Source organism: Convolutriloba macropyga, chromosome 1 (genome assembly GCF_964194025.1).
Source record: "Convolutriloba macropyga chromosome 1, txConMacr16.3, whole genome shotgun sequence".
Lineage (NCBI taxonomy): Eukaryota > Metazoa > Xenacoelomorpha > Acoela > Convolutidae > Convolutriloba > Convolutriloba macropyga.
Window position 1 is genome coordinate 4,351,877 of NC_134468.1, and position 144,179 is coordinate 4,496,055.

Sequence of the window (144,179 nt, forward strand, 5' to 3'; positions counted from 1 at the left end):
CTGTACGTCAGTGGAACTAACCTACAGATTATGAACTCAATGCAAAAAAATTGAACAATTTTCCGAAGCAAAATTGAACTCTATCGCACGATTTGATGTATGATTTGTTATCAGTGAAAACTTGAAGCGGAAATATCACATACAGGGCAAGTTATTGAAAGCTAATCCAAATTTCAGTCCAACGGCATAAAGTTCTTTTCAACGCATATAGTATCTTCAGCTCTAGTATTTGTGCGACTTCACTTTACAGATCAGATGTGGTTTCCCGATAGGAAGTATCTGTGAAAAATAACGCAACCTAATTTCATTTTTCTGTAGGCATCCGAGTCACTAAATTGCGTTATTTTCTCACTATTCTTAAAAAGAAAAACGTTGAACAACATTCCGGCTATCACGTAACTCAAAAGAGAAGATGGAGATCAAATTTTGAAAAATGAGCTTCGAAAAATGAGACATCAAAAAACGTTCTTCATTCGAATTCCCCTTGTCCTAAATGATTTAAATGAGGCATCATCTTGAGGTATCATTGACCCTCACACTTTTATGTTCCTCAAATATAAGTTTTTATTCAACTTATGTAATGCAAAATAATTCTTTACATATTATTTGCTCTGCGCTATTTGGATTCCGCAAAATTTAACTGCCATTTTTCTCTTTTTTAATGCATACTGAGTTTTCAATCTTTTCATATTCCTGTATCGTATGTTGATTGATTGATTTTCTTATGCGCTGTCAAATACCATATTACGGTGAACTGATGCTTTGTTCTCTTTTTTATCTTTGAGAAAAATCATATTTTTCATTTTAAAGCTCCAATCCAACTGCGTTTTTGCTTGAGACATATAACCCAAGATATATCCTCGCAAGATTTTGAAGAGTGACTTTTACAACAATTTTCAATACAATCTGTCAGATCCCAAATACTTAGAGAAGAATTGTTTGAACGCCGATTAGTCTTGAAATATTGTTCCGTAAATTTGTTTCTCAAGAAACCACAGAAATTATTAAGACTGTTATTAATTGTGCATCAATCGATTCAAAATTGACAGCGATTAAAAAGCGAGGCTCCCGAGCCCCAAATAATTTTGAAGGGTTGGAGCAATAGTTTTTACGTCTCGCCTGTTGACAACTCATTATAGGATGTCTTGAAAATGATTTCCTTATGAAGACAATTTTGCACTTGAAATTTATCTGATTTGTTCGACAGTAATATCAAATGTACAGATATTTGGTAAAATCGTTATTTAATTCACCTGTAAAAATAATGGTTAATCTGATAAAAAGATACACGCAACTATATTAAAAAATAATTGTAAATGATTTATTCTGAAATAATCACACTTCCAACTTACCTGTTTGATGAACAAATGAGCATGTCCACTTCAAATTTGCTGAAAACTTACCCAGCTTTGTTGCAGTATGGAATTTCTCCCACATAACAAAAGCAAACAAAATATCAGCAGGTAAACAACAGTGCTTACTGCTACTCACGTAAATGTCGGATTGATAAATGACCTTATAACACAAAGCAAAGCCATCTTAAATGACGCAAAAGTACCCTCCTCCCCTCTCCTTGCTATTTTCTAATTTTTCATTGCACAAAATGACTGGGGGAAAAGTTTTTCCCAATCACTCACAAAGAGAGAGATGAAAAGAACCTACTATTTGTTAATTACTTTTCCAAATTGGACACGAAAAGGTGAAAAGGAGATAATTTGGAGAGAGAGAGAGAGAGAGGAAAGTGTGTTATAATCGACAGGGAGGTTCAAGCGACAGAAGGGCTCCCGAGATGGTAACAAATGCCAAGTTGGTGGAAATTATTTTGAATGGATTGCATTGTACTATTTTATGCTTACTGCTGCTGTTGCATTTACTGGTTTATTGTAAGCAGAGACATTTGAAAAAACGAGGAAAGTACAAATAAGGAAAAATGTAAACTAGTAGGATGGGATTGTATTTTAATACAAGCCAGGGCACACCATTCGAGCACAGTCTCCCTTTAATGACGTCACAGGCTGAGGGGAACGCCAAACAAGGCATTAAAAAGAGACATGAAATTAATGCCACGACTTTAGAAGCTTCTAAGTCCTCTCAAAATTAAAAATAGACACACAAAAGGCCTGAGATTGAGAATTAGTTCAGGCTTTGATGCAATCTTACAAAGCCAAGTTAGCTTCAAAAACGATTTTGATGAACTTTCAATTTGGTGGTCATACATTGTGAGAATGTTCACACCAACGCACAATTGTCACACACCACTAAAAACACATCAGACCAAATCACGTTCTTTTCTTTCATCTGTGAGGTCGGGAGGAAAAAGTAATAGCGATATGTAATCTACTCAATAAATAATGGTGCTTCCTTGAAGGTCTTGTTTTTGAGTTCCATGTCATTTGCCTTGAGACGCAATTCTGCCCCGCATCACTTGCGATGCGTGGATGTAAATCTAGACTTCAAACAAATCGACTATAATTGAGTGAGGACTCTATAATATTAATGGTCCGTTATTATGCAAATAACCCGTTACATGACATTTAGAATTTTGTCAAAATACGTTGAATCATTTTAAACAGCGAATAACAGTATATATCTGAATAAATACACAACATAAAATGTTCCCTGCTCTTAAATCAAAATTCGGATCCAATTTTAGAACTTTGTTGTCCGAATCCAACTTAATAAACTAGTAGCATTTTTGAGGTGGGGGCATTCTAAATTAATCTTTGCTTGGTTATTAAAATCGTAGACAAAAATCATAGTGAAATTCAAATCCGTTTATTTAATCATCCGACTTCATACAATGTAGCTGCCCCTTTCATTGAACATAGAAAACATCCATTAAAATCTTCAAGCAGGCCCAGTCAACGGGAAATTCAAGTTTTTGTCGATAGACACGCACAATCGGGTCGTCATGTTCTGTTGCTTGGGTTGTTTTAAAATAGCAAAACAGCGACAACTAAAATGTGTATCAAAACCCAACATACTCGCATATGAAATTCGACCATTTCCTGATACAATTCTTTAATTGCTGGAAACCATGGATAAAAAGCGCCAACAGCCCATTGTTCACAGATAAATTCCAACGGAGCGTGAGAGGCGTCGACATGGATATTATCTCGGAATTTCTCGCGTTTTGCTTTTTTTCCTTGTTAGTTGTGGTCAATAACACAGTAAAATCGCTGTATACAGATCAACAATGAGAACCCTGGGAAAATTATTAATGAGAGTAGAGTTAATTGTCGTTCGGTGGATGCAAAATAATCTGTCGTCCGTTTCATATGCCTGAATCTCATTAGACATTTTATGTCTTATTTACACATTAGAGCAGGCAAATTAAGAGGACAGTGAAAACTGAAATTACCAATCAGGAAAACAATAAACAGATTTTGCAAAACAATCATTTGTATTAAAAAATTAGGCTTACTAACATTTTTCGCAAAAAAATCGGCATGGTTGCATGAAAAAACCACAATAAGAACAAACAGTTCTTCAGAAATAGCTTTTGAATTGGTATCATTTTCTGCCGTACCATCAAGCAAAACCAAATAAAAATGTTTGATTAATTATATATGAAAAATTTACTTTTATTTATCTTTTATATTTAATTTTATTATATTTTATATTTAAAAATTTTATTATTTTTATAAACTAAATATTTATGATTTACTTTATATTTTATGCGCTATAATTAGTATAGCATGACTAGCTCGTAGATCCACAAAGATCATTTGGAATCCTACGTCACTGTCTGGAATCCTAGGAGCAAAAAAATGGTAATTTTGCTTCGTTGTTGCACTCCAAGGTTGTTTTAAAAAAAAACATTTAAAAAATTTGACGGCAAGCAACAGAAAGTTCCCGGAAAAATTCTAGGTACCTTTCGTAGTGAAGACGTATGGCTCGAGGCAAGCCTGCAAATAAGTTTATCAGGTTTAGGCCTTCGGCAGTGTCTGGACCAGTTTAAACCTTCTTTAATTAGCTCCATAATGTAGTTTGATGAGCTGGTTTCATGTATCACTGGTTAGGGTCCACAGGGTGACAACATTTTCCAGGAAAGCTATAATACCCTCACTTCATTAGACATGCCAGCCTTCTCTCAAAAGGAAACTTTCCGGCCTCTCAAAAGAAAATTCAAGACCATAAAAAGATTGAAACACCAATTGAAAAGCGGACCTCTACAAGAGCAAAAAGTGCAACTTCAATTATTGTCTCTATGTCACTAGGGAAAATGGTTATTGCAAAGGAATTTTGAGTACGCTTGACGTACAGATCAGGTGTAACCCTTTACAATGCAATGAGCACATGTCAGCAGTTCAAAACTGGGATACTGAACGTTGATGGTGACCCCACTGTTTGTCACGGGCGTGGCGATGCAAAAATCAGTCATGATAGAGTTCTCGATAGAGTTGTATCAGCTTGCTTCACAGCAAAGTTGACCCCCGTAGAAAAAAAAACCCGATACCAGACAGCAAGTCGCGGCTAGGCTGTCTGGATTTTCTCCGTAATCCTACGCAGCCGACCATAATTACTTATTTTTCTACCGCAAATGACTGCTTTGAATTATCTTTTCATCTTTTTCTCGTATCGACAGTTTCAATTTTTACAATCCTTTTAATTTGCTAGCTCTTATCTTTGTTGAATCTGACAATTTTGAACTTAATGAGATGAAGTCAATCAAATGGACGACGCATTTTATTATTACCACCAGAAAAATGAATAAACAGGCAGTTTCTAGGTAAAATTGCTAACGATTACATTAAAACATAGCTGGCAGATTGCCAGAAAATAGCCGCAATAGTTTCATAGATCTGCAGTCTCAAAAAACAGTGTAAAAGACAGACCAATAAATATTCGTCTTTTCATTGAAGGCTGATATTCTATATTTTGATTAAAAATTTGTATAAGTTTTTGCTGCCTCTATTAGCTGCTCTCTAATAAACTTCACTTAGAGTGACACACACCCATTTGACCTTATCTCTTTGAATTAAAGTAAATAAAAGTCAATTTTAAAGTGAGGAAGTCATTTTTGAGAGTGAGGTAAGTCAAGTGTGATCAAAATTTTAATCACGCGAATGAACAAAAAAACTCGCTCCACTAACACCGAAAAATGACGTCACTCACGCACTTCAGTAGAAATTGCATGAATTAACAAAAAGCAGATTTGAAGTGGTTGTGACTTCATATGGTCGTAAAAATCGCGACGACGAAATAAATAAAAAAAAAACCAAGAGAAGGCCAGTAAAAGCCCCAGTTATCGCTGTGCGGCTATTCAACATTATAACAAGGGTATCAAAAAATATACATCTAAATTGACATTTAATGCGCAATTAAATTCCTCTTGGCTGCTTAAAGAACTCGGAGAAAAGCCGGATAAACTAAAGTACCTGAAGAGTTCTCTTCTCCGACTAAGGCCTCAAAAGCACTTCCTCAACGTGTTTTGTTTGATAAGTGTAAATTCACCTGAACTCCAAGAAAGTAAAAACTCATAGCACGCGGCCAAAAGATAGAAATCTTAGATGTCGAACACAAAACAGCTCTGGTGTATTTTTGGAACACCATATTCGCTACTTCAAAATCCCTACTTTTCGTCAATGGATGGAGTTATACAAGATCAAAAAGCGTAACCCACTAGCGTCGGACGATTTGCTCTCAAACGACGTGTAAGAGAACAAATCTATTAGCGCCAAAATTAAAGCGAAATAATTTACACCAATTACGGCGCACTTTTCATTTGACTTTGTACTGAACTGCCGCTAATTGAGTTCAGCTGCTTGAAATTGTGAAAGAGAAAATTTAAATCACAGAAAACGAAAAAGTAAAGCGCGCAAAAGTCCCTCGAAAAGTCAAAACAGTCAAGAAAAAATTTTGCATACAAAATAGACCAATGCGTTTACAATAATTGCTTCAAACTTCGTTCTAGAGCAAATAAAAATGATTATTATTACAGCAGATCACTCACCTCTGATCTGCCAGTGTCACTTCTCTTTTTATAGATCTTTCTGACACTTGTCCACATAAACTACAAACTGTGAAAGAACAGGAAATCATCCTAATTTCTGAAAGGTTTTTATGGCAAAGAAAAACGACGAGTTGATATTGCAAACACGCTCTAAAATATTGAAAAATGTGATAGCCTGTTCTGTTGCAGGCTATGGTTGTATGACACCATGAACAAGTTTGATATGCCTTGAATCGTCCATCCAATTACATACATAGCCGGCACATTGCCGGAAAATAGCCGCAATAGACGATTGTGGCCTACCATGAATCGAAACAACTAAAGAAATAAGATTGAAAGATCAACCATCAGCTTTTTAATAGACCTCTAGACTTTTTGGGTTAGATTCGTACTGTAATTTTTATTAGACACATTTGCTATACAAGGAAAAAGCCCTAATTGAGCTTTTTCAATATTAATATTTGATATTAAAAATCAGGAAAAAGGGCATATAAGTTTGGCACTACTTAGATGCACACTATTGATCATTAACTAGTAAATGTTCATGAAATTTAAACTTCAGTAAGTGAGCTCAGAAGTACTTTTTTGAGTGAGGTAAGTCCCGCAATTGATCTAAAAGCAGAAATGACGTCACGAACACAAATTTTAAGCAAAGCACTAGAAGTTACTGAAGTCATTAAAAAAGTCAATTCCAAGAAGTCAGGGTAAGACGAAACAAAAATCTGTTAAACGACATAAAAAACATAGCAGGACAACTCCTGACGTACAATTCAAAGAATTTTCATTGACTGAACAAAAAACTAGACCTAGAACGGACTATGAGTGAATTGGGAAAACCATTTCTAAAAAATCAGAAAAAAAAACAAAAAGATCAATGTCAAAATGCCGCATGTAAAAAACACCGTTTTTGTTCAAACACCGTTTTTTGTTCAAACACCGTTTTTGTTCAGACACCGTTTTTTGTTCAAACACCGTTTTCTCACTCTGTTCAAACACCGTTTTCGTTCAAACACCGTTTTCTCACTACTTTAAAATTAGAGCGAAAAAATTCACTCCGCAAAACCACTCGCTTTTTCGCTCCACTTCCTGTTTCGGCGTGACCAAAATCACTACTCTAATTTGACTTCAAAAATCATAAAAATGTGTGCACAGATCTTAAGACAGCGCCCCAATAAAATTCAAATTCTTTGAATGGAAAAAAGACAGCGACCCAATACAATTCAAATTCTTTGAAGTGTTAAAAAAAATTAGGAGGGCAATAATAGCCGCCTGGAATTGCTGACGCGGCTATTAATAATAGAACCTCTTGGCCTATATCCTATTGACGATTCTCAACAAGTTATGTCGGAGGAATATTTGATAACTAGCGTTTCATGTTTACATTTAAATTGTTTTCCTATCAATGTTTTGTGTGCCTCAAAAATTTTTGCATTCTATAAACTAAAACTCTGTCTTTCGCGATCTGTAAAGCACGACAAACGCCAGCTAACAATGAAAATCTGAAATATTATAACTCTTCAAATACAACCTCATTTTGGCTCCTCTGAATTTCCAATCTTTCGTCTGGACGATTTTTAACAGCACAAATCCTTCAGCAACAGCAGTCGTTACGTTAATGTTCCTTTGAAGTGCTTAGAATGAACGGAGTAACTCACCTGAAGCGTAGATGAACTCACCATACCTCAAAGTGTCTTACCTGTTTGAACTAACGAATCAATACGCATTTCTCCCTTCATTCAAAAGATACTGCAAATCCATGAGCTAGATAAAGTTTTAATTTCTCGGTGCGACTGTGCAATAGTACTCTAAATCTGCTTTGTTCGTGTGAAGGAGTAATGTTGATTATGTGAAGGAGTAAGGAGAAATTGTGCCTTTTTTCAAACGCGGTGATCGAAACGAACCCACAATCTACAGACCAATCTCACTACTTCCAGCCGTTGGCAAACTGATTGAAAAATTATTAAATAAAAGAATTTTGAATAAAAACAAAATAATTTCAAAAAATCAGTTTGGTTTTTGAAGCAAAATTAAGTACGCTTGACGCCACAGCTTCTTTAACTGAAAAAATCACAGCAAACTGGTTTAAATCAAAAAATTTAACTGAATGTTCTTTTATTGATATAAAAAAGCTTTTGATACAATGAACCATGAGCTATTGCTGAAAAAGTGTGAACACTACGGACTTCGAGGAATGATACTGAAAATGCTTGGTTCCCATATGAAAGACCGACTCCAATATTTTAAACAAGGAAAAGTTGAAAAGAAAAGCGTTAAAAATTGAGTCCCACAAGGATCCATTCTTGGTCCACTACTTTTCATTATCTACCTATATGACGTTCCAACTCAAATCAAAAGAAAGCAAGACTATACTTTATGCTGACGATACAGTTGTTTCTAATAAAGGTAGTACTGAGACTGTAGGAAAAATACACGATGCCACTCTAGCCTCAGTTGCAAACTGGTTTCATAAAAATAAATTAACAATTAAAAATTATTGTTCCGACCCCACTTGTGGGGGAAGGAACTATATACTCAAATGGATTTTTTTTTTTTGTTCAGTGAATTTTGGCCGATCGATATATTCGTCGTAGAGAAATGTGAGTGGTATCATTAAAAAGCTGGTCCAGCGTAGAATTCAAAAGTAAAAAGATTTTTTTGAATTTCGTTTTTTTCGAGGAGTTATCGAGGATTGAAGTTTTGTGTGAACAATGGGATCTTTAGCATGATTGTTCACTTTTAGTACAATTTTCTTCAAACTAAGATCTTTTTTACGAAAACATTAATTCAAATTTCTATAAAAAGAATAAATTTTGAGTTCGTAAAAGTTGAATGCAAGGCGATAGAAAGACTAGTTCTGGTCTCATAGGGAAGTTCACTATCAAAAAAAAATCGAACTCTAATTGAGAGCCCTTTTTTTAATAAAACTTTTCTCTTTTTTGCTTTTTTAAGTCACCTAGAGACAAGTCACATTTTATATCGACGTTCTATTAATGACAAAACTCCTTTATAGTCGAATGAAGCGCAATGAACAAAAAACGTCGTTTTCAAGGAATTGCTCATGTTTTTTTTTGGCTTCGATTCTGAGTTTTCGTAATTTTGAATGAAATTTTGAATTTCTTTTTGAAGTTTTACTATTTTTTTTGGAGTCCTATGGTAGGGATTCATTGACTAACAGTGCAATATGTTCCATAATGAGCATTAAGTGAACATGTCTATTTCATTGAGGGGGCGGCTAATGGCTGTTAAGACTTAAAAAATAATTTTTCGAATTTTTTTTTGAATATTAAAGAATCATAATCTTATTATAGTGAATTGTCAGTCAGTCCAGGGGTGAGAGCACCCTCTTCCTTCCTACTGCAACCAAAATTAAACTGGTTAGCGGTTTTATCTTCTATCTATTGGTTATATGACTTCAATGACAAAAAATTTCAATTTTTTAAAATTTTTTTTGGATTTTTACGTATTATTGGTTACTTTTGAAATCTTATCACATTATCCAAATATTGACAGTTCCCATTAGCTTAAAAACGATGTTCTGTGGATGACCAATAAAAATTTTAAACAAAAATTTATGGTTTAAATGGCTTCGACACGTTCTTCTTGCACTTTTCTACTGATTTTTTGGTTTTCTCCTGTTTTTTTTTGTTGTTTTAATAGTCATTATACTTACTGTGATCTCATAATGAATACCTATGCATGACAAACATAAATGTACTGCCACCGGGGCATCTTTGAGCGTTTTTATTGACTTCCGTTGAAAGCTATTGAATTTAATGTCTGTTAAAATAAAAATCATTTTTCGAAAATTTTATTTGAACAATAACAATTCCTAAATTTTTCTTGAACTGTTAGTGAGTTTCAGTATTGACTGGACCCACTTGCTTTTTACTGCGACTAAAAATATTCTGTTTAGCTGTTTTATCTTCTAGCTATTGGTTATATGACTTCAATGACAAAGATTTCAATTTTTTTAAATTTTTTTTTGGATTTTTTGAATTATTGGTCACTTTTGAACTCTATCACATTATCCAAAGATTATTGTAATCCAATTGGCTTAGAGAGGACGTTCAGTGGATCACAGAGAAAGTTTTCAGAGAATAGCTAATGGTTTAATTGTCTTCGACACTTTCTTCTCGCATTTTTCTACTGAATTTTAGTTTTTGCTGTTTTTGTTATTGTTTTCTGTCATAAGACTTATTGTGATGTCTTTTTAACTATCTATGCATGACAGACATCATTTTCCTCCCTATGGGTTATATCTGAGCATCGTCATTGAGCTCCAATGAAAGATTGAGTTTACTGGCTGTTAAGGGTTTAAAAATAATTTTTCGAAACTTTTTTGAAATTCAACCATTCCTAATTTTTTTTCGTGAATACTCTTGGTCATTGTTGGTTCTAACAGAATCCATTTCCGTTCTACTATAGCCAAAATTAATCTGGTTAGCGGTTTTATCTTCTACCTATTAGTTTTAAAACATCAATGCCACGAGAATTCATATTTTTTTTGGGTACTTTATTTTGTTTTTCGATCCTTTTGAAATCTTATCACATCATCTTACTGCTGAGAGTCCCTATTGGTTTAGGGAAGAAGTTCAACGGATCATAAATAAAGTTTTCAGGGAAGAGCTTATGATTTGAGTTGCTTCGACATTTTCTTCAGGCACTTTTCTACTGAATTTGTGGTTTTTGCCTCTCTCTGTTGTTGTTTTCATAGTCATTAACTTGTTGTAAGGTCTTATTGATGAAATACGATTGGCAAAAAAACTTATTGTCCCCTCGAGGCATCATTTATTGTATATACTGGCTTCCGTTGAAGGCTAATGAATTTAATGGCGTTGATAATACGTGTTTTCCCGCAATTTTCGTGCGTCTAATGTATTTGTTTATATTTGTTGATTTTTTGAAATTATATTGATAAAAAAGGTTTTCCCATTGCTCCTGAAAAATTAATTTAAAATTGAAGAGTGTTTAGTGAAAAGTTCATTTTTTTAATGCCTTCGACCCTTTTGTCGCTCAATTTTTTTTCCTGAATTCGCTGTTTTTGTTCTTTAGGTAGCCGTAAATTGCTCACAGATCTCATAGGCTTGTAATTGAGGACTGAATGAATGATGTTGCTCGAAACATTCAGTATATAGCGAATAGGTTCCTTTCGTCAAATTTAACTTCTATTCATCAATCAGATGTCCCATCGAATTTCGTGTATTTCAAGAAATAACATATATATTGATATTATGTGCCACTGTTGTTTCGTTTTTCTGAACGTTTATTGAATGGCCATTTTTTGCGTTTCTTTTTCTCTTCCTTCAGAACAATCGCGTAATAACAGATCCCAATGGTTTTTAAATGTGGCCCAAGTAAACTTATTTAATCTTTCAGTATAAATCCTTCAACTGAAATAGCAGAAATAACAACTGAATTAAAAATACATATTCAGATGATAGGTATTGATTTTAATGGTAGCAAAGGTTTGTGTTTTCGCAAATCGTTTGTAATTTTTTGAGTTTCTCTTTAGTTTGTTTCTATGGCATAGTCTGACCACAGACGGGTGCTTTTGGTTTTGAAATGACTTTTTAGTAATTTATCAAGGATTTTTTAATTAAAAACCAATGTTTTTTAAGATTTTTGAATTTTCTTGGTGCAAAAAATGTTGATTAATTTTTAAGTTTCGCCTCACTGTTCGTTCTTTTTGTCGGCTTGTTACCTAGTCTCGTTAAGAAAACTTTTCATCTGCTGTATAGTTAGTAAAAGGTAAACTTGTGTAGTTAAGGTTTTATCTGACTGCATTTTGACGTTGTTACCAGGTGCTTTTAAATTTAGATATTCATTTTTTGCCGCCAAAATTTTGTTGGTGCTATTTTTTTTCTAGTCTCGTCAATGTCAGGTCACGTTGGTGCTGTAATGAAGCATGGCATTAGTAATTCAATTAGTAGATAGAATGTGTAACGATTGTTTTAAACTCAAACATCTATTTTTGTTATCTCTTGATTTGGTTGACATTTTAGTCAAAAATGTAGATGAGCTCGGGTCGGAACATCATGTGCGAACGCACATTAACGAGCCGCCTTGTTGTTAATTAAAAATAAAAAACAATTAAATCAACAAAAACAAAACACATGGTGTTTGGAAAAGAACGCAATCTAAACCAGCACAAAACAACAATTGATCGAGCAGAAATTGAACAAACCGGCTCTTTTAATCTAAGATTAATATTAGACAACCAGTTGAAATTAAAAGATCATATTAACTACGTCAAAGAGCTTTGAAAATTCTGCTCCCTTTTGTTACCGATTACGCCTTATTTTTAAGAGAACTTAGCTTCTAAGAATTTTTGAAACTTATGACAAACTAATAGTACAATACGGAATTTTGATTTACGGATCTACCAATGAAAGTTTTTTTAAGACCAATCAACATGTTAATTCAACGGAATTTAAAATTTTTCTGGAAACGTAAATGCTAGTCAATCGAACTAATACGAGTCCACACTTCGATAAGCAACGCCTCAGAGTTACATGCTTTTGAAATATTCGAGCTACTAGTAAATTTAATAAAAAATCAACCGCTTACTGGAGTTTTTTCAACCATAGCGGACTCGGACCTTAACGAGATCATGAAAAAGACAAATCGTGGAGAGTATGTACAAATTGGCAGACAAAGATTCGATAGTAATTCATTAAAAGTGTAGAGTTCTTGTGATGCTAAAAATGGCATTGAATTATAACAATTCTTTTATTGAAGATGTTAGAACAATAAAAGAGGCAAACATAAAATGATTTTGCCATACCTTTTTTGGATCTTTATATAATTGGTAACCAGGACGTGCTAGACAGACTCTTCCATTTCAATAGTGCAAATTTTGATAGCTATAAACACCGTTTCTTCCATAGTTAACCTCTACTAGAAAGGATAACTTTCATTTTTTAACTTTTTTTCATTATTTCAACTTACATTGCACAACTCTTCCGTGAGGCGCCTGCAAAAAACCAGATAGGTTTAATGGCGATTTTGCAGTGTCGCAAATTGAAAACGATTGTAATTTTTCAATTTGATTACTATTAATTGTTCCAACCCTCGAAACATAAATTAACTCCTTAGTTAGACATCTCTTTATGGAATCTTAGTTAATCGTAAAATTTCAATCAGTTCAAATCATAAGATCAAATTGTCATTTTGACACATCTTTAAATTGCAACCCACACAATCGGGTTTTCAAACCCTCGAAAATATTTGGGTTTAGCGTATTTATACCGTATTCATTTTCGTCAAATCAATTTGGGTCGATATGTATCAACTGAATCGATCCTTGAAAAGTAATCTTTCGAGAAAAAACATTGAAGATTAATTTTTTTAAAAAAATTCACACACTGCAGTATGACATTAAGCTATAACGGCTTTGATACTTAATCGCTAAAAATTTAATTCAAGCTTTATTTCGCTTATTCAAGCTTTATTTCGCTCAAAATTTAATTCGCTTATTTAAGCTTTATTTCGGAATGATCGAAGAATGTTCTAGAAAGAAGTGCAAAAACGGTCCAGCAAAAATTTTGCATATAAAACAGCCGGTAGAGAAACGAAACCGACTCAAAGTGTCCTGCAATATATCTAGATATAAAATTACCTAAGTCAGAAATGTCAAAAAAGAGAGTTGGGGCTCGTTTCTTTGACGGATCACTTAGGTAGGCGGAGCGGGCGTGTAGGCAGGTTGGGGTAGGAGTGTCTATAATTTGAATATGGAGGAGGGACTATTGTGGAAGAAAAACTTCTCAAAATGAACTTTCGAACAGCTTAACAGCAGTTCATATTCACTATATATTAAAAACGAAGCTACCATCAGAGTCCAAAGTTTGAAAACTGAATCTCTTCGTTCTAAAAGAGAAGTTTATGTTCGAAAACAAAGAAGCCAAAATTCAAGTCAGTAATAAACTTGCGTCAGCATGTAGAATATGAGTACTCGTCGTCAAAAGACACCCAGTTAATAATTACTGATTCAAAATTCGTTCGACGGTAATTAAAATCGATAAAATCGTTTGAGCCTTCTTCAGATCACTTTTTCTGGGCTCCCTAGCTTCGAAAATCAAAAATAATTAAAATAACCTATAATATCTGTGGTTTTATGAAGGTATCTCATATTTCAAATGCGAAATTAATTCAAGAAATTCCATCTTAATGTTTTTTTAAGCAATTTTTATACCAAAAAACTCAAAGTAATCATTCAATACGTTTCAGGAAACAAACAAAAAAAATATTTACATTCAAACAATTGCATAAGTATGAAATATTTAAAGTTGGAAAATTCAAATTCAAGTAAAAAAATTTTGAAAAATTTTACCTAATAATAACATATGGCCTTAAGCAGTGTGATGACAAAATTACCAGTTTGAGATGAACCAGAACTTAGAACTGGCGGTAGCGAAATCAGCAGACAAATTGTTATTCGTCAAGTTTAATGAGAATATTTTCCAAGTGAAACTTGAATGGTTATAATTCTCGCCAATTAATGCTAATTTTGACATTACTTAGCGCAAACACACACATACATACATACATACATACATACATACATACATACATACATACATACATACATACATACATACACACACACGCACACACACACGCACAAGTTAGTTGCATTCTTTATAACAAGTTCTCGACTATGTTCAAACACAAAACTCAGCATACGTACTACGATGAGCAAAGTTTTCAGGTTACCAAATATATGCAATTTGGCATTTGCCAGGTCAGAAAAATGTGGGAACGCACATTACCTATTCTACTTAATGATAATTTCAGCATTAGCAGGCAATTGTCAGCCATTTTTGGTTTTTCATATTTTTGTCAGCTGTACTGCAGTTTGCTGCAAACCAGAATTTTTGGAGTGCTCAAGATATACAGAGCAAAATAGAAGTTATGCACACAAACTCTATTTAAATTATGATTCCAAAATTTTATCTTAAATATGACAGCTTAAAAAACTTGAGTACTTGCTATGAAAAGACCATTCTGTCCGAGATACTACACTGATTGAGGATAAATGGAGTAAAACTTAAAAACTGAAAAATCAGAAAATAACGAAAAATTAATAGAGCATTCTAATTCACCTTATTTTAAAAATCTGGGGTACTTAGTTTTAGAATATTCACAAAGATTTCAAATGCTTTACTAAATTGGACAGCGCAGACAGACTTCGAATAAAAATAGCCGCTAAAACTCTACAACCCAGTTTAAATTTATTGTAAATTTATTGTTTTTTATTGTAAATTTATTTCTGTTTTAAAAAAATATATCACACTTACTTGACAAAATGTGAGTCAAAAACTTTTTACTGCGACGGTAGGTAGAAAGACGGAAGACAAAAAACAACTGATTCTCGGGCAATCAAATAGAAGAATTAAGAGGAACACAACTCGAGTGTTATAATACCCAACAAACAGTTGAGTTGGCCTACGGTTTATCAATGGTTATACAAACATTGTTATATGCAAACATGGAAACCTGCACGAAATCTTAACTTGAAAAACTTGATAAACATTCAGGAAACAGTTCGAAACACCCGATCACAGTTAGTTATAATGTGCTTATAGATCCAAACCTCATCGTAGCCCATCAACTCATTTCTGCATCAGGTGACTAGCAACTCCTTTCTGCCTCAATACAATTTGTAGATGATCATTATCAAGAGTTTATCATCATTGATAAATTACGAAAAAATATTGCAAAGAACTTTTTTTTTCATCAAGACAACACTCCTTTACAAAAAAAAACCAAAGATTGTCAGCACAGTCTTCCAAGAAGAGGAGAGCGAAGTTCTGGAATAGCTATTTCTGAATGATCGAAGAATGTTCTAGAAAGAAGTGGAAAAACGCTCAAACAAAAATTTTGCATATAAAACAGCCGGTAGAGAAACGAAACCGACTCAAAGAGTCCTGCAATATATCTAGATATAAAAATTACCTAAGTCAGAAATGTCAAAAAAGAGACAAAAACAAATTCTTAATTAAACAGGAAAGCGTTTCAAAAATTGCGTTTCATTCTTACTTTTTGAGAGTTGGGGCTCGTTTCTTTGACGGATCACATAGGTAGGCGGAGCGGGCGTGTAGGAAGGTTGGGGTAGGGGTGTCTATAATTTGAATATGGAGGAGGGACTATTGTGAAAGGAAAACGTCTCAAAATTAACTTTCGAACAGCTTAACAGCAGTTCCTATTCACTATATATTAAAAACGAAGCTACCATCAGAGTCCAAATTTTGAAAACTGAATCTCTTAGTTCTAAAATAAAAGTTTATGTTCGAAAACAAAGAAGCCAAAATTCAAGTCAGTAATAAACTTGCGTCAGCATGTAGAATATGAGTACTCGTCGTCAAAAGACACTCAGTTTATAATTACCGATTCAAAATTCGTTCGACGGTAATTAAAATCGCTTGAGCATTCTTCAGATCACTTTTTCTGGGCTCCCTAGCTTCGGAAAACAAAAATAATTAAAATAACCTATAATATCTGTGGTTTTATGAAGGTATCTCAGATTTCAAATGCGAAATTAATTCAAGAAATTCCATCTTAATGTTTCTTTTAGCAATTTTTATACCAAAAAACTCAAAGTAATCATTTAATACGTTTCAGGAAACAAACAAAAAAAATATTTACGTTCAAGCAATTGCATAAGTATGAAATATTTAAAGTTGGAAAATTCAAATTCAAGTAAAAAAATTTTGAAAAATTTTACCTAATAATAACATATGGCCTTAAGCAGTGTGATGACAAAATTACCAGATTGAGATGAACCAGAATTTAGAACTGGCGGTAGCAAAATCAGCAGAAAAAATTGTTATTCGTCAAACTTAATGAGAATATTTTCCAAGTGAAACTTGAATGGTTATAATTCTCGCCAATTAATGGTATTTTTGACATTACGTAGTGCAAACACACACATAAATACATACATACATACACACACACGCACAAGTTAGTTGCATTCTTTATAGGAAGGTCTCAACTATGTTCAAACACAAAACTCAGCATACGTACTACGATGAGCAAAGTTTTCAGGTTACCAAATATATGCAATTTGGCATTTGCCAGGTCAGAAAAATGTGGGAACGCACATTACCTATTCTACTTAATGATAATTTCAGCATTAGCAGGCAATTGTCAGTCCTTTTTGGTTTTCCATATTTTTGTCAGCTGTAGTACCCAGTTTGGTGCAAACCAGAATTTTTTGGAGTGCGCAAGTTATACAGAGCAAATAGAAGCTATGCACTAAAATTATCTATTTAAATCATGATTCCAAAATTTTATCTTAAATATGACAGCTTAAAAAACTTGAGTACTTGCTATGAAAAGACCATTCTGTCCGAGATACTACACTGATTGAGGATAAATGGAGTAAAACTTAAAAACTGAAAAATCAGAAAAAAACGAAAAATTAATAGAGCATTCTAATTCACCTTATTTTAAAAATTTGGGGTACTTAGTTTTAGAATATTCACAAAGATTTCAAATGCATTACTAAGTAAACTGGACAGCGCAGACAGACTTCAAATAAAAATAGCCGCTACAAAACTTGTATTTAAAATAAACGTCACGTCACCTCTACTGAACGTTTAAATAGACGTTATGCCTGATACTGTACTGAACGTCAAAATAAGCTAGCAGTCTAAAACAATATTTACATTATTGATTCCTTACGTTAGCGATCTTGGCCACCTATGAAAGTCAGAACATAGCCGGTAGATTGCCGGAATAGCTGCGAAAGAACAGACTTGCGCGCCGTATAATAGAGATAGAAACATAAAAATAATTTCGAAAAATATCGCCGCCGCTCAAAAAACTATGTAAAAAATATTCAGCGATAAATTAATAAAGCTTGCTAAAATTCACTGCGCAGAAGCCTTTCCATTAGGGACCTTTAATACATATATGAAATCCTGTGACCTTAAACTAATTCAAGTTAAACTCAAGTTCTAAAAAGCAAAAGTGATTTTATTGAGTCAGGTAAGTCACGTATGATCAAAATCTAATCACGCAAATCAGCCAAAAAAAAATTGGACAAAGAGAGTGAGAAATGACGTCATGCGCGTAAATGCCGTCAGTGAGATGAACACGTCAATCAGAACATTTGACTTTTTCAGCGTTGCTGCGTGAACAAATGTATAACTAAAAAGAGCGTTAGACGACGAAACAAAAAAATATAGCCGGAAGAATTCCGGAAACGACTCGAAATCGTATCCTCCTAAAGAACTGGTATCTCAAGTAGGCAATATCCACTTGCAGAACGCATCGATGCAGAGAAGAAAAACGGTCTTGAGTCATAGAAAAAAAAGAAAATTTGCAAAAAAATATTATGAAAAGAACATAAGTTAGGAAAATTCAATTTATTTTCCATGTAGTACAAGTACAAATAAAAACGGAAAATGTTGCTTCATATAGTGAAAAATAATTATCCAACCATTCAACATCAGCCGAGCCTTAAGGAGCTCAGACCTATTTTTGAAGACTACGAGAAAAAATCGAGAACAAAATTCAATTTTTTGTCAAATTGCATAGAAAACAAGAAATGCCTATCAAAAAAACTTGCATACTTTGTAGTAAATAAAACCTATAGGCATGCGGCTTTAATTCAATTACCAATAAATTCAATTAAACGATACAATGGGCCAAAATCGAAAATATTGAAAATCAGCAAATTAGTTGAAAATCCTTTAAATTAATCAACAAAAAGAAAGAATATAATTCATAGGCCAAAATTCGTTTGATTTCAAAATTAAGATCCCACAAAAATTCGTAGAAAGTAATTATAAGTCAAAACGATTCAAAACGGCATTTAAAGCAAAGTCTCAGTGCCGCATTGTCAAATGAAATCAATTGCAAAAAAAATCTAAAAAGGCTAAAATCATCATAAGGCTAAAAAGGCTAAAACCGATAAAAGCAGAGCCGACTATAACTATAGGTCTCAGGAAAATGATAGACTGATATATGCTAGAACGCCGACAGAAACAAAAACATACAGCCGCCGTTGACCCACTCGACGCACATTGGGATTGAAACAGAGAAGATTAAGAGACATAAATAGACAGAATGTTTCTAAGCGTCAAAGTGTTGTTATTTTGTGTGCAAATTTTGCTTAGATATTGAAATAACGCTTGACTCAGCTTCTAAACTGAAGGTTTTTGACCATGTTATTCCCTTTCTTTTGATTTTGCACTTTTGACCGTATTCTCTGAATTACGTAACTAAATACGGAAAAAATTTAAAATCCATTCAGTTGAAACAATTGGTGAGGCAAGTCAAACGTAAAGACGAAGTCAAACGTAAAAGAATCATGTCTTTTGTAAAAACGAAAAACGATTTTCAAAAAAGGAGAGCGCCTAAATATTATTCGGTGAGAGACTGACGGCGGCTATTAAACACATGAAAAATAGAAACTAGTTCTTGAACTTTGAAAGATAAAAATGAAATTGAAAGAAAAGTACAAAGAAAAATACAAAAACAGTTAAATTTCTTGATTTAGCACAAAAATATAGAGCTATCATTCTGTATAGATTAAAATGAAACATAGTTCAATGATTGGTAACGAAAAATTTGTTTAAAACTTGTCAAAATTTTTGTTCAATATTGCACATATGAAACAAATTTATAAATTTCAAATACTGAACGCCACAAGATCATTCAATTATGATTGAACGACAATAAGGATCCCTGACAGTGAACAAAGAGACAGTGAAATGAGAGGGGGAAAAGTTTTTGAGGACGAAAAGTCAAATAGGTCAGACGAAAAAGACAAGCAAGCAAAAAGTCGCATTAAAAAAGACAAACAGGACTAATATGATTGCTACAAACTTTGAGAGCAATTAAAAAGCTTAGGAAAACCAAAACTCCTCTTCGAGTCGCAAAAAAAACCAAGAGCACCGCAATATAGCTCCGCTCAGCTTAAAGCTTTGCGGCTATAATAAAAAAGTAGCGGCAAATTGCGAGAAACTCAAATGTAAAAAAAGTTGATGAACACCATCCAAGTTTTATGGAAGATAGTAGTCTCAAAATGTGATGTTTTTCTCATTTGTTCAACTCTGACAGAGTCTGCATTTGCGTTAAACATTAACAACAGAAAGGATGTGACTGAAGACTGATTGTTTGACTACTTTCTTTTTCACTATGCAATTTGGAAGAAATTCTCCAATTTTACTTCGGGATTTCTGTTAAGTTACCAATACGAGTTAGCCCTATTTAAAAGGAAGTCAAGACCACTAACGTAGGGAATCAATAGCGTATCAAAGGAATCAAATTTTTGTTTCGAAAATTGATTACAAGTCGGAGTATTAGTGCGTTTAAAATTGAAATTTGTCCTTCCTAAAACAAGAGGGTGCTAACTTGCTTTTTACGTTCAGTATAAATACCTGAAAAAAATCTATTGTTATGAGTTGTTTCTGACTTTTTGAGTGTATAGTTTTTCGGTACCATAGTTTAACGTGAGCTATTTGTTGAAAAAAGTTCTACCAGCCTTAATTCACTACTAATATTAGTGCCTTCGCTGAGTTCATGAAATACGAGCAATATTTCTCAATCTATTTCTCTGCAAAAGCAAAAATTTTGAAAAAGGTGTGGCATAACAAAACTTTATTTACAGGTAAACCGACAAACTGATCATCAAACTACTACACTACACTCACACTAACTGAACTGATTGAAAAAATCTAGTAAAAATTAAAGCTGAGCATCAAATTCAGTATGAGCGTCGTTTGTTGTTTTTTCAAAACAAGTCATGTTAATAAGCTATTAGAAGAATATCAGCAGGTAGTAAATAATATTACAATGAAAATAGATGTTACATGAACTGAGAGGTGTCATCAAAATAGAGTATTTGGATTAGATTAAACTAGCTTAACTGATTTCAAATGTAGCATAACATGAATGAGAACAAAGTAAAGTCTAATTAATCAATGAAGGTCACGGAGGCTTCTATCTCAATTATTAAGAGGATCTAAACGCCACCGATACTTTGCTGTTAACTAAAATGTCAGCTACCGATACATTCGAGTTATTATTATTATTGTTGTTACTGTTCTCGTTACTATTCGACTTATCCAGCATGAACAAATCCATGAAATGTACGTTCACCGGTTTATTCGCGAGCCTTCCAACGTGAACTATTTTTGCTTCCAATTCCACGTTTTCCACCATGGACGCGAACAACCTAGTAGCTCTCGCATCCCACGAAAGACCCCCGACAGGTTTAATATTATTAAGACATCCTTTGTAAAACAGGCCCGGGATATTTCTAAGATCTCTAGGACAAGGATAGACACAATCTGTCGTAATAATACATTTCTCACCCGTTTCCAAAAGAATAACTTCTAACATTGTACTCTTATCAGCTGAAACGTTGTTTGCTGACGTCATATTTCTGTTACCGCGGTTGGTCCCGTTACTACCAGCATTATTCGCGCCGTTGTTCACACCCCCGGCTGCGGCTCCAACATTTGGTATAACTTTCAATACGTGTGCTCTGCTCAAAATTTTATCAGTGTGCACAATTACAGTATGACCAGCTTTTAGGGTCTGGTTAATGAACGTTTCTCTATTATTGGCAGCTATTTGATGCTGCCCTTTGTTCACAACTTGTCTCAATTGGTGCACTGAAGTTCTGATTACTCTTTGAAAATAATCATCCGTGGTTTGAAATATGAAACTAGACGGTGTAATAACAGACACTATTTTGATCATCACACTGGCTCCTTTTTCAATGTCCGGCAGTTGGAAATCCGAGCTCACACTAAGTTGGTCCAAATCCTGGGTAACTCCAGCCACTCCTGGTCCATCACCAGACGCCACATCCGACTCATTTATCATCCCAATTCCAGGGTTCTCGAACATTGTTAAACTAGAGGGCTCTGTCGCATTAAATAGATCAGTATAAGGCTTCTCGTTGTAAAACGCGTTCACTAATATCGTGCGCCTCGGTCCATTAATACACCTCACTTCGGCTTTAAGAGTAATGGGCTGATTGAGCACTGGTGGGGGTGTATTACACGGACACCCACGCAGTTCAAACGGCATACATAACGGACAGATCTTCATAGCCTCGTCTTTAATTTTGTAACACTTACCCAGGTCAACGTGGTCAATGTTACCCCAGTCCAGGAAAAACAACCTGGCCTTTTTAGCGTCACGTGATATGATGTAAGCTCTGCAGGGACTGTTGTCCAATAAAGCAAAACAGAAGGTGTCGCTCAATGATATCGGGTTTCTAGGTGCACTGCTCAACCGTTGTACAATAGCCATCATCTTTGATTTATTATCTTCAGTTTTAATTAACCCAAATAGAAAATTCGCGTCTGGTTGATGCATAACTACAATTTCGTATGTGCCACCTCTGGGGTAGAATTTTGTGTCAATTTTGTAGGTAACGTGCATTGTAATCAACATACGATTAAACATTTCCATTAACTGTTTCGTTTCTTCTGAAAGCATTTTATCCTGGTAGTCGTTGTAATTTCGAGCATGGGTATTGTTGTTGGTTGTGTTTGCGTTTGGGTTACTATTGAAATTTCCTCCTGCGCTGTTTGTCTGTTGCTGCAGACTATTCGAGGTATTCCCATTAAAATGCTTCAAATTGGAATCGTTACTTGACTTCATTTTTTGTTTGTAATTGTCTCTATAAGAAAGACATCTAACGACTGAAAAAAAATATTAATTTTTGATTAAAAAAGCGCGCAAATTATATTTGGAAAATTTGGATACAATAGTAAATAGTAAGAGATCGTATGTGAGTTAAAACTAGCCAAGGACAATATTCCACAGAGAAATATATAATATATCACGTGTCCATTTATTTAACTAGCAACTTTGACCAAAGTACATTGAAAAGTTCAATTGTGTGAATTTGAAGAGGCAATATAAGGGCACAAACAGCAGCTGGTAGGAAAAGTCTGCTAAGACTGAATCTAAACCGATGGAAGAAAAGTTTCCAGCGTTCAATAATTTATAAGGAGCGTTTTATTTTCCACAAAAGAGTTGCTTGATGCAATCTTTATTCCAAACTGTAGTGTATACCAAAAAGCTATAGTGAATTTTAACATCGAGACTAATATGTCAGTTTATACGTAATAAGAGCACCACATATCTTTTTAAGCCCCTCTATGAGGAAACATACATAAATCTCAGCACACAAAAAGGAATTCACTTGAGAAAGAATACAGCAAACTAAATCACAAGGAGACTAATCCTTAAAACACAGCACGTATTTACTTCCTCATAGTACAGTTACAAGTCCGTCACAGACTTAGGGAAAAACGAAACAGATCAAAACTAATTACTTCACCTTTTGTATTCTGTATAAGACCAAATGAAAATATTGAAAGACTTTTTATTGCTAAGCTATCCTATCAACTTGCACGTGAACGCAAATACTCGGCTTGAACAGAATCGAAGCACGTTTTTAAGTCTTGCAAACAGGCAACTGAATAGGCTTTAATTCTCAACATGTCTTCGTATTTAGAAGATTCGTGGCTGCTGTCATGATACGCAGATTGGTTCTGACTTTTGTCTTGACCAGCACTACCTTTGTTGTTCAGGGTTTTGATAGGGTAACTCGCTATGATTTCGCTCATCTCAGTGAGAGCCGTCTCGGCTGCCGCTATTGCCTCGCGAGTGTTTATCATCTCTTGCGTAGGAGGGAGAAATGTTGAATTTGCTGCTTGGGCTTTCCTCTTTCTGAAACAGACAGTAGTCATTAGCTAATTGCTTTTAGTTCACATACACGAAGTGAAAAACCGAAAGGCAATTACTTGCAACAAACGAAACCATTACTTTTAAAAGAATTAATCAACTAGTGTACAAAGAAATGTTTCAGTCTCTTGAAAGAGCTATTAGTAAAAATGAAACAAAATTGCGAGTTAATTGTTTTCATTCATTGAAGCAAGAGTTTATTTTCCTATGAATTGAATCCATAAACAAAAATGCTAAGCCCAAAACTATCCCTAAGATATTTCCCAACGTAAATAACTAACAAACATTTTTCCTTTCTCTTTATTTTGATGACACAAGGCAAATTACAGTACATTTACAAAATTCGCAAAATTACAGCCTAGTTTCTCGGTTAAATAACTTTCGAAATTGGTGGACAATATAGGGCTGAAAAACAAAATTCTAACAAAAAATCGAATTTCTAGCGTCAGTTCCTTCTAATAAATGCGCCGCATAACGCATCGGCAGTAAAATTATCAAACCTAAGGCGCTTTTATGTTGATAGCTCAGAACTAAACACGAGTAAGCGCTGAGTCGCTTGCCTGCTTTACCGACAGTCTAATTGATTCAATACATACTTCTTGTTATTGAGGCCTTTGGAGTTTGGTTGGATGTCGGCCATTTTGACAGCTAGTGGGTCAATGGTGGCCTCGTTCAATCTCTGCACTGCAGTTCTGATTGCATCCACCCACCTCTGCCTGTCCTTGGCTGTGTCCGCTTTCAACTGGAAAACTTCCCCATTTGCACCAAACACGTTGAAGGACACGCTGTCCTCTTCTTTCGGAGCCACCTAACAACAAAAACAATCTTTATTACTGTTAATGCTGAACCCACCTTGCTCTAAGAAAACATTTCTTGCTTTCAATGCACTGCCTTAATTCTCAAGTCAAGCTACGATGTTTAGCCAAACAAACATTAACAGAAATATCAAAACACCGACTTAAATTAATCAGTTACTCATAAAAGTTAGACGCACAGCATCAAAAAAGCAGGCTCGGTAATGTGCGTTTGCAATATTCCGAACCCCGCTCATCTGCATTCCTGGCTCATCTATTCGAAATGAAACACGGATAGGTAAATTTTGAAAAAATATCAATCAGTTTCCCTTCGGGTGGCCTCCCATTAGAACGAAACTGGATGCCCGCCAATAAAAGGAAAAATAGTAAAAAGAATATCAAATTGAATAAGACGAAAAGTAGACACATTCAAAACCTGATGTTCAAATTTTTTGCCAAAAACTTTGCAACTAAATCCAAGACGCTATCGTCAATTTCTCGGGCGGACTAGCAACCATTTATAAATTTAGCTGGTAGACTGCAAAACAGCCTCCTTGCGTACCACTGACGGACGCTGGTATTGATGCACCGAGGGAAAAATGGAGAGAAACATTGCCGACAGCCTAATTGTTTTTAAAAGTGTCAAACAGTACTCTAAATTAAGCTGCAGTTTCATTAGATTCGATAAAACTCGCGAAATCAGCCTCTAAATTGGAGAAAAATAAGCTTAGTACTGATACCAATTAGCAGTAAAGCCATAATTTCAAGCACCAAGTCTTTATACATTATGTCTTAGTGCCCGGGTTTCATTGGTTTATCCCGTCTCTTTTGAGTTTGCTTTGTGACCTTGAACGTATTAGCTTAAATTTGCTGAAAGACTTCTAAAATCAAAATCATCAGAAACAATACCCAAACATTAGAGAAGTATCTATAAAGACAACAATGGCAAAAAGTGAAATAAAAACAACAAATTATTAAAATCTTTACTGCAGGATACCATACAACATTAGAAATTATAAACATCGCATCGATTCCATTAGGCGAAGAGTGCATAATAATAACAAGTGAATGCAAGATTCAAAAGTTCTCTTACAAACTATCAAGTTTCAATGGCGTCTACGTTGAAAAAAAAACATTAGCTATAAATTGACGACGACTAAAATTGCGCCTCATTATAAGACCGATGAGACCTTATAATATTTGGATTAACATACAAGACCACAAAATCAACAAGAGGCAAAAATAAAAATAACTAATCTATCATGAAAACAAATATTGTCAAACTCAAAAAACCATTGGCTATCAAATGAAATCCTAACGTGGATTCAATTAAAAGCCTCTTTAGCAAAAACAAAACTGATGAGAATAAGCGATAAGACAATAAGAAATAGCGATAAATAAGAATAAGCGATAGGATAATTACGAAACACGAGCAAAACGACAAAATTAATTATTTCGGTACCACATGTGGCCTGCAAGTCACAAAAACCAAGAAACTAAATGGGGACAAATTATAGGCTAACTTATGCCTCATTGGAAAGCCAATACGACCTGTCACTGAAAAAACTAACTAAAAGGACAACAAATATAAAAAAACACCAAACTCAAACAATTCATTCAATTAACATATGACCAATTAGCAGCAGACCCATCATTGACGAAATTAAGCATTAAAAATCAAAACAAACAACAAATACGTGTAAAACTCAAAACGTGACCGATACTTTTTGTCTACAAAAACAGTAAGAAATCAGTAACTGCCCTGTCCCCCTATTGAGGGATCACGAAAACTCTAACTAGGTAGTAGTCAAAAGAAAATCCGGTTCAAAATGAGTACGAAAACAAAAAAAAATTCGATCACACTATACTCTTTACTTTAACAGCAGTAAAAAAATTACCTTTCACATCTCGTCTTTAGCTCTTTTCATTACTCCAACGTGACAAAAACCACCCCTCCAATTTGACCTCCCATTGACAAGAATTCAGACATAGTGAAAAAAACTCCAAAAATAGCCGGAAGACTCAGGAAACGACTCGAAGCCAAAGTAGCTAAAAACCTCGGCCAATCAATTTCTCATCAAAACAGTGTACGTCATTATAGCATTCAATTCGAAGAAAGAAAAATGAACAAAATGAAGATAAAAATGGTATAAAAAATTTTCATAAATCGTCAATTATTGCAACCCAAAAGCAATAAATGCAAGAGGTTGTGATAAATCTTCTCCAACGATAACTTGCTGCAAAATAATCCAATAAGTGAAAACTACTAGGAGGAAAGAAAAAAAAATCCGCTTACTACGACTTTCAAATTTCCACGCAAGTTACATCCAAAACAAGATTTTGTAAGGGACTTTGAAATCATTGACTGCAATGTCGATGTATGACAATAAACAACTAGAAAACATGGTCATCATTGAAACATTAAAAAAATCATTATAGAAAAACATAAACATAGTAAAACCTACAATATTGTCCCAATATGAGCACCATTAAAGTCCTGGCAAATAATGGAAAAAAACCCTCATTCAAAACCATTAACAAAAGGACCTACCGAACCATAACCATCGATACAAAAAACATCAGCGCAAACAGATCAAAAGCACTTCAGAAAATAATATAAATCATAAGACATTACTCGTCTTAAAGATCATCACATCTATACAAGGAATTAAACTGCAATTATAACTGAAATCAACAGTTAGAGATATCAGAAAAAGAAAGCAGCAGAAATCAAAACCGCAAAGTCTCAAATGAAAAATAAAACAAAATACAATAAATTGGATTCAAGCTAACAATTTTGAAACAGTTACGACAAACAGTTAAAGTCAAGCCTAAATATCGAACAAACGAGCAGCCGTAGACAGCACCTAAAGCTGATTTTCGTGCCAATTCAGATAAGAATATAATACATTAGTCATACCTGTCTTGAAAGTCATTACGTAGTTCTTACAATGAACTAAAATGCAAGGTTAATATGAAATCAGCTGTTAGTTATCATGAAAAAAAAGCAACAGAACTCAAAACAACAAGGTTTCAATTTAAAAAAACGTACGATAGAAATTGGATTTAATAACGAATTTGAAGCCGGTAGAACAAAGAAGAGTAAAAATCAAGCCTGAATACCGAGCAAACGAGTATCCATGGACACCAGCCAACGCTGATACCATGGCCAATTAAAATAATCATGACCGGCTGGAACCATCACATGATATAGGTGGACACTCAAGAGGCAGCGAATTGAACAACCACCATTATTGTTGCAATAAAAGCGTCATAACGTCCAGAGAAATAAGGATTTAAAAAAATCCACATTCCACATCAATAACAAACAGAACTACCAAAGAAACCATAACCATCGATACAAAAAATCAGAGCCAAATTGATCAAGACCACTTTAGAATATAATATAAATCATAAGTCATAACCGTCCTGAAAGTCATCACAACTATACAATGAATTTAACTGCAATTATAACTGAAATCAACTGTTAGAGATATCAGAGAAAGAAAGCAGCAGAAATCAAAATCGCACAGCCTCAAATGAAAACTGAAACAAAATACAATAAATTGGATTCAAGCTAACAATTTTGAAACAGTTACGACAAACAGTTAAAGTCAAGCCTAAATATCGAACAAACGAGCAGCCGTAGACAGCACCTAAAGCTGATTTTCGTGCCAATTCAGATAAGAATATAATACATTAGTCATACCTGTCTTGAAAGTCATTACGTAGTTCTTACAATGAACTAAAATGCAAGGTTAATATGAAATCAGCTGTTAGTTATCATGAAAAAAAAGCAGCAGAACTCAAAACATCAAGGTTTCAATTAAAAAAAAACGTACGATAGAAATTGGATTTAATAACGAACTTGAAGCCGGTAGAACAAAGAAGAGTAAAAGTCAAGCCTGATTAACGAGCAAACGAGTATCCATGGACACCAACCAACGCTGATACCATGGCCAATCAAAAAATCATGACCGGCTGGAACCATCACATGATATAGGTGGACACTCAAGAGGCAGCGAAATGAACAACCACCATTATTGTTGCAATAAAAGCGTCATAACGTCCAGAGAAATAACGATTTCAAGAAATCCATATTCCACATCAATAACAAACAGAACTACCAAAGAAACCATAACCATCGATACAAAAAATCAGAGCCAAATTGATCGAGACCACTTTAGAATATAATATAAATCATAACCTTCCTGAAAGTCATCACATCTATACAATGAATTAAACTGCAATTATAACTGAAATCAACTGTTAGAGATATCAGAAAAAGAAAGCAGCCGAAATCAAAATCGCAAAGCCTCAAATGAAAACTGAAACAAAATACAATAAATTGGATTCAAGATAACAATTTTGAAACAGTTACGACAAAGAGTTAAAGTCAAGCCTAAATATCGAACAAACGAGCAGCCATAGACAGCACCTAAAGCTGATTTTCGTGCCAATTCAGATAAGAATATAAATCATTAGTCATACCTGTCTTGAAAGTCATTACGTAGTTTATACAAAGAAATAAAATGCAAGGTTAATATGAAATTAGCTGTTAGTTATCATGAAAAAAGCAGCAGAACTCAAAACAACAAGGTTTCAATTAAAAAAAACGTACAATAGAAAATGGATTCAATAACAAATTTGAAGCCGGTAGAACAAAGAAGAGTAAAAGTCAAGCCTGATTAACGAGCAAACGAGTATCCATGGACACCAACCAACGCTGATACCATGGCCAATCAAAAAATCATGACCGGCTGGAACCATCACATGATATAGGTGGACACTCAAGAGGCAGCGAAATGAACAACCACCATTATTGTTGCAATAAAAGCGTCATAACGTCCAGAGAAATAACGATTTCAAGAAATCCATATTCCACATCAATAACAAACAGAACTACCAAAGAAACCATAACCATCGATACAAAAAATCAGAGCCAAATTGATCGAGACCACTTTAGAATATAATATAAATCATAAGTCATAACCGTCCTGAAAGTCATCACAACTATACAATGAATTTAACTGCAATTATAACTGAAATCAACTGTTAGAGATATCAGAGAAAGAAAGCAGCAGAAATCAAAATCGCACAGCCTCAAATGAAAACTGAAACAAAATACAATAAATTGGATTCAAGATAACAATTTTGAAACAGTTACGACAAAGAGTTAAAGTCAAGCCTAAATATCGAACAAACGAGCAGCCGTAGACAGCACCTAAAGCTGATTTTCGTGCCAATTCAGATAAGAATATAAAACATTAGTCATACCTGTCTTGAAAGTCATTACGTAGTTTATACAATGAACTAAAATGCAAGGTTAATATGAAATCAGCTGTTAGTTATCATGAAAAAAAAGCAGCAGAACTCAAAACATCAAGGTTTCAATTAAAAAAAAACGTACGATAGAAATTGGATTTAATAACGAACTTGAAGCCGGTAGAACAAAGAAGAGTAAAAGTCAAGCCTGATTAACGAGCAAACGAGTATCCATGGACACCAACCAACGCTGATACCATGGCCAATCAAAAAATCATGACCGGCTGGAACCATCACATGATATAGGTGGACACTCAAGAGGCAGCGAAATGAACAACCACCATTATTGTTGCAATAAAAGCGTCATAACGTCCAGAGAAATAACGATTTCAAGAAATCCATATTCCACATCAATAACAAACAGAACTACCAAAGAAACCATAACCATCGATACAAAAAATCAGAGCCAAATTGATCGAGACCACTTCAGAATATAATATAAATCATAACCTTCCTGAAAGTCATCACATCTATACAATGAATTAAACTGCAATTATAACTGAAATCAACTGTTAGAGATATCAGAAAAAGAAAGCAGCAGAAATCAAAATCGCAAAGCCTCAAATGAAAACTGAAACAAAATACAATAAATTGGATTCAAGATAACAATTTTGAAACAGTTACGACAAAGAGTTAAAGTCAAGCCTAAATATCGAACAAACGAGCAGCCGTAGACAGCACCTAAAGCTGATTTTCGTGCCAATTCAGATAAGAATATAAAACATTAGTCATACCTGTCTTGAAAGTCATTACGTAGTTTATACAATGAACTAAAATGCAAGTTTAATATGAAATTAGCTGTTAGTTATCATGAAAAAAGCAGCAGAACTCAAAACAACAAGGTTTCAATTAAAAAAAACGTACAATAGAAAATGGATTCAATAACAAATTTGAAGCCAGTAGAACAAAGAAGAGTAAAAGTCAAGCCTGATTAACGAGCAAACGAGTATCCATGGACACCAACCAACGCTGATACCATGGCCAATCAAAAAATCATGACCGGCTGGAACCATCACATGATATAGGTGGACACTCAAGAGGCAGCGAAATGAACAACCACCATTATTGTTGCAATAAAAGCGTCATAACGTCCAGAGAAATAACGATTTCAAGAAATCCATATTCCACATCAATAACAAACAGAACTACCAAAGAAACCATAACCATCGATACAAAAAATCAGAGCCAAATTGATCGAGACCACTTTAGAATATAATATAAATCATAACCTTCCTGAAAGTCATCACATCTATACAATGAATTAAACTGCAATTATAACTGAAATCAACTGTTAGAGATATCAGAAAAAGAAAGCAGCCGAAATCAAAATCGCAAAGCCTCAAATGAAAACTGAAACAAAATACAATAAATTGGATTCAAGATAACAATTTTGAAACAGTTACGACAAAGAGTTAAAGTCAAGCCTAAATATCGAACAAACGAGCAGCCATAGACAGCACCTAAAGCTGATTTTCGTGCCAATTCAGATAAGAATATAAATCATTAGTCATACCTGTCTTGAAAGTCATTACGTAGTTTATACAAAGAAATAAAATGCAAGGTTAATATGAAACTAGCTGTTAGTTATCATGAAAAAAGCAGCAGAACTCAAAACAACAAGGTTTCAATTAAAAAAAACGAGCCTGAATACCGAGCAAACGAGTATCCGTGGACATCAACCAACGCTGATACCACGGCCAGTTAAAATAATCATGACCGACTGGAACCATCACATGATATAGGTGGACACTCGAGAGGCAGCGAAAAGAACAACCACCATTATTGTTGCATTAAAAGCGCCATAAAGTCCAGAGAATTAACGGTTTAAAAAAATCCACATTCCACATCAATAACAAACAGAACTACCAAAGACACATAACCATCGATACAAAAAATCAGAGCCAAATTGATCAAAACCACTTTAGAATATAATATTAACCATAAGTCATAACCGTCCTGAAAGTCATCACATATATACAATGAATTAAACTGCAACTATAACTGAAATGAACTGTTAGAGATATCAGCAATAAAAGAAACAAAAATCCAAGAGTCAAAAATAAAACAAGCAAAAGAAATTGGATTCAACCTAACAATTTTGAAACCGTTACAAAAATGCCCTAGAGTCAAGCCTATACACCGAACAAACTAGTAACGTAGTGCGCACCCAAAGCTGCCATTTGGGCAAATTCAGAGCAAAACCACAAAATTATAAGTCACCCGTCTTGAATGTCTTCAGACCATCTAAACAATGAATTAAAATGTAAGTATAGCCCGAAATTGACTGCTAGAGATATCACAAAAAGAAAGCAACTCAAAACCGCAAAGAATAAAAAAAAAACTATTATACAATAGAAATTGGATTCAACAACAATTTTTGAACCAATATAAAAAATGCCTTAGAGTCAAGCCTGAACACCGAACAAACGAGTAGCCGTAGACAGCACTCAAAACTGCCATTCGGGCAAATTCAGAGCAGAATAAAAAAGATAAGTCATACCCGACTTGAAAGTCATCGCATAGTTCATACAATCAACCAAAATGCAAGAACAACCTTCAATCAGCTGTCATTTAACATGCCATAAAAAGACATATGAACGATTAACGGGACAAACGATTAACCGTAGACATCAACCAACGCTGATACCAGGGTCAGTTGAATAGTAATGCCCGACAGGAACCATCACATGACATACGTGGACACTTGAAAGGCAGCACAGAGAACAACCTCCACTATTGTCAGAATAAAGGCGACATCAAGTCCATATAATTAACCGTTATAAAAGTCTAAATCAACAACAAAAAGACCTACCAAAGAAACAATAACCATCGATACCAAACATCAGAGTCAAACTGATCAAAGCCACTTTACAATATAATAGAAATGAATTGTTAGAGCTTTCAGAAAAAGAAAGCAACAGAACTCAAAATCGCAAAGTCTCAAATGAAAAAACAAAATACAATAGAAAATGCATTCATAATAACAATTTTGAAACAGTTACGACAAAGAGTTAAAGTCAAGCCTAAATACCGAAAAAACGAGCAACCGCAAACAGCACCCAAAGCTGCTTTTCGGGACAATTCAGATCAGAATATAAATCCTAAGTCATACCCGTCTTGAAAGTAATCACGTAGTTTATACAATGAAATAAAGTGCAAGATTAAAATGAAATCAACTGTTAGTTATCATAAAAAGAAATCAACAGAACTTAAAACCAAACGGCCTCAATTAAAAAAAACTTACGAAAGAAATTTGATTCCTATAACAAATTTGAAGCCAGTACAACAAAGAAGAGTATAAGTCAAGCGTAAACACCGAACAAGCGAAAAACCGCATACATTAACCAACGTTGATACCAGGGGAAAAGTTGCAAAAATCATGACCGACTGGAACCCGCACTTGATATAAGTGGTCACCAAAAGGCAGCGGAGAGAACAACCTATATTGTCTCAATAAGAGCACCATAAAAGTCCAGATAAATAACGGTACCAAAAACCAAGTTCAAATTCATTGAAAAATGACCTACCGAAGAAACCATAAATATCGACACAAAACAGAACCAAACAGATCAAAACCTCTGCAGAATAAAACGTAAATCATCAGTCATACCCGTCTTGAACCTCATCCATACAATGAATTAAAGTTATCAGAAACGAAAAAAAATCCAAAACCGCACAGTCGTAAAATTAAAAAAAACCTGCAAAGAAACTGGATTGATCCTAACAATTTTGAACACCGTTAAAAAATGCTCTAGAGTCAAACCTAAGCACCGAACAAACGAGTATCCGTAGACAGCACGCAAAGCTGCCATTCGGGCAAATTCAGAGCAGAATGAAAATCACAAGTCATACCCGTCTTGAAAGTCATCACATCTAGGCAATGAATTAAAATGCAAGTATAACCTGAAAATGAATGTTAGAGATGTCACAAAAAAGCAACTCAAAACCGCAAAGTCTCAAACAAAAAACATACAAAACAATTTTGAAAACAATACAAAAAATGCCATAGAGTCAAGCATAGAAACCGAAGAAAAGAGTCAAAAGAATAACCAGAATTGAAATTTAACCAAAATGGAAGAATAACCTACAATCAACTGTTAGTTAAAATAAACAGGAAGCAACAAAACTCAAAACCACAAAATCTCAAACGAAAACACATAAACGATAAACCGAAAAAAATGTTAACCGTAGACATCAACCAACGCTGATACCAGGGCCAGTTGAACAATCACATGACATACGTGGACACTTGAAAGGCAGCACAGAGAACAACCTCCACTATCGTCAACATAAAGGCGCCATAAAGTCCAGATAATTACAATGAACTAAAATGCAAGATTAACTTGAAATCAACTGTTAGTTATCAAAAAAAGAAAGCAACAACACTCAAAATTGTAAGGTCTAAAAAAATTATTATACAATAAATTGGATTCAAAAACTATTTTGAAACCAATGAAAATGTGCCTTAGAGTCAAGCCTAAACACCGAACAAACGAGTCAAAATATTAAACAAAATGCAAGATCAACCAAAATACAAGAATAACCTACAATCAACTGTTAATTAACATAAACAGGAAGCAACAAAACTCAAAAACTACAAAATCTACATACATCAACGAAAAAAACAGACAAATGATTAATCGAAAAAACGATTAACCGTAGAAATCAACCAACGCTGATACCAGGGCCAGTGGAAATAGTAATGCCTGATAGGAACCATCACATGACATACGTAGACACTTGAAAGAAAGCACAGAGAACAAACTCCACTATCGTCAACATAAAGGCGCCATAAAGTCCAGCTAATTACAATGAACTAAAATGCAAGATTAACTTGAAATCAACTGTTAGTTATCATAAAAAGAAAGCAACAACACTCAAAATTGTAAGAACTAAAAAAATTATTCTAGAACAAATTGGATTAAAAAACAATTTTGAAAGCAATGAAAATGTGCCTTAGAGTCCAGTCTAAACATCAAACAAACGAGTCAAAAGATTAAACAAAATGCAAGATCCACCAAAATACAAGAATAACCTACAATCAACTGTTAATTAACATAAACAGGAAGCAACAAAACTAAAAACCACAAAATCTCAAATGCAAAAAAAAAAAACAAAATTGATATTGGAATCAAAATAAAAATTTTTGAAACGGTTACCACAAAGAGTTAAAGTCAAGCTTAAATACCGAACAAACGAGCAACCGCAATTACAATTAGCACCCAAAGCAGGTATTCGAATCAAACAATTCAGATCAGAATATAAATCATAAGTCATACCCGTCTTGAAAGTCATCACGTAGTTTATACGACGAACTAAACTGCAAGATTAAAATGAAACCAAATGTAAGTTATCATAAAAAGAAATCAACAGAACTCAAAACCAAACGGTCTCAATTAAAAAAAACTTACAAAAGAAATTTGATTCCTATAACAAATTTGAAGCCAACACAACAAAGAAGAATATAAGTTAAGCCTAAACACCGACCAAGCGAAAAACCGCATACAGTAAAGAACGTTGATACCAGGGAAAAAGTTGCAAAAATCATGATCGACACTATAAGTGGTCACCAAAAAGGCAGCGGAGAGAATAACCTCCTAAATTGTCTCAATAAGAGAACCATAAAAGTCCAGACAAATAACGGTACAAAAAACCAAATTCAAAGTCATTGAAAAATGACCTACCGAAGAAACCATAACAAACATCGACACAAAACAGAACAAAACAGATCAAAACCTCTGCAGAATAAAACGGAAACCATCAGTCATACCCGTCTTGAACCTCATCACATCTATACACCGAACGAACGAGTATCCGTAGACAGCACCCAAAGCTGCCATTCGGGCAAATTCAGAGCAGAATGAAAATCACAAGTCATACCCGTCTTGAAAGTCATCACACAATCTAGGCAATGAATTAAAATGCAAGTATAACCTGAAATTGAATGTTAGAGATGTCACAAAAAGCAACTCAAAACCGCAAAGTCTCAAACAAAAAAACATACGTAACAATTTTGAAAACAATACAAAAAATGCCATAGAGTCAAGCATAAAAACCGAACAAACGAGTATCCGTAGACAGCAACCAAAGCTGCCATTCGGGCAAATTCAGAGCAGAACGAAAATTACAAGTCATACCCGTCTTGAAAGTCATCACATCATGTAAACAAGGAATTAAATTGCAAGTATAACCTGAAATCGACTGTTAGAAGTCACAAAACGAAAGCAACTCAAAACTGCAAAGTCTCAAAAAATTATACAACAGAAATTGGATTCAATATAACAATTTTGAAACCAATACAACAAAATGCCTGAAAGTCTAGCCCGAAAACCAATAAAACGAGTCAAAAGATTAACCAAAAAAGAAAATTACCCCATATGCAAGAATAACCTACAATCAACTGTTAGTTAATAAACAGGAAGCAACAAACATCAAAACTACAAAATCTACATACATCAACGAAAAAAACAAACAAATGATTAATCGAAAAAACGATTAACCATAGAAATCAACCAACGCTGATACCAGAACCAGTTGACATAGTCATGCTCAACAGGAACCATCACATGACATACGTGGACACTCGAAAGGCAGCGCAGAGAACAACCTCCACTATTGTCACAAAAAAGCAACAGAGTCCAGGTAATTAACGGTTTAAAAAACCCACATTCTAAAACAATAACAAAGACACCAAAAAAAGAAATTATTGCCATCGATAAAAAAACATCAGAGCCAAACTGATTAAAACCACTTTAGAACATAATATAAATCACAAAACATAACCGTCCTGAAAGTCATCACATCTATACAATGAATTAAACTGCAATTATACCTGAAATTAACTGTTAGTTATCAGAAACGAAAAACACAAAAATCTAAAACCGCACAGTCGCAAATAAAGAAATTGGATTAATCCTAACAATTTTAAAACTGTTAAAAAAGTGCCCTAGAGTCAAGCCTAAGCACCGAACAAACGAGTATCCGTAGACAGCACCCAAAGCTGCCATTCGGGCAAATTCAGAGCAGAATGAAAATCACAAGTCATACCCGTATTGAAAGTCATCACATCATCTAAGCAATGAATTAAAATGCAAGTATAAACTGAAATTTAATGTTAGAAATGTCACAAAAAAGCAACTCAAAACCGCAAAGTCTCAAACAAAAAACATACATAACAATTTTGAAAACAATACAAAAAATGCCATAGAGTCAAGCATAGAAACCGAAGAAAAGAGTCAAAAGAATAACCAGAATTGAAATTTAACCAAAATGGAAGAATAACCTACAATCAACTGTTAGGTAAAATAAACAGAAAGCAACAAACGCAAAACCACAAAATTTCAAACGAAAAAACATACAAACGATAAACCGAAAAAAATGTTTACCGTAGACATCAACCAACGCTGATACCAGGGCCAGTTGAAATAGTAATGCCCGACAGGAACCATCACGTGACATACGTGGACACTTGAGAAGAAAGAACAGAGAACAAACTCCATTATTGTCACAATAAAGGCTCCAATAGTCCAGATAATTATTGGTTTGAAAAAATCCACATTCTAAACCAATAACAAAAAGACCAACCAAAGAAACCATAACCATCGATACAAAACATCAGAGCCAAGCTGATCAAAACCACTTTAGATTATAATATTTATCATAAGTCATAACCGTCCTGAAAGTCATCACATCTATACAATGAACTAAACTGCGATTATACCTGAAATCAACTGTTAGAGATATCAAAAAAAGAAAGGAACACAACTCAAACCGCAAAGTCTCAAATGAAGAAAAAAACAAAATACAATAGAAATTGGATTCAAGATAACAAACTTGAAACGGTTACGACAAAGAGTTAAAGTACAGCCTAAATACCGAACAAACGAGCAACAGCAAACAGCATTCAAAGCTGATTTTCGGGCCAATTCAGGTAAAAATATAAATCATGAAAGTCATGCAAACCCATCTTGAAAGTCATCACATAGTTTATACAATGAACTAAAATGCAAGATTAACTTGAAATCAACTGTTAGTTATCATAAAAAGAAAGCAACAACACTAAAAATTGGCAGGTCTCAAATAAAAACTATTATACAATAAATTGGATTCAAAAACAACTTTGAAACCAATGAAAATATGCCTTAGATTCAAGCCCAAACACCCAACAAACGAGTAACCGTAGACAGCACCCAGAGCTGCCATTCGGAAAAATTAGAGCGCAATGAAAAATCATAAGTCATACCCTTCTTGAAAGTCATCACATTATCTAAACAATAAATTAAATGGCAAGTATAACCTGAAATCGACTGTTAGAGATGTCACAGAAATAAAGCAACTCAAAACCGCAAAGTCTAAAATAAAAAAACATATAGAAATTGGATTCAAAAACAATTGGAAACCAATGAAAATATGCCTTAGAGTTAAGCCTAAACACCGAACAAACGAGTCAAAAGATTAAACAAAATGCAAGATCAACTAAAATACAAGAATAACCTACAACCAACTGTAAGTTAACATAAAAAGGAATCAACAAAACTCAAAACCACCAAATCTCAAATGAAGAAAAAAAACAAATTAGATATTGGATTCAAAATAACAATTTTTGAAACGGTTACGACAAAGAGTTAAAGTCAAGCTGAAATACCAAACAAACGAGCAACCGCAAATAGCACCCAGAGCAGATTTTCGGATCAAACAATTCAGATCAGTATATAAATCATAAGTCATACCCGTCTTGAAAGTCATCACGTAGTTTATACGATGAACTAAAGTGCAAAATTAAAATGAAACCAACTGTTAGTTATGATAAAAAGAAATCAAAAGAACTCAAAACCAAACGGTCTCAATTAAAAACTTATACGAAAGAAATTTGATTCCTATAACAAATTTGAAGCCAGTGCAACAAAGAAGAGTATAAGCCAAGCCTAAACACCGAACAAGCCAAAAACCGCACAAATTAACCAACGTTGATACCAGGGAAAAAGTTGCAAAAATCATGACCGACCCGAACCAGCACTTGATAAAAGTGGTCACCAAAAAGGCAGCGGAAAGAACAACCTCTTATATTGTCTCAATAAGAGCACCATAAAAGTCCAGATAAATAACGGTACAAAAAACCAAATTCGAAGTCATTGAAAAATGACCTACCGAAGATACCATAAACAAACATCGGCACAAAACAGAACCAAACGGATCAAAACCTCTGCAGAAGAAAACGTAAATCATCAGTCATACCCGTCTTGAACCTCATCACATCTATACAATGAATTAAAGTTATCAGAAACAAAAGAAAAATCCAAAACCGCACAGTCGTAAAAATAAAAAAACCCGCAAAAGAACTGGATTGATCCTATCAATTTTGAACACCGTTAAAAAATGCCATAGAGACAAGCCTAAGCACCGAAGGAACGAATATCCGTAGACAGCACCCAAAGCTGCCATTCGGCCAATTCATCAGATCATGTAAACAAGGAATTAAAATGCAAGTATAACCTGAAATCGACTGTTAGAAGTCACAAAACGAAAGCAACTCAAAACTGCAAAGTCTCAAATGAAAAACATACAATAGAAATTGGATTCAATATAACAATTTTGAAAATAATACAAAAAAATGCCTGAGAGTCAAGCCTGAAAACCGATAAAACGAGTCAAAAGATTAACTAAAAAACAAGATTAACCTATATACAGGAATAACCTACAATCAACTGTTAGTTAACAAACAGGAAGCAAAAAAAACCACAAAATCTACATACATCATTGAAAAAAAACAGAAACGATTAATCGAAAAAACGATTAACCGTAGAAATCAACCAACGCTGATACCAGGGACAGTTGACATAGTAATGCTCGACAGGACTCATCACATGACATAGGTGGACACTCGAAAGGCAGCGCAGAGATCAACCTCCTTTATTGTCACAAAAAAGCAAAATAAAGTCCAGAAAATTAACGATTAAAGCTAAAAATCCCTTTGAACGAAGTCCAGATTAACGATCAAAATCCCTTCTAAATCAATAGCAAAAAGACCAACCAAAGAAACAATAACCATCGATACAAAACATCAGAGCCAAGCTGATCAAAACCACTTTAGATTATAATATTTATCATAAGTCATAACCGTCCTGAAAGTCATCACATCTATACAATGAACTAAACTGCGATTATACCTGAAATCAACTGTTAGAGATATCAAAAAAGAAAACAACACAACTCAAAACCGCAAAGTCTCAAATGAAAAAATAAAATACAATAGAAATTGGATTCAAGATAACAATTTTGAAACGGTTACGACAAAGAGTTAAAGTCAAGCCCAAATACCGAACAAACGAGCAACCGCAAACAGCACTCAAAGCTGATTTTTGGGCCAATTCAGATAAGAATATAAATCATGAGTCATACCCGTCTTGAAAGTCATTACGTAGTTTATACAAACTAAAATGCAAGGTTAATATGAAATAAGCTGTTAGTTGTCATGAAAAAAAGCAACAGAACTCAAAACCACAACGTTTCAATAAAAAAAACGTACAAGAGAAATTGGATTCAATAACAAATTTCAAGCCGGTATAACAAAGAATAGTAAAAATCAAGCTTGAATAACGAGCAAAAGAGTATCCATGGGCATCAACCAACGCTGATACCATGGCCAGTTAAAATAATCATAACCGGCTGGAACCATCACATGATATAGGTGGACACTCGAGAGGCAGCGAAAAGAACAACCACCATTATTGTTGCATTAAAAGCGCCATAAAGTCCAGAGAATTAACGGTTTAAAAAAATCCACAATCCACATCAATAAAAAAAAGAACTACCAAAGAAACCATAACCATCGATACAAAAAATCAGAGCCAAATTGATCAAAACCACTTTAGAATATAATATAAATCATAAGTCATAACCGTCCTGAAAGTCATCACATCTATACAATGAACTAAACTGCGATTATATCTGAAATCAACTGTTAGAGATATCAAAAAAAGAAAGCAACACAACTCAAAACCGCAAAGTCTGAAATGAAAAAAAAAACAAAAAAACAATAGAAATTGGATTCAAGATAACATTTTTGAAACTGTTACGACAAAGAGTTAAAGTCTTTAAATATATATAAAGCCCAAATACTGAACAAGCGAGCAACCGCAAGCAGCACTCAAAGCTGACTTTTGGGCCAATTCAGATAAGAATATAAATCAAGAGTCATACCTGTCTTGAAAGTCATCACATAGTTTATACAATGAACTAAAATGCAAGATTAACTTGAAATCAACTGTTAGTTATCATAAAAAGAAAGCAGCAACACTCAAGCCCAAACACCGAACAAACGAGTAACCGTAGACAGCACCCAGAGCTGCCATTCGGAAAAATTAGAGCGCAATGAAAAATCCTAAGTCATACCCTTCTTGAAAGTCATCACATTATCTAAACAATGAATTAAATGGCAAGTATAACCTGAAATCGACTATAAGAGATATCACAGAAAGAAATCAACTCAAAACCGCAAAGTCTAAAATAAAAAACATATAGAAATTGGATTCAAAAACAATTTTTAAACTAATGAAAATATGCCTTAGAGTCCAAACTAAACACCGAACAAACGAGTCAAGAGATTAAACAAATTGCAAGATCAACCAAAATACAAGAATAACCTACAATCAACTGTTAGTTAACATAAACAGGAAGCAACAAAATTCAAAACAACAAAATCTCAAATGCAAACAAAAACAAACGATCAACCGAAAAAACGATTAACCGTAGACATCAACCAACGCTGATACCAGGGCCAGTTGAAAAAGTAATGCACGACAGGAACCATCACACGACATACGTGGACACTCGAAAGGCAGCGCAGAGATCAACCTCCTTTATTGTCACAAAAAAGCAAATTAAAGTCCAGATAATTAACGGTTTAAAAAACCCACATTCTAAAACAATAACAAAAAGACCAACCAAAGAAACCATAGCCGTCGATTAAAAAAACAACAGAGCCAAACTGATTAAAACCACTTTAGAATATAATATAAATCGAAAATCATAACCGTCCTGAAAGTCATCACATCTATACAATGAAATAAACTGCAATTATACCTGAAATCAACTGTAACAGATATCAGAAAAAGAAAGAAACAGAAATCAAAATCGCACAGTCTCAAATGAAAAAAAAAACAAAATACAACAGAAATTGGATCCAAGATAACAATTTTGAAACTGTTACGACAAAGAGTTAAAGTCAAGCCCAAATACCGAACAAGCAAGCAACCGCAAACAGCAATCAAAGCTGACTTTTGGGCCAATTCAGATAAAAATATAAATCAAGAGTCATACCCGTCTTGAAAGTCATCACATAGTTTATACAATGAACTAAAATGCAAGATTAACTTGAAATCAACTGTTAGTTATCAAAAAAAGAAAGCAGCAACACTCAAAATTGTAAGGTCTAAAAAAATTATTATACAATAAATTGGATTCAAAAACAATTTTGCAACCAATGACAATATGCCTTAGAGTCAAGCCCAAACACCGAACAACCGAGTAACCGTAGACAGCACCCAGAGGTGCCATTCGGAAAAATTAGAGCGCAAAGAAAAATCATAAGTCATACCCGTCTTGAAAGTCATCACATTACCTAAACAATGAATTAGAAGGCAAGTATAACCTGATATCGACTATTAGAGATATCACAGAAAGAAATCAACTCAAAACCGCAAAGTCTAAAATAAAAAACATGTAGAAATTGGATTCAAAAACAGTTTTTAAACCAATGAAAATATGCCTTAAGAGTCCAAACTAAACACCGAACAAACGAGTCAAAAGATTAAACAAAATGCAAGATCAACCAAAATACAAGAATAACCTACAATCAACTGTTAGTTAACATAAACAGGAAGCAACAAAATTCAAAACCACAAAATCTCAAATGCAAACAAAAACAAACGATCAACCGAAAAAACAATTAACCGTAGACATCAACCCACGCTGATACCAGGGCCAGCTGAAAAAGTAATGCACGACAGGAACCATCACATGACATACGTGGACACTCGAAAGGCAGCGCAGAGATCAACCTCCTTTATTGTCACAAAAAGCAAAATAAAGTCCAGAAAATTAACGATTAACGATAAAATCCCTTTAAACGAAGTCCAGATTAACGATCAAAATCCCTTCTAAATCAATAACAAAAAGACCAACCAAAGAAACAATAACCATCGATACAAAACATCAGAGCCAAGCTGATCAAAACCACTTTAGATTATAATATTTATCATAAGTCATAACCGTCCTGAAAGTCATCACATCTATACAATGAACTAAACTGCGATTATACCTGAAATCAACTGTTAGAGATATCAAAAAAGAAAACAACACAACTCAAAACCGCAAAGTCTGAAATGAAAAAAAAACAAAAAAACAATAGAAATTGGATTCAAGATAACAATTTTGAAACTGTTACGACAAAGAGTTAAAGTCTTTAAATATATATAAAGCCCAAATACTGAACAAGCGAGCAACCGCAAGCAGCACTCAAAGCTGACTTTTGGGCCAATTCAGATAAGAATATAAATCAAGAGTCATACCTGTCTTGAAAGTCATCACATAGTTTATACAATGAACTAAAATGCAAGATTAACTTGAAATCAACTGTTAGTTATCATAAAAAGAAAGCAGCAACACTCAAGCCCAAACACCGAACAAACGAGTAACCGTAGACAGCACCCAGAGCTGCCATTCGGAAAAATTAGAGCGCAATGAAAAATCCTAAGTCATACCCTTCTTGAAAGTCATCACATTATCTAAACAATGAATTAAATGGCAAGTATAACCTGAAATCGACTATAAGAGATATCACAGAAGAAATCAACTCAAAACCGCAAAGTCTAAAATAAAAAACATATAGAAATTGGATTCAAAAACAAATTTTAAACTAATGAAAATATGCCTTAGAGTCCAAACTAAACACCGAACAAACGAGTCAAGAGATTAAACAAATTGCAAGATCAACCAAAATACAAGAATAACCTACAATCAACTGTTAGTTAACATAAACAGGAAGCAACAAAATTCAAAACAACAAAATCTCAAATGCAAACAAAAACAAACGATCAACCGAAAAAACGATTAACCGTAGACATCAACCAACGCTGATACCAGGGCCAGTTGAAAAAGTAATGCACGACAGGAACCATCACACGACATACGTGGACACTCGAAAGGCAGCGCAGAGATCAACCTCCTTTATTGTCACAAAAAAGCAAATTAAAGTCCAGATAATTAACGGTTTAAAAAACCCACATTCTAAAACAATAACAAAAAGACCAACCAAAGAAACCATAGCCGTCGATTAAAAAAACAACAGAGCCAAACTGATTAAAACCACTTTAGAATATAATATAAATCGAAAATCATAACCGTCCTGAAAGTCATCACATCTATACAATGAAATAAACTGCAATTATACCTGAAATCAACTGTAACAGATATCAGAAAAAGAAAGAAACAGAAATCAAAATCGCACAGTCTCAAATGAAAAAAAAAACAAAATACAACAGAAATTGGATCCAAGATAACAATTTTGAAACTGTTACGACAAAGAGTTAAAGTCAAGCCCAAATACCGAACAAGCAAGCAACCGCAAACAGCAATCAAAGCTGACTTTTTGGGCCAATTCAGATAAAAATATAAATCAAGAGTCATACCCTTCTTGAAAGTCATCACATAGTTTATACAATGAACTAAAACGCAAGATTAACTTGAAATCAACTGCTAGTTATCATAATAAGAAAGCAGCAACACTCAAAATTGTAAGGTCTAAAAAAATTATTATACAAAAAATTGGATTCAAAAACAATTTTGCAACCTATGACAATATGGCTTAGAGTCAAGCCCAAACACCGAACAACCGAGTAACCGTAGACAGCACCCAGAGCTGCCATTCGGAAAAATTAGAGCGCAAATAAAAATCATAAGTCATACCCGTCTTGAAAGTCATCACATTATCTAAACAATGAATTAAAAGGCAAGTATAACCTGAAATCAACTATTAGAGATATCACAGAAAGAAATCAACTCAAAACCGCAAAGTCTAAAATAAAAAACATGTAGAAATTGGATTCAAAAACAATTTTTAAACCAATGAAAATATGCCTTAAGAGTCCAAACTAAACACCGAACAAACGAGTCAAAAGATTAAACAAAATGCAAGATCAACCAAAATACAAGAATAACCTACAATCAACTGTTAGTTAACATAAACAGGAAGCAACAAAATTCAAAACCACAAAATCTCAAATGCAAACAAAAACAAACGATCAACCGAAAAAACGATTAACCGTAGACATCAACCCACGCTGATACCAGGGCCCGTTGAAAAAGTAATGCACGACATCACATGACATACGTGGACACTCGAAAGGCAGCGCAGAGATCAACCTCCTTTATTGTCACAAAAAAGCAAATTAAAGTCCAGATAATTAACGGTTTAAAAAACCCACATTCTAAAACAAAAACAAAAAGACCAACCAAAGAAACCATAGCCGTCGATAAAAAAATACAACAGAGCTAAACTGATTAAAACCACTTTAGAATATAATATAAATCGAAAGTCATAACCGATCTGAAAGTCATCACATCTTCACAATGAATTAAACTGCAATTATACCTAAAATCAACTGTAACAGATATCAATAAAGAAAGAAACAGAACTCAAAACCGCAAAGTCTCAGATAAAAAAAAACAAAAAACAATAGAAAATGGATTTAAGATAACAATTTTGAAACGGTTACGACAGAGTTAAAGTCAAACCTAAATACCGAACAAACGAGCAACCGCAAACAGCACTCAATGCTGATTTTCGGGCCAATTCAGATAAGAATATAAATCATAAGTCATACCCGTCTTCACAGTCATCATGTAGTTTATACAATGAACTAAATGCAAGATTAAAATGAGGACAAATTTTATCATAAAAAGAAAGCAACTAAACTCAAAATCGCCAAGTCTCAAAAAAACTTATTGTACAATAAATTGTATTCAAAAACAATTTTGAAAATATGCCTTAGAGTCAAGCCTAAACACCGAACAAACGAGTAACCGTAGACAGCACTCAAAGCTGCCATTCGGGCCAATTCAGAGCAGAATAAAAATCATAAGTCATACCTGTCTTGAAAGTCATCACGTAGTTTATACGATGAACTAAAATGCAAGAATTACTTGAAATCAACTGTTAGTTATCATAAAAAGAAAGCAACAACAGTCAAAAGTTCCATGTCTCAAACAAAAATTATTATACAATAAATTGGATTCAAAAACAATTTTGAAACCAATGAAAATATGCCTTAGAGTCAAGCCCAAACACCGAACAAACGAGTAACCGTAGACAGCACCCAGAGCTGCCATTCGGAAAAAATAGAGCAGAATGAAAAATCATAAGTCATAACCCTCTTGAAAGTCATCACATTATCTAAACAATGAATTAAAATGCAAGTATAACCTGAAATCGACTGTTAGATGTCACAAAAAGAAAGCAACTCAAAACCGCAAAGTCTCACATGGAAAAAAAACAAAAAACAATAGAAAATGGATTCAAGATAACAATTTTGAAACGGTTACGACAGCGTTAAAGTCAAACCTAAATAACGAACAAAAGAGCAACAGCAAAAAGCACCCAAAAGCTGATTTTCGGGACAATTCAGATAGGAATATAAATCATACCCGTCTTGAAAGTCATCACGTAGTTTATACGATGAACTAAAATGCAAGATTAACTGGAAATCAACTGTTAGTTATCATAAAAAGAAAACAATAGATCTCAAAACCACAAGGTTTCAATTTAAAAAAAAACTTACAAAAGAAATTAAAGACATACCGAGGAATTCATACACATCCCTACAAAACATTCCGACCAACCTGATCAAAACCAAATCAAAATATAACATAAATCATCAGTCATACCCGTCTTGAACCTCATCACATCTATAAAATGAATTAAAATCCAATTATACTTATAATCAACTGTTAGAGTTATCAGAAACGAAAGACACAAAATCCAAAACCACCAGGTCGCAAAGAACATGCAAAAGAAATTGGATTAATCCTAACAATTTTGAAACCGCTACAAAAAAGCCCTAGAGTGAAGCCTAAACACCTAACGATGAGTAACCGTAGACATCACCAAAGCTGCCATTCGGGCAATCTCAGAGCACAATGAAAACCATAAGTTATACCCGTCTTGAAAGTCATCACATCATCTAAACAATGAATGAAAATGCAAGTATAACCTGAAATCGACTGTTAGATGTCACAAAAAGAAAGCAACTCAAAACCGCAAAGTCTCACATAAAAAAAAACAAAAAACAATAGAAATTGGATTCAAGATAACAATTTTGAAACGGTTACGACAGAGTTAAACTCAAACCTAAATAACGAACAAAAGAGCAACAGCAAAAAGCACCCAAAAGCTGATTTTCGGGACAATTCAGATAGGAATATAAATCATAAGTCATACCCGTCTTGAAAGTCATCACGTAGTTTATACGATGAACTAAAATGCAACATTAACTTGAAATCAACTGTTAGTTATCATAAAAAGAAAGCAACAACAGTCAAAAGTGCCATGTCTCAAATAAAAATTATTATACAATAAATTGGATTCAAAAACAATTTTGAAACCAATGAAAATATGCCTTAGAGTCACGCCTAAACACCGAAAAAGAGTAACCGTAGACAGCACCCAGAGCTGCCATTCGGGAAAAATTAGAGCAGAATGAAAAATCATAAGTCACCCCCGTCTTTAAAGTAGTCACATTATCTGAACAATGAATTAAAATGCAAGTATAACCTGAAATTGAATGTTAGAGATGTCACAAAAAAGCAACTCAAAACCGCAAAGTCTCAAACAAAAAACAAACAACATAACAATTTTGAAACCAATACAAAAAAATGCCTGAGTGAAGCCTAAGCACCGAACAAATGAGTCAAAAGATTAAGCAAAATGGAAAATTAACAAAAATACAAGGATAACCTGCAATCAAAAGTTAGTTAACAAACAGGCAGCAACAAAACTCAAAACAAAAAAAAACTCAAAAAATAACATACAAACGATTAACCAAAAAAAAAAAACGATTAACCATAGACATCAACCAACGCTGATACCAGGGCCAGTTGAATAGTAATGCCCGACAGGAACCAACACATGACATACGTGGACACTCGAACGGCAGAGCAGAGAACAATTTCCACTACTGTCACGAAAAAAGCAACAGTCAAGATAATCAACGGTTTAAAAAAATCTACATTCTAAATCATTAACAAACGAGTCAAAAAATAACCAGAAAGCAAGATTGACCAAAATGCAAGAATAACCTACAATCAGTTGTTAGTTAACATAAACAGGAAGCAACAAAACTCAAAACAAAATCTCAAACGAAAATACATACAAAAAGCTAAACCGAAAAACGATTAACCGTAGACATCAACCAACGCTGATACCAGGGCCAGTTGAAATAGTAATGCCCGACAGGAACCATCACATGACATACGTGGATACCAGAAAGGCAGCGCAGAGAACAACTTTCACTATTGTCACAAAAAGCAATAGTCAAGATAATCAACGGTTTAAAAAATCCACATTCTAAATCAATAACAAACGAGTCAAAGAATAACCAGAAAGCAGGATTGACCAAAATGCAAGAATAACCTACAATCAGTTGTTAGTTAACATAAAAAAGAAGCAACAAAACTCAAAACCAAAAAATCTTGAACGAAAAAACATACAAAAAGATAAACCGAAGAACGATTAACCGTAGACATCAACCAACGCTGATACCAGGGCCAGTTGAAGTAGTAATGCCCGACAGGAACCATCACATGACATACGTGGACACTCGAAAGGCAGCGCAGAGAACAACTTCCACTATTGTCACAAAAAAAGCAACAGTCAAGATAATCAACGGTTTAAAAAAATCTACATTCTAAATCATTAACAAACGAGTCAAAGAATAACCAGAAAGCAAGATTGACCAAAATGCAAGAATAACCTACAATCAGTTGTTAGTTAACATAAACAGGAAGCAACAAAACTCAAAACCAAAAAATCTCAAACGAAAATACATACAAAAAGCTAAACCGAAAAACGATTAACCGTAGACATCAACCAACGCCGATACCAGGGCCAGTTGAAGTAGTAATGCCCGACAGGAACCATCACATGACATACGTGGACACTCGAAAGGCAGCGCAGAGAACAACTTCTACTATTGTCACAAAAAAAGCAATAGTCAAGATAATCAACGGTTTAAAAAATCCACATTCTAAATCAATAAAAAACGAGTAAAAGAATAACCAGAAAGCAGGATTGACCAAAATGCAAGAAAAACTTACAATCAGTTGTTAGTTAACATAAACAGGAAGCAACAAAACTCAAAACCAAAAAATCTCAAACGAAAATACATACAAAAAGCTAAACCGAAAAACGATTAACCGTAGACATCAACCAACGCTGATACCAGGGCCAGTTGAAGTAGTAATGCCCGACAGGAACCATCACATGACATACGTGGACACTCGAAAGGCAGCGCAGAGAACAACTTCCACTATTGTCACAAAAAAAGCAACAGTCAAGATAATCAACGGTTTAAAAAAATCTACATTCTAAATCATTAACAAACGAGTCAAAGAATAACCAGAAAGCAAGATTGACCAAAATGCAAGAATAACCTACAATCAGTTGTTAGTTAACATAAACAGGAAGCAACAAAACTCAAAACCAAAAAATCTCAAACGAAAATACTTACAAAAAGCTAAACCGAAAAACGATTAACCGTAGACATCAACCAACGCTGATACCAGGGCCAGTTGAAGTAGTAATGCCCGACAGGAACCATCACATGACATACGTGGACACTCGAAAGGCAGCGCAGAGAACAACTTCCACTATTGTCACAAAAAAAGCAATAGTCAAGATAATCAACGGTTTGAAAAATCCACATTCTAAATCAATAAAAAACGAGTAAAAGAATAACCAGAAAGCAGGATTGACCAAAATGCAAGAAAAACTTACAATCAGTTGTTAGTTAACATAAACAGGAAGCAACAAAACTCAAAACCACAAAATCTCAAACGAAAAAAACATACAAAAAGATAAAACCGAAAAACGATTAACCGTAGACATTAACCAACGCTGATACCAGGGCCAGTTGAAATAGTAATGCCCGACAGGAACCATCACATGACATCCGTGGATACCCGAAAGGCAGCGCAGAGAACAACTTTCACTATTGTCACAAAAAAAGCAATAGTCAAGATAATCAACGGTTTAAAAAATCCACATTCTAAATCAATAACAAACGAGTAAAAGAATAACCAGAAAGCAGGATTGACCAAAATGCAAAAATAACCTACAATCAATTGTTAGTTAACATAAAAAAGAAGCAACAAAACTCAAAACCAGAAAATCTTAAACGAAAAAACATACAAAAAGATAAACCGAAGAACGATTAACCGTAGACATCAACCAACGCCGATACCAGGGCCAGTTGAAATAGTAATTCCCGACAGGAACCATCACATGACATACGTGGACACTCGAAAGGCAGCGCAGAGAACAACTTCCACTATTGTCACAATAAAGGCGCCACAAAGTCCAGATATTTAACGGTGTAAAAAATCCACATTCTAAATCAATAACAAACTAGTCAGAGAATAACCAGAAAGCAGGATTGACCAAAATGCAAGAATAACCTACAATCAGTTGTTAGTTGACATAAAAAAGAAGCAACAAAACTCAAAACCAAAAAATCTTAAACGAAAAAACATACAAAAAGATAAACCGAAGAACGATTAAACGTAGACATCAACCAACGCTGATACCAAGGCCAGTTGAAATAGTAATGCCCGACAGGAACCATCACATGACATACGTGGATACCCGAAAGGCAGCGCAGAGAACAACTTCCACTATTGTCACAAAAAAAAGCAATCGTCAAGATAATCAACGGTTTAAAAAATCCACATTCTAAATCAATAACAAACTAGTCAAAGAATAACCAGAAAGCAGGATTGACCATAATGCAAGAATAACCTACAATCAGTTGTTAGTTAACATAAAAAAGAAGCAACAAAACTCAAAACCAAAAAATCTCAAACGAAAATACATACAAAAAGCTAAACCGAAAAACGATTAACCGTAGACATCAACCAACGCTGATACCAGGGCCAGTTGAAGTAGTAATGCCCGACAGGAACCATCACATGACATACGTGGACACTCGAAAGGCAGCGCAGAGAACAACTTCCACTATTGTCACAAAAAAAGCAATAGTCAAGATAATCAACGGTTTAAAAAATCCACATTCTAAATCAATAACAAATGTGTAAAAGAATAACCAGAAAGCAGGATTGACCAAAATGCAAGAAAAACTTACAATCAGCTGTTAGTTAACATAAACAGGAAGCAACAAAACTCAAAACCACAAAATCTCAAACGAAAAAAACATACAAAAAGATAAAACCGAAAAACGATTAACCGTAGACATTAAACAATGCTGATACCAGGGCCAGTTGAAATCGTAATGCCCGACAGGAACCATCACATGACATCCGTGGATACCCGAAAGGCAGCGCAGAGAACAACTTTCACTATTGTCACAAAAAAAGCAATAGTCAAGATAATCAACGGTTTAAAAAATCCACATTCTAAATCAATAACAAACGAGTAAAAGAATAACCAGAAAGCAGGATTGACCAAAATGCAAAAATAACCTACAATCAGTTGTTAGTTAACATAAAAAAGAAGCAACAAAACTCAAAACCAGAAAATCTTAAACGAAAAAACATACAAAAAGATAAACCGAAGAACGATTAACCGTAGACATCAACCAACGCCGATACCAGGGCCAGTTGAAATAGTAATTCCCGACAGGAACCATCACATGACATACGTGGACACTCGAAAGGCAGCGCAGAGAACAACTTCCACTATTGTCACAAAAAAAAACAATCAAGATAATCAACGGTTTAAAAAATCCACATTCTAAATCAATAACAAACTAGTCAGAGAATAACCAGAAAGCAGGATTGACCAAATTGCAAGAATAACCTACAATCAGTTGTTAGTTAACATAAACAGGAAGCAACAAATCTCAAAACCAAAAAATCTCAAACGAGAAAACATACAAAAAGATAAACCGAAAAACGATTAAACGTAGACATCAACCAACGCTGATACCAGGGCCAGTTGAAATAGTAATGCCCGACAGGAACCATCACATGACATACGTGGATACCCGAAAGGCAGCGCAGAGAACAACTTCCACTATTGTCACAAAAAAAAACAATCAAGATAATCAACGGTTTAAAAAATCCACATTCTAAATCAATAACAAACGAGTCAAAGAATAACCAGAAAGCAGGATTGACCATAATGCAAGAATAACCTACAATCAGTTGTTAGTTAACATAAAAAAGAAGCAACAAAACTCCAAACCAAAAAATCTCAAACGAAAAAACATACAAAAAGCTAAACCGAAAAACGATTAACCGTAGACATCAACCAACGCTGATACCAGGGCCAGTTGAAATAGTAATGCCCGACAGGAACCATCACATGACATACGTGGATACCAGAAAGGCAGCGCAGAGAACAACTTTCACTATTGTCACAAAAAGCAATAGTCAAGATAATCAACGGTTTAAAAAATCCACATTCTAAATCAATAACAAACGAGTCAAAGAATAACCAGAAAGCAGGATTGACCAAAATGCAAGAATAACCTACAATCAGTTGTTAGTTAACATAAAAAAGAAGCAACAAAACTCAAAACCAAAAAATCTTGAACGAAAAAACATACAAAAAGATAAACCGAAGAACGATTAACCGTAGACATCAACCAACGCTGATACCAGGGCCAGTTGAAATAGTAATTCCCGACAAGAACCATCACATGACATACGTGGACACTCGAAAGGCAGCGCAGAGAACAACTTTCACTATTGTCACAAAAAAAGCAATAGTCAAGATAATCAACGGTTTAAAAAATCCACATTCTAAATCAATAACAAACGAGTAAAAGAATAACCAGAAAGCAGGATTGACCAAAATGCAAAAATAACCTACAATCAGTTGTTAGTTAACATAAAAAAGAAGCAACAAAACTCAAAACCAGAAAATCTTAAACGAAAAAACATACAAAAAGATAAACCGAAGAACGATTAACCGTAGACATCAACCAACGCCGATACCAGGGCCAGTTGAAATAGTAATTCCCGACAGGAACCATCACATGACATACGTGGACACTCGAAAGGCAGCGCAGAGAACAACTTCCACTATTGTCACAAAAAAAAACAATCAAGATAATCAACGGTTTAAAAAATCCACATTCTAAATCAATAACAAACTAGTCAGAGAATAACCAGAAAGCAGGATTGACCAAATTGCAAGAATAACCTACAATCAGTTGTTAGTTAACATAAACAGGAAGCAACAAATCTCAAAACCAAAAAATCTCAAACGAGAAAACATACAAAAAGATAAACCGAAAAACGATTAAACGTAGACATCAACCAACGCTGATACCAGGGCCAGTTGAAATAGTAATGCCCGACAGGAACCATCACATGACATACGTGGATACCCGAAAGGCAGCGCAGAGAACAACTTCCACTATTGTCACAAAAAAAAACAATCAAGATAATCAACGGTTTAAAAAATCCACATTCTAAATCAATAACAAACGAGTCAAAGAATAACCAGAAAGCAGGATTGACCATAATGCAAGAATAACCTACAATCAGTTGTTAGTTAACATAAAAAAGAAGCAACAAAACTCCAAACCAAAAAATCTCAAACGAAAAAACATACAAAAAGCTAAACCGAAAAACGATTAACCGTAGACATCAACCAACGCTGATACCAGGGCCAGTTGAAATAGTAATGCCCGACAGGAACCATCACATGACATACGTGGATACCAGAAAGGCAGCGCAGAGAACAACTTTCACTATTGTCACAAAAAGCAATAGTCAAGATAATCAACGGTTTAAAAAATCCACATTCTAAATCAATAACAAACGAGTCAAAGAATAACCAGAAAGCAGGATTGACCAAAATGCAAGAATAACCTACAATCAGTTGTTAGTTAACATAAAAAAGAAGCAACAAAACTCAAAACCAAAAAATCTTGAACGAAAAAACATACAAAAAGATAAACCGAAGAACGATTAACCGTAGACATCAACCAACGCTGATACCAGGGCCAGTTGAAATAGTAATTCCCGACAAGAACCATCACATGACATACGTGGACACTCGAAAGGCAGCGCAGAGAACAACTTCCACTATTGTCACAATGAAGGCGCCACAAAGTCCAGATAATTAACGGTGTAAAAAAACCACATTCTAAATCAATAACAAACTAGTCAAAGAATAACCAGAAAGCAGGATTGACCAAATTGCAAGAATAACCTACAATCAGTTGTTAGTTAACATAAACAGGAAGCAACAAATCTCAAAACCAAAAATCTCAAACGAGAAAACATACAAAAAGATAAACCGAAAAACGATTAAACGTAGACATCAACCAACACTGATACCAGGGCCAGTTGAAATAGTAATGCCCGACAGGAACCATCACATGACATACGTGGATACCCGAAAGGCAGCGCAGAGAACAACTTCCACTATTGTCACAAAAAAGCAATCGTCAAGATAATCAACGGTTTAAAAAATCCACATTCTAAATCAATAACAAACGAGTCAAAGAATAACCAGAAAGCAGGATTGACCATAATGCAAGAATAACCTACAATCAGTTGTTAGTTAACATAAAAAAGAAGCAACAAAACTCAAAACCAAAAAATCTCAAACGAAAAAACATACAAAAAGCTAAACAGTAAAACGATTAACCGTAGACATCAACCAACGCTGATACCAGGGCCAGTTGAAATGGTAATGCCCGACAGGAACCATCACATGACATACGTGGACACTCGAAAGGCAGCGCAGAGAACAACTTCCACTATTGTCACAATAAAGGCGCCACAAAGTCCAGATAATTAACGGTGTAAAAAATCCACATAAATCAATAACAAAAAGACTGACCAAAAGACCATAACCGTCGATACAAAACGTCAGAGCCAAACTGATCAAAACCACTTTAGATTATAAAATAAATCATAAATCAAAACCGTCCTGAAAGTCATCACATCTATACAATGAACTAAACTGCAATTATACCTGAAATCAACTGTTAGAGATGTCAAAAAAAGACAGCAACGCAACTCAAAACTGCAAGGTCTCAAAAAAAAACAAAACACAATAGAAATTGGATTCAAGAAAACAATTTTGAAACGGTAACGACAACGAGTTAAGGTCAAGCCTAAATACCGAACAAAGGAGCAACCGCATACAGCATTCAAAGCTGATTTTCGCGCCAATTCAGATGAGAATATAAATCATAAGTCATACCCGTCTTCAAAGTCATCGCATAAATTATACAATAAAATAAAATGCAAGATTAACTTGAAATCGACTGTTAGTCATCATAATAAGAAAACAATAGATCTCAAAACCACAAGGTTTCAATTTAAAAAAAACTTACAAAAGAAATTAAAGACATACCGAGGAATTCATCCACATCCCTACAAAACATCCCGACCAACCTGATCAAAACCAAATCAGAATATAACATAAATCATCAGTCATACCCGTCTTGAACCTCATCACATCTATAAAATGAATTAAAATACAATTATACTTATAATCAACTGTTAGAGTTATCAGAAACGAAAGACACAAAAATCCAAAACCGCCAGGTCGCAAATAACATGCAAAAGAAATTGGATTAATCCTAACAATTTTGAAACCGTTACAAAAAAGCCCTAGAGTCAAGCCTAAACACCGAGCAAATGAGTAACCGTAGAGAGCACCCAAAGCTGCCATTCGGGCAAATTCAGAGCAGAATGAAAATCATAAGTCATACGCGTCTTGAAAGTCATCGCATAATTTATACAATGAAATAAAAGGCAAGATTAACTTGAAGTCGACTGTTAGTTATCATAATAGGAAAACAAATAGATCTCAAAACCACAAGGTTTCAATTTAAAAAAAACTTGCAATCGAAATTAAAGACATACCGAGGAATTCATCCACATCCCTACAAAACATCCCGAACAAACTGATCAAAACCAAATCAGAATATAACATAAATCATCAATCAAACCCGTCTTGAACCTCATCACATCTATACAATGAATTAAAATCCAATTATACCTAAAATCAACTGTTAGAGTTATCAGAAACGAAAGACACAAAAAACCAAAACCGCCAGGTCGCAAATAACATGCAAAAGAAATTGGATTAATCCTAACAATTTTGAAACCGTTACAAAAAAGCCCTAGAGTCAAGCCTAAACACCGAGTAAATGAGTAATCGTAGACAACACCCAAAGCCGCCATTCGGGCAAATTCAGAACAGAATGAAAAACATAAGTCATACCAGTCTTGAAAGTTATCCCAACATCTAAACAATGAACTAAAATGGAAGTATAACCTGAAATCGACTGTTAGATGTCACAAAAAGAAAGCAACTCAAAACCGCAAAGTCTCAAAAAAAAACATACAATGTAAAATGGATTCAACAAAACAATTTTGAAACAATACAAAAAATGCCTCAATGCCAAAAAATGTCAAGCTTAAAAACCGAACAAAGGAGTCAAAAGATTAAACAAAATGCAAGATCAACCAAACTACAAGAAAAAACCTACAATCAACTGTTAGTTAACATGAACAGGAAGCAACAAAACTCAAAATCACAAAATCTCAAACGAAAAAAAATACAAACGATCAACCGAAAACACGATTAACCGTAGACATCAACCAACGCTGATACCAGGGCCAGTTGAAAAAGTAATGCACGACAGGAACCATCACATGACATACGTGGACACTCGAAAGGCACCGCAGAGAACAACTTCCACTACTGTCACAATAAAGGCGCCACAAAGTCAAGATAATTAACGGTGTAAAAAATCCAAATTCTCATAACCATCGATTCAAAATATCAGAGCCAAACTGATCAAAACCATTTTATATTCCAATATAAATCATAAGTCATAACCGTCCTGAAAGTCATCACATCTATACAATGAACTAAACTGCAAATATACCTGAAATCAACTGTTAAAGATGTCAAAAAAAGAAAGCAACACAGCTCAAAACTGCACACAAAATACAACCGAAATTAGATACAAGAGAACAATTTTGAAACGGTAAGGACAACGAGTTAATGTCAAGCCTAAAAACCGAACAAACGAGCAGCCGCATACCGCACTCAAAGCTGATTTTCGGGCCAATTCAAATGAGAATATAAATGATAAGTCATACCCGTCTTGAAAGTCATCAAATAGTTTATACAATGAAATAAAATGCAAGACTAATTGAAATCAACTGTTAGTTATCATAATAAGAAAACAACAGATCTCAAAACCACAAGGTTTCAATTTAAAAAAAAACTTACAGAAGAAATTAAAGACATACCGAGAAATTCATCCACATCCCTACAAAACATCCCGACCAAACTGATCAAAACCAAATCAGAATATAACATAAATCATCAGTCATACCCGTCTTGAACCTCATCACATCTATACAATGAATTAAAATCCAATTATACCTAAAATCAACTGTTAGAGTTATCAGAAACGAAAGACACAAAAATCCAAAACCGCCAGGTCGCAAATAACATGCAAAAGAAATTGGATTAATCCTAACAATTTTGAAACCGCTACAAAAAAGCCCTAGAGTGAAGCCTAAACACCTAATAATGAGTAACCGTAGACATCACCAAAGCTGCCATTCGGGCAATCTCAGAGCACAATGAAAATCATAAGTCATACCCGTCTTGAAAGTCATCACATCATCTAAACAATCAATTAAAATGCAAGTATAACCTGAAATCGACTGTTAGATGTCACAAAAAGAAAGCAATTCAAAACCGCAAAGTCTCAAATAAAAAATATACAATATAAAATGGATTCAACATAACAATTTTGAAACAATACAAAAAATGCCTTAATGCCAAAAAATGTCAAGCTTAAAAACCGAACAAACGAGTCAAAAGATTAAAATACAAGAAAAACCTACAATCAACTGTTAGTTAACATAAACAGGAAGCAACAAAACTCAAAATCACAAAATCCAAACGAAAAAAATACAAACGATCAACCGAAAACGATAAACCGAAAAACGATTAACCGTAGATATCAACCAACGCTGATACCAGGGCCAGTTGAAAAAGTAATGCACGACAGGAACCATCACATGACATACGTGGACACTCGAAGGGCAGCGCAGAGAACAACTTCCACTATTGTCACAATAAAGGCGCCACAAAGTCCAGATAATTAACGGAGTTAAAAAATCCAAATTCTCATAACCATCGATACAAAATATCAGAGCCAAACTGATCAAAACCATTTTATATTCCAATATAAATCATAAGTCATAACCGTCCTGAAAGTCATCACATCTATACAATGAACTAAACTGCAATTACACCTGAAATCAACTGTTAAAGATGTCAAAAAAAGAAAGCAACACAGCTCAAAACTGCAAAGTCTCAAATAAAAAACACAAAATACAACCGAAATTGGATTCAAGAGAACAATTTTGAAACGGTAAGGACAACGAGTTAAAGTCAAGCCTAAATACCGAACAAACGAGCAACGGCATACCGCACTCAAAGCTGATTTTCGGGCCAATTCAGATGAGAATATAAATCATAAGTCATACCCGTCTTGAAAGTCATCAAATAGTTTATACAATGAAATAAAATGCAAGAATAACTTGAAATCAACTGTAGGTTATCACAATAAGAAAACAATAGATCTCAAAACCTCAAGGTTTCAATTTTAAAAAAAAACTTAAAAGAAATTAAAGACATACCGAGGAATTCATCCACATCCCTACGAAACATCCCGACCAAACTGATCAAAACCAAATCAGAATATAACATAAATCATCAGTTATACCCGTCTTGATCTCATCACATCTATACAAAAAATTAAAATCCAATTATACCTAAAATCAACTGTTAGAGTTATCAGAAACGAAAGACACAAAAATCCAAAACCGCCAGGTCGCAAATAAAAAAACATGCAAAAAAATTGGATTAATCCTAACATTTTTGAAATCTTCACAAAAAAGCCCTAGAGTGAAGCCTAAACACCTAACAATGAGTAACCGTAGACATCTCCAAAGCTGCCATTCGGCAATCTCAGAACACAATGAAAATCATAAGTCATACCCGTCTTGAAAGTCATCACATCATCTAAACAATGAATTAAAATGCAAGTATAACCTGAAATCGACTGTTAGATGTCACAAAAAGAAATCAACTCAAGACCGCAAAGTCTCAAATAAAAAAACACACAATATAAAATGGATTCAACATAACAATTTTGAAACCAATACAAAAAATGCCTTAATGCCAAAAAATGTCAAGCTTAAAAACCGAACAAACGAGTCAAAAGACTAACCAAAATGCAAGATTAACCAAAACACAAGAATAACCTACAATCACCTGTTAGTTAACATAAACAGGAAGCAACGATACTAAAAACCACAAAATCGCAAACAACAAAAATGTCATGACCGAAACAGCAACATTAGAATTCGATCATGAATATTATAGAAAGTATGGTTTGATAGTTGATCCTGATTGGATAAAATGATTGTAATAATTGTATTCATATGCTTATATGTTATTGGATATAATTTGTAAAATAGGAATGAGTTCTTACCAAAAAGTTGGAGCTGTTGAAGAGATGATTGAAATGAAAGTTGGTTGAAAAATGAGATTGTAGAGTTAGATTTGAATTGAAGTTGAACACAAATATGTTATAAACGGTACAGCCACAACGAATTCACTATTCATCCGAAGACCTGAAACATAGATTAATCAGAAACATAATAGAAATTACTAAAGTAATCGTTATAAGATGGTGACAGTTAAAAGTGGCTAAATAAAAATGCCTGATTTTATAAGCACGAATGTTAGCAAACAAAATATTTTACTCAAAATAAATTCGAATATAGCTAAACTCACTTCCTTCCACATTAACATTGCTACATTCGATATTTACTTAATTTATGAAAATCTTTTGAACTTTCACGTGGGAATTTATATCTTACTAAAATCTCATTTGAATTATGAATCTATTTTCAGCTTGCTTTACAAAACCAACACAGTTATTGAACTTGACGATAATTAAAAACTTTGCGAAACAATGTTACCTAAGTTGATAGATTTATTTTACGAATCACTGACTGAAAATAACAATTTCACTACTTTCCATCCACAACAGACGCTTTTTAAATTGCCTGAATGCAATGCCACAGTACTGGCAATATTTTCAGATCCCCATTATCATGTTATTGCAATGATTATTTCAAAGGATTTACAAAATGAACAAATTCTTTTAATCTTGTCTCTCACGTCACAAAATTTTTCTTACATCAAAAACTATGTTACAAATACTTCTCTAAATGATCTTGACTTATTGGAAATTGATTATTTAATCTTATAATTCAACAATGGGTGATGTAGCTGCAGCAGCTACTGCAATTGCAATAACAACCAGTTTAGCTACAAGCCAAGCGGCTCCGACTGTTCACATCAATCCATTTTCCGGGGGGCCAACAGAAGACTTCAGAGTATTTAAAGAGCAAATTCGGAGCTCTATCACACTAGCACAGGTCCCGGATGCAGGTAAAGTTGATTTTCTGAAACTTCACTTGGCTGGTGGAGCACTCAGCTACTTTCTTGAACTGCCAGCGGCAGATAAAGCAGATCTTGCGACAGCCCTCACAGCTTTAGAGAGACGGTATTTTAGCGCTAATCAGCTTTAATTCTATAAACTCAAATTTCAAGAACGAAAATTTGATATGTCAAAAGAAACGCCAGAAGATTTCTTAACGGATCTAACGAAGCTTGCAAATATTGCCTTTGCTAATTCAGGAGGAGTAGATAGATCAGGCGAGCGAACTCGAAGAATCCGGGATGCATTCATTGCTGGAATGCCCACACAGCTGCGATTGAAATTACTTATGCGACCAGACACAGATTGACACGAGTTGACACGCTTTGCACTCAAGTTTCTAAACGACTTGTCCTGAAAAGTATATTACCTGACGAAGATTCAATTTCAACTGCATTTAATGCTGTTTCAAATGACCAGGCATCTAATAGTCTGACACAAGTACTAAACTCAGTTGTTGAAGCTCAAAAAGATTTGGCACAAACACAGAAAAATATAGGACAACAGATATTGCAAATCGACAAACAAGTTCGACAGGTGAGCCGCGGAGGAACAAATAGAGCACGCAGAAACGGCAACAACCGTAACAATTTTGGACAACGGTACAATCATAATTTGTCACCTGGATCATAAACAAATTACAGACAACCGTTCCCGCGGTCGCAGTATAACCAACCGCGAGGTCAAACCTATCGAGCTATTGTCTACTTAGACAACCTGCTCAACGCGGGGGAAATATACCATTCAATTACTACAGAGGAAACTCAAAAAACTAGTACAGCCACAGTCAGAAATTTTACTTTCATCAATATTCAAAACTAATCGTACATTACCTATTCAATTGCATGGAGACAAACTTTATTATATACAGATGAGCTTCCCCAAATTTCATATTGATGCCCTTGTTGACACCGGAGCCTTTTCAAGCGCTCTGCCTCTCAAATCGTTTAAGCTAATCCAAAAAGAAGCTCCAGAATACATTTCAACATCATGCGAATCATTTCCCAAATTTGTTAAATTGGCTATCGGAGAAAATGTTTCCGTTCTTTATAATATTGAAATCAAATTCTACATTGCTGGCACGTGTTTCACTGAACAGTTCCTTGTTTTGAAAGAAATGAACTCACCATTACTAGGCATGCCTTTCTTCAAAAAGAATGATATTATCTTACATCCTCACAAAGGTTTACTTTACCTACCTGATATCACTCTTAGCTTGAACAACGTTAGTTCATCAAAACCGATACAAAGAAATATAGTATTGTCAACCATTTCTAAAATAACTGTTTTACGAAATCAACAAGAGGTAATTGAATGTAAGCTTGAAAAATTGCACCCATCATTACAAAATGTAATCGGAATTATTGAACCGTCATTGCTTTTTGAGCGAAAAACTGGATTGTGTGTCATGTCTTCTATTAGCAGAATTGATTCCACCATTCGAACCAAAATTGGGATAATTAAATTACAGCCTTACAAAATAACAGTCTCTCCACAAACTCGAATTGGAAAATTTCAATTAGTTACACAAAAACAAGCATCCTACCTGTTCCCTATACATCCCTCAATAATTGACTGTTATAAAGAATTAAACACGGTTATTGAAACTAAACAAACTTCAGAAATGGACAACTACACTTCAAAAAATTTTTGGTTTGCTACACCAGAAAATTGTGGTGATCCATCAACATTGAACGGTATTCAAAAAACCATTTATGATACGATAAAACGATTTAAACAACTAGATCTTTTGGACCCTACAATCAACCAGGAAAACAAAAAACAATTCTTGGAAAAGTTCAAATGGAGCGGCTCTATATTTACGAAACTGGAACGACAAAAAATGGAAGACTTGCTTGTAAAACATCATCAGATATTTGCGCGACACAGACCGGATCTTGGAAAAAACACTGACTGCCTAGTTAAACTGACGCCTGAACATGATAAACCGATATACACTTCGAACCCCACAACACCAATACATTTACGTGATGAAATTCTTATAGAACTTGCATTAAGTCACTTTATGCAACCTGACATATATGAATACTAACGAAAGCTCGTTGAATTTTGATTACTTGTCTGGCTTTGTTGATAAACAATTACAACTTGCTCGTCAAGATCTACAAGACTTAAGAACAGATATTTCGGAAACACTGATGAGAAATGATTCACATGAGAGAAACCGACGTGGAGTCCCTTTGATTGCGTTTGGAGCTCTCACTGCTTTTACAGCAGGAGCAGGAATTGAGTGCTCGATTGGAAGTATATTTGGAGCTTGTTGTGGATCAACGAAAAATCGGGATGACATTGACTTTGCTCTACAAAAACTTGAAGAAAACGAAAACTTATGGATCGAAGTTCAGAGTAAACTTAATGACAAATTCTATATTGTAGCATCTCAATTGAAAGATGTTAAACAAACTCAAAAACAGATTATTCAAACGCAGAAACAACAGGCAAGTACTCTGAATAAGGCGATAGATGTCATAAACTCAAATTCGAGAAAACTGATGGCCTGCACACAATATTTCTACGCCCGGGACAAGAAATTGAAATTGCAAACAAATCTGGCAAGTTCTCTATTGGCACTTAATAAAGAAATAAAAAGTTATCGCATCGCTACTTATTCTTACAAATTAACAATTCTCAATTCAATTATGACTATGGTTAACAAATTCATACCCATGGCTTTGGTTCCAAAGCAAATATCGGACAAAATCCTTCAATCTTTAGCTACCCAGCAGACAAAAGAGGATGATCGATTAACGCTAGCAATACCTCCTTCACAAATCCTTACTTATTATGAAACAAAACTGTTGACAAATGTTGTAGTGGAAGATTATGGTATGATTTTTTGTCTCGCAGTTCCGTTTGCCTCTGGGCCAACTGCTCTTAATCTGTATCGTGCCATCACAATACCTATGCCAACGAATGATACTGACGGATATGCCTCCCAATATGAGACTGAAGCAGATTACATAGCAATTGCTGAGTCAACCAGACGAATTGCTCTTCTATCTCAACCAGAAATTGATTCATGTATTGGATCAAGCAGTTTCTCAGTGTGCACAAACGGTTTTCCCCTTGAGACAGCAGGAGATACATGCCTTGGAGCTTTGCTTATCGGAAATCAATTTGCAGCTTTACAAAATTGTAACATAAACACTGTGAAACTTCCTGTTAAAGAGAAAGCTAAAAATTTGGGTAATGGCAAATGGTTAATTACTTCAGCTTCAGAAAAATTTGACATAATTTTAAGTGAGATGAAGAATATCGACCCCTTAAAGCGAAAAAGGCTGCCAGGATGTAAAACTTGCGTAATAGAATTACAATGTGGAACAAAAACAGAAACACAATTCATGGAACTCAGAGCTGACATGTTTTCATGTAGAAATGATTCTGCCGTTAGAATCGATGTCAACCTTACGGATCCTTTACAACACTTACTCTCGAAAATACCATCTTTGAACGAGATGCCACATATTTCAACTTTGACACAAGGAAGAGAACAGGTTATTGAAAAAGTACAACTTGAATTGGCGAATGTACCGGACTACCATCGAAAATCTTTTGATCGTCTTGACGAATTAACTGAACCTATAATTGGAAATATGAAAACCATTAGACCAAGCTGGAGAAACCGCTTCACAGATAGCTCAACATGGAAAATAACAATCGCCATTGGTGTCACATCATTTTTTTATTTCTCTTGTGCTACAATTACTATTTGGCTATTTGACAAACAAATACGGACGTCAGTACAATATGCTAAAAATTCTCGCCGGAGGAACTATCATTCAACCGAGACCCGTAGTGGTTATCAGCGATTTACAGTTTAACTTTCTAAATCTTCAGAGGACTGACTTCTTTGAAACAAATTATGTGCTAAATGAGAAAGATCTCAGAGGCAACCGTAATGGCTAATACTACAGCACGAGCACCCCAATATGCGGAACAAAATCCTATGCAATCTTTGTGTGAGCAGATTGCTCTCCAAATTAGACCTTAAACTCAGCTCAGATAACCACCAAGCTGAATATTTTATGACTGTGGGCAAAAGTCTGCATGTGTAAAACCTAGAAATTAGATTCTACACAATTATTAAAAAAAAATACTTCGTCATTGCAACTAAATTTTTAATAGCTGCTAAACCTGAATATTGCTTATTATAAAACAAGGCGCAGTGTCACATTAACTTTGAAATTACTAAACTTAGTAGTTAAGTTTTAATAAAACAAGGCGCAGTGTCATGACCGAAACAGCAACATTAGAATTCGATCATGAATATTTTAGAAAGTTTGGTTTGATAGTTGATCCTGATTGGATAAAATGATTGTAATAATTTTATTCATATGCTTATATGTTATTGGATATAATTTGTAAAATAGGAATGAGTTCTTACCAAAAAGTTGGACTTGTTGAAGAGATGATTGAAATGAAAGTTGGTTGATAAAAGAGATTGTAGAATTAGATTTGAATTGAAGTTGAACACAAATATGTTATAAAGGGTATAGCCACAACGAATTCACTATTCATCCGAAGACCTGAAACATAGATTAATCAAAAACATAATAGAAATTACTAAAGTAATCGTTATAAGAATCAATTGTTCGATTTAGCAGAATGGGCTAGAGATAAGAGATCTGATATTGCAAAACCTCTGTTTTGCAGTTTACAATACTTTGATGAATAAAAATATCTAAGCATGACGGTGTAGTCTTGGATACTAGCGTTGGTTCGCAAACAACCAACAAAAACACTAAGCACTTCCTAAGATCGACCAAGTACATTCTTTTTTTTTACTAAGGCTGTGTTTTCGACGCAAGAAGTGTCCACTATATAGTTGCTGCTATCTTGACTCCGTAATAATTGTCCAAATTAACCTAATGAGGCAGTCATCAGAGAAGCTTTGATGTTGCAATAACTGTTCTGCAGTTGAAAATTTTGAAAAAAATGATCTAAACATGACGCTGTAGTCTGGGTCACTCGCGTTGGTTCCCAAACACCCAAAACAAAAAACTTGACGGGTATTACTTTGATAGTTACATACTAATTCATTTTGGCGATTAAGATGAATATTGAAATCACCGCAAAATATGAATGGTAATATTTTTCACTCCATGACCCGAAGAAATCATCAAGAACACTTGAAAAATCTTTTAGAAATGATCATGGCTTGTTTTATATGACGGTAATGAAAAACTTCGCGCCTGGGGCAAGCATTTCGGCAAAAATTGCTTCATTAAAAGAATCATGTATTTTGAGCACATCGCAATCTGATCCGAATTGAATCAAACACCGCCTCCTTCAGTTTTCCGAAGCATATGGTCTTCTTTATCACTATTGCTTAACCAAAGTTTCGCTGAGATATAAAACATGGGGAAGTTCTTCAAGCGCAAGTACTAAAGCTTCAAAACCGACAGAATGATTTTCAGGATCTAACATTCAGATGAACATTAATACAAATTTCTGGCTATTGAAACATGTATTTTTTCAGTCAACTCAGAACCCACTGAGGTCACTGCAAAATGTTTCATTGTTACCGCTATAACAACGGCTATAACTATGGACGTAACCCAGAACTATTTAATCAAAAAAAATTCAGAGCAGAATTTTAAGACCGAGGTATTTACAAATTGACTGTTTTTTGATTGTCATGTAAAGCATAACAAAAAATTCATTTTCGCACAACGAGTTTTGTTTTGATGTGCAACTTCACATTTTTACTTAAATTAAAAACTAATCTATTAGAGCTTAGCCACTAATCAAGTCTTAACAGATCTTTTTCGACATCAGTCTTTCTCACTCCTGCAGCTCTCAAATTATTGTCAGCAAAGAGAATAAAGTCAAATTTTTTGCAGGCTAAAGGTAAATCATTTATAAAGATAGTAAAAAGAAGAGGACCAAGAATTGATCCCTGTGTAATACCAACCACACTTTACTTTCTCCCAATTTGTGAATGTAGGATTGAAACAAACACGTTTTACTCTGTTTTAACGATAAGAATCGAACCACTTAATAAAGCATTTCCTTTTATTCCACAACACTCTGAAGCATCAATTATGATAGTGTTATAAGCTTTCGTTAAATCTAAAAAAAGTAAAGTACTACTAATGCTTTGGTATTTCAATTTCTAGTGAACTCAACAAGTGCATCAACTGTACTGTGTTTGTTTTGAAAACTTTAGGGGTAACATTTTAGGTTAATTATCGGTACCAGCAACTCGATTATCTAACTTTTTAGATCATTTATTAATTGGAAGATGTAGCATTTCATGAGTAATTAGAAAGAGCGGCTGTCTGTTATGGAAAGAGTAAATTTTTCGAAGTAGGCAAACGCCCTTTAAAAAATTTTCCTCCATACGGTAAGAAGTGAAATGAGCCTGTAGTTATTATCATCCAATTTGGATCCAGATTTGTTAAGTGGAAAAACTTTCGCTATTGCTAATCACTCAGGAAAAGTACCATCTTCGAACAAATAATTGATTAGAAAAGTAAGATAATCGAGTTGCTGTACCTAAAATGTTCCTAATTTTTTATCAGTTGAAGATTTATTATCCAGGTCAATTTTTTTCAATCCGCTTGTTTGTTGTTCGTTTTTTAAAAAATAAGTGTTCAACCCTATTAAAAACATGCATATTTTTAACTGCCAGGTGCTTGCTTATGTTGCAAGCAACATTGGCAAAAAATTTATTGATTGCCATTGCGTGATCTAGGGCTGTTGGTTGATTAAGGTCATTTGCATATCTTTCCAGTATTGGCACTTGTGAATTACTGACGACCTTGCAACGACCTTGAGTTATTAAGGATGTCAAAAGCTAAAAATGTGTTGAGCGAACGCACTATTTTCTCTATATTTACACTCAATTCTTCATAAGGCTCGACTAAGTACTGTCTTTTAAAAAGACTGCAATTTTGTCCCTGAAAAGAGGTTGCTGCTTTTTTGACTCAGTGTCAATTGTTCAATTTAGCGTCAGTGTCAATTGTGTCAATTGTCAACTCAGTGTCAATTGTTCAAATTTAGATAAGAGGAGATTTGATGTTGCATAATCTGTTTTGCAGTTTACAATAATTTGATGAACAAAAAGATCTAAGCATGACGGTGTAGTCTTGGTAACTCGCGTTGGTTCGCTAACACCCAGCAAAAACACTAGGTACTTTCTCAGATCGACCAAGTACATTCTTTTTAACTAAGACTGAATTTTTGACGAAAGAAGTGTCCCCTGAATAGTTGCTGCAATTTTGACTCCGTATTAATTGGCCAATTTAACCTAAAGAGGCAGTCATCAGAGAAGCTCTGATGTTGCAATAACTGTTTTGCAGTTGAAGATTTTGAAAAAAAAATGATCTAAGAATGACGCTTTAGTCTGGGTCACTCGCGTTGGTTCCCAAACACCCAAAACAACATTATTGACGGTCATTACAATTTGATAGTTACATACTAATAATTTTTGCGATTAAGATGAATATCGAAATCACCGCAAACTATGAATGGTAATATTTTTGACTCAATGACCTGAAGCAATCATCAAGAACACTTATAAAATCTTTTAGAGATGATCATGGCTTGTTTTAACGGTAATAAAAAACTTGCGCCTTGGGCAATCACTTCGGCAACAATTGCTTCATTAAAAGTATCATGTATTTTGAACACTTTGCACTCTGATCGGAATTGAATCATAACACCGCCTCTTTCAGTTTTTTGGTTTAGCATTGCAACGTAACCCAGAACCATTTAATCAAAAACAATTCAGAGCACAATGTAATCAAACGTCATACCCGTCTTGAAAGTGATTCCATAATATATACAATGAATTAAAATGCAAGTATAACATGAAACCAACAGTTAATTATCAAAAAAGGGAGCAACAAAACAAATCAAAAAAAGTTGTAATAAAAGTCATATATAATAGAAATTAAATTCAAGACAAAATGAAGCCATTACAACAGAAAAGTCAAGCGTAAAAACCGAACAAACTGTAGCAAACTGCAGACAGCAACCATTGCTGGAATCTAGGCTACTAGCAAATAAATGACCCGCGGGAACCATCATATGAAATACGTAGTCACCCGAAAGACAGAGGAGAGAACAACTTTTAATATTGTCCCAAAGAGTGCACCATAAAACTCCTGCTGAAAAACGGTAGAAAAGCCCACATTCAAAATTACTAACAAAACGCCCTACCAAAGAAGTTGCCATCGATAAAAAAACATCAGAGCCAAACATATCAAAACCACTTCAGAATATAACACCAAACCCGTCTTGAAAGTTGTCACGTAAAATACAAGGTGAATAAAAAAGCAGTCATTACTTGGAAGAGCATAACTATGGACGCAACCCAGAATCAACTAATTTAAAAACAACTTAGAACCAAATCACAAGTCATACCCAATCAGAAAGTCCTCACATAATATATATAATGAATCGAAATGCAAGTATAACCTAAAATCAAGTGTTTTCATAAAAAAAGAAGCAACAAAACTCAAAACTACAAAGTCTCGAAGGAAAAAACCTTATACAATAGCAATTGGACTTTATATAACAAACTCGAAGCCGTTACCACAGCGAACAGATTAAGTCAAGCGTAAATACCAAACAAACAAGTAACCCCAGACAGCAACCATCGCTCGTATCCGGGCCAGTTGCAATAAATAATCATGACCAACTGGAGCCATCACATCACATACGTAGTTACCTCAAAGCCAGGCGAGCGAACGGCCTCCAAAATTGACTCAATAAACGCACCAAACAATGCCTGATAAACAACAGTAAAAAACACCTTCAAAATCATTACAAGGACCTATCGAAGAATAGCCATCCATACAAAATACGAGAATCAAATTTGTCAGAACTTCAGAACATAATACACATCATACATCATACCCGTCTTGAAACACATCACGTCTAAAATACAAGGTGCATAGAAATGCAGTCATTTTCAGAAGCAATACCATGGCTGCAACCAAACCAATTTAATCAAGAAAAACTCAGAGCAGACAAAATCATAGGTTACACCCGTCTTCACAGTAATCACACAATAAATACGCAGTTGTAAATTAGCAACAAAACTCGAAACAGCAAAGTCTCGAATAAAAAAACAGAAAATAGCAATTAGTATTAAGATAACAAATTTGAAGCCGGTACAACAAGGACGAGTAAAAGTCAAGCCTAAACACCGAACAAGCGAAAAACCGCATACATTAACCAACGTTGATACCAGGGAAGAAGTTGCAAAAATCATGACCGACTGGAACCAGCACTTGATATAAGTAGTCATCAAAAAGGCAGCGCAGAGAACAACCTCCTATATTGTCTCAATAAGAGCACCATAAAAGTCCAGATAAATAACGGTACAAAAAACCAAATTCAAAGTCATTGAAAAATGACCTACCGAAGAAACCATAAACAAACATCGACACAAAACAGAACCAAACAGATCAAAACCTCTGCAGAATAAAACGTAAATCATCGGTCATACCCGTCTTGAACATCATCACATCTATACAAAGAATTAAAGTTATCAGAAACGGAAGAAAAATCCATAACCGCACAGTCGTAAAAATAAAAAACCTGCAAAAGAAACTGGATTGATCCTAACAATTTTGACACCGTTAAAAAACGCCCTAGAGTCAAGCCTAAGCACCGAACAAACGAGTATCCGTAGACAGCACCAAAACTGCCATTCGAGCAAATTCAGAGCAGAAAGAAAATCACAAGTCATACCCGTCTTGAAAGTCATCACATCAAGTAAACAAGAAATTAAAATGCAAGTATAAACTGAAATCGACTGTTAGAAGTCACAAAACGAAAGCAACTCAAAACTGCAAAGTCTCAAAAAAATATACAATAGAAATTGGATTCAATATAACAATTTTGAAACCAATACAAAAAAATGCCTGAAAGTCAAGCCCGAAAACCAAAAAAACGAGTCAAAAGATTAAACAAAATGCAAGATCAACCAAAACACAAGAAAAACCTACAATCAACTGTTAGTTAACCTAAACAGGAAGCAACAACACTCAAAACCCACAAAACCTCAAACGAAAAAAAATACAAACGATCAAGTGGACATAGTAATGCCCGACAAAAATCATCACATGATATACGTGGACACTGGAAAGGCAGCACAGAGATCAACCTCCTTTATTGTCACAAAAAGTCATCACATATATACATTGAACAAAATGATAGGATAATCTGAAATCGACTGTTAGTTATCATAAAAAAGAAAGCAACAAAATTCAAAACCACAAAAACTCAAATGTAAAGAACTCAAATGAATTCCATTTATACAAAAGAAAATGGTATCAAGATAACAAAGTTAAAGCCGTTACAACAAAGACGTTAAAGTCAAGCCCACTATTGTGCAATAACGTTAGCATAGAATTCCTGATAAAAAGCGGTACAAAAATAAAAACATTTAAAATTGATTATAAAAAGACCGAACAGCGCAACCACAGCCATTGAAACCAAACAATTGAACCAAACTGATCAAATTCACATCAAAACCTGACATAAATCATAAGTCATAACCGTCTTGAAAAGCATCACCTCAAAAATATGAGGTGAATATGAATGCAGTCATCTGGAAAAGCATAAACATGGATAAAAAACCACCAAATAAATCGAAAACCAATCAGAGCAAAATCATTAGTCATACCCATACCCGTCTTGAAAGTCATAAAGAAAAAGCAAAAAACTAAGAAGCACAGTTTCAACTGACCAAAGGTCATTAAAAAATCGATTTATATCGCTGTATTGAAACCGTTACAACAAAGAAGAGTAAAAGTCAAGCCTAAATACCAAACGAACAAGTAAACGTAGACAACCAACGCTGATTTCCGACCATTTGGAATAAATAATTGACCGACAGGAACGATCGCATGATATACGTAGTCACCGGAAAGACAAAGAAGAGGAGCACCAGGACAATCCTGATTAATCACTGTAGATCCTTCAGGTTCAAAAATCCTTCAAGTTAAAAATAACATTAAAAATTGAAAAACAAATATTCAGCTCAAACGGATAGCCAAATCTGGTTGTTTTAATTACATTTCAATTTCCCAATCAGTTTGACAGCAAAATCTACCTGTCAAAAATAAATTATGGTTTGAGCGACAAACGGCCATCTAAATCTTTCAATTGATTGATGATGTTAAGGGGGAGTAAAGGGCAAAGGTTCAACAAAAGGCTCACATCATACTGTATGTGGCACACAAATGTTCCCACAAGCACTCAAGATTTTATTGCAAGGGGAGGGCTAAAAAAGAAAGTTTCTATTCGATAAAAAAACTTGTTAGAGCATTTCTTCAATTAATTTACCAGAAAAAAGTAAATGATAAAAATCAGTTTTAAAGTCAGTTAGCAGGTTTTAATTAATAATCAATAATATTCAAGTTTTCGGCGTAAAAAGAGCTGACCAGCATCAGAATACCGTACCCTGTTCTCAGCTGCCGTTTACTTCTAAAAGCACCATTGTACTTATCGCAGAACTGTTAGAATAGATTAAAAAAACAATAGAAAAAGAGGGAATATTAAAACACTTTCAGCATCGACAGTATTGTCCGCCTTTGAAACAAAACCATATTGACAAACGGAGCTCAAAAAAAGAAATCAATACCGAAGTATGAAACAGTATTACTCATTGAAATGAATACAAAAAAATGCAGTTATGAATAAGTAAATTCAAAAGAGTAAAAACCTCAGAGCTCAGGCAAAACTCAAAAAGTAAACAGCTTCATTAAACCGTTACCTGCAAATAAAAACTGAGGATTAAAAATCACAAGAGTACAGTTCAAAACTACAAACATGAACACAGAAGTAGCAAAAACGAAGAAAAAGCCAACACAGTAGCGTCAAATACAATCTTCCTAATTATTCAAAAGATGATAAGAAACTCTTAACGACTCATTACTACTGGCAACGTCATATTTTCAGCTTTTCAACTGTCATCGAAGCGTTCATTTACAGAGAACAAAAATAATGGGAAGCTGAAAAATTAAGTGAAGAGCGCGCTCTGCGGATACAATTCAAGAAGCGACAGCAAAGAAACGACTTTTTATAAGCAGAACAAAAAAACAGTCAAATTTTAAAATGTTTTAATAAAATCCTTTAATAATCAATTTCATGCCTATCGATCTGCGTCAGCACTACTTATATAAAGTGTTTATCTGAAACTTTTTTCATTGTCAATTAATTGTACACAAATGATGGAACAAAGCAATTTGAAGTGAGCGTAACTTAATGTGGTCGTAACAAAAATCCTGATGGCGAAATAAAAAAAGATGACAGATGCCAGAAAAAATCCGAAATAGCTTTGTAGATTTGCAGCCCCAAAACGATAGTAAAAGAAAAAGAACAAAAAAGATACTTATTTTTACAAAATTATGAGATGTTATATTTTGAATAAGACATTGTAAACACAAAAAACTTAAAATCACGCAATTAAAAAACTTAAATCACGCGAATCAAGAAAAAACTCACTGCACAAAGAAAGAAAAATAAGGCCAAGAGAGCGATTCAGTAAAAACATTGCATAACGAGTGAATAAAAAGGCACATTTGAAGTGATTGTGACGTTATATGGTCGTAAAATATTGACGACGAAAAAAAACAAGAGAAGGACAATAATAGCTATCTCTATAAGATAAAAGCAGAAAGATGCTATTTAAGAAATCACAAACAATGCATTAGTTGAAAGTGCATTGAGAAGAGATTCAGCATACAACAGAAAGCTAGCACAAAAGCTGATTGAATTCAGCTCAAATATAAAAATCCAAATTCAAGAAAAGTTTATCAGAAAGCTAAATTTATTCTAGCAACCAGGTAAGACCCTAAGTTCACCTTGAAGTGAAAATAATCTCTTAAGTGTAATCAGCAAAATAAAATTAGCAAGAATCTTTGTAAACTTGTCGAAGAAGCCATGTTCGCGCTTCACGGTTATATATCGACATGAAAAACTACAAAAATTTTGTCTCTAAAAATTGAACAAAAAGGTAGAGGAGGGTGCGTCATTTGAAACATTTTCTCTCTTTGGCTAATTACCTCAATTTTCATTCTAAGGAGATCAAAAGGTAGCAATTTCAACAAAAACAGCAGTACAACAATTCAGAGAAGTCAAACTAAACGATATTTGAGTGAAAGGGCGATACGTTTATGCATCATTATATTGTTGCTTCAAAAAGCTTTTAATTTTTAATGAATTCTGTTTCCGGATTCAGAGACTAATGATTTCGCATTTTTAAAAGAACTACACAATTTCGTATTGAAAATGGCCTGAATACTGTTCAAAATAGAAAAAATTAGTCCCAAATCGGTCACATTTTGACAAAACGCAGCAATACGCAAACAGCTCCACTTTCAATCAGAAATACCTTCTTTTCGATCTTCAAAAATGTAAATTTAAAGTTATAACCACAACAAAAATATTTGGTTAAATATTTACATTTTCAAAATCACCCCCGTAAATATATGAATAGTTCGGACTTTATACTTCAGTAGAAAAAATTCCTAAAGCCTCTTACTTGTCTATCTATTGGAATACGTTCATGCAGTTTAACCATTTCGCTAATTAGTTTTTCCTTAAATTTATTTTTTAAATGGTTCCGTTTCTCTCAGATGTAGTTCAAAAGGCTGCAGGTTGACCAGAACCAATCAAAAGTCCAAAATTATCAAAAACAGGACCACAGTTCTAATTTTTATGTCATTAACTTTTTCAAACTTAAAAAGTGCTCTTAATTTCTCATCATAGTGAAGTTAGAGGTAAAAAGATTTCACATGATACCACATGATTCAACTTGTCTTAAATACTTTTGAAATGCAATAAAAAAGTGGGTCTAGCATGACATTTTACTATCCTTTTTGAAAAACATCGCAACTACAGCAAAAAAGATATAACAGTTTGAAATAATAATATCGCATTTTATTAAAACCCACTACCGAGGAGGTTACTGTGATTCCTTAGCACATTTTGAAAACATCAGTGCTATCAATTATTTTCAATGCCCGACAACTGTAATGATTCAATAAAAACTCAGATTCAAGCTAACAAAAGCGTTGTATTAAAACATTATCGATAAATTGGATAATTACCAATAAAAACAATTTAAGACACCGAACATATATAACATTAAATTGAAGCAACATGAAAAACAGTTTTTGTGTTCATAACTGAGAGCTTAGAGTCAAATCTTATGAACTCCATGTCTTCGACACTGAAAACAAACTCTTCATTTAGTTTAATTACGAGTAACCTAAACGTGCAAGTACAGCTAATATTGAATTTCGCAATTTTTAAATTAAAATTAGCAACCCAGTTTTCAATCAGATATCAGATATTTCGTCGTCTACTCCTACTTCATCCTCCAAACTGAGTTGGTTGAACTTTCTTTGCACCCATGTAAACGTCTCTTCGATTAGTTTCAGCAACGAAATGACACTGAGGCCAAGCCACATTCCAATCAGTCCGCCAATATTACTTAAGAAAGTGGGAAACGTCAACAAAGGACTGATCTTAATCTTTTTCACCAAATTTTCCTCTTTAAGATACACGTTGATCTGTGCCACATTCTGCGCCACTTCTGCTGCAGAAATTTCTCCCGATTCGATCATGGAGAGGATTTTGGAAGCAAGTGAGTTTTCAGCTCCACTTCTGATGTTTTTTAACTCCTTCACAAAATAATCAGGGTTGGGAAAATGCGTGGCCCTGGACACGTGCAGGTCGTAATCATGGCTATAACATTTTCGAATGCACCTGTCTAGGCATCGTCTTAATGACGTCATTTCGCTTTCTGATTCCACGTCACTTTTGTAAACCTCTAATATACAATTGCGTTTTTCTTCTTCCTCTAAGCATTCGGAATTTGTGACATTCATGCCCCATATTGGACAGCAGTTACACTTGCTGTAGTACAACATAGACGTACACATGTATCTGCAAGAGCTGGGCGAGTATTCAACTTTGAAAGGGGTTCCAGTGAAGTTAAACGTTTCCAAACCGCGACTAGAAGTGCATTTGGAATTCTCCAGTGACTCTTCTTGTTCTCGCACAACGCTATGCGCAGATATTGAAAGAACTTCGTGAGGTGCTAAACTGATTCCATCTCCACGCGAGAACTTGTCATTGTCCTGGCTAACCACAATTTTTGCTCCAATCGCGGAAGTATACTTGCCCAGATCAACGTCAGGGTCAAAATACAGGAGAACAGAAAAAGAATGAAAAGCTCCAACTTGATCCATTCGTTTCATTTTCGTCTGGTAACACCCATTGAAGCCTTCAAGAACCCAATCGAATTCGTCCGCGCAGTTCGTATACGTTGGACCATTCCCACACGCAAGCATGAAGTCTTTCATTTCGAGTCGAAATTTGTTCACAAGCCGCGAACTCAAGAGAAGTAGATTTTCAATTGGCGTGTCGAATACAAAGCCCGAATCGTTAACATCTTTCCGATTAATGGCATGTTTCAAGAACTGCACTGATGATTCCAGTTTCGCATTTCCCGAGAAGTCGAGAATCTTCTTAGGATCCAAGAAGACGTTGTTGCAAACTTTAATGATTGGCCGAAGCAAGTCCACTTCATCGACGTACGTTGTCACCGTAACCGGATCCCCGCTTCGGTACTGTAACCCAATTTCTCGTCCAAATTTCAGCATCCAACCAGTGCAAAGACACCACGCAAAAAACCAGCTCATCTTCCGCATGCATAGGATAAGGTAACTATGCGTACTCGCATTCGATTGCACATCAAGTGACAGCAACGTAGCCCCTCGACTAAGCCGGCTCTGTTTTCTTCTGGCCGAAACTGATCCTGATCTTGGGTTCGCATTTTCATTTCCGTCTTGTTTGGCTTCATTAGTGTCTTCTTTCGCTTTCTCTTGCATATTTTGGTCATTTTCGTTCTGCACTTGAAGCTCCACTTCTTCCATTTAGATACAAGTTGGCGCAGTTATTTGGGTTGCAGGTTAATCCAGTACAGGTAAACAAAATGAGCGCCCAGTGGTCAATTCTTCCGCAAGGTGGTTAAAATGGTATTAATGTAAATCTGCACTTGACACTGTGATTTATTTCAAATTATTCTGCCTCACTGGAATTTAGTATGCAAAGTACAAGTTGCACAGTTAGTTGCTCCTTCTACTACTACTGCCATGAAAGTATGATGTCATGAAAGCTTGCTTATCACGCAAAGCAGAACTGAGGGGGAAATTTAATCAAAATGCAAAGGAGGCAATTACAATATTCGGGATTCAAAATCAGATAAAGAGGCTTCACAAGGAGATTAAATTAGAAGAGACAGAATCTTAGCACATATTGTGGCAATAACCGCCACTGAGATACACAGCAAAAGACAACAAAACAAACTGCTCAGACGCCAATTTCAGAACAGCATCTTAAAAAGCATTTTGCACAAACTGATATATAACGTTTAATAAATTCTGAACTGAACCCGTTCTGAAAATTAAGCGATCAGCAACAAGATAACCGTACGGTTCAGATTAAAATAAAACAGGAGCCCAATTTCGCTGTAATTACGGGCAAACCAACTAACGATCTGTCAATTTGGTGCCTTAATCGCGACAAAGCTCAGACTGAAATCCCAGATTATTTTGAACCACAAAAATAGTACTCGCAAACATCATTATACGGCACTATTGTAACTGATGCAATATAACATACATCTAACAGCCTAGCACTGTTAAGCAAAAATTTGAAGACTTCAAACGTGGACTAATTTCCTTTGAAAAATAAACATTTTTTGACAAAAATTTTTGACATTTCTTTGAAAACATTAAAAAAATGAACATTTTTTTGATGAACATTTTTTTTTGAAAAAAACATTCTCAAAAACAGCCTCAAATCATGCATAACTACCTCTACTGGGGGTTGTACGACAATATCAGCGCCAGTTTTGAATATTCAAATTCAACAAATCAAAATAAAAATGTCTATTGGTTTGATGATCTGTGCTATAAGAGCAACTCACCTCAGCTCCAGTCAACTGGATGCATCCTCTGTAGTCCTGTGGACTGGATACAAAGGCGTCCTTCGTCAAGAAGTACTCCAGCCGACCATGCTCTGAGTTTACCACAAAAAATCTCGACTGGTATCCTTTCAGAGCGTTCACATGTTTATTCAAGTAACCCTGTCTGACCGCTTTCTCGGGTTTCACAGGATTTGCCATATCTTTTCAATTCAGAGAAATAAGTCAAAGATTTAATTCATGAAAGCATTGCTGCTTCCAGCACGTTGACAAAATGTGTACTTCCAGCTAAAAACAATTTTCGGTCTTGGTTCAGGTTCAACCTTTGTAGCTTCGTAATTTCATTTTAAAGCATTCAAATCTGAAATACAAACAATTCTAAAATAACCAACAGACGAAAATCAGCAATAACAAATGGTCAAAAAGTGTTTCAAAAAATAACACTGACGCAAAAAATTCTTATTGAAATAACGATTAATTTTTTCGAGTTTACGATCAAATTTTTAAATACAGAATTAGCATTTCAGCAGAGCCTGATTTCACGGTCAACTTTTAAAATTCTGATGTAGTTGTGCAGCACATTCTGAAGGTTAACAAGATTTCTAAACAGTTCGAAATCGTAACTTCATATAGCCAAAGCTGCGTTTTCCTGAAAAAAATCTAGATCCACAAAGCATCAGTATCCCGTTTCCAATCACGTCAACTTAATTTCGGAAGCCAGATACGTCTTGTTTCATGCTCATTACGGAATGCACAGGCTTGACGTTAAAACTTCTAATTCATTAGTACTGTATCAATTAGAACAAAACTTTTTATTGGAACATACAAACAACTAGAAGAGCTTTTGATGTTCCCCTTTTTCTCCTCCATCAAAAAAGGAACAAAAATACCATGATTTTCAGCTTTTTGATTAATTTATAAATAATCAAGGTTAAACGCAGTTTTTCCTCAATTTAAAACTTTGCAAACATTTTACTCCCGAGAATTTAAAAAATTAAGCTGAAAATAGTGGTATTTTGTTGAACCGTTGAAACTCGTTTACCGTTCACTCATACGTTTTTTCTATATTTTTAAATTTTGGCAACTTTATATTCAAATGATGAAGTTTTTTGTCATTTGTTTCAATCAATGAAGAAACAACGAATACAAGTTGTTAGGAGCAGCTCCAACTACTCGGTCAGATATCATTGACTTCCAATAACATATTGAGAACCTACATAAAATTTTCTCGATTATGGGTGCAGTCTTTTAAAGAATTCTCATAATTTTTGATGATTTTGAGGTCAACTGGAACTCCAAAATCGAGGGGACAAATTAGGAAGCAGACAGCGTAATTACACTGAGGCAGCACAGATAACAACTTGCAGTGCTTTCACTGCCCCTCTTCAGTTATCAGATTTCTTCATCACTGTTTATTAAAAATTAACAAGTTATTTCCATTAGCGCTTAGCGTCAACTGTATGAATCACTCTACATGACTTTTAGAAGTACTGTATCAATTAGAACAAAACTTTTAATTGGAGCATACAAACAACTAGAAGAGCTTTTGATGTTCCCCTTTTTCTCCTCCATCAAAAAAGGAACAAAAATACCATGATTTTCAGCTTTTTGATTAATTTATAAATAATCAAGGTTAAACGCAGTTTTTCCTCAATTTAAAACTTTGCAAACATTTTACCCCCGAGAATTTAAAAAATTAAGCTGAAAATATTGGTATTTTGTTGAACCGTTCAAACTCGTTTACCGTTCACTCATACGTTTTTTCTATATTTTTAAATTTTGGCAACTTTATATTCAAATGATGAAGTTTTTTCTCAATGTTTCAATCATTGAAGAAACAACGAATACAAGTTGTTAGGAGCAGCTCCAACTACTCGGTCAGATATCATTGACTTCCAATAACATATTGAGAACCTACATAAAATTTTCTCGATTATGGGTGCAGTCTTTTATAAAGAATTCTCATAATTTTTGATGATTTTGAGGTCAACTGGAACTCCAACATCGAGGGGACAAATTAGGAAGCAGACAGTGTAATTACACTGGGGCAGCACAGATAACAACTTGCAGTGCTTTCAATGCCCCTCTTCAGTTATCAGATTTCTTCATCACTGTTTATTAAAAATTAACAAGTTATTTCCATTAGCGCTTAGCGTCAACTGTATGAATCACTCTACATGACTCTTAGAAGTACTGTATCAATTAGAACAAAACTTTTAATTGGAACATACAAACAACTAGAAGAGCTTTTGATGTTCCCCTTTTTCTCCTCCATCAAAAAAGGAACAAAAATACCATGATTTTCAGCTTTTTGATTAATTTATAAATAATCAAGGTTAAACGCAGTTTTTCCTCAATTTAAAACTTTGCAAACATTTTACCCCCGAGAATTTAAAAAATTAAGCTGAAAATATTGGTATTTTGTTGAACCGTTCAAACTCGTTTACCGTTCACTCATACGTTTTTTCTATATTTTTAAATTTTGGCAACTTTATATTCAAATGATGAAGTTTTTTCTCAATGTTTCAATCATTGAAGAAACAACGAATACGAGTTGTTAGGAGCAGCTCCAACTACTCGGTCAGATATCATTGACTTCCAATAACATATTGAGAACCTACATAAAATTTTCTCGATTATGGGTGCAGTCTTTTATAAAGAATTCTCATAATTTTTGATGATTTTGAGGTCAACTGGAACTCCAAAATCGAGGCGACAAATTAGGAAGCAGAAAGCGTAATTACACTGAGGCAGCACAGATAACAACTTGCAGTGCTTCCACTGCCCCTCTTCAGTTATCAGATTTCTTCATCACTGTTTATTAAAAATTAACAAGTTATTTCCATTAGCGCTTAGCGTCAACTGTATGAATCACTCTACATGACTCTTAAAAGTACTGTATCAATTAGAACAAAACTTTTAATTGGAACATACAAACAACTAGAAGAGCTTTTGATGTTCCCCTTTTTCTCCTCCATCAAAAAAGGAACAAAAATACCATGATTTTCAGCTTTTTGATTAATTTATAAATAATCAAGGTTAAACGCAGTTTTTCCTCAATTTAAAACTTTGCAAACATTTTACTCCCGAGAATTTAAAAAATTAAGCTGAAAATAGTGGTATTTTGTTGAACCGTTCAAACTCGTTTACCGTTCACTCATACGTTTTTTCTATATTTTTAAATTTTGGCAACTTTATATTCAAATGATGAAGTTTTTTCTCATTGTTTCAATCATTAAAGAAACAACGAATACGAGTTGTTAGGAGCAGCTCCAACTACTCGGTCAGATATCATTGACTTCCAATAACATATTGAGAACCTACATAAAATTTTCTCGATTATGGGTGCAGTCTTTTATAAAGAATTCTCATAATTTTTGATGATTTTGAGGTCAACTGGAACTCCAAAATCGAGGGGACAAATTACGAAGCAGACAGCGTAATTACACTGAGGCAGCACGAATAACAACTTGCAGTGCTTTCACTGCCCCTATTCAGTTATCAGATTTCTTCATCACTGTTTATTAAAAATTAACAAGTTATTTCCATTAGCGCTTAGCGTCAACTGTATGTATCACTCTACATGACTCTTAGAAGTACTGTATCAATTAGAACAAAACTTTTAATTGGAACATACAAACAACTAGAAGAGCTTTTGATGTTCCCCTTTTTCTCCTCCATCAAAAAAGGAACAAAAATACCATGATTTTCAGCTTTTTGATTAATTTATAAATAATCAAGGTTAAACGCAGTTTTTCCTCAATTTAAAACTTTGCAAACATTTTTACCCCGAAAATTTAAAAAATTAAGCTGAAAATAGTGGTATTTTGTTGAACCGTTCAAACTCGTTTACTGTTCACTCATAAGTTTTTTCTATATTTTTAAATTTTGGCAACTTTATATTCAAATGATGAAGTTTTTTGTCATTTGTTTCAATCATTGAAGAAACGACAAATACGAGTTGTTAGGAGCAGCTCTAAGCACTCGGTCAGATATCATTGACTTCCAATAACATATTGAGAACCTACATAAAATTTTTCCGGTTTTGGGTGCAGTCTTTTATAAAGAATTCTCATAATTTTTGATGCTTTTGAGGTCAACTGGAACTCCCAAATCGAGGGGACAAATTAGGAAGCAGCCAGCGTAATTACACTGAGGCAGCACAGATAACAACTTGCAGTGCTTTCACTGCCCCTCTTCAGTTATCAGATTTCTTCATCACTGTTTATTAAAAATTAACAAGTTATTTCAATTAGCGCTTAGCGTCAACTGTATGAATCACTCTACATGACTCTTAGAAGTACTGTATCAATTAGAACAAAATTTTAATTGGGACATACAAACAACTCGAAGAGCTTTTGATGTTCCCCTTTTTCTCCTCCATCAAAAAAGGAACAAAAATACCATGATTTTCAGCTTTTTGATTAATTTATAAATAATCAAGGTTAAACGCAGTTTTTCCTCAATTAAAAACTTTGCAAACATTTTACTCCCGAGAATTTAAAAAATTAAGCTAAAAATAGTGGTATTTTGTTGAACCGTTCAAACTCGTTTACCGTTCACTCATACGTTTTTTCTATATTTTTAAATTTTGGCAACTTTATATTCAAATGATGAAGTTTTTTCTCATTGTTTCAATCATTGAAGAAACAACGAATACGAGTTGTTAGGAGCAGCTCCAACTACTCGGTCAGATATCATTGACTTCCAATAACATATTGAGAACCTACATAAAATTTTCCCGGTTTTGGGTGCAGTCTTTTATAAAGAATTCCCATAATTTTTGATGATTTTGAGGTCAACTGGAACTCCAAAATCGAGGGGACAAATTAGGAAGCAGACAGCGTAATTACACTGAGGCAGCACAGATAACAACTTGCAGTGCTTTCACTGCCCCTCTTCAGTTATCAGATTTCTTCATCACTGTTTATTAAAAATTAACAAGTCATTTCAATTAGCGCTTAGCGTCAACTGTATGAATCACTCTACATGACTCTTAGAAGTACTGTATCAATTAGAACAAAATTTTAATTGGAACATACAAACAACTCGAAGAGCTTTTGATGTTCCCCTTTTTCTTCTCCATCAAAAAAGGAACAAAAATACCATGATTTTCAGCTTTTTGATTAATTTATAAATTATCAAGGTTAAACGCAGTTTTTCCTCAATTTAAAACTTTGCAAACATTTTACTCCCGAGAATTTAAAAAATTAAGCTGAAAATAGTGGTATTTTGTTGAACCGTTCAAACACGTTTACCGTTCACTCATACGTTTTTTCTATATTTTTAAATTTTGGCAACTTTATATTCAAATGATGAAGTTTTTTCTCATTGTTTCAATCATTGAAGAAACAACGAATACGAGTTGTTAGGAGCAGCTCCAACTACTCGGTCAGATATCATTGACTTCCAATAACATATTGAGAACCTACATAAAATTTTCTCGATTATGGGTGCAGTCTTTTATAAAATATTCTCATAATTTTTGATGATTGAGGTCAACTGGAACTCCAAAATCGAGGGGACAAATTACGAAGCAGACAGCGTAATTACACTGAGGCAGCACAGATAACAACTTGCAGTGCTTTCACTGCCCCTATTCAGTTATCAGATTTCTTCATCACTGTTTATTAAAAATTAACAAGTTATTTCCATTAGCGCTTAGCGTCAACTGTATGAATCACTCTACATGACTCTTAGAAGTACTGTATCAATTAGAACAAAACTTTTAATTGGAACATACAAACAACTAGAAGAGCTTTTGATGTTCCCTTTTTCTCCTCCATCAAAAAAGGAACAAAAATACCATGATTTTCAGCTTTTTGATTAATTTATAAATAATCAAGGTTAAACGCAGTTTTTCCTCAATTTAAAACTTTGCAAACATTTTACCCCCAAGAATTTAAAAAATTAAGCTGAAAATAGTGGTATTTTGTTGAACCGTTCAAACTCGTTTACCGTTCACTCATACGTTTTTTCTATATTTTTAAATTTTGGCAACTTTATATTCAAATGATAAGTTTTTTGTCATTGTTTCAATCATTAAAGAAACAACGAATACGAGTTGTTAGGAGCAGCTCCAAGTACTCGGTCAGATATCATTGACTGCCAATAGCATATTTGGAACCTAGATAAAATTTTCTCGGTTTTGGGTGCAGTCTTTATTGTAAAGAATTCATAATTTTCGATGATTTTGAGGTCAACTGGAACTCCAAAATCGAGGGGACAAATTAGGAAGCAGACAGCGTAATTACACTGAGGCAGCACAGATAACAACTTGCAGTGCTTTCACTGCCCCTATTCAGTTATCAGATTTCTTCATCACTGTTTATTAAAAATTAACAAGTTATTTCCATTAGCGCTTAGCGTCAACTGTATGAATCACTCTACATGACTCTTAGAAGTACTGTATCAATTAGAACAAAACTTTTAATTGGAACATACAAACAACTAGAAGAGCTTTTGATGTTCCCTTTTTCTCCTCCATCAAAAAAGGAACAAAAATACCATGATTTTCAGCTTTTTGATTAATTTATAAATAATCAAGGTTAAACGCAGTTTTTCCTCAATTTAAAACTTTGCAAACATTTTACCCCCAAGAATTTAAAAAATTAAGCTGAAAATAGTGGTATTTTGTTGAACCGTTCAAACTCGTTTACCGTTCACTCATACGTTTTTTCTATATTTTTAAATTTTGGCAACTTTATATTCAAATGATAAGTTTTTTGTCATTGTTTCAATCATTAAAGAAACAACGAATACGAGTTGTTAGGAGCAGCTCCAACTACTCGGTCAGATATCATTGACTTCCAATAACATATTGAGAACCTACATAAAATTTTCTCGATTATGGGTGCAGTCTTTTATAAAATATTCTCATAATTTTTGATGATTGAGGTCAACTGGAACTCCAAAATCGAGGGGACAAATTACGAAGCAGACAGCGTAATTACACTGAGGCAGCACAGATAACAACTTGCAGTGCTTTCACTGCCCCTATTCAGTTATCAGATTTCTTCATCACTGTTTATTAAAAATTAACAAGTTATTTCCATTAGCGCTTAGCGTCAACTGTATGAATCACTCTACATGACTCTTAGAAGTACTGTATCAATTAGAACAAAACTTTTAATTGGAACATACAAACAACTAGAAGAGCTTTTGATGTTCCCTTTTTCTCCTCCATCAAAAAAGGAACAAAAATACCATGATTTTCAGCTTTTTGATTAATTTATAAATAATCAAGGTTAAACGCAGTTTTTCCTCAATTTAAAACTTTGCAAACATTTTACCCCCAAGAATTTAAAAAATTAAGCTGAAAATAGTGGTATTTTGTTGAACCGTTCAAACTCGTTTACCGTTCACTCATACGTTTTTTCTATATTTTTAAATTTTGGCAACTTTATATTCAAATGATAAGTTTTTTGTCATTGTTTCAATCATTAAAGAAACAACGAATACGAGTTGTTAGGAGCAGCTCCAAGTACTCGGTCAGATATCATTGACTGCCAATAGCATATTTGGAACCTAGATAAAATTTTCTCGGTTTTGGGTGCAGTCTTTATTGTAAAGAATTCATAATTTTCGATGATTTTGAGGTCAACTGGAACTCCAAAATCGAGGGGACAAATTAGGAAGCAGACAGCGTAATTACACTGAGGCAGCACAGATAATTTGCAGTGCTTTCACTGCCCCTCTTCAGTTATCAGATTTCTTCACCACTGTTTATTAAAAATTAACAAGTTAATTCCATTAGCGCTTAGCGTCAACTGTATGAATCACTCTACATGACTCTAGTAAATCTTTTGAATTTTAAAAACTTTCGTAAAAATTGTCGATGTTTGATTCCAGTTATCGTATCCGTCATACTTTTTGGCGGCTTCCTTGATTGTCATTAATGATGACAATTCGTATTGAAAAAAGCAGTTGATTGAGCATTTAGTATCTGCTCAGAAACGAAATCTTTTTTGTTCTGGCATGTTTCCTCTCTATTTTGCTGTTTTCCTTCTCGTTGACATTTTTGTTGAGTTTATAAATAAATTGACTTCGAACAATTCAAACTCCAACTGTTTTTCATATCTATGCTTTTGATAAATTTAATGTCGTTTATCGAGTAAACAAATTTTGCCTATATTTCAAAAACCTAACATTTCAATTCACTATTGATGAAGATTTCGTCTTTCTGTCCATAACGAAAACAACTCAGAGGTCTGAAAGGCCCTCTTTAAAGCATATCGTCTTCGTTTTGACTTTTCTTCTTCGTGGAATATGGTTCAACCAAATTTGATATTTTTAGAGTTTGAATTTAGATTTGATGCTCATATATTAATACTTTCGTTCTCGGAGTGGTAAAACCAAAAATACAGCATAAGTACCATTTTTCAAGGTTTATACAACTGCCTATATCCAATAATACCTATACATGCTATTTAATTCCTTAGTTTTACCAAAACACCCTTTAGGGAAGTTGCAAGAAAAATTCGTTCACATTGATGTGAGCCACAATAAAAAAATAGGAAAATCAGTGTAAAAAATTGTTTTTCCAGTATTTTGCATTTCTGAAACAAAGTGTTACCACGAATACTTCCAAATGAAAACGGTTTCATTGAATACATGTGACGTGCAGCCGCTGTTTCCATGATTTTCGGGTTCCTTTTCGATTATGGCGATAAAACATGAAAACAATATTCTCACTTCTACAGTCACATTTACCAATGTTTTTAACGAAAACGTTTTGCTGAGCAAATCAGAGAGCGTGAATAATTGTTAACTTTGAATCAGAATTCATAGTTTAAGTGCAACTAAGTATTTCGTAATTGAAGGTTCCTCGGGTTTTCCGGTTCCTCTGAAAAAGCCGTTTTCGCTGTTTTTTTTTTTGTTTCATATTTCAGCTAAATAACTTTCGTAGCTTTTTCAGTAATAAAACATAGTTTTAGTTGCTTCAGAGCATCAGCGCTCCACTATTGATCAGGTTGAATTTGACAGCGCCTATAAGCTTTTTTTAAAAAACTGCTAACTTTTACAAAAATTCTTGCGGTTAATTATATTTTTCGTACTCTTTATTCAACATTTGTTATACATTTCGTACAATTATTCAAAGGAATGTTCCATTGCCGCATTGTTTTGAATGTTGTGGGTTTGAATTCACAAATAATAATAAAAACAATTACTCTGGAAACACATGAAATTCAGTTTTTCACTCTTACCCGCACTTGTTTCTCTTTGTTACTTTTTTAATGAAAGCTTTATTAAAAGACTTGGATAAATGCGTTAAAAATCGACGCTTCGTTTGATTCATGTCGAATTATGTGACAATTATGTCGAGCAGCTTTTGATTATAACCTGAATTTGATAACGCGAATTTCTGAAAAATTGAGCAAATCGAGTTTTTTTGCGAGTTGTTTCTCTTACTTTGTCATTTCAGTCTATTTTTAAAACGGGGATGTTTTTTAGGAAACGCAGTTCCAATGGCTTCTGATCAGTGTTGAGTTCAACCACATTTTTGGTAATAGTTTACTTCATCATAACAAGCTATTATTAAAAGGTGGTACGTGTTTTCTTAGGATGCTCAGTTTCAGTTACCTGCAAAAACCAAAGAGTAGCTAAGAGAAGCAATTGAGTCTAAAGGCTGACAATACTGATTTTGCAAAAGTGATCCGTTTACTCTGCCCTTAATTGCTGATATTAAAAATTGGTATTTATTACCTCAAAATGTATTTTTACTTTTCCAAAAACCTCTGAAATTGGTGTCTATTCCTTGATCGTCCGTTTAAGTGAAGGTGGATCTAGCTGTTCCAAAGCACAGATGCGCACGCCTCCTATCTTTTTGAAAGAATTATACAACCGAAATTGCAAAAGACTAATGTTGACCTGCTAGATATAAACACTTTTTTAATATACAACAACCATGGTCTACATTGTGCTTCAAATCTTGGCCATGATGAGTTGAGATCAACTAAACGCTTGAATTTTAAATGGCTGCCCAATCTAGATTTGGCTCATTAAACTGTAACAACCGAAAATTGTAAACAATCAGAAAGTTCAACCACTAAGTATTGAAATAGCGGAATAATTCTCAAATGCAGCAAGTCATCAGAACCCAAAACTAGGACAAAAAGATTGTAACTCAATAACCATGTTCAGCAATTTCATAATTCGACCTTGTTATAAAAATATCCCTTGTTATAAAAACTACCAGGACTACAGAAAGGGAAATTATATTTAGATTTCAAACTATTTTAAAATGAAATTCAGCTGCGAAGTTTTGGAATTTACCAAAAAATTTACTCTCTGGCGCTTCTTGTCGCGTTATTGAATGCTTGCATAATAATCGAGGACGATGAGGAATTGAAACAAATAGACTCCGGAAACGAACCGAACCTTAGAAATATCTTAAAGTTAAAACTAAAACTAAGAAACAACTGAACATCGACGAACCTTGATCGAAAAGGCAGGCTCCACCTGTAAAAGCCCAATAGGAAAACTCTACTCACCTTCAGTTGGTTAACACCATGTTGAGACCATCAATAGCCTCGCTATCGATTCGCCGGAAATTAACAAAAACACATCTAATACGACTAAAAATATATTTCTAATCTAAAGGCTTCGTGACAAAATATGTTGTCCTATTCACCTGTATTACTTTTTAAAGCACATTAGAGTTGAGACCGTAGAGGAATTATGAAAAAAAGTCAGTGACCGTAAACTGGAGAAAAACTTAATCGCCATATTAAAAATATTACATAAATCGCCATATTACATAAAACGGTTTACAAAATGAAAAACATTACTTCTCAGCATTGCAAATTGTGCACACAGGAAGAAAACGATGACAACTTCAGCACTTACATTAACACCAAAATGGAACATTAAAACCTTGCCACACCTGGCACCGATTTCATATTCTTGCTCAATGGCAAGGTGCCTTGATGTCATGAGTGATCTAAGAAGTACGATTACATTGCATGCATAAAATTAGAAACACTAGAAGGCTCACTATTGTACGATGGCACAATGTTCCGCCCCCGCTCAGCCACAATATTGTCTCAATTGTCCATCAATTGAAGCACAGATAGACTGTCTCTAAAGAAGTAGTTCAATTTTTTTAAACTTTGATAGAATCTTAAAACACATACAACTAAAAAAAAGAGATGATACAAAAAAAATATTTTTTAATTCACTAGAATAAACACTCCGAAAAACAGAAAGATACATCAAGTCAAATCTAATGAATCTTCTCGTATAGAAATTATTTTTACCAAAAAAGCTCAGAAGTAAACAAAACGACCTCCGCACTCACTTAGAAATCTAAATTAAGAATGCAAAACCCTCAAATTCAAATAGAGGATACCCAGGCTGAATTAAAAAAGAGGTAAGTCAGAAAGGTTGCTCTTGAAATTTGGATATCAATTAAATAAACAATAATATAGTGAAAAAAAACATAGCTGGCAAATTGCCAGAAAATAGCCGCAATAGCTTCGTAGATCTGCAGTCTCAAAAAAAAACAGTAAAAAAGACAGACCAAAAAAATTCGTCTTTTAATTGAAGCCTGATGTTATATTTTGATTTAAAATCTGCATAAGTTTTTGCTGCCTCTATTAGCTGCTCTCAAATAACCTTCATTTAGAGTGACAAAAACCCTTTTGACCTTTTCTCTTTGAATTAAAGTAAATAAAAGTCAATTTCAAAGTGAGGAAGTCATTTTTGAGAGTGAGGTAAGTCAAGTGTGACCAAAAATTTAATCACGCGAATGAATAAAAAAACTCGCTCCACTAAGAGGAAAAAATGACGTCACACACTCACTTCAGTTGAAATCGCATGAACGAATGAATAAAGAGCAGATTTGAAGTGGTTTGAAGTCATATGGTCGTAACAAAAATCGCGACGACGAAAAAAACCAAGAGAAGGCCCAATTATAGCCCCAGCTATCGCTGTGCGGCTATTAATCATAAGATCCTGGATAAAACTCCAATTTCCTTGAAAAAATTATGTGCTAACCACAAATTCTAAAAAATTAAACCACGGAGAGCTGAAATATAGGATTAAGTATGAATCAGCTACGACATCTTGCTAATGAGATGAAACTATGAGCCGACAATACAATATATAAAGGCAAAACATCAATTTTTTTCGGTAAAGGCGTAAATTAAAAATCAATTATTGTCCGCCAATTGAAAGAGATATTTAGATCCAGATATGCACATTTTCTAACAACGAAAACCTCAGACCTTATAATCCAATTGTCTATCTTAAAAATATCCTTAAAAATATACAAGGCATTAACATTAGTCATCCTTAAGCGTCTCCGAAGTCACTGCTAAATTCAGTAAAATCTTTCATTACTCAGACTGTAAAAAAGCTAAAAAAAACATCTAAAGCAAAAACTCAAAAAATTAAATTATTTTCACTGAAACAAATATTTTTCAAGTAGTAAATAACATTAACGCTTTTAGAAAGCAATTCAGTAGATTTATTAGAACTCATTAGAACATCATCATACAGACCTTGCAGTTTTGGGTGTTAGTAACAATGTTAAAAAAATGAAAAAAAAACGCGTGATGAAAACGCGTACCGTCAAGTCAAAAAAATCAATTGTTGCCCACAAAAAATTCAGACAAAACCAGCTATTCACCATTAAAAAAATGGCATTTGCTAGACCCATTACTTCATACTTTGTAATTAAAACTTAAAAATGATTTGATTCTTAAAAAAAGGACATAGGTTTAAAAAAGGGGCAAAAATTATTCAGATAGGTTTTCTTCATTTCACTAGAACAAACACTAGAACGGATGGAGCAACCGATTATAAAACAAATGGAATGCAACATAAAATTTTATTTAAAAAAGTATACAAATGATTTTCCCAAACAATAGAAATTCGAAATCAAAAACCATCCTTTTCAACTAAAGTTTAAACTCTAAAAACTCTTAAGTAACAATTTCAATATTACTCAACTTAGTTGTCCTCTCATTATTTTTAATTTACGAGACCAACTTACATATATAATTGAGTGCAAAAAAATCAAACAGGTCACCCACAAGCTAGATAATCATAGGCTAAAATGCGAGAAAAGTATTTCAGGTTTCGCTGTGGCGCCTTTTAAACACTTTTCCTCGCAATTAAACCTCAAATCACATACACCCATATATTCCAAAATAGGGAAAAACAAAACTTCTGAGTAAAACTCGAATTTCGTTCAAAAAATAAGGTTAGAAATTGAAAACCAAATAAACTCACAGAAAATTTCGAATAGTAAAATTTTAAGATCAAGCACACACGTTTGAGTATGAAGCAGCTTGAACTGCTAGTTGACGAGAATAATTTACAAATAAACAAAATTAATATTGAGGGGAACATTTTTTCCATGACCAGTTATTATTTTTGAAATCTATTTTATAGAAAACTTCGTTGTTAAAATCCACATGTAGAAGAATCAATTATGCTTCTTTAAAAAGAAAATTTTTCATTTAAGATATCAGAATTATCGAAAGATCCATTTATAAACAGTTATATAAACCAAAAAAGATCAAATGAACCACATTATACGAAACTCTTCAATTGTATACAAAATTAAATTGCGTTATTTTAAAATTTAAATCTATTATTAGTAAATGAAAGTGAGATTTATATCGATATGACTTACTTCTGCCATACAAAGTCATTTATAAACGAGATAGCGGTGCAATACAAAAAAAAATAACAAACGTTCAGAACTCAAAATTCACTTATTTCTTAGTGTACAGTAAAAAAATACACAAGCTATGCACTCTAGCAATTAATTACTCCACTTCAATTCACTACTAAAATCAATGAGATCCTTCATAAATCAGAATGAGACAAAACTACAGAAGAAAAACATAAACTAGAAAACAAACTATAAAAAAACATAGTAAGAACATGGTAAGCATTTAATACATTTTCACAAAAACAAATAGTTTCAGCATGATGAATGCGAAAAACTAAAAACGTTTAACATTATTTCCGTTCATTTAGTCTTCACGAGACTCCTTTTATTGAGACCTGCTAGTTATGTGACTCGGTAATATTACAACAAAGAACAAGACAATTAGAAAAATATATTTTAATGAAATCTTACGGTGTCAAGTCAACAAAATTGTTAGTTGCAGCAGAACAATTCAGACAACAGCATGTATTTACCATTAAAACACGTGCATCGCACTTATAAAACTGTGCCAGAAAATCACTAGAAAAACCAAAATAGACGTCAAGTGGCCGCAGAGAGTATAAATAAAAAAAATGGCTCTAAACCAAAAAAATCTAGATCCAAATTCATACGTGTTGTCATTTAAAAAAAAAACGTGAGACAAAAATAGCCTCGATATCTCTTCAGGGTTACTCAAGCTCTTAAAAAAATGAAAATGTTAAACTTTTCTCACGCTGCGCTGGACGGCCTTTCTGGTGATACCACTCACAACTCTACAATATATCGATCGTCAAAAATTTACTGAAAAAACCAGTTGATCATGTAGTTGAGCGAGAAAACCAGAAAACTCGTTTACATCGAGCATACCTAGTACACCTTTACAGGTATATTTTTATACGTACTTCATTTACGTTTAGACTTCACTTTAGTTCTCCAATTTTGTTTGTGATCCAAATGCATCTTCTGTTATGCGCGAAAAAAAATTAACAAGGAAGAAGTATTCTAGACACTTCAAAAAAAACTTTACTGAAAGCACCTTTTCGGGTTAGCAAAATGAGCACTGATGACTTCCAAACACGAAATTTTTGTTCCCCTATTTTTGTTCTCACAAAAAGTGTTTTCAAAATACCTTCCTTCGAGGGAAAATCATTTGGTTCCCCAATCTCTATGTTTTGCCGTTTGTAAAAACGTTTACTCGCAAATTAACGGCAAAGTGTAAAAAAAGTTCGTGGACTTTTTTAAATTTCACTACCCTATGGCACGGCCCACAAAAATGTCCTCATACCTTCGATAAAGAACAAATCCAAACGAATTTTGATGACAAAAACTCCATCAAATCGCCAATAATGGATTTGTTTCACTTCATTCTGGGACCGTTCAAAAGTAAATTGACACACAGAAATCACAATACAGAAAAGTGAGGGACAGGTTGTGGGGCGTAAGGGTACGTGAGGTTATGGCAGAGACCGCGGGTGACGCACAGTTTGCTCTATAAGTGCCGAGGGTTATATATGCTGGTTCAGGTGTCAAGCGGATATGGGTTGGTTGATCAGAACGTTAGGTTAACGAAAAGGTAAGCAGCAAGTGGGAGGCAAAACTACCAAATTTACAATTTCCCTTCGTACATTACGTTCTGTTTCCTCGGCCGCCTCTGTGAATTATACACTACACCAAAGCAAGTCCAAATGAGAGAGATAGAAACTGTTCAAAAACTCAGTTGTTCGATTGGTTCACCCATTTAAAAAAAATCACTCCCCAAAAAATAATTAATGCCTCATTCGAGGGCCGATGATACCTGCTATTAGTGAGACTAAATAAGTCATCATAGCATCAGACAAAATCTAAATAAAAAAAATTGGTTTGCATTTCACCAGAAAAGATGTACGACCTGGCTTTATTGAGAATATTTACCATGTAGACAAAAATAAAAAAGGCTAAGTTTTAAGGCTAATAAAAAAAGGCAAAGGCAATTGAAATCATTGAAGGAGCTCACTTAAAACTTCATAGGAAACCATTCAGTTAATTGATTATGCAGATTGTCTTACAATTCCAAAAGAACAAACAGTCAAAAATCAAAAAGTCCATTATTGTGAGAAAACTGTGTCCAATGCTTTAAAATCATAATCTATTCACAAAAAACATTCAATATGAGCAATTGCGTCTTCTTTCAAAACCAAAAAATAAGTGAATTTTCATTTATATCATAATGAGTCAAGACAGAAAAAAGAATACAAAAACTGGAAAATGTCGCAAAAATAAGTTTTGAAGTCGTAGCTTCAAAGCCAAAAATCATTACTCAAAGGACAAAACAGTCATGTACACTATATTCCAACTCACCTGATGTGATATCTCGGTTTGCTAAGACAACGCTATAAGGTGACAGAAGTAAGACAAAAGGCAAATTTGAAAACCTAATTTTTTTAAAACAATTTTAAAAAAAAATCGTAAGTAATAACGATATGCTTTCAACTAAAACACAGTAAATAGGTCAACTTGTTTCTGGCAACTGGACATGTCATTACGAAGGCAAACAACTGCCAAAAAAGACGAAAAAAACTCATACTTTTCGCTGAAATTTTAATGTTCATTGGCCTTCATTTGCACGTCAACTTGTTCTGTCAATAATTTAGCTGGGATGAAATGATTCTGTTCTATGAAAAAGGCAGACGCATTTTTAAAACAGTGCCCCATTACAATCGAAATTATTTTTAATTGTTAAAATCCACAATTAGACCAAACTAATACTGGTATTGCTGCTCGTCCAGTAAAAAATATCGCTTCAAATATACCGAAATACCTAAATAGAAAAGGTCAATATATCAAAAACAAAAAAGATTTTTGGATAATTGAGTTAGTGGCAAAAAATCGTTAGGTATCAAATGACAGCATTGAATAGTTTCTTTAATAGCTCCTTCACAGCTAATAAGAACTTTGAATATTTAGACCCTCTCATAAGACAAAGAAAAACAAGTGCTTGCGAAATTCAATTCAAAAATTGCGAAATTCAAAAATTGCGAAAACAGAAGTGAGTCTAACGTTGAAAATTTTAACCCTCTAACTCGTCGGAAAAGCTAAATACAAGAAATCCGTTTTAATTTGATATTCTACGCCTGGCAAGCTATCTAATGATACCACTCAACTCTTGACGATAAATATCTTGATCGACGAAAACTGACTGCACAAAAAACACAAAGTTGAGCATATAGCTCCACCTCAACTAAAATGAACAAAAGTCAAATTACTAAAGCGAGCGAAAGAACACGCTAGAAGACGGCAAACAGGCATAAGCTTTACATAAGATGTTAACAATTTTGCTCGAAATTTCTATTGAGAGCAATTGAACATCGACACAAAAACTGCGAGAAGCCCAGCAGTCAGTGCAGAATGAATTTAATAACCTGAAATAATCTGAGAAAATTATGTAATCAAAACCCTAAAATTTATCTTCACAATCGGTACTTCAAAGTGAAACTGAAAAGAATCTAAAACCCCGGGAATCTGTAAACATTGGTAATTTAATTCTGCACCAAAATCTTAGCTGCTTGGAACACCCATGCAATATACAAAACAGATCCAGCTATCAGCGCAATGTGCTATCTATACTCGGAACAAGGAAGTTTGATAAATCCAAAATCACCCACCCTGCTTCTATAACAGCAATCGCCAGTTCAAAATTACCAATCATAACCATAACTGATTATGTACCAAAAACATGAACACAGGTAGCACAAATATTCAAGGCACACCACAGATAACAGACCCATTATGTCCATGAGGAGAAATAACTCAGCTTCAGCTCCAGTCTGAAAGCATCCGGTCGTTTGAAAAATTCAAGGATATCAGTAACCCGCAATTCAAGCGGTTTAGAAACGGACATCAGGCACAAATTGAAGCGCTGGAATACACCGATCAAAATACTCGTGTTCATCATCCAAAGCGTGACCAATTACTCGGAAGAACATTCGATGCAGTCGAACAACAATCTACTAAAGATCAATAGCCTCAGTTATCCCAATCCGTTTTAAACTGCACGCACATCAATCCGACAATTACAGGAATATTACAAACCGTCACACGCAACCTTCCCTTAAGACAGTCGAGAGGTTGGCTTTGGTTAAAGCGAGCTCACGCTTCAGTCGCGCCACACATTTTTCACTCGAATCGGTATTTAGAACTAACAACTCAACTACTGCAAAATTGAAAATTTAACTCAAAACTTTCATTTCATGAAGACAACTGGAATACGCCCTCCGGTTCTACAATTCGACGCTGAAGCTGAGGCGAGTTTGCCAACCGGAAAATGAAGCACCACGAGACGTTTAGTAACCTTCATAACTTTCACTTCCAGTTAAAATTTAGTCCGGCAAAACCTCAAACAACCTTTGAAAAGCTAGAAAGTTTTAAAAATTTGGCCTTGACAAACCCACCTACAGCCGCACGCACTCCGAACATGACGTTACGCTCAGCAAAAGCTCGCACTGCTTCTTTACGAGCGATCAAAGTTGGTAATCAAGTGGTACTGCCTTAAAAAAATTAGGAGCGCTATAATGTCCGCCTGGAATTGCTGACGCGGCTATAACACAAACGATTAATTTTTTAGATTTACACCTCATTGGCTCTATCTCGAAGCACACCACACCGTTATGGAGAAGTAGCAATTATCTCACATTAATTCGAAATAGATGTCATTGCAAATTTCGCCCAAAGAAATCCTGACCAACTTTCGATCCAGTTCTATTTAAAAATGCCGATTTAAATAATTGACTTGAATTAAAAATGATAAAAGCTTCAGTTCGTTTTTTTGTTATGTTACAGCATTATACTGACCTTTGATTTCCACTTCAGATTATGTATTCAACTGCAAAATAAGAGCTAAAATCTAAAAGAATTCTTTCCATTTCACTACTAGCTAGCTAACAGCACTGATGTAATATGTTTCTCGAATAGTTACAGCAGAATAATTTAAAATATGCACCAAAAACATCAAAATCATGAAAATATGCTGCTTTGCTATCAAAGAATAATCGAACCAATCAATCAATCATCAGTGCTCAGCATCGAGTAGCTTGTCGACGTGTCCTTGGAGAGACTTGTATGTCCTCTCGTCCATTTTGTCCCCGTTGTTCAAGTCCATCACTTTAATTACCACCATGTTCATCAGCAGTTGCGATACCTACACGTGCACAATTTAGGTTTAAAAACTAAGACCGTTTAATATTCCCCGGGCAGCAAAAAATTTTCCATTTGTTACAGTACAATGATAGGAAGGATTCCAATGGAAAAGAAAGCCTCACAGTACAAATTTCTATATACCATTCCAAGTTATCTTGACAGCCTTTTTGATTATCCAAGATATGCAATATAGCAACGGCTTTCCATAAGAATCAAGGCATCCGATTATATTCTCAAACGCTTCCTTGAGCACATAGAATCGGGATAAGTGGAGCACCTGTGGGTCCTGGTTCTGGGAGTTGATAGCTGAGGAGCTGAATCTGAGGCCGATCAGCTTCTTGCCTTGCTCACTCGCATACTGCATCTGTTTGCATAGGGCTCTCGACCTCAAGTACGCAGGAGTCAGACACACTATCATCAGCTAAACACGCGATAGTTAATAGTGTGAGGTCAATGATAGTTGCTCAAACTAAATCGTAAGCTACCGTTATAAATTAGTAAGAAACATAACTGACTAACGTCGTGCGAATTGCTCTCAAACGATCGGCGAGCGGTTGGCTTCGTCAGTTCGTCAGTAGCGGCCACCGGGGGGGGGACCGGGGGGCCGATGGGGGTGCAACAGCTTTTTTTTTGGGGGGGGGGGGGTCTTCAACTCGTAAGAACCGCCCTTCACACCTAAATGTAAGTCTCCAAAACGGTTTCTGTCAATCACCTACTTGGAGACTAGTGAGCTGAAAGGCTCCAAAAAGAGCACTTAATGCCCGCTGGCTGTTTATCCCATTTTTGAGGACAACGTCAAATGGGTCAGACAAAAAATCGGTCAAGCGAAAAAACCAACAGGAGTAATAATTGCTAAACTTCGTTTGAGAGCATTAAAAATTTCGGAGTACGTCATTTTTGAGAGTGATATTAAGTCAGTGTGACAAAAGAACATAGCTTGCAGATTGCCAGAAAATAGCCGCAATAGCTTCGTAGATCTGCAGTCCCGATCAAAAATTTTAATGAGATGTTATACTCTGATTAGGAATGTTTGTTCTGTTCAACTTGACAAAACCGAGAAGGCGAAGAAACCTCGGCTTTCTCTTTGTGGCTATTTAACTTGATAGCAAACATTTAACTTGATAGCAAACATTTAACTTGTTAGCAAACATTCTTAAAGAAACAATCAGCCACAGATGAAATCACAATTCCAGTCCCTGTTATTTGCCTAATAAGGTAGTGAAGCGTACCTTGCAATTCTGGATAGCAAGTTCAATCTGCTCATTGATCTTGTCTCCCGCAGTGATGTACTTCTTGTCAAACCACACTCTGTAGTTCTTCTCCAGACAGTCACACAGGGACGACACATTTGCCCTGTTTTGGTAGTCATACGACAGGAAAACATCCGTCTCCTGAAAAAAAGTGGCAATTAAATAAATAAGCAATATTTACGGATCACCGAGTGCTAAGCACTTGCAACTTCATCTTGGATATGATCCAAGTTTCTGGGATTGTGATTACTCCCGATGACTAACCACTGGGTCGTTGATTGACAGGTTCCTCATTCCATCACTGGCGTCAGTCACTGCTGTCGCTGAAACAATTGGTAAAACCTCACCATTTCGAAGAAAACTATTGCAAGTAACGTTTTCCTGAGTATCTTAGCTTATTTCGCTGGAATAAAAGACACGATTTATATCTTCATACTTTCCATTTCACAGGTTCAAATAGCCTTTATTGATTAGCATAGCATTTTTACCATGAACCAGGTTAGAACGTTAATTTGTGAATTTCTTTCGTCGACCTCATTAAGATACGAAATAGTGTTAACTTAACGTCCTTACTTTGATTTCTCTGGGACATGATTTTCTGTTCGAGCTTTTCTATCTTAGTGATGAGCGCCGGATCCAAATTTGAGTCTCTGGCCATCTGGAGGGGTGTCTTCCCTTTGGCCTTGATAGTGACATCTGGAGCTGGACTGGCATTCAACAGTCGGTGAGCAGCATCCAACTTCTTCCTCTTGACAGCCAAATGCAGGGGAGTGTTCTCTGCCTGGGTCTGGGCATTGATGCTGGCTTTCTCTCGCAACAAGTACTCTAGCACCTCTGGGTGGTTGGTGTCTGCTGCCTCGTGCAGAGGAGTCCACATGTCCTGAAATAAAAAATTGTTAACATACAAAAAGAACCTTCCGAAAAAAGCTAAGCCGTGCACATTGCAATTTCTCTAAATCCTAGCAAGGTAATGTCTGATTAAAATGGAAAGGTGGACGATTCGACTATTGGCATTTCCGATCTTTTCCGTTCCCCCCCCCACCCCCCGCCCCAGCTTAGTGGGTGCATATTTGCAACCCCCAGACGCACGTGCTATATTTTATAATTTACTATGTAATGACACGTGCTCTGTAATTGGGGGTGCATAACGTACTGGGGGGTTACAAACGGGAGATCCGGCATTTCTCAATACAGAGGCATTCTTACGGGAGTCCGGACGTCTTTGTCGAATCCATTGGTGATGAGGAACTGCAGAACTTCTTTGCTGCCATCTCTCGCAGCCAGGTGCATTGCCGTACTTCCTTTCTGAAATTCAGGACAACTTCTATCAGGGCAAATTTCTTTCAAAATAAAAGATACCGATAAAGGTCACCGATATTTCTTTCTCAAATGTCAACTACGTCAATTCATGTCATCAAAGCATTTACAGCTATCCTGTCGGGCGATAGCTGAAACGACTGGCGCGGGGTAGATTCGCTAGTACCTAGCGGCTGCTCACGGAGGGTAGCTGGATCTATTGTTTCTGCCCCCAGCTTAGTAGGCCCTATACGCCCCTATACACAGGCTATTATTTTCCAGCTAACGTGCCATATAACATGTAATTGGGGACATAACACCGGAGCCGAAACAATAGATCCAGATAGCTTCAGCTTCTTTGAAAGGGCACGATTGGGGTCTGAAGGCGGTAAGTGTTGCGGGTGCAATGAGCGAAATAAAGGGTTTAAAACTCTGAACACAGCCCTTCACGTTTCATGTTACCCCATCACCAATCACAGTTTCAATGGATCACATACGTGTAGGAACATACTTTGCAAAAAAATTAACACCCCCCCATAATGTACGTACAGCACCCGCCTCAATTTATAGCGTTTCCCATGTGAAATTGCGACAAGCTAATGTCAAAATTCAGGACATCGCTCAAAGGTCAAAGCTCAATTTAAATGTAAAATTCAGGAATTGGACCAAGGGAAAGATCGTTGGCATTCAATGACCACATTGATGCTCAATTGCATGTGTTGGCGGTTTTCGAACGTTCGATTATTTCAGCTTTATAGGATAGACTAACATGATAGGGTACTACAATGGAAAAGGGAAGACCCAAAAATTCATTCATTTAAGATCGCAGGAATGCCCCAAAATGTCCATCGGTCAAACTTTTAATTAAGTTTGACCTGAATATAAATTCTATAGCACTCCTCAGGAATTTTTCCCAGCACTTGAATGCAAGCTTCCTTCTTTCAGGGCAGTAATTCCCTCGGGTCACTTAGATTTATGTTCTATACACTTGGATGGCAGTCAAGGGAATTCAGCATCTTCACCTTGGTAGTTTTGTAGATGTTAGCGCCTCTGGATGCGAGCTCCTTTATGACATACAAGTGCCCATTTGTACATGCTCTCAATAAAGGAGTGAATCCATCCACATTCTCCGCATCCTTCTCTGCCCCGTGTTCCAACAGAATCTTCACTATCTCCAGGTTACCTTTCTCGCACGCAGCATGCAACGGTGTGTTTCCCTTCTCGTTGATAGTGTTCACTTTTGCATTCTGCCTCAGAAGGAAGTTGACCATTTCGATCTTGTTATTGTCACATGACTCGTGCAGAACAGTCCAGCAATCCTAAACAAATCAAGCCTGACTCCTACTTTTATGAAAAACAATCTTGTGATTCTGTTGAGATGCAACTCTCATTCCAATAAAGAACCAATTTAAATTTGTGGTTGACGAAGAATACCAAATTCTTCCTAAAAACTGCCATTCAATAGCTTTGTCCGCTTTTATGAACGACTCTTTTTTACTTCAAAATGTTTGCTATCTTGACTTGTAAGGTCACATTTCTGAAGAGTGATCAGAAAGCAGTATATACCGTTGTTCGACTGTCAATACTGGCTCCATAGTCAATCAGTAGCTTCACAATCTCAACATGTCCCGCTCGTCCTCCCACGTGTATAGGCATGCTCCCTTTCTAAAAGGAAACAAGCCGAAAATACTAGCATTTTTTGAGACATTTGATAGAGCGCCACCGTAACATCCGTTAGTATTAGCAAAAATCTTTAACTCAAAATTTAAATTGTCGCATAATTGCCCAAGTCAGAGCAAATATTGGGACTTTGATGTCTGATTGATCTTTCAATTACTTCGAACTTCTAAGTAACTTTCGAGATCACATCGTTCCTAGATGCACAATCGTCATTAAGTATGAAGTACCCACCTTAGTGACTCCATTAACCGACGCCCCATTATCCAACAGGTACCTGGCCACCCTCACTTGTCCACCAACACAGGCCTTGTGCAACAGGGTGAATCCGTCATCATTCTTCGCATTTGGCTCTCCTCCTTTCGAAATGTAATCCTGGATCTTCTCGAAGTCACCGGACTTTGCAGCAGTCCAAGGATCGGAAGCCATCTCGGACGCGTTCTCAGGCATGTTAAAACTGAAATTTGTAATAACTGATAACATACTACCCTGATAGGGCACACTCCATCTTCAGGACAGTGGCAAAGTACAGTTAAGTTGCAACAGATTGTTTGCAGCACCAGCAGCAGTAGTACAATTCAGATAACATCATGTTTGGCACCTTGCTACTAACCAGTAGCAGTGTTTAACCCCCCCCCCCAATGAAAATTTGGTTTTGGACATTTGCAGCTTATTGCAATCCACGCCACCATACAATTATCGATGCTTTTTGAGGTAGCTCATCTGAGTGCCATAGCTCCGGCACTAAATTTGTACGAGAGCAGATGCATCAATGCAGAACAAAAAGTTACCTGAACGGTCAAGTTTTCTTAGCATTTACGATGCTTTCGTGTAACTATTTGCTTCATCCATTTGGTAAATAACTCAAGTGAACTGGATCTTCAGCTAGAAATCATAGTTTTACGCGCACGGGCACAATGATGTAAGCGGAAGTAACAACTCACTATATGAGGGCGACCAACTCATCACGCTTAAAAAGGTGAAGTTCTGTATGCATGGTATGCTTGCGTATAAATTAAAAACAATAAAACTACGCAATTAAGCATCGGATAAACGGTGCATGCGTTAAAACTTCCCCGAATATATAGCGTGTCCCATAAAGTTGAAATAAGAGAACGTTTCAAAAGCCACAGATTACAGGGCAAAGGTCAAAGTTCAAATCTAAAACATGTAGAAAAAATTGATGAATGAAAACTTAATGGAGAAAACGTTGACATTCAAATGAGCACATTGATGCTCAATTGCATGTTTATGGCGTTTTTCGAACGTTCGCTTATTTCAACTTTATGGGACAGACTATATTTGTAGCCCCCCAAAATGATGTATCAACACGCAATTCTAGCAGACTAATCAGCTCTTCAACCAAATATAGCACTTGCAACATCCGGTTTCATTGTTATCAAAGTGAAATGAGATTGATCATTTTAGCGATCACATCAAAAATTTTGTTTGGTACGGCCTATAGTCTGTCCCATAAATTTGATATAATCGAATGTTCGAAAACCTCAAAAACATGCAATTGAACATCAATTTGGTCATTTGAATGTCAACGCTTTTTCCATCCAGCTTCGTTTCCATCTTTTTTTCTACATGTTTTAAATTTGACCGACCTTTGAAATCTGTCCAGTGGCTTTTGAAACGTGGCTTTTGAAATAATTGAACTTTATGGGACACGCTATACAAAGTTGAAAAAATATCGAACAATTCACAAGTTCAAACTTATAGTCTGTCCCCCATAAAGTTGAAATGACCGAAAATGCCAGAACATGCAATTGAGCATGCAAAGGAGCATTGTGGACAGTGTTTTTGAAACGTTATAGTCAGTCCTATAAAGTTGCAACGCAAGCGAACGTTCCAAAAACTCGCGGCATGCAAATGAACAAAAATACTGATCTCTGCGTGTTTTAAATGTAAACTTTGACCTTCGGAACGTTCGATAGCGTTGCAACTTTATGGGACTTACTATATAGTAAGTCCCGTACGCAAGTGAACGTTCCTCCGCATGTTTTAAATTTGAACTTTGACCTTTGAAATGTTCGATAACGTTGCAACTATAAAACGCACAGGGAGCAGAACTTGGTTGCACGTCGAAAATTTTAAAAACGTTCGCGTGCAACTTTATGGGACTATAGTAACTCCCATAAAGTTGCAACGCTATCGAACGTTTCAAAGGTCGAAGTTAAACTTAATACATGCAGAGATGAGTACTTTGTTGTTCTTTTTCATGTTGAAAGTTTTCGAACATTCGCTAGCGTTGCAGCTTTATGGGATTAACCATCGTCTGTTTTGATAATTCAGTTAAATATTCCAAAAAATGAGGTTCTGCAGCATATCTTAATTTTTATTCCATTTTATTCCATAAAAATAACACAACCAGCTGAAAACATCACCTCTCAATTGCTTCTTAGGACTCCAATTACAGTGGGCTCTTGAAAAAAAAAGAAAATGCAGCCAACAGATTGTCAAAAAATAGGAAGCCCAACAGACTGCTCAAACATGTGGCTAGTTATAGAAAACATCCCGAGTGAAAATGCAGAAAGAACAAATAACAGCGCCAAATGTCAAAAACTTCATGACACACTTGAGATGCACTCAGCTATCCTTTTTAATATTTCAATATTAATCCTTCAAGTATTTTAAACAATGGAACTTTTTGCCAATTTCACGTCGAAAACTGACAAATAATTGCTGAAATGAGCTGCTATGCCTACAAACATGAGCACAAGTACGTTTTAGCACGATTTTTAAACTTCTGCATTTTCACATTAGGCTCATCTGCAAATTTATTGTATGCATAAACATTTCAATCTTAAAGACCACTTTACAATACCAATCACTTTGACAAATACCAAGCTATGATACTACACATTAGTTGATAAATATCTGTTGATATTTCTTCAAAATTGAAATATCAAAAAGTTCATTAAAGTTGTTTCGATGTTTTACCTCGGAAGAGGTGCTACCAAAATTTTCTGCTGGATAAAAAACAGTTGAATATTTGTCGCGGGAAAACAATCGAGAGGAACAAATTGCTGATACAAATTTAGAAATTAAGGAAATCTCGGGAAAACATGCAGTCTCGGAACAGTGAGCACATCATATTTGACACGTAACCATACTAGGAAAATTGTTTAAAAATTCAAAATCTCTAGATATGTTCTAGTTTAAAATTGCTTTGGTAAGCTGTGACAGCCTTGAGCAGAGATATGCTGGGATATCCAGCGAATATTTCGAGCATTACGCGGATAAACTTAAAAAAAAACATTTTTTGGTTTTGTCTTCTATAACAAGAGGGCTGCCCGCTTGTTATTCAGTTTTGCGAAAATGACCAGTACAACTATTCCCGGGAAAAAACAAAAATTCAGGAAAAGCTGAGAGAAGTTTGCTAGCTTGATTTTGCTTCTATTCTGATAGCATATGGCTCACTCAATTGTTATTCTGGAGACTTCCATTTATTTAAAGTTTTTAAAAAATTTAATAAAAACTAAATTAAGAAATGCTCCTCCAACACTGGGTGAATATTGGCTGGTCCGCGCCTTCTCAGCACTAGGTCTTCATAAAGCATTTCGTATCGTTCAATTCTATCAATAAAATTCTAATACACAGAAACATCAGTTGAGAAAAAGTGTAAAGCAAAAGGCAGCATTGTAACACAAACACTAAACAACAATTGGCGAAAGTAGATGACTTAAACTAAAAGCCTACCTTCTTCAACCATAGTTCCCATTGAAGCATCAACTACTTCGCGCCGCCTAAATCTCCTTGAGCCTCCAACGCAAAGGATGGAACTCCTTAAAAGAGCGAAGCTGATTTCTGTCCTTAGAAATGATATGATGTCAACGTAGCTGTCCTCTTTTACCGCAGAGCTCCGATGCCAGTTGATTCAGCACTTTTGAAGCTGATGGGCCAGCTCCACTAAAGCAATCGAACACATGGATAAAAAATTGCTTTCTCAACATCAAGTACTCTTTGTTCTTTATAACGGATTCATGATACTTGTAGTCTTTGCTACTGCTTTCAGGGCAACTTTTGCAAAGGTTTCCCCTTGCGACGGCTGAAGATGAGGTTCGATCTCGACATCATGACAAATTCGCAAAGGAATCGCGAAGTTTATTATGTCTAGTGTATGTATATTCCATTCGAAGGCATGTGCTAACGTGAAGTTTTCATTGCATGTGCATGGTGATGGCATCTTTCCTAGTTCCCAACCAAAGCGAAGGTCAAAGCAATCCCGAAACTAGCCTGACGCTCCCTTTCCAATAGCTGCGTCAAGTGATCGAACGTTTTTTTATTCAATTCACTCTTAATTTGCGTCTTTTTCGATTTGATTTTAAGCTCTTTCTCCTTTTTTATTTCATGTCTCATTTGTTGCTTTATTTTGGCTTCGGGTAGAGGAAAGGACAAGGGACTTAACAATTGATGTGATCCTTCATATTCTTTAGAACGGTCTTCAGGTTTAAGGATGTTCAGGCCACTGTCCCTTATCAGCAACAAGATATCCCGGTATTTTTGATAAGAGGCGGGATTCGTTAACACATTAGGTAAAAGCTCATCGATTATTGATTTCTCACGTTCCTTTAACAGATCTTCAAAATTAGGTGTTGTCCGAGCGCTAAGAAGGACAAATTATCCTGAACCGATGAAGTAAACATTTTGAGGTGAAACATTGGTATGAAAGGCCAGCTTCCACAACAATTTCTGCTGTTGCAATGATCCCTCTACAAATTTCTTTTCTGTATTATCAGAACCTATTTTACTACCAAGTACTCTGCAACCGTCAACTATTTCCACCTCATTGAGATCAAAAATCTGTAGTGTTTTTTCAAAAGGATGTTCCTGCGTAGTAATATGGCACTCGGTGAGATGGTAACCGAAAGCAGGACAATGGTTTTTCAATGAACCAAGAATTTTCTTCAGGTTATCGAGAGAGCCGACAGTGTTACCATTGTCTGCATAACACTCTTGAACAGTGAAGCAACCGTCAAGAAGTTCAATTAAAAGGATAGTGGCAATTCCATGCATCGATATTGCAGGGGTCACCTTGGGTTGTACCTTCCTGAGAGTATTGTTTGTTGTTAATGAACAAATAATACTGATGTTACGGTAAAAAATTTGGATGTTAATTGCTCATTAGATAACTAATTTGCTTTGCGTGGTGGTTCTGAATGTTTCTCCCGTGAGACAGCAAGGACTGTTTTCTTGTAAACTAGATAACTATTTTGCTTGGCGTGGTTCGGGATGTTTCTCGCGTGAGACATCAATGACTGTTTTCTTGTCAACTAGATAACAAAATTGCTTTGCGTGGTTCTGGATTTTTTTTCGCGTGGTTCCTTGCGTGGTTCTGGATTTTACTCGATTTTTTAGTAGGACTTCAAATGGAAACGGAAATTTTCGTTGACATGTATTTATCAAATTCTTTGTATTAATAAAAAGATCGTTTTGCTTTAGTTCTGCTCATATGTTCCTGGATCGCTTTTGCTTCACGGAACAAGGAATCTATCTCCCTCTTCATCCATTCGTCTAAAGTCCTGCAATGGTTTTGTTATTTGAACCACAGGGTTCAGAACAGGCTTCCCTAGGAGCCTGGCATGTCTGGCTATCAACCGCTGCATGGTTTAGAGTTGTTGCCTCAGGGGAGCTTAGAGTTGCTTTCGTTCATGATGCTCTCGTCTAGCACTGAGTCCGTTACGCTTAACGTGCTGATAAGTGGCGCTTGAGTAAGTTTGGGGCGATTAATAATTCCAATATTCTGCTAGTTTCAATACATGGCTCCCACTTTTTTAACAAATTTAATTTCATCCCTGGTGACCAGAAACTTGGCAAAATTGTTTTCGATGCTTCTCGCGGACATCTATGGTCAACATATTTTTTTTGCTCCAATAACGGATTTGCAAAAAAAACATTCCATATCGACATGCCTTGAAATTGACGCTGGCAGGGCAGGTGTTACTTTCATTAACTACACTATAGCATGACCGAAAAAATTGAAACATTGGTTAAACTTCGATGACGAAAAACTAACACATTCTGTCGCCAATTGGGGCCCCGCTCAGCGTGCCTCAAAAAATGCGTTACATAATTTATAGAGTTTAATCAACAGAATTCACAAGCAAATGGCAGCTTCGGACTCGTGGGGGCGTTATAGCTTGGTCGCTAGAAACTTCAATACAGACGACGAATTTACATAGACCAAAGGACAGTAAACTCGACGGAAAACCTCATAAGTAGAAAAAAATTCTGTTGAAAAATTGGATGGACCACACACAATTCAACTCGCAAAAATGAAAGCAAAAAGTAAATAATGCGGCAGCGAACTTTTATTACCGAAAACACATAAAATTAATTTAACATAGCGAGAAAGCTTGGGACTTAAGTTACAAAAGGGGTCTAACTCATTATTAAATCTCATACAACATGCAGTTATCAATGCCTGTACTGAAACACCAGGAACGTAAAATTCAAGAGGAGAAATATTATTTCTCGAAACTGCCGTTTTTCGAGGCCTAATTTCAATTACTGTGGCTCTTCACTCGAGAGGAACTCAAAATCCATCAGAAGATTTTTAGTCAAATGTAGCAGCTCATCATTATAGCAAAAAAGTTTTGAGTATATTATTCTCTTCTGATTAAGCAGAAAAACGTTATTTCAGCACATAATTCTTAAAAAATAAATATTTGGAAGAAAACCCCCAAAGAACAAAACGAAAACAAACGTTTATTTCGTGAAATTCCAAAAAAAAATTGCAGAGTTGCTGCTCTAACTCACCAGATATTGTGGCTTATGGTATAGATTTCGTTACGACAATGACGCACTCTGGGTATTATATTGTGTAATTAAAAAAACATTTATTGTTCAGGCGCTTGAATCAACCAAGCGCGAGGTTACTCTCAAGATGGACTTCTGCGCATAAGCTCCAGCATAGAGATCAAAAATATCAGAAAATTTGAAGAACAGAGACAAAGGCAAGTCAAAAAATTTTGTTCGACAATTGACCAAAACAGTTTACAGAAAATTAGAAAGTTAATAGACCAGTTAAAAAAACTAACTTCCAGACACATGAAACACTAATTGCCGACAAAACAAAAGGTAAAATAAGAAATTCCCCTCCCCAAAACTGGGAGAATATTGGCTGGTCCGGGACCTCCCAGCACTTCGTCTTCATAAAGCATTTCGAATAGTTCAAGTCTATCACTAAAATGATAATATAAACAAACATCAGCTGAGAAAAATGTAAAGCAAAAGACAGCATTGTAACACAAACTAAACAACACTTGGCAAAAGTAGATAAGTTAAACTAAAAGCCTCCCTTCTTCAACCACAGTTCTCATTGAAACATCAACAACTTAGCGTCGCTTAAATGTCCCTGACCCTGAAAGCAGAGGATGTAACTCCTAATACGAGCAAAGCTGATTTTGGTCCGTAAATATAATAAGATGTCAGCATAGCTGTCCTCTTCTCCAGCAGAGCTTCGACGACAGTACTGATGGGCCTCCTCAACAAGTGCATGAGAAGACACATAGACAAAATGTTGCTTTCTCAACATCAAGTACTCTTTGTTATATTTGTTCTTTATAACAGATTCATGATAATTGTAGTCTTTGCTACTGCTTTCAGGTCAATTTTTGCCCGCGCGTTGAAAACTTCTACATCAAAATATGTTTTGCTGAACCTGGATTCCCAAAGTCCGTTGGCCTTGATATCTAATATTGCATCATCATCACTTGTCGTTGATTAGAGAGCAAAGTTTTCCCCTTGCAACGGCTGAAGATGAGGTTCGATCTCGACATCATGGCAGACATCACGTAACAAGTTCGGAATGGAATCGCGGAGTTCATTATGTCTCATGTGCGTGTATCCTCCTTTCCTCATGTGCGTGTACCGGGCACGTGCAACAGTGAAATTTTCATTGCATGCGCATAGTGACTGCATCTTCACTGGGTCCCAGCCATAGTGAAGGACAATGCCATCACGAAAATCGCTTCTCGTTAGTTCAAAGTGATATCGCTTCAATCGCATAGCGCTCAACCAGCTTGATGCTCCATTTTCACTAGCAAAGTAAAGTGACCGAATCTCGTTCTTATTCAATTCGCTCATAATTCTCGTCTTCCTTGATTTGATAGCAAGCTCTTTCTCCTTATTTATTTCATGTATGATTTTGGTTGCTTTATTTCGGCTTCGAGCGGAGATAGGTATTAGGGATTTGACATTCGAACTGATAGTTCAAATTTCCTTAGGCGGTCTTCAGGTTCAAGGAAGTTTAATTCACCCTCCCTTATCGGCAACGACAAGACATCCCTGTATTTTGGATTGTCGGCGAGATTCTTTAACAGATTAGTTAAGCTCATCGTTGATTGATTTCTCTCATTCTTTTAAAAGGTCTTCAAAATTGGTTGTTGTACGTGCTAAGAAAGTCAAATTGTGCTGAATCGTTGAATAGAATAATTTTCGAAAAATTTGAGGGGAAATAATGACATGAGTGGCCAGCTTTTTCAACAACAATTTCTGCTGTTTGAGTGATCTTTTGACTAATTTCTTTTTTGCATTGTCAGAACCTATTGCACTACCAAGCACTCTGCAACCGGTAACTATTTCCACCTCCTTGAGATCAAAAACTTTTTCAGGGCACTTTTTTGCTAGCGGGTTGAAAACTTCTACATCAAATATGTTTTGCTGAACCTGGATTCCCAAAGTCCGTCGGCCTTGATATCTAATATTGCATCATCATCACTTTTCGTTGATTAAAGAGCAAAATTTTCCCCTTGCAACGGCTGAAGATGAGGTTCAATCTCGACATCACAACAAATTTGCAAAGTAATCGCGAGGTTCATTATGTCTCATGTGGGTGTATCCTGCATTCGGACAGTCTAGGGCATGTTCCAACGTGAAGTTTCATTGCATGCGCATAGTGATGGCATTTTTCCTAGGTCCCAACAGCAGCGAAGGGCAAATCAATCACGAAATTAAAGTTTTGTTAGGTTAAATTGATATGAGTTCAACGGCAGATTTAGAATACATGAAAAAATACTGTTTTACGGAAATCTGGAAGAAAACTCCAATGAACAAAACGAAAACAAACATTCCCTTTAAAAAAGGTGCCGGATGCCAATATCGAGTCTGACAGCACGACAAAAACTTGAAACTTTTGATCTTGGGGCGAATGAGCAAATTGTAACACTAGATGACAAAAGTTTATACAACAACTTTAACGCCTCAGAAGCCAACGAAGCTGCCTTGTGATATGTCTTTACTCAATTGAAATCCCTCGTGATACTGAAAGATCAACATTTAAGCTTCATCTCAAACAAGCAGTCACTTATGTTATTTCAAAAGCAATGAAATCTGGTACTGTCAAAAATACGGTTTGGCAAAGGGTGCTCCTTGGCAGTTATCCTAGCCGATCATTGGATGAAAACTTTTGAAGAAAAACTAGGTGGAGAGGATGAGATGAGCTCTAGAAAAACTGAAAAATCGAACGAAAAATGCACTAAATGTTATTAGGAAAGTGGTTTGGAATTACAAGGCCGTTGCCAAAAATGTGAGAAATGGTATTACAAAAAAATGTCAACATAAATAAGCGCCAATACCAAACAGAATGGGGGTGCTGTTTGGAATTGCTGTCATTCTGGAAACACGCTATTTTTTTGAAAGACAAGTAGATGAAATCATTTGCACAGTAAAATACAACCCCCATAAATTAGCTTCAAATAGGGAAAAAGGTTGCATAAAACTTTGATGTGCACAATTGAAAAATTGAAAGGAAAGCGTGAATTGGCATTCCTGGATATGGCAAACTAATTCTAGTAAATGGTACCAAACCTAACAGACAGGAACAATCCTAAATTTCCTTGGCTGCGCACCCCACCAACACACAAAACAACAATGAGGGTACTATCTATGGACTATTCTGATTTACAACCACCTGGCAAGACTTTGACAACGCCCTAAAAACAACAAAAACAGATGGCGGAAAAACAAATTTCCTGCAAAATTGGACTTCAAGCATTGTAAACAGGACCATTGGGGTAACTTCAGCCGACAACTCGGAATGAAAATAAGAAGTTAAGCTTAACTAGATACCTAAACTTTTTCTAAAAAAACAGAGGCAAATTAAGCATTAAACTAAAAAAATTGGCATTTTATTTGATGATGCTAGATACAGCGAAAACGTTTTTGTATAGAATTTGAAAATTGACTAGTTTCTTTAAAACTATTGGTTAAAAACTATTTAGAACCAACGCCGCCTCTGAAGAATGTAAAATAAAAGACACGACTATTCAAAACAAACAAATAGTGCCGAAAGTCGAGTAGTCAAACTATCAGACACCCTTCGTCAACAACAGCTCCCAGTGAAGCATCAACAATAAATTTGGGTGTTCTGCAGCCCGAATTTCCAAGAATCTCAAATGCAGAGGTAGGAGCTCAACAGAATTTTGTCGCTAGTTACTTTATAGTGAGTGCTGCAGACGGCCCTCCTCCTCCCATGCAGGAAACACGAGCGGAACAAGACCACTTTTTGCTATTTCCAAAACGCGGTCTTGATATTGCTTATTTATAATGCATTTGTTCTTTTAGACATAATATGGTCAATGCACTGCTAATATGGTCAATAAGCCGTTTGCTTCAATGTCAAGTCAAGCACTGCCATCAATGCTAGTAGATTTGGTCTGAATGTTTTCGATGCCAGGCGTTATCTTCGGGTTAGAGGCAGATATGGACAAATTGATGAAAAACAATTTTAAAAATTTGAAAATTTGCCATTTCAGCAAAGGTCTGGCAATTAATAATTGATCAATCAAATATATACAATTATTAGATATAATTAATTGATTGGTAAATTTTCAAATATCTTATTGAAAAAACTCACTTCATTTGCAATTAATTGAATTGAAATGATACTCTTTTTTTCCCTAAAAACATTTCAGCTTCGTGGAAAATACCAATCCAGGAAATCACAGCAAGCGTCGTCTTTGAGATTTTTTTAAAAGGATATGAAAAATGCGAAGAAATTGTAATTTGGATTGTGTTCATCACGGAATTTGAAATGTAATTATTGAATTGATTGTTTGAATTCAATTATGAACTATTTCATTGTATTTATGCAATCTCGGATTCGGTTTTTATTGAGTTTATTAAAATCATAATTTGCCATAAAAAGCGTATAAAAGAGAAGCGGCTAAAGCAGAAATCGAGAGCATCCAGATCTAACAACAGTTCAAAAATGTCCAAAGAAGATCCAACAACTACTCTCTTCATTTTGCCGACAAAACCGGCACTTACCAAAACTTGGCTTTGGTAGCAGCCAGCTGGGGCTTAGGTATGCCAGCTTTAAGATGCAGGGGCAGGGAGTCTAGCGTTAGGGGGCTATAGCATGAGGGTAGAGTAGGGATGGCTGGGCGAGATGCCCGTTCATGTTGCAGGAGGATTTGCAAAATGAATGTAGGGGAGAGCAGTGGGTGAGAGGGGATTAAGAATGGGGAGTGAGTCAAAACTTTAAGATTGCAAAGCTTCGTTCACACCACAAAATTGTCTCACATCACAAAAAAAAGTTTCGATGAATCGAATACTTAGAGTCTAATAAAGCTCTAAAAGAGCTTTTAAGCCACTGGGCTTAACCTATTTATCTTCTTTTGTGGACCAAAGAAAAATAGTTAAATTAAGAAAGGCCCTTCCCCAACACATGGTGAATATTGGCTGGTCCGTGGCCCTCCCAGCACTACGTCTTCATAAAGCATTTCGTATAGTTTAAATCTATCAATAAAATGATAATATATACAAACATCAGCTGAGGAAGTAAAACAACAGACATAGCATTAGAAACCAATTACAATGACGAAAGTAGTTGAGTCAAACAAACCGCCTCCCTTCTTCAACCACAGCTCCCATCGAGGCATCTACAATTGTGCGCCACCTAAGCGTCCTTGACCCACGAATGCAGAGAAAAGAACTCCTCGGGAGAGCAAAGCTGATTTTTGTCCTTAGATATGATATTATATCACCGTAGCTGTCCTCTTTTGCGCAGAGAGCTTTGATGACAGTTTCTTCAGCGCTTTTGAAGCTGATGGGCCAGTTCCTCCAATGCATGCAAAGACAAGAGGGCAAAATGTTGCTTTCTCAACCTCACTTAAACTTAGTTAATATTTGTTCTTTTTAATAAAATCATGGTACTTGTAGGCTTCGCTACTGCTTTCAGGGCAACTTTTTGCCAGCGGGTTGAAAACTTCTACATCAAGTATGTTTTGCTGAACCTGGATTCCCAAAGTCCGTTGGCCTTGATATCTAATATTGCATCATCATCACTTGTCGTTGATTAAAGAGCAAAGTTTTCCCCTTGCAACGGCTGAAGATGAGGTTCGATCTCCACATCATGGCAGACATCACGTAACAAGTTCGCAATGGAATCGCGGAGTTCATTATGTCTCATGTGCGTGTATCCTCCTTTCCTCATGTGCTTGAACCGGGCACGTGCAACAGTGAAATTTTCATTGCATGCACATAGTGACTGCATCTTCACTGGGTCCCAGCCATAGTAAAGGACAATGCCATCACAAAAATCGCTTCTCGTTAGGTCAAAGTGATATCGCTTCAATCGCATAGTGCCCAGCTTTATGCTCCATTTTCACTAGCAAAGTAAAGTGACCAAATCTCGTTCTTATTCAATTCGCTCATAATTCTGGTCTTCCTTGATTTGATAGCAAGCTCTTTCTCCTTTTTTTCATGTATGATTTTTGTTGCTTTATTTCGGCTTCGAGCGGAGGTAGGGATTAGGGATTTGACATTCGAACTGATAGTTCAAATTTCCTTAGGTGGTCTTCAGGTTCAAGGATGTTTAATTCTTTTAAAAGGCCTTCAAAATTGGTTGTTGTACGTGCTAAGAAAGTCAAATTGTGCTGAATCGTTGAATAGAATAATTTTCGAAAAATTTGAGGGGTAATAATGACATGAGCGGCCAGCTTTTTCAGCAACAATTTCTGCTGTTTGAGTGATCTTTTGACAAATTTCTTTTTTGCATTGTCTGAACCTACCTATTGCACTACCAAGCACTCTGCAACCGGTAACTATTTCCACCTCCTTGAGATCAAAAATTTGTTGTGCTTTTTCAGAACGATGTTTCTGGGTAGTTTTATGGCCTTTGGTGAGATGGTAACCGAATGCAGGACAGTGTTTTTTCAATTAGTCAAAATGTTTTTTCAAGTTATCAAGGGTGCCAACAGCGTTGCCATCACCCGCATACCATTTGTGAACTGTGGAGCAATCTTCAAGAAGTTCAATTAGGGGAAAACGGCAGTTCCATACATCGTCATCGCATGGGTGTCGCCTTGTATTGTACCTTCATGTGAGAATAATGTTTGTTTATTAAAACACAAATTTGATGGTGCACGATGTTAATTTCATATAGATTGATAGAAAGAAGGCCATATTTTCTTGATGCTTCGAAAGGCAAGCTTACGAATTAATCTGTATCTTTAAAAGCAGACCTCAATTAATGGATTGCGTGTTCAATTCCTCAATTTTGACCCAAACTAAGTTTCTGATCAACACCTATTATCTTAAGATCGGTTTTAACGAATTTGACAATAGTTCTTCCAAAATTTCGCCTGATGATCCCCAATTACTATGGGTCGTACACAAGGGCATTTATCAAGAGCTATCAACCGACAAAATTATATGGAAGAAGGAAAGTCAAATGAGACGTAGCTATGCGTATTGCTAGTTCGGCAATCGTTTTGAATAGATCAGTTGAGGTTAATTTGAAGGATAACAGAAGCCCTCGCCATTCAGTGGCATCAAAACTGAAAGTGCCATGGCTTTCAGGCCTCTTCATGGCAGACCTTCTACTCATTTATGCACTCAGTTTTTCAAATATATATCGATGGTACGCCAATTTTTTTGCATGTTAATTTCTAGCTAGATAATTCAAATTTGTATTTCATGGTTCCAAATGTTTCTCGCGAAAAACGGTTTTGTTCTCAACCTTGTCAGTTAAAGAAGGAACACCACCTTTCGCTTCTTCCGTAAGACATCGAATGTCATTGGAAACTTTTCCTGTTGACTTGCATTTATCAAATTTTTTGTATTCATCAATTGATCGATTTGCTTTTTTTCTGCTCATACGTTCCGGATAGTTTTTGCTTCAAGAAACCGGGAGCTATTGTCCCACTTTATCCGTTGATATAACCGTCTTGCAATGGTTTTTTATCTCAGGCGTTAACCTCCGTTCTTGATTTTACAGGAAGGAATTGAGGCATCACCATTACGCAGTATATTGCCGTTTCTACGTTAATATCATTTAAATTGGCAGACAAGATTTCATTCCAGCTATCGGTGAACATAATGCCTGTCTTGTTTCTTGGTAGTGTGAAAAAGATTGCTTTACAATGACCAATTTGTTTGTAGTTGTTCTTCACAGGCTCTTTTTTGCGTTCCTTGAGGTTCAATCAGTAACTGCATGGTTCAAGTCAAGCTTCCCTAGACGCTTGCACTTTGTGGCTATCGGCCGCTTCATGGCTTAGAGTTGTTGCCTCTGAGGAAATTATTGTTGCTTTCGTTTCGCAGCTTACGCAGTGGAAGTTCTCATAGTGTTATCGCCTAGCGCTAATTTGACTGCACTTTATGTGCTGGTAAATCGCGCATGAATAGCACCTAACCCCTCCATTCCTGAGATAATTGCACATTTTGAGCAGTGTGACTGCTCGGACATGTGGATGGGATATAAATAGAGGAAATTGTTAGTAGTCTGAAAACATATTATTTACTAATGAGTGAAGAAATCAAACATGCGGGTTAAATATTAAGCAAAATCATGGTTACCATAGAAAGAGAAATGTATACCATCTTTACAGAAATGAGTAAAACGGAGATTGAATCATGGGGACACAATTTGAATGGTTGGATGATTAAAACTATTAATTAATTTTTAAAGAACATAATTTAGATTATTAGTTTGATTATTTTTAAAAACGATTATTTTTGGAGCCATTAATTTTCGGTAAAAGTTGGAAACGTGGATAAAATTTGTCAATAATTGTGTTTTTTAATTTTCTCCAGTTATTTGAAAAGTCATTTGCGCTTGCGTGGTGATCATTAAAACCAGCAATTACAGTTACAGTGTGTAGTTTCTTTCGTCTGTACTGTTGAAGAGTTGGTCAAATCCTCAATGGTAGCAACTCTGAAGGAGTGTATAATTGCCTTTGTCTGCTTAGGGTCCAAGTATTTTGTCTGCAATGTTCCGTTGACCAATCTCCGTGAGAGGCCTGGAATTTTTTTTGGCGCAAAGCACTGAGTCATCATTCACCTAACAAAGACAATAGCATCACATGGAGAACAAAAGATCCAATTCAGTTTTTGAATATTTAATTATGAAACAATTGAAAAAAATGATATGAAAAAAAAGCAAACTTGTGATATTGATGTTTGACGGGTGTCTCAGGGTATGTTCTGTCACGGGTCCCCTCACTGGATGGTCGAAACAAGACCTGCAGAACTAATTTATTCAAAAGCAAACGCTATTTTGGTTTCAGGTTTCAGACAAAGAATCGGTCAACCCACAAACAGTAATAAAAAGACGACTGGACTAATCTAATTGCTACAAATTTTGTTTGAGAGCAAACAATTATTCAGTTAACGTTTTTACTGAAATCAATTTAAAACTGCTTGTTCAAGGAGATCAGTTCAGGTCTTTTGGCGCAATTACTTGTCAAGATTTGGAAGCGTGTGCTCGTAACAAAACACATTGACAGCACAAAAGTTGCATAAATGTAGGGCTGCACAGAAAAAAATGCATAACTGTCAAAATGCATAAATGTGAGGCTTGTCAGTGAGTCCAATAACTCAGATAACGGCTGGAGCGTTGATAAGAGTCATAATTCTCACAACGTTCATTTTGTCAATTGCGTTCCAAAAAACGAACTAAAACCCAGATAGTTTTTACGAGAAGATAATTAAACTCTCCAACGCTCAGAAATAGATTACGTTTTTGGGGTCATTATCTAATTTCTAAGACAACGTAATATATTTTGGAACAAAATTGCTACCTTGAGATCAGTCGAAATTCAGATTATTTTAGCTAACAAAGTCACCTTCCTCGAGGTTGATTGTAGAAAATTTAACGCCGATAACAATATCAAGGATATTGAACGACGTTATAAATTGATACAAAATATAAAATGAAACTAAAATGAAACTATACGAGGGCAACATACGTAAGCAAGATATAAAATGAAACTATACGAGGGCAACATACGTAAATCTTTCAGTCTAACACCTGTTAGTCCAACGGTATCGCAAGTTTAAAAAAAATTGAGAAGTCCCACGAAACTATTGGAACTGATAGCAGACAACAAGGAATCTGAGATAACGAAAGAACCTTTTTCGAGGGGCTTAGGTATGCTTGTTGAGAGCTTAGGTATGCCTGTTGAAAGTCTCATTCGAGGGGCGTAGTGTGCTCAACTTAATAATAGCTTCAACGGTTTAATAAATGTCTTAAGATTAACTGAATTTTAAACATAAAGACGGGATGGGTTATACCAGAAATAACTCTGCAACCAATTCAGGCAAGAAGAAATAACTCTGCAACCAATTCTGGCATTCAAGAGGGCAGCAGTATCCTTGTGGGGTCTATGGGCGCGGGGTTTGAGGGGAATGGTGGCATCATCTGGACGAACAGCTAGGTGCCGACACTCATTCCCGAAATTTTATTCACAAGGCTCTTCCTATGTGATTTCTCTGTTGTCCGGGAGCGCGAAAAAAACGTTGCTGCTGTGGAGGACATGTCTTCAGTCAAAGAGAAAGACAGCAATGATCAGTACGGGCGCAATGAAAATTTGCGTATTTTTGGAGTGGATGAAGAGCCAAGTGAGAATGTCTTTGAAAAGGTAATGAATGTAGCTGAGGTCACTCTGCTAAACTAGACTAACAAGAAATAATGTTAGTACATGTCCATGTTTCAAAAGTGGTGGTAAAGGCGGAAAGCCGATTTTTTCCAAGTTTGTCAGATGTGCCACAAGAATACAGTTGATGGAGAAAAGGAGGAAATTAAAAAACCACTAACGTATTAGTTAATGACGACGTGACCCGATTTGTTCCAAGATAATTAGTGAGTTGAGGAAGAGACGAAAAATTAGTTAATGCTCTTGCTGTTAATGAGAAAATTGTTGTCTTTACGCGGAGTGATGAAGAAATTGTGTTCGAAAATCATTACAATTTCCAAAAGTGGGTTAAAAAGCTGTTCTCTGTTCTATGTAAGAATGTAAAGCATTTTTGAAACATAGGAATATATTTATTTAAAACGTATCTGAAAAGAGTATGCTACTAAAATTTTTTCTTAATGACATGTGAAAGAATGCTATTGTGGGTATATCAGCAGGTTGGTTCAGAGCAGATGATACAATGTCCTTACGGAATGTATCTCCCGAAACATATGAGCTATTTAAATCTGATAGAAACGCAAGAAATTCAAAAAAAGAAAGGGTGTCTTGAATGCTTTTTGAGCGCCTGAAATTTGCTCCAAAGGACGGCAAGGTCTTAAACCTGATCAATCAATTGAAATACGACTCATTTTAATTTGAATGTAGTTGCAGTTTTTCGAACAACTGCAGGTCTAAAATGCATTTGAATATAACAGACAACCCCCTCAATTATATCAGAATGATTTTCTTGAGCAATTTTTGACTAAGATAGAGAATTCACATTGCGCGTCCATTCTATTCCTATTGGGTGATTACAGCAAAGATTACTCAGCTAGCTGGTCCAAATTAATCTACCCGTGTATGTAAGGCAACGAAAACTCACATTGATTACATTTTATTCAAAAATGTTGGTAAAGATAACACTTTGTATTCGGCAGTCCCTTCAATACTGACAATTTTGGTTCTGTATATTTTGTTACTTTGAGAGACATTGGTAAACACAATATCATCAATTCAAAGATATGACAGAAAAAAGTATCATAAAATTTTGTATTGCAAATAGGTGTCAGATATGCAATGATTCAAACTCTTTGAATGTTCAAATAACAATGATAAGTTCAATATGTTTGCTCATCTTTTATCAAGTGCCTTGAAAAACATGCAACTCTGAAGAAGGTATTTTTTAAGAAAAGATCTCAAAAATTGTTAAAAGAAGCGTGGTTTGACGGGGAAAGCAAAGTTTAATGCGTTATAATCAAACAACGTATAAGAATATTAGGTTAAATTGGTCGACCGAGGATTAGTCACTACACAGTAAACTTCGAAACACATTGTGCAATATATTGAAAGAAGAACAAGAGAAGTTCTCCACTGGAAATGTTTCTTCTAACTTAGTACTGCTATAGATCGCTGGAGCTTCATAAAAATTGTCAGAAGGAGAAATATGCAAAAAAGAACAGAACTGCAGTAAAAAACTCCTTCGATGATTTGATCGTTGACGAACAAAATCAAACAAAATAATTTTGTTTTCTCACACCAAGGGCAGCAATTTTTGTAAGTAAATTGAAGAAGCACCTTGTTTCGATGAAGGCGTGTCATCGTTTGATATTGGAATCCAATATCAGAAGAAACTTGTTTTGATATCATCAGACAGCTAAATCCAAACAAGCCCATTGGTCGTTGTAAAGTACCCATTTAGGCTTTTGTTGATGGTAAGCAAATTTTATCCCCCCACCTGACGTTCATTATAAATCAAAGCCCTATTGACAATATTTTTCCTAAGGTGCTCAAAGAAATGTCAAAACTATAATCAATAAAAAAATTGACATCATGGATCCTGTAAACTAAGGTCCTGTCTCAATAACTACTTTGTTTACTAAATAATGAGATAAAATTGGACCGACAAATCACAATTTACATTAAGAGTAGAAAATCACTATCACCGTTTCATTTCGGATTTCGACGTATGGTATCAACACAAGATGTTATTTTTTTTCAATGAATCAGTCCAACATGAAATCGTTGTTGCTATTGTTGTTCATGCCGTTTTACTAGACTTATCTAAAGCTTTCGACTATCATAACAAAATCATTAGAGAAAGTTACTATCTCTAATCTTTTTAGTTTCTGCATTACTGGTCATATAATGTTTTCTTACAGATTAAATACAACAAGCATTTGTTCTAATAAAGTTGTGTCAAAATGAATTGAACTAAAACTTGGTGCTAAAGTCTTAGGACCACTTCTTTTGAACTTAAATTTTAATGGCTTCCCAGAGCAAGTTAGTGAAATTAGTAATCTGTTCAGAATGCGGATGTATAATTATTGTTTTCTCAGTCTGCAAAATTCCGAAATCGCTCTAATTTTCTTGCAGGAAAACATTGAATTTTTGGAAAGTTACTTTTGTATCAATGTTTTAATCTCTAATGCGAGGAATTTGAGTTTATTAGGTTCGCGCGCAAGAATGATAACAGGCTCAATGATTCTGAGAGGATTATTGTAGGAACAGCAACAGAAAAAAAACTGAAAACAGCGTAAATTTTCAAGAGTTACCATAGACGACTACCTTTGTTTTAAAACACAAGACACAAGTGAAAAAAGTTATGACAGATATGGCTGTTATAAAAAAAAACAATGAAACTGCTCAACATAGATTTCCCACCCCAGTATTACTCATGCTTCTTCAAGCACATATCTTTTGTATTTAGAGTACTCTCATTTATGTCTCTTTTGATTTAGTTCACTCTTGGTGCTTTCTTTTAGGAAACAGATGAATTGGGCTTTAAAGTGGGTTTTTATGCCATTCTAATCTCAATTTGTTAAATGAATTTAAAAAACATAAAAATGTAATCGGTATAAGACAACTGATTGAGTTGAGAACTTTAAGGTACTACTCAAAGTTGAAATCTTTAACGAGCCTTTCATCAACAGCTTAAGTTACCTACGGCAAGCTATAGGATTAACATGCGCACTACCAAATAATTTTTTTGCGGAAAATTCCATCTGTTTATTGCTCGTTTAAATCATTCTTTAATCAAGTATCGCCCACTATCCTTCTATCTGTGAGATACAAGTTCAAATACAAAGGTGTTCAAACGTAGAATTGCTCGAATATAACGTAATGTTTTAAATCTCTTTGATCAATCAAAAAACGGCTCATTGTGAGCTGAATGTTGGTGAAATTTTTCAAACAATTGCAGGTCTGAAATATTCATGAATATAACACACAATTCTCTCAAGTTATATCACTAAGAGTTTCTTGCGTACATTTTGACTATTATAGACTATTCATTCCAAGAATTCATTCTTACCATCCAATTGAGTGATTATAACCTAGATTATCTCATTTCTTTCTAAAAAAAATCTGAACTCAGTAGTTGTACTCTAAGGTTCCACAACAGCTTGGCCAAATTTATCTACGCATGTATGTAAGACAACGAAAACTCAAATTGATTACAATTTATTCGAAAATGTTGCCAAAGACAAAAGCTTTGTATTTGGCAGTCTTTTCAAAACCGAACGTTTTGGTTCTAATTGTTATTTACATTAGTAAACATTGGAAAACAAAAAATCATCATTTTGAAAAAATTTGACAGAAAAAGTATCAAAAAATCTTGTATTGAAAATAGGTGTTAGATATGCAATGGTTCAAACTAATTGAATCTTCAAACGCCAAGGATATGTTCAATATGTTTTCTATATTCTATCAAGTGCAGTGGAAAAACATGCACCCCTTAAGGAGGTAATATTTAAAGAAAAGAACTCCAGAACCGCCAGGGAAACTAGCTTTGACGAGGAATACAAAAGTTTTCTGCGTTCACTCAAATTAGACTTTAAAAATGCTTTCAATTTCTTAAATAGGGTAGAACTGCCTAAACATGTACTCAACATCAGGCCAAGTGTTTTTAAGCGTAAATTTTTTTATAACGTCTACTCAACAGGAAAGACCAAGAACCGCCTCCATTGTTCGCCAAAGCAATACAGTACTCGCTATTCAAGTAAGATCACAATTCAAAATGTGGTATTTGACAGATTTGAATCGGAAATTATCGTTGCAAAATGTGAGTTGACTTTTTTGGGAGAGCCAACTAAGCCTCAGAGACACATCATACTTACACAAATTGCAAAATTTGGCACCGAGGCTAAAACTAAAGCAAATGACTATCAAGCAATCATTGAAGCCCCAGTGGGAAAGAATATGAGGCGTTAACTGCTCTCGGAAAATATCAAAAATCTGAAAAAAATGTCAAAATTTTTTGACAAACAATACTTGCACAATGCTTTTCATCTCCTCAGAATTACTCTACTCTCCACTCCCTTGTAGCGTGGAGGGAGTAGAGAGCAGATGCAGTCTTGCCCTCATCAAGGAATGAAGTTGGTGTTCCATCCATGCAAACACTTGATCTTCAAGTTTTTTTTTAGCTTTAGTGGGCACACACGGGGCCCTAGTTCACTTCGGCGGTGCAAAAATTGTTAACTCAATCGTCAAGCATTCCTCAGAGATCTTTAATGAGAAGACACAAACTAAAGAGGAACCTGACAATGGACATCAAAGCTGATCCGTCAATGCGAGTTTACGAGACTCATTATCAAACCTTGTATTTTTGTAGACAAACGTTTGAACAGCTTCCAGTAAAGTTTACTTCCCAATGGTTTATATTAATTCCTTGCTTGAACCCAAAACTGAAACTGTCGAATCATCAACTAAAAGTTTCAATAGTGTGGCGCCAGAGAACCAGGCTCTATGAGCATCAAAAATGGGTATGTAGTAAACTGGTAGAATCAGACAGCTGGCACATTCATTGTGTCAGGAGCGCAAACACGATTCTATCGCCACACTAAACTCAACCATTTGATTAAGCAAGCCTTCGCTTCAAATGGTCTACTCTCACTCTTACAAGAGAACAGACAACAACATACCCGAAAGGCTTACACCCGTACCATGGAAGACAGGTAAGCAGATTTTGTGGGGTTTTAGTAGTCGAATCGCTTATCCCTTTTCGCCTTCCGGGTGGATTGGTATCAAAGCCAACCACAACAGCTTCAGAGGCCGGAAAACTAAAATCAACAGAACGTAGAGAATACAAATTAAAAACTGAAACATTTGAACACTGTTTTAAAGTACAGATGAGTTCCTGGTTCATTTAAAATAGAGAAAACTAAAAAAAATACCATTAACTAAAAATATTCTTCACTTCATTGAAGGAGAATTGGAAAAATGATGCCATTGTATACCTTTTGAATAAATTCGTTTTTTTTCGACAAATGCAGCCAGGCTTCCAGTAGCCTTAATCAGAATGCAGACAATTCATCAGAGCTGCTAATTTGTACACTTAGTTTTTCGAGGTTCATGTCTTAAACATAAGAAATGAGCTGTGCTGGAGTTCAAACACATTGTGTTAATGAATAAGGAATGAAGTTCAAACATATATTGTCACCACTGTTGCTTTGTTCAGTTCAAATTTAGGAACGCAGAAGCAACCGTTTTGATTTTAACGAAGCCTTACAAATAGATCGTTGCGTTGGTAAAAGGCCAATGAATAAACCGGAAAAGTTTTCTAGGAAACCGGATTTGTTCGCTGAGAACAAGTGTTAAAAAATGTCGACGTTTTTGACAGGGGTTTTGTGAGCTCCGCCGATTAGTTTTGAAGAAAATTATACTCAAGTTTATTTTGCTTTGCGTAGAGAACTTTTGAGCATAAGATAATCAAATTTTCGTTATGGTCTTATCATTTACAATATCTCAAAAGCAGAATCTTTCATACTAATAAAATTTTTAAATATGAGCTGCTTATTGACAGCAAGTCATAAAAGAACTTACTTTGCGAAAACAATACAAGCAACATTTGAACTTCTGAAAAGCGTTTGAGCTAATTGAACAGCTATAAAAAAATAGAAAGTTTTCGAACATTTTCAAGTAATAAAGAAGAATTGCTTGCGCCAAAATGAGAAAAAATGTCATTGATTAGCACGTCACGATCAAAACAAAACTGCAAGCAGGAAATACAAAAAGACTATAACAAGTGTATATACACCGAACACGTACGCAGACTTGTTGTCAGAAGCAGGGGTGCATTTCTGGCTCAATTACTTTGTTATCAACTGCAATCACTTCTTTCTTCGCAAAAGCTGTCCTCCAGCAATGGGGAAAAATCACTGCTATATTTTAGTGCTCCAAACAGCTCTCCCACAGAGCGTTTGAATCGTGTCCGCAAAATTTCAAAATTTCCTGCATATGGAATATATCTTGCAAAAGCTGTTAATCCATTCAGTAATCATAAACGAAAAAAACTTTAAATCATCAATGACGCCGTTTAGAGAGCTTATTGATTCACGAGTCAATGCGTTCATTATCTTAGTATTTAAAAAATATTATCCTGCAGAAATTTATCACGGTGGCAATCAAAGGTTGGTTTTCTTTCTTGGTTGGGCAATGAAAATGTAAGAAAGGCAACAAAAAATTTACCCAAATTTCGGCAGTATAGAAGTAGTATAGGATTTTGGTAAGGAAAGTTCGCGCTGAGACCACATTGGTAAGGAAAGTCCTTTTTCATACCATATAGAAATCTCCCATAGGCGAAAAAAGTTTGAGCATGCCATAGTCCACAGAATTTGTCTTGGTAGGGGAAAACCGAAATTTGACCACCTCTAAAAATTGATAAAAATGGTCTCTTTTAATTGAAATTTTTACCGTTTGATAGGTCAAAATGGCAGATTACGTCACACAAAACTAAATTTTTCTGTTTGAAATTGAGAATTTTTTCCTTGTAGTAAGCCAATCACTTCTTGAATGACTATATCTTAAAATTATTTTTATTGAAGCGTTTTTCATTCTGTAGAAATACTTTGACTGGTGAGGTGGTCAACTAAAAATTTCAAATGCACTTGGAAAAACCTGTTTTAGGTTCTAGTGACATAATTCGAATTCAGGAAATCTATACAGAAATAAAAAACAAATTTCCGGATAAATCTGTTAGGCTAATCTACTTTGTTGCAGCCTGTGAGTACTTCAGTGGTTTAAATAACTTTGATTACGAAATTGCGTTAAAACTGAGGCCATATGGAGGACTCATAGGAATTGATAACTCGTCATGGGACAAGTACCTTAAGCGCTTTAAAGTGCTCCGTTTGCATGCTATTCTGCATGATGCTGCAGGTTTCACTTACGAATTTTACGAGTTCGGTCCCTGTTATTCATATATGCTTCCCTGTAAGATAAACAGTTGCTTCAGTGGGCATGTCACTGGAATTTTATTCTGCTTATATATAAAACTTATAAAGTGGCGTTTATTTCAGTCACTACAATGCTAACGGAAAACTCAGTTGTGCTCGACCTAGAAGGATTTCATTATAGAAAGAATCCATTTTTCATTAAAGAACTTGGTGTGTGTTCAGAAGAATACAACGACTGTTTTTTGTTTAAACCACCAAGAAAATTTGAATATTTGTCTATTGAAGAAAAACGAGCTTTTACATGGTTGACCAGGAATCTTCATGGCATTGATTGGAACGCGGGAACGCACCTTACATTTATATTACACAATTTTGTCAAAGCATCTGTTTGAGAAACCCCAAAGCAAGATTTTATTCTAAAGGATCAGAGAAAAGCAAGCTGTTATCTGATCTCTTGGAAAGACCAGTTATAGACCTGAATGATCTCGGTTGTCCAAAAATTGCAAATATAAGGAAAAAAAACAAGGTGTCCGAATCATTTTGTCCGGCAGAACGGAGAGTGTTTGGGAAATCATTGTGCTCGAGAAAAATCAATTTTTTACTTTAATTTGTTAACAATTGAAAGAGGTGTTGACCAAGCTGGAGGCACCGTCGTCTCAGAATTCAACGATCTGTGCTTGGATAACAACAACGGGATCACTCAACGTGTCGATAAAGAAAAATGAAACGATCACGTCAGGCAGCCAGTGCCTACTCAGAATAATTGACATAAGCTTGACTGAGGACGAAAATCGCTCCTTCACACACACCTAATTTTTTTTACTTAGAACCATACATTAGGTGGAAAAAACAACAATTGAATCTGGAAAACTTGCACGAGAACGGAAACTCTAAAGAATCGTCAGCAAATGTATTCGCCAGAGTGAGCGTAAGCATCTCGAGGCGAAATACACCAGTGGTTCTGCGGCATATGGCAGTGTAAGAAATTTGCAAAAAGCAACTAATCTTAAACCAAGAAAAGTGATAAAATTTCTGGAGGGTAAAAATTCCTATACCAAACACAAAAAATTCAGAAAAACATTTCCTAGACTTAAAGTCATTGCATACAGTATAAATGAGATTCATGTGAGGAGATTTTTAATGACAAAGAGTTCGTTAAGCTTGCCACTGCAGGACGCCACAGAAACATACATGTTTTTTACATTAAACATAATCTTTACCAACAAAGTAGATGGTCCAGAACTATTGATTTGAACACAACTCACATCATTTTATTTAAATCCCCTCGTGATGTTCAGCAAGTTGATTATTTAGGAAAACAACTCAATCTTGTTTGTTTTTTAAGACATTGTTATGATTTAGCTGTTAACGAAATTTATGGCCATTTGCTTATTGATCTGAGCCCAAAAACATCAGACTGCTTGAGATATTGTTCAAATATCACTGAGCCAGGACCAACGGTGTTTTATATTCCGACAGACAAAGCAGAAGTTAACGAAATAGCAAATCAAAGGGAAAAACTTCTCTACGCTGAAGGAAATGGTACCATTGTCGGCACCAGAGCTACGTAAATATCTTCGCGGTGCCAAAGACGATGTTTTCATGGTTTTATGCGAATGTCTCTATAATGTGGTGAAAGGAAATGTAGATGTAAAGATTAAAAACATCGAAAAATATGAGAACGTTTGAAAATTAATCCTAAAAAAGAACACTTCAGTTGAAAAAAGAAGAGCACTTTTTTTAAACAAAAACTGGCTTTGAATTATTGAAGCTCATTGTAAAGTTTTGTTGTATACATTTGAGTTACCGAAAAAAATGACGAGTGCTGTAGAATTTATACTAATTCCCAAAACTCAATACATAAGAAGCAATTCTTATCTTTCAGCAATTTTGAACAATTCAAACATAAAGGACAAAAGTGCTCAGCTGTCAGTTCTTAACATATTTCGATCATTACATCCAAAAGATGAAACATTAGAAAATGAAGATCATGAAACAGAAGATGCAAACCAAAAATCAACTTCGAGAGAAGAAATTCTTAAAAAACTTGCTTTACTACCACCAACAAAATATGCACGTGCTGAAAAAATTCTTGATATGATAGAAAAATCGACAAGGATTGTTATTGATGATAACGAAAAAGTACGCATTGATAAAATACCATCAAATTTATCGGTTTCAATTTTACTTTACAATTTACAGCAACCGAATAAAACTTGACGACGACAATTACTTTAAACTTCTCGATATCCTCGGTGTGAATGAAAACCTAGTGATGAATAGTAATGCCAAAGCTGCGATCAGGAAGAATATTGAAAAACCCTCCAGAAAAAGAATCACACCTCAAAAACAATCAAAAACCAAATCAAAAGCCCGAACAAATATAAAGCGCACCCCTGAAAAATTTGAACAAGATAGTGACAACACCTTTACCGAAGGATTTGAAACCACTAAAGAAGATAGCGAGTCCGAGGAAGAGAAGAGTTGGGATTCTTTCTCAGAGTGAGCGTAAGCATCTCGAGGCGCAATACACCAGTCGTTCTGCGGCATATGGCACTGTAAGAAATTTGCAAAAAGCAACTAATCTTAAACCAAGAAAAGTGATAAAATTTCTGGAGGGTAAAAATTCCTATACCAAACACAAAAAATTCAGAAAAACATTTCCTAGACTTAAAGTCATTGCATACAGTATAAATGAGATTCATGTGAGGAAATTTTTAATGACAAAGAGTTCGTTAAGCTTGCCACTGCAGGACGCCACAGAAACATACATGTTTTTTACATTAAACACAATCTTTACCAACAAAGTAGATGGTCCAGAACTATTGATTTGAACACAACTCAGATCATTTTATTTAAATCCCCTCGTGATGTTCAGCAAGTTGAATTTTTAGGAAAACAACTCAATCTTGTTTGTTTTTTAAGACATTGTTATGATTTAGCTGTTAACAAAATTTATGGCCATTTGCTTATTGATCTGAGCCCAAAAACATCAGACTGCTTGAGATATTGTTCAAATATCACTGAGCCAGGACCAACGGTGTTTTATATTCCGACAGACAAAGCAGAAGTTAACGAAATAGCAAATGAAAGGGAAAAAATTCTCTACGCTGAAGGAAATGGTACCATTGTCGGCACCAGAGCTACGTAAATATCTTCGCGGTGCCAAAGACGATGTTTTCATGGTTTTATGCGAATGTCTCTATAATGTGGTGAAAGGAAATGTAGATGTAAAGATTAAAAACATCGAAAAATATGAGAACGTTTGCAAATTAATCCTAAAAAAGAACAGTTCAGTTGAAAAAAGAAGAGCACTTTTTTTAAACAAAAACTGGCTTTGAATTATTGAAGCTCATTGTAAAGTTTTGTTGTATACATTTGAGTTACCGAAAAAAATGACGAGTGCTGTAGAATTTATACTAATTCCCAAAACTCAATACATAAGAAGCAATTCTTATCTTTCAGCAATTTTGAACAATTCAAACATAAAGGACAAAAGTGCTCAGCTGTCAGTTCTTAACATATTTCGATCATTACATCCAAAAGATGAAACATTAGAAAATGAAGATCATGAAACAAAAGATGCAAACCAAAAATCAACTTCGAGAGAAGAAATTCTTAAAAAACTTGCTTTACTACCACCAACAAAATATGCACGTGCTGAAAAAATTCTTGATATGATAGAAAAATCGACAAGGATTGTTATTGATGATAACGAAAAAGTACGCATTGATAAAATACCATCAAATTTATCGGTTTCAATTTTACTTTACAATTTACAGCAACGGAATAAAACTTGACGACGACAATTACTTTAAACTTCTCGATATCCTCGGTGTGAATGAAAACCTAGTGATGAATAGTAATGCCAAAGCTGCGATCAGGAAGAATATTCAAAAACCCTCCAGAAAAAGAATCACACCTCAAAAACAATCAAAAACCAAATCAAAAGCCCGAACAAATATAAAGCGCACCCCTGAAAAATTTGAACAAGATAGTGACAACACCTTTACCGAAGGATTTGAAACCACTAAAGAAGATAGCGAGTCCGAGGAAGAGAAGAGTTGGGATTCTTTCTCAGAGTGAGCGTAAGCATCTCGAGGCGAAATACACCAGTGGTTCTGCGGCATATGGCAGTGTAAGAAATTTGCAAAAAACAACTAATCTTAAACCAAGAAAAGTGATAAAATTTCTGGAGGGTAAAAATTCCTATACCAAACACAAAAAATTCAGAAAAACATTTCCTAGACTTAAAGTCATTGCATACAGTATAAATGAGATTTGGTCGCTCGACTTAGCTCATGTTGATAAATTAGCCCCATACAATTGAGATGTTAAATATCTTTTGGTTGCAGTCGATTGCCTCTCACGATATCTTCGAGTCGAACCCCTCAGATCAAAATATGCGACAGTAACTGCGGAAAGCTTCAAGCGAATGATTAAAAATAAACAGCCGCAAAAAGTTTGGGTTGATGCTGGATCAGAGTTTAAAGGTTCCTTCAAAACCCTCTGTGAAAAAAAGCAGATCCAAATTTACAAAACATTCAGCGAAAAAAGTCGGCTTTCGCAGAAAGAAATATTCGTTCTTTGAAAAATTTGATATACAAGTATTTGGAAGATAAGTGGACTTATTCATACATTAACGAACTTCAGAACTTTGTCAAAATATAAACTCAAGAACCATTAGAGTGACAGGTTTGGCTCCTGGCAAAGTATCTAAAAAACACGTTTCTCCCTGGTTTCCTTGTCCTTAAAGGCATCAGAGAAACTAATTCGACGGCCAAAGTTTCACATCGGGGACTTTGTACGTATATCAAAAGCAGATATCCCTTTCAGAAAAGGTTACAAGCAAACATTCACAAACGAGATTTTTGAAATTTATGACATGCCAACTGTTAATCCCCCAACATACTATATAATTGATGCCAATAAAGAGCCTGTAACAGGTAAATTTTACGAGTTGGAGCTGGTAAGAGTGTTAGACAACAGTGCCGAAACTACAAAACATGAATGAATTCACTGTTCACTTGGTATCATCCGCTTCGATGAACATTTTCCCTGACAACACACTGGCAAATTTTCGCAATTTTTTCAATGAAGAAATAAACTTAGAAGGTGACTGGAAAGTTGCCTTGAGTGAAATTATTTTCCCTTCCCGAATCAATCAAATTAATAACATTATTCTAAGAACTTATTCGTTTGGTGGATACAAAAATTATCAAAGCAGTATTCCTACCGGGGCAGTTTCTAGACCTTACACAGGTGAACTAGTCTCGATTGGAATTGGATCCTACGAAAACATAGAACATCTTTTTTGAAAAATATCAAAGAATCGACAGGACTCCCCCATTTCAGTTATCAATTTGACAAAGTCTCGGGTATTTTAGTACTTTATTTTGGGAAAAACGAGGGAATCACTTTTCCAGATAAAGAAATACCAAGTATTCTAGGTTTTGAGAGCATACCAGATGGATCCGGTTTCCACATTGGCTACAAAATGCTATACTCATTTCAAATGCTTTAAATGACTGAGGAAGATTTAGAACCATACAAGGGTGACTATCCGTTTGATCTTTTGGCTGGAAAACAACTTATTTTTGTTTACACTGATATTGTAGAATATCAATACGTTGGTGACACAAAAGCACCTTTGATTTTGTATCATCCGCTTTGATGAACATTTTCCCTGACAACACACTGGCAAATTTTCGCAATTTTTCCAATGAAGAAATATACTTAGAAGGTGACTGGAGAGTTGCCTTGAGTGAAATTATTTTCCCTTCCCGAATCAATCAAATTAATAACAATATTCTAAGAACTTATTCGTTTGGTGGATACAAAAATTATGAAAGCAGTATTCCTACCGGGGCAGTTTCTAGACCTTACACAGGTGAACTAGTCTCGATTGGAAATGGATCCTACGAAAACGTAGAAGATCTTTTGAAAAACGTCAAAGAATCGACAGGACTCCCCCATTTCAGTTATCAATTTGACAAAGTCTTGGGTATTTTAGTACTTTATTTTGGGAAAAACGAAGGAATCACTTTTTCAGATAAAGAAATACAAAGTATTCTAGGTTTTGAGGGCATACCAGATGGATCCGGTTTCCACATTGGCTACAAAATGCTATACTCATTTCAAATGCTTTCAATGACTGAGGAAGATTTAGAACCATACAAGGGTGACTATCCGTTTGATCTTTTGGCTGGAAAACAACTTATTTTTGTTTACACTGATATTGTAGAATATCAATACGTTGGTGACACAAAAGCACCTTTGATTCGTGTCATTGATTCAAAACAACGCTTAAAAAACGGCAGCCCTTGTGAAATTGAACCAACACACAGAATCGTTTCAAGTAATTTGGAATACAAAAAACTACTCTCGAAAAATTTTCAGTCGATTGGAGTTCAATTGAGAACAGAGACAGGAAGACTTGTTCCTTTCACTGGCACAGGCAAAGTTATTTTAGCACTGAGTTTCAAAAAATTCGACTGAATGGAAGCATACCATCAGCAACAGTCGATTTCGCCTTACTTTTCGGGACACTATTGTCAACGGGGAAGTGGCTTTGGTGCATTAGCTGATGGAATTGGACGTGCAGCTCTACCAATAGCTCGAAAAGTTTTGTGGCCAGCGGCAAAAAGAATTGGACGGGAACTGATTGCTCAAGCTGCGCCTGAAATTGTTGAAATAGTTTCAAAAAAGAAAACACCCAAGGAAGCAATAAAGTCAACTCTGAAAAAAACAGTAAAAAAACAAATTGGTGGATCAAGGAAAAGACTAAGGAATCAACAGAAAAGCGCGCAACGGACCAAACGTATCATTCGAAAAAAACAGCTTGTGAAGAGGAGTCGGTCTAATTTTTTTTCAAAAGTTCACAATGATTACTAATCTGCTCCCTGCCGAAGCAACTCACACAACTTTAGACTTGTTTGAGAAGCAACCACTGCTGATAACTTTTGACAACGCCTTTACACAGAAAATTGGACCATCATACTCTCCCGATGGACCAATGCTGGAGTTTGAGGTTTTGGGTGACAGAAACAACTTTATTGATTTGCAAAAGATGTTGCTTGAAGTGAAATGCAAAATAACTCAGAATAATGACGTTGATTTACGTACAGGAGCGGATGCTGCCGGGACAGATGCTCCTTATTTTAGTAACAACGCATTACATTCTTTGTTCTCAGAATGTACAGTTTCAGCGAATGGTGTGAAAATTTCCAACACCAACGGAAATTATGCTCATAAGGCTTTCATTGAAACAGAATTTTCCTCTAGCAGAACCGCTAAAGGTACTTGGCTGATTTGTCAAGGTTATTACTTTGAAAACGAACCGCAAAAAATAGACGGACAAGATGATCGCGCGGAGGACGTTACCGCAAGGAAAGCACTGGTTGCTGACTCATTGGAGAATTACTTTATAGGAAAACCAGCTAGTGATATTGTTACTTGTGACAAACACCTTCTTAGTGGAGTCACACTTCGAATATCTTTTTGGCGGTCGTCAAACGATTTTGCAGTTATCTCTGAAGCTGACAAACATTACAAAGTAAAAATTATTGAGCAAACCTGTATGTCAGAAAATTGACTATTGCAGATCACGTCCTGTCTGCCATTGAAAAAACCTTGCTTAAGACACATGCAGTTTATAGATACAACGATGTTTTACCTCGAACGTTTCTTGCTACTCGGGGTGTTCACAGCTGGAGACAAGAAGATGTTTTTTCAAAGGAACCCGTACGAAGAATGGCGATTGCAATGTCATCAAATCAGGCTTAACCTTGGATCAAATAGAACTACACCTTTTCACTATCAAAATTTCGGTCTCTCGCAAATTGTGATTTATCGTAATGGATTATCTATTGTTGGAACACCAATAACCACAAATTTCGAAAAACGACTCTACTTTAATACACTTGAAGCACTGGACTTTTTAGATAGGGGTGGACACGGAATATCTTTGTCTGATTATCAAAATCATTTTGTGATGGTATTTGATCTTACGTCTACACAAGAAGCATCGCATGATTTTATTCATCCCGAGCCTACAAATGGTTCAGTTTCTGTTGAATTAACTTTTGCGAGAGCACTGGCAGACAACATTGAAATTTGGTTTTTAGGTGAGAGAAGCTCAACGTTTTATGTCACATCGGATAGGAAGGTGACAAAAAAACACTCTTATTACCTACCCTGCTAATGGATAGTGACGAAATTGTTTCCATGATAAATAAATGTCCGCATCTCAAGTTCAAGTTTCGAGGAGTTTTTGCAGCGGCTTTATTTCCAATTTTAAAATCGAATTGTTTCATAATTGTGAACGCATCTGAATCTAGTATGCCTGGAAGTCATTGGATTCTACTGTGCTACCATGACAACAACATGTACTTTGCCGACCCATTGGGCCTTTCAGTTACAAACTATACAGCAATTTATGTAAGGCTTATGAAGTACTATCAAAATGTGCAAGAACTCAACGCGAGATTTCCTTTACAACAGAGGAACTCGGAACTCTGCGGCCTCTTTTGTATCTATATTGCTCATGTGATTTATACTAAAGATTTCGAATTGTACTTGTATATGAATGACAATGATTTGTTACGTTTTGCTACACATATGTTGTAATTGAATTTTTTTGAACAGATGCTTTTGAACCCAGGTGTTACAAAAAAATTTAGTTTGAAAGAAATTAATTTTTGAATTCATACTGAAAACACACTTCATTAGAACTAGAATTTGTATTAAGAGATCCATAACCAGTAATCATTATATCCATTATTTTTAGATAATTCAGCAAACTTCACACTTTTATATAAATGTATAAAACGATCTAGTGGACAATCAGGTATAAAATCAGTTTGAGTCTGTGCATCCTTGTTTTTCATTGAGCAGAAACTGGGTAGTTTCTTTCGAGAGACTGAGCAAACACCTGATTGATACTTTGGATTGTATTCAAGAGCAAGAACAAGTTTATCCATAATAGCTCCAGATATCACCAGATTTGTAGAAAAGATTAGAGACTTGAAACAGCTGTACAGGCACGGAACTGAGTATCTCTTTGAGTTGATATTTTTGAAATCCTTGGGAACTTTAGATATTTTGGCCAAAACATGGTAATGAACAGATTTACTATCACAAAAATCAAATTTCTTCTCTTGCAATACGTATGCAAAATTATTAGTGTTTGTCTTCTGAAAAATAGGCTCACTATCGGTTATAAAAAATTTGATTTTTTTCTGAAATGGTACAAAGAATTCAGGTGAACGCTCATACATTGCCTCAACCATGCTTAATGTTCTTTTTCTTTTGCGGAATCGTCACAGTTGGTCTTTATTCTTGGTTTCCAAGTTCGTTTCAACCTTGATCGTTCTTTGTTTAACAAAAGTATACAGGTTTTTAACAACGCTCGCTTGTGAGGTAAGTTTTTCAAACTCTGACACAGTGAGCGTTACTCTTTGGTTGAATTTGAAGTCGCCGTCAATATTTTTTAAGAGCTTAATGGTTATATAGCAACCAGTATTCTCATAAGTTTTTACTGAAACTCGAACAAGTCTTTTTTCGCTTTTCGTTATATCTAAATATGCGTCCCCGAATTCTTGTGCATTAATAGCTGAATTGTTCATTGTGACAAAAATTTCTTTTCCTGAAATTGTATGATAACGGCAAGATTTGTGGTTTTCATGTTACAAAATAACACAATAAAATGTGTAGCTGTATTCCACAACTTGTTCTTACATGAATGGCCTAGGCATGACTACAAATTGTGAGTTCAAACCATGAATTCATATCCCTAGGGAAAACCTAATCTGGCCTCTAGTGAAAACCACAACATACTACCCTAGCGTCAGTATAGTTTTTTCCACAAGACTGAATTCTCTTATCAGAAGACAAAACAGTATGCATATACAAAATAGGAGACAAACTAGTAAACTTAGAATGGTGGTTTTCCGCCCATTGACCTCCCTTATCCCAAAGCGTTTTCAAGTTTAAATTGCTGTATAAATCTGTAATTAAGTTGTAACGTCTAAGTCATAATATATAACGAGAAAGAACAAAATGACCTTAGGAAATACACTTTATCACGTGGAGCCATTATACATTGTCGATTAGTTTTCCACTCCATAACGTTAGAAGAAAGCACATTGAAAACATTAAAGGGCTACTTTAACTCTTGAATTGATATGAAGTTGATAAATTGTTTCAGAGGCGTTGACTGCCGCAGGAAAAGGTCATAAGATTAACGTTTGTTGGGTTGTTTATAGAGCAACTTTCATTGTAGTACAGCTAAGTTTCAAAACCACAGAGTCATATTCTGTCGGAAGCAAAAACCAAACTGGTCTTATTTACAAAGTTCAAATCTTTCAGAAAACCTAATTATTTCTAAGCTGTTTTGATCAACTATTTAACTTTTCATTTCAAACAACTGAGCAATGAGCAACTTTGTAGTAATTTTAAAAATTTTTTCTGACTTTGACATTCGTTATTTGATTCACTATGCCAAGAACACGGTCTCAATCATCGAGCAAAAATTTGGCAATCACCAATGGACTCCTGGCAAGCACTTCAACTTATCAATGAGTTTGATAGACACAATACAAATTTTACGTGTTGAGACGGCAATCTTGGAAAAACAAGGATTCGCACTAGCAGGACGAGAACGGACCCAAAAAGAGTATGTTTTCGACTTCTCAATTCTGCATCCAACAGTCAGGAAAATATTTTGTGACTATGAAATTGCCAATGTACCTCTCTACGAAAATCAGCAACGATATTGGGATGAAATCGAGACGTTGGAATCCGTGTGGCATATGAAAATGTCGCCAGACTCTCCCAACTCTAGCACACAAAACGCAACATTCACTCCATTGATCGACTCCCCAGATGACAATCTTGACACCCCTAAATCAGAAGACCACAGGTCGCCCAGTTTATTTGACACACCACCGGTTGAATTCTGTTATGCCCCCAAAAAACGAAAATTGGAACGAAAAATTAAGTTTTAAAACAAAAAACTTGAAAACTTTACTGTGCTTGAAACTGTGTGCTCTTTACTGGTGCTTTAGTTTGTCTTGTCAACAAAAAAATAACTCTGATTTGTGGCTCTATGTTGTGCTTTTATTTATTTAACTCTGAGAATTGTAACAAAAATTCTAATTTAGTTGAATTCTGGTCTTCTTCTATAATGAGAAAGTAAGTTTCTCAACAAATTGTGAATTCATAACCGATTGACTGAGTTTTTTAGATTCTTTGCTACATACCATAAGAGTACCTCAATGAGTGAAATACATGTTATAGAAACTCAAAGTTGGCTGAAATTAAAGAAATCTCTACTGCTTAAGAAAAGTTCAAAAACTTCGAGCCACTTCAAGCTAAGTTTCATCTACATATGTTGTCATACTGCTGTCCAAAGCTAAATGAGCTCTGTAGAACCAAGTATATTTGTAGCGGAAGCAAAAGGATTCTTTCGAAGTCCTTTTTAAAACACTTTTAAAACACAAAAAAGAACATTTTTAGTGTCTTTTTAAAACTAATGAAAACAAATATATATTGTGATGGGAAGTTGCCATGTGACTGCATTGTTTAGGTTGAATCAAAGGGTTACAATCATAACATTTGAAGACTAAATTGAATTAAAAAAAATAAAAAGATTATTTTCCCTTTTTATCTTTTAAGCCTCAGAGTTGGTGAACAAAAGACTAAATAGCCTCTACAATGTCAGCACAGTTGCTGCTCACAATAACAGTTTGTACTCTGCAGTCACATACACTAATTAGTTACTAAAATTTCAAAAAAAAAATAACTTTTTCTGTTTTTCACGCTCGAATGGTTGTCAATTCTGATCACCTGATGAAAAAAATCATTATAAAAAATTTGTTTTGCCCTTATAGAAAATGTTTGTCACTGTTGTGGCTACAATAGTGTTCATAACACTTTTTCTCACAAATGAACCATTTCGGCAGTGGAGTAAAAAAAGTGACGCAAAAATCACTCAAGCGTGAAAATTTGACCATTAAATAAACATTGCCAAAAAAACAGTGTTAGAAAGCTGAAAAAAGTCATTCGGGGCTATATTGATCCGTAGAATGCAAAAATGAAATAAAATCTACGCCTTTGCTTGATGAAATTCTGAGAAAAACCGCTTTTAAGGCAAATTTTTGCGTTTTTTCGAGAAAAAACCTAATTATTTAATTGAATTTCACTAATCACTTTGATCAATGAACACCTTTTGGACTTAGAACTTCCATGTGATCACTTCAGCGTCATTCGCCACTTGAGCGAGCTCTGTTTAGATTACAAAGAGAAAATATTGGGCACCAAGACCCCACATTCAGTCGGAAGCTTTGAAATTGTCGTAAAATTAATAAGTACAGGCAGATCTCAAGGGGCTCCTTTTGTTCTCAGCCGCAATTAAACAAAAAGAGGAGTTTCTAATGTTCCCATTTAACAGACTGAACTGATATCAAGAGAGTAAAACTAATGAAGTTTGAGCTGAACTTATTTTATGAAGTTAAAAAAGCAGAAAAACTGGGGAAAACTCAATCGAATTTAAACACTATCGGTGAAAACCTTTGATATTATCAAAGGTTGAACTGGATCTGTCCTATGGCGGAGACATACGTCAATGAACTGTACTGAAACATGAAAGGAGCGGCATTTATGTTCCTTTATGAAAAAAAGACCAACCGCAAAACAAGTTCGGATCGTTAATTGACTCGAACTTAATCTAGAGATTGAAGTCAAGTGAAAACCTTGAGGTTTGCCGCAACTGAAAACAATCATTTTCTCTCTTGTGCAATTGAAATTCAGCTATTTTGCAATTTGCAATAAAAAACCTGATTCAAAATGTTGTCCAAATTGGCCTCAACTTCGAAAACTGTGAACTGCGATCTTTGTGGTAAGCAGTACACAGAGCGACGTGGACTTCGCAAACATATGAAACAAGTACATCTCATCGTGGAAGATAACCCGGAGTTCAAGTGCTGGCAGTGCAACTTCACGGACCCAACTCTCATTAATGTCAAAGGGCACATAAAGAATGCGCACAACGATAAAAAATTGCAATGGAACACCTGCATCCACGACCTCATCGTGTTTGGTAACAAGCGTTCTTTTGTTGACCACATGATGAAGGACCATGGTCATCCTATCTGGGAAAGTGATAGAGAAGAGACCCAAAGACTAGCTCCCGTGGAAACAGCTTTCGATGGAGTTGTGCGTCGATATGCGTTGCGACCAGCTGATGGTGAAGTTGATCTGATGCAATCACTAAGTGATCGACGCGAACAAATAGAAGACATTGTCCGTGAAAATGTGCTTCATGAACCCCAAAGAGTCCAAATCTCTGCTGAGGTGTCTCTCAACAAAACAAAAGAAGGCGAAGAAACTGAATATATCACTATATACACAAATAGTGCATATATCCCCGTAGATGTGCAGTGCTGGAGCGACCAGGAGTTCTTTCACGCAGTAGACCAAATGCTGAAGACAATCTATCAGTTTGAATCGCATGGTAGTGGCTGGAAAGTTCATCAAATAAACGAGATCAACATCAAACTGGTAAAAAACAGTCCCATACGAGGCTCGTCTTTCATTGAGTTGCCGAGAAGTCTTAGGAAGCACAAGAAGTGGCTCTTGAACATCCGGAACACGGCGGATCACAAATGTTTTGCCTACTGCTTCACGGCAGCGTATCACGACCAATTCAAGCAGAAACTGACCTCCGATACCCAAACTATTGGATGGAAGAAACGTGATGACCCGCGGGTCTTCAAACCTGAGTTCAACCCTCTGGCCCATGGACCTGTTGGAGACTTCAAATACCCCATGAGTATCAACGATAACCCCGACTTTGAGCAAGTGAACAACTTCAGCGTCAACATTTTCAGGTGAGTCATGTGTTGCTTCATTAACAAAAATCATTACTAATCCTGAACACACTTCCAAAAGCAAAAGTAATTTTAAACGTAAAAAAAGAAGTTGTAACAATTAACAAAAATTTTTAATATTTATAAAGCCTATTATTTAGACATAAAAAGAAGGAGCTGCTACCCTATCGGATCTCAAAATCGCCGAACTCATTTCAAATGGATGTTCTACTCCTTACTGAAAACGATAAAACGCATTACGTGCTAATTAGAAACCTCAAATCTTTAACATGCAGAATGAAAAACCCAGATGTGCAGTTGCGAAGCGATCGTAACTTTCTTTGTCGAAACTGTTTTCATATTAGCTCTGACAAAACCAGCTTGGAAAATCACCAACGAACATGTTTAGCAAATGAACCTCTTGAAATATCAATGCCAGCAGAAAATCAGAAAAAACTAACATTCAAAAACAAAGCAGCTAGACCCTACTGTCCTTTCGTATGTTATTTTGATTTGGAATCAGTTTTAAAGCCCACTAGTTACGCTTTAAATGATCCGAAAAAATCAAGCACTACTGTAATTGAAAAACATCGACCAAGTAGTTTTTGTCTAGTTGTCATTGAACAAGACAATCCAGTGCCATACTTTTTCAGTCTAAGAAGAGGACCAGACTCAATGGAAAAATTGGTGAAACTACTTGAAAAACTCGCTGAGAAATTCCACAAGAAAAAACAAAAATTTCCTCATTTTATTGGTAATAGAAGTCATTTGGATGAAACCGAGAACTGTTGGATTTGCGAGGAAGCTTTTGCAACCGAAGATGTAAAAACTCTAGACCATTGTCATTTCTCTGGAAAATTTTTGGGCTACGCGCACACACTATGTAACCTTCAAAGACAACGTACTAAGTTCACACCAATTTTTGCGCATAATTTGGCAAATTATGATATTCATCATGTGATACGTGCCTTGAAATCTGGGAGTGAAAATAACACAATTTCTGTCATTCCAATCAATGAAGAAAAATACGTATCACTGAGCTTGAAAGTTTGGCTTGGATTGTACACTACCAACAAAGGACATGTTCGTCATAAATATGAGGAAATGCGTTTTTTAGATAGCTACAAGTTCATGCACTCATCGCTTGATACATTAGCCAAAAACTTGCCCAAGAATAACTTTGTGTACATTGATAGTCATTTTTGCTCGCACTCAGAAGAAGAGAAGGACTTGCTTCGTCAAAAAGGATACTTCCTTTACTCGTACATTACCAGTTTTGAAAAATATGATGAGCCAGAACTCCCTGCCCGACATTTATGGAAAAATAAACTGCAAGGAAATGAAATATCTGTTACTGAAAGTGAGTGGAAGCACACTAGGAATGTATTTTCAAAATTTAATTGTTCTAATATTGGAGAGTATAGTGACCTGTATCTAACATGCGACACCCTTATACTCGCATGTGTATTTGAACACTTCCGCAAAATTTGCTTCGACAAGTACTCCGTCGACTGCGCGCGATACTACACAGCTAGTAATTTATCAGGCGATGCTTTCCTTAGAGTGTGTAAGGCAGACATTGAACTACTAACTGTGAGAGAGCATCTTGATATTGCGGAAGCAATGCTGAGGGGTGGAATTTCCAGCGTGTTTTCAAAAAGGTTATCACAAGCGAATAATAAGTTTGTGGAAGGATTCGATAACCAAAAGCCCTCCATATTTCTCTGGCTAATTGACGCAAATATTTTATACGGGGGAATAATGGAAAAGTACCCCTTACCTTTGAACAATTTCATTATGGCGTCAAGTGTTACACTCCAGAAAGTTTTGGAAACGGAAGCAGATTCTGAAGTTGGGTACATTGTTGAGGTGGACATAGAATATCCTCAAGTCCTACACGAGGCACATTCCGATTTTCCATTAGCTCCCACAAAGGAGATAATAAAAGAAGAATGGCTCAGTAATGACCAGAGAAAATTTTTAATAGAAAATGATATTCCGATACAATCAAAAGTCAAAAAGTTAATTCAGACAATGTATCCGAAAAAGAATTACACACTGCATTATTTAACTCTTAAACTCTATGTACAGTTAGGACTGAAGGTAACAGAAGTGCACAGGGTGTTGCAATTCAACCAGGCGAAATGGTTGAAACCCTACATAGAGTTGAGCACAGAGAAGAGAAAACGCGCTCAAAACAAGTTTGAAGAGGACTTTTACAAACTGTTGTCCAATAGTGCGTATGGAAAAACCTGTGAATGGAAACGGAATAGAATTAATGTTCAGATAACGCAATCAAAATCAAAACTGTTAGATCTGGCAAGTTGTAATAGTTTCAACGGAGTTAAAATAATTGACGAAAAACTTGTGTCCGTGGCAACAAAGAACAGCAAAGTTATGTGGGACAAACCAACAATAGTTGGCTCGACAATTCTGGATCTAGCGAAATGTTTCATGTATAACTTTCACTTCAATGTAATGAAGCCAAACTTTGAGTGTAAACTACTATACAGCGATACGGACTCCTTTCTCTATGAAATTGTATCGGAAGACTTGTTTGAAGACCTTGCCAAAAACATCGAATTGAAAAAACACTTCGATTTTTCCAACTACGCTGAAGACCACGTTATTTTTGATAGAAGCCAGAAGAAAGAGACACAAGGATGAGATGGGAAGGAAACTTATAAAGGAGTTCGTGTGCCTTAAACCGAAGCTTTACTCTATCTTAGCTGAAGGTGAATAAATACTAGCAACTTACAAAACACTAGTTCACTTAACCCAACGCTTGCAACTAACTGTTAACTTGTAAAGTAGAATTATTCTTTAAAGTAACTGTGTTGTATTGTTTAGATTGTGTTAAGAAGTCGGCCAAAGGCGTCAGCAGGTTCACACAACAGCAACTTCTTCATAACATGTACAGAGATTGCCTGCTTTCTGGCCAAACGGTCAGAAAACCTAATTCCAGAATCACTATCCAGTCCCATAATTTGATCACAATAATGACAAATAAAGTTTGCCTCAACAGTTTTGACAACAAACGATATGTATGTGACGGTAAAATAGACACACTTCCATTTGGTCATAATTGCATTGATTTGGAGGGCTTAAGCAACTGGAGTTTCGAAAGTGATAATGTTGCCAGTCTTGTGAACAACCCTGAATGGACTGAGGATATGCACTTAGAAGGGGGATATAATGTTGACATTTTCACTCCGCCCGACCCAGGGTTCAATCAAAGGGAATATTCAGAGACAGAATTACAAAATGTAGCAGATCTCGAAGCCGAAACTGACTCCAACTCTACCCCGACCCCTAACCCATTTCTCGATTTAGAAGCCATTGAAAGCCCCGATAAAGGAATACCTAGATCTAAAAAACCACGTGCCAAATTATTTGAATCAGACTCCGATTAATTTGTATATATGTGTGTGTACTCTTATTAGCCCAAACTGTAATTCTTTTATACAATTTTGTCATAATTCTGAAATTAAACGTTTGCTCTTATTTCTTATTCTCAGTGCTAAGTTTATTCCAACTTTGCTGAGGGAAGCAATAAACATAAACAAAACCACTTTGACCAAACTCAGACACCATAAAATTAATATAAACTTTCCAAGTTCTGAGACGGTCAAATTTCGGTTTTCCCCTACCAAGACAAATTCTGTGGACTATGGCATCCTCAAACTTTTTTCGCCTATGGGAGATTGCTATATGGTCTGAAAAAGGACTTTCCTTACCAATGTGGTCTCAGCGCGAACTTTGCTTACCAAAATCCTATACTACTTATAGACAGAGAAAGCATGCAAAATCAATTATCAGAAACAGACTAGAAGTTGGAACCGTTCAGAGTTTTAACTTTTATCATATAATCGTCTATTGAAAGAAAAACAACTGCAAGAGAACAAAATGAAAAGAGAATTAACCAGTGGAAAATTTAGTTGGCAGAGAGCTATTACCTGAAACCAAAATCTAACAACTACAAAAAGTGGTTCTGTTATAGCAAAGCATAACGAGAAACTTAATAAAGCATTAATATGTAATCACCTTATTGATGAGCGGATTCAAATCTTGCAAGAATCTTGCAAGATGATTCAAAAATTGCAAGATTCTTGCAAGAATCTTACAAGATATCAATCAAGGCATAAAAATAAATCGGGGTACAAATGTTTTAGGAAGGGAAGAACACACAAATACAGTTCAAATTCATGGACGAAATCTAAAGGAGTTCTTAAACAGATTATCAACTTTGAATAAACGAAGAAACCTTGTCTTAAACTGTCACCATTGTCATTGCAGTCAGTTCATTTGCTGCGATATTAAGTTAAAATTACTTTGATTTCAATGATTCCTTTAAATGCAAGCTGTGAATTGGTAAAGCCTAAATGAAAGAAAGGGAGTATTTTTGTCCAGAAAACGGACACTTTTGCGGAGACAAAATGTCAATTTTCTTTTTGAAGTCTTCGAAAGGCATTTTGCAAGCTCCACCGAGTACTTCTAAACGAAATATAACAAAGCTATAACAAAATATAGCAAAAAGGATCCTTTTTTAATACAAAAAATTGTATTCAACAGAGCTGTTTTTAAATTTTTCTCAAGTTCGTAGCACGAACAATAAGGACAAATAATGCGAGATTTCAAAAACATATATAATTTGCTGATAAAACATTCCGTCTTAGATTTGTGAGCATTGATATTGCTCCCTGGCCAATTGCGAAAAAAATCAATAGAGAACCTCAAAGAAGGATTGATAGCCAAAGTCTACAGAAAATCTTTGGCTCTGTTAAGGAAAGCTGTTATATTGTCATTTCTCAAATGGCGGATGATAACAATTCAGCGATTAGTTTGCTGTGTGAACAATGAAACATAAGTAATCAGAACTATTTATTGTTCTTCTTCTTTTGCAAAAAATGCACTCACTCGCAGCAATGAAGACTTCAAAAAATTTTTTGCATTGGTAAAAACAGTTTAATTAAACATAAGCGCAAATACAGAGTGTTCTACGGTTGAACTATCATCATTGTTAATGCTGTCAGTTCAGTTTCCTGAATGCAAAAGCAACAATTTTGGTACAATTGAAAGTTTTAAAACGAGTTGTTTATTGTAAGAATTTATGGAAAGAAGTGAAAAAAAATTGCAAAGACAGATGACAAGCTCTGGCAAACGGTTTTCATTAAAATAAATTTCAGTTAATTGAACACCGAAGCTATCGCCGCTATTTTTTCTCAGTTAATTTGCCAAACAGCTATCTCGATCCCTCGCAGCAATGAGAATTTCCAAAAAAAGAGTAATATTCTGGTTGGAAGCAATGGATGAAGCGGAAAATTATTCAGAAAGCATGAAAAAGAGAGAGAGCTGCTATTTCTTGCACTTCTTTTTCTGGTGCTCATAGTCCAGACATCTGGATTGAGCTCTGCAGGAGCTCAAATAAATTTTTTACCGAAAAAAAGAGAGAATTAAGACATGTTTTATATCACCCATTCTGCTTTTTTAGTTCATCCGCAAAAATATAGAAGCTAGAAATTTGATGTCATCAATAATCATGGAAATGAGTCGTGCGTTGGTAAGAAGTCAACTAAAAATGGGTGTAGTCTTTTTCAGAA

The 144,179-nt window shown here is 35.2% G+C and overlaps 3 protein-coding genes across 3 annotated transcripts; all 3 read right to left on the reverse strand.

Moving 5' to 3' along the window:
• Positions 1-20,553: 20,553 nt before the first annotated feature.
• Positions 20,554-22,830, reverse strand: LOC142358664 (uncharacterized). Its single transcript, XM_075410159.1, has one exon. The coding sequence runs from the start codon at positions 22,583-22,585 to the stop codon at positions 20,921-20,923; it is 1,665 nt and encodes a 554-aa protein (XP_075266274.1). The 5' UTR covers positions 22,586-22,830; the 3' UTR covers positions 20,554-20,920.
• Positions 22,831-22,963: 133 nt separating this feature from the next.
• On the reverse strand, positions 22,964-77,937 carry LOC142358671 (oxysterol-binding protein-related protein 11-like). The gene is made up of 3 exons (XM_075410173.1): positions 77,581-77,937; positions 24,274-24,485; positions 22,964-23,662 (listed from the first exon to the last, which is right to left on the reverse strand). Exons 1-3 carry the CDS (start codon positions 77,776-77,778, stop codon positions 23,335-23,337), a joined length of 738 nt encoding a protein of 245 aa, XP_075266288.1. The 5' UTR covers positions 77,779-77,937; the 3' UTR covers positions 22,964-23,334.
• An 18,054-nt stretch (positions 77,938-95,991) lies between these two features.
• Positions 95,992-101,113, reverse strand: LOC142358679 (uncharacterized). The gene is made up of 9 exons (XM_075410186.1): positions 100,870-101,113; positions 100,525-100,623; positions 99,981-100,277; positions 98,869-98,967; positions 98,236-98,542; positions 97,927-97,985; positions 97,642-97,803; positions 96,690-96,833; positions 95,992-96,413 (listed from the first exon to the last, which is right to left on the reverse strand). Exons 1-9 carry the CDS (start codon positions 101,083-101,085, stop codon positions 96,285-96,287), a joined length of 1,512 nt encoding a protein of 503 aa, XP_075266301.1. The 5' UTR covers positions 101,086-101,113; the 3' UTR covers positions 95,992-96,284.
• Positions 101,114-144,179: the final 43,066 nt, after the last annotated feature.

What these genes read in the sequence shown, in the direction of transcription:
- LOC142358671 (XM_075410173.1), bottom strand. Translation starts at nt 77,778, where the DNA reads ATGGCAAATCCTGTGAAACCCGAGAAAGCGGTCAGACAGGGTTACTTG. An exon ending in TCCAGTTGACTGGAGCTGAG is followed by an intron (nt 24,486 to 77,580) that starts GTGAGTTGCTCT and finishes TTTTGTTGTTAG; the next exon opens with GTGGCTCCGAAAGAAGAGGA. An exon ending in AAAGGCCTCAATAACAAGAA is followed by an intron (nt 23,663 to 24,273) that starts GTATGTATTGAA and finishes TGTCTGTTTCAG; the next exon opens with AAAGAGGAAAGCCCAAGCAG.
- LOC142358664 (XM_075410159.1), bottom strand. Translation starts at nt 22,585, where the DNA reads ATGAAGTCAAGTAACGATTCCAATTTGAAGCATTTTAATGGGAATACC.
- LOC142358679 (XM_075410186.1), bottom strand. Translation starts at nt 101,085, where the DNA reads ATGCCTGAGAACGCGTCCGAGATGGCTTCCGATCCTTGGACTGCTGCA. An exon ending in ACATCTACAAAACTACCAAG is followed by an intron (nt 98,968 to 99,980) that starts GTGAAGATGCTG and finishes CCTGAATTTCAG; the next exon opens with AAAGGAAGTACGGCAATGCA. An exon ending in TTGCTATCCAGAATTGCAAG is followed by an intron (nt 96,834 to 97,641) that starts GTACGCTTCACT and finishes TCGCGTGTTTAG; the next exon opens with CTGATGATAGTGTGTCTGAC.